We start from the raw sequence: 124119 nt of genomic DNA, 5'->3' as shown, positions 1-124119 counted from the left end.
CTTCTGTGGGCCCTGGGGCAGAGCACTGAACTCGTGCCAAGTGGGGGTTCAGGATCCGGTCCCCACCACCCCCCACTCAGCCTCTGGGCCCCATGTGGGTCCTGATCATTCAGTCATACTGATTGAGCGCTCACTATGTGCAGAGCACTGGACTAAGCGCTTGGAATGGACAGTTCGGGCAGCAGTTCGGGCTCACAGTCTAATTTTTGAAGCAGCGTGGCTCAGTGGAAAGAGCTTGGGAGTCGGAGGTCATGGGTTCGAATCCCGGCTCTGCCACTTGGCAGGGGTGTGACTGTGGGCGAGTCACTTCACTTCTCTGGGCCTCAGTCACCTCATCTGGAAAACGGGGATGAAGACTGTGAGCCTCACGTGAGACAACCTGATGACCCTATATTTACCCCAGCGCTTAGAACAGTGCTCTGCACATAGTAAGCGCTTAACAAATACCAACATTATTATTAATGTTCTATCTTCTTCTAACCACCCCCGCGCTTACTATTTACTCATTCAATCGTATTTATTGAGCACTTCCCGTGTGCGGAGCACTGTACTAAGCGCTCGGAAAGTACAATTCAGCAGTAGAGAGAGACGATCCCTGCCCACTACGGGCTTCCAGTCTAGAAGGGGGGAGACAGACCTCAAAACAAGTAAACAGGCATCAATAGCATCAGTATAAATCAATAGAATTATATACATATACAGCAAAACAAGTAAAGAGGCATTAATGTAAATAAATAGAATCATAGTTATGTACACGATGATGGTATTTGTTAGTCAAGCACTGTTCTAAGCACTGGGATAGATACAAGGCAATCAGGTTGTCCCAAGTGAGGCTCATAGTCTTCACACCCATTTTACAGGTGAGGGAACTGAGGCACAGAGAAGTTAAGTGACTTGCCTAAGGTCACGGAGCTGACAAGTGACCACGCTGAACCCGAGCTGAAGCAGGTGGACTGAAGCTGGGGCTCTTTTTCGGTTAAAATGGAAGTGTTCTGATGGGGTTTTTTTTTCTCCCATTTCATAACAATATAGGAACAACTCTTTGTAAAAGGAAAAGTTGGCTTAAAGTAGAAATCAAATTCAGTCACGAGAATGGAGTTCAAAATAATTAAGAGAAAAGAAAAGAAGAGCTACGTTGTCATATTGATTAAGTGAGAAGATATTTTCAGTCATGGTCTTCAGCGCCCAGGACAGTCCCCAGCACATAGCGGGAACACAAAAATGTATGATTCTCGGCCTCTTGATTATGAAAGATGTAATCAAAAGGAAGTCTGTGTCGTATAATGAAAGCAGACTAGAAGTATAGATCCTCTAGAATTAATCAGGAAGAAAACCATTAAACAAAAATCATGGAAACGATGAACGGAACGTTTTCACTGCAATTGCATGTGAGTGTTTGAAATTCAGACACTTCCCTTAAATGGGTGGAGGGAGAGGAAAGAGATCTAAAGTATTCCGCTGGCTCACAGCCCCGTATAGCACAGTCATCTGGGATCGAAATTTGTCTCTTTCTCTGGCTCGCCCTTACAAATTTCCAACCCCCGGGGAGTCCAATAATTCAGCAGAGCCAGAATCCTCCATGGCCACTTCTGAAAAGGGGAAAAGAGTATAGCTTAAATATTAAATACTCTCTCCAGCTCTTCCACCACTCACCAGACCTCCGATTCTTTCCAGGCGGTGAAGTGAATTTTAAGGCCCTGCCACTGCGGGGGAATTTTTCTTCTGGTTCAATAAGCACCGCTGCTGGATCTCATACTGACATTTATTGACTATATGAGGCTTGTTTAGAGTGTGATTATACCTGCATCTAAGCAGCATGGCACAGGAGATAGATCACAGGCAGGGAGTCAGAAGATCATGGGTTCTAATCCCACCACCATTTTTCTGCTGGGTAATAATGTTGGTATTTGTTAAGCGCTTACTATGTGCCAGGCACTGTTCTAAGCGCTGGGGTAGATACAAGGTAATCAGGTTGTCTCACATGGGGTTCACAGTCTTCATCGCCATTTTGCAGATGAGGTACCTGAGGCACAGAGAAGTTAAGTGACATGCCCAAGGTCGCAGAGCTGCCAGGTGGCAGAGCCGGGATTAGAACCCATGACCTCTGACTCCCAAGCCCACACTCTTTCCATTAAGCCACACTGTTTCTCTGTGTGACCTTGGACAAGTCACTTCACTTCTCAGTCCCTTAGTTACCTCATCTGTAAAATGGCGATGAAGACTGTGAGCCTCATGTGGGACAGACACTGTCCAACCTGATTTGCTTTTATCCACCCCAGTGCTTAGTAGAGTGCCTGGCACACGTAAGCACTCAACAGATACCGTGATTATTATTACGATTGTTGTCATTATTATTTTTAGTCTCTGATTGTATTTGTGCGTTAGTTCTAAGATAATTTCAGCGATACAATACATCACCTCAGAAATGACATTGTACCTTCCAGCCGTGAAGGACTTAACACAGCTGGAATGGGAGGGTACAGTTTAAAAGACAAATGGGCCATCATCCTCCCTTGGCTTTTATCTTTTCCTAACACTGGATAGGGGCTCCTTCCCCACCGCCCAATTAGATAAACTGGAGTGGACCGGCAGCTATTCATTAATAATGGAAATTGGTCACGTCAGATTGCATCATATAATTGGCAAACGATTTAAGCAAATCAGACTTTGCAGGAATCAGCTCATTAGCGGTCAACTGGGTGGGGAGTGATCAGATACGATTCCCCGGGCACGTGTATAGTTCAATCAAATACACCTTAGGCCCCCAAAAACGTTCTATTGCATCTCACCACGGTTTTAACAAAGAACTCTGAGCAAACTCTATGGAAGCCTCCAAGAACAAAACATCAGTAGTTTCTAACGGAACCTGAGCTGGGGCTGCTCGGAACAGACAGCGTCGGAAGGTACGACCAACAGGATTTGGTGACAGATGGAATATGCAGGTTGAACGAGGGAGATGAAGTCCCCTGATTTTCAGGTTTGAGCTCTTCCCAAAGGTTCACATTTCTCTTTTTTCCTGTATCAGGATGACACACATCCTCAAAGAGAGATGACCCCATCAGCTGGAAACAGCCGCCCCCTGCACCCCCTCCTCATCTTGTCTTATGCTGTCGAGTCGTCTCCGACCCATAGGGATACCATGGTCACGTCTCTCCCAGAAGGACCCCCCGCCACCTGCAGTCCTTCTGCTAATGGACCCGTAGAGTTGTCTTGGTAAAAATACAGAAGTGATTTACCGTCGCCGCTTTCCATGCAGTCAACTTGAGTCTCTGCCCTCGACTCTCTCCCGTGCTGCCGCTGCCCAGCATGGGTGAGTTTTGACCCGTAGCAGATGGCCTTCCCCTCACTAGCCACCGCCCGAGCTAGTAATGGAATGGGTAGGCCTCTGCTTGACTCTCCCTCCTGTAGTCGAGACTGGTGGAGGACCGGAAACTCTCCAGGTCCACCCTGAGAGGGGCACCCCCTCCTGCCACGGTCTTAATCACCTTAGGAGTCTTCCGCCCCAGCAGAAACTCTCTGCTCTGCCATCCATCCATCCATCCATCCATCCATCCATCCATCCATCCATCCATCCATCCAGCACCTGCTCCCTCCCAAACCAGCCTCCTGTTGCTGAAGTCACTCTCCCCTTGGAACGGCCTGCCCTGCTCTACCTGTGGGAGCCACCCATAAAAGAATTTCCAGCTGAGGGGAAACAGATTCCTGGTCACCGATAGACTGGGCTCTGGCACTCTGGGGCTTCGTCAGCTGGAACCTGGCTTCATTCTCCCCACTGGTGCGATGACCACCCCTCCTACCATCATGTCTAGCCGGGGACCACAGCTTTCGGGGTGGATTCTGGGATCTGACCATAGCTGATGAGCCAAGAGTAGTGTTAGGGTCTTTGTTAGCCTCCCTCACCCGTTCTTAGAGAAGCAGCGTGGCTCAGTGGAAAGAGCAGGGGCTTTGGAGTCAGAGATCATGGGTTCAAATCCTGGCTCGGCCGTTTGTCAGCTGTGTGACTTTGGGCAAGTCACTTAACTTCTCGGTGCCTCAGTTACCTCATCTGTAAAATGGGGATTAAGACTGTGAGCCCCACGTGGGACAACCTGATTCCCTTGTGTCTACCCCAGTACTTAGAACAGTGCTCGGCACATAGTAAGCACTTAACAAATACCAACATTATTATTATTATTCCTTCCAGAACTGGCCCTCACAAGAGTCACGCTCCCCCGAAGAAACCGTCACACTCCCCTTCCCTGCTGAGCTCTCTCCTCCTTACTCCTCCCTCTACAGCACCCCCCCCACACACACAAGATGAGCTCCCCTTCCTCACCCAAGACAAGCCCCCTCCCCTTGTGACTTGGCTGTCTTTGGAACACCACTCTGGGGCATTTGTTCCTGGCTCAGTGGCGAATATGGTAAATATGGTACCTCTCAGACCCAGTCACTGGGCCTGGCAGGGCCGAGAAAGGCGTGCCACTTCTGAGCAGAGTGGGTTTTTCTGGAAGCCTTTCTGTTCCCAATCATTGCCATCCTAGGGACCCTACAGTGGCCCCTCTCTGTGCGGGCTTCACACGTCTCTTCCTCCTGCAGATTTGGGGGGGGCCACAGTGGACGGTGAAAGAAGTAAAGCGAAATCCACATCTTTAGGTTTGTAGGGCTTCGGAGAACGGTAAGCTTCCCCTGCCCACTCTCTCCCAATCTCCATTCTCTCTCCTTCACTTTCCCATACTCACGCATCCGTTGCAGCAGGTATTCAGGGCCTCGAGTGAGTGTCATTGTCCCGTCCTCAGCAGCGGTCTCTGGACAGGGCCTCCTTAGCCCGTGGACAGGTGTTATGCATCCTGGAACCTTGGGAGTTGCCCATGCCAGAGACCGGCTCTCTGGGAATATGTCATCCAGACTTTTCTTCCTCCAGTCCAGGTCAGCTCTCATACTTAATCTTCCTGCTCGGCCCCCACCCCAAGTCTCCTGGAACAGAGCCAGGGATCAAAAACCACGTAGAATGAAAAGAAAATCTCCTTCCAGGAGACCGAAGTCCAAAGGAGTGCTGGCCAGAGGTTGGAGTGGGGAGAAGGGACTATAAAAAGAGAGGAAAAAAAGTGTTTTTGCCTTCTGGCCTGAACCTCTGCTAAGCATGCTGCTCCCTTCTTGTGTTATGTCCACCAAAGGACACAGTGGATAAAGGTACCATCCTTCCTTCCCCTCTTGTTGGACAGAACGCCAAGCCATGGCCTGGGACCCCGGAGTCCCCTCTGCCTGCTCTCAGGGGGCATCGGACCAGGACCTGTGGGAGCCACCCTAAACTAAAGGCTCAGGTTCAGCCCTAGAATCCTGAAGCAATAGTGGGGGCTTCTAATGATCTTGGAAAGAGAAAGCAAGGGGAAGGCAGGTGTCAGTCGCTCTCAGGAGGCTATTTTCCCTTCTCTGCTGGTCACAGAAAGAGAATAGCAGGAAGAGGCAGTACCCACCCCTCTCCAGGAACTTAAGCAACCCATTCATTGGTTTCTAGTTTGGAGGCTGAGCCAAAAACACGCCAAGGATCCAAAGAAAATGGGATCTATTTCTTCTCTTTTCAACCCCCATACATGAGCCCTCACCTGGGCTCTGAGACTACCCAGGGTGGAAGAATGAGTTCCAGGGATGCAGGCGTGACTTGAGGGTGTTGCCGACAACTGCCTCCCGCCAACAACATACTAGAGTTCCTGGTTTGGGGAGACCCACCCCAAAAAGGGAAGTAACCCACCCATCTCCCTTGTATAATTACCAATTCAATTTATTCATTCAATTGTATTTACTGAGCGCTTATTTTGGGCAAAGCACTGTACTAAGAGCTTAGAAAGTACAATTCAGCTCCAGACAGGGACAGTCCCTACCCAACCACAGGCTCACGGTCTAGAAGGGGGGAGACAGACAACGAAACAAAACAAGTCAATAAGTAGGCAGCCATCAATAGCATCATTATAAATCAATTATAGATGTATACACATCATTAATAAAATTAATGGAATAATAGATATGTACATATATGCATATATGTGTGGTGGGGTGGGGAGGTGGGGTAGAGCAGAGGGAGGGATTAGGGGAGATGGGAAGGGGAGGAGGAGCAGAGGAAAAGGGGGGCTCATCTGGAAGGCCTCAGTAGGGCTTTGAAGGGGGGAAATGAGCTAGTTTGGTGGCCGTGAGGAGGGAGGGTGTTCCAGGCCAGAGGTAGGACGTGGGCCAGGGGTCGACAGTGGGACAGGCGAGAACGAGGCACAGCGAGGAGGTGAGTGGCAGAGGGTTGGAGCGTATGGGCTGGGCTGTAGAAGGAGAGAAGGAAGGTGAGGTAGGAGGGGGCAGGTTCAAGAACGAGATGACACACTGAGAGGACCAAAGCAACCCAGTTTGCTGGCTCAGCCCACAGTGGTGCACGGACCCTTAAAGCCAAGATTGTTGCCTCCAATCCCTCTTTTACCCCCTCCAACATCCTCTACCCCTCCCCACTTCCTCCCTGAAAGTGGCCTTCCTCACCTCTGAGTGGTCTGGGGAGATTCTAAGATATCTATAGTTATTTTTAATATTTCTCCTGGAGGCTGCGGCCTTGCAGTCTCATTGTCCATCTCTGCTATGCCTGCAGATGTCCTGATAATAATAGTAATAATAATTATAGTATTTGTTAAGCATTTACTATGTGCCACACACTGTCCTAAGCGCATAGGTGGATACAAAGAAATTGGGTTGGACGCCATCCCTGTCCCACTGTAAAATTCCTGTTTTACAGAGAAGTGAAGTGACTTGTCCAAGGTCACACAGCAGACGAAACGGCGGAGCCGGGAGTAGAACCTATGACCTTCTGACTCCCAGCGCCCATCCTCCTTGTGTTTCATTCATTGCTGTGCTACGCCAGTAACTAACCGGTCTGCCCCATCCTCCTGCTCCTGCATAGAGTTTGAATTACCGAAACTTTAAATGTGTCAGCACCATATGCCTCCGAACCTCACAGGTGTGACCTGCCACCCTAACAGGTGTGATTTGGGATTACGGAGGGTCACGTGGATACGGTGTCGGGGACAGACACTGTGACGGGGCACACATGTTGTGACAGCTGGCGAGCGAATGGGAGGCGGTGCTCGGGACTCCCTAAAAGCGGCAAACTTGACCTCACGTTCTGCAAAGTTCAAAGGTCAGGACCAGGGTCCCTTCTCCTTTCCAGTCTGGGGGGTTCTCTCGATTCCTCGCAACTGGGACTGTGAATTGACAGAGAGGGAAAGAGATTTCACAGATTGACCACAGACCCAACTTTAGGAAATGAAAGAGTTTTCTGAATCAGGAGGAGAAAGAATATTAACAGTATCAGGGTGGAAAATGCCAAGAGGCCAGAGAGAACCAGCTGTTGGAAGCCTTGAATTTTTTTTAATGGTATTTTTTAAGCACTTACTATGTTCCAGGCACAGTACTAAGCACTGGGGTAGATAATAATAATAATAATGATATTTGTTAAGTGCTTACTTTGTGCTAAACACTCTCCTAAGCACTGGAGTAGATACAAGTTAATCAGGTTGAACACAGTCCCTGCCCCTCATGGGTTTCACAGTCTTAATCCCTGTTTTACAGATGAGGTAACTGAGGCACAGAGAAGTTAAGTGACTCTCCCAAGGTCACAGAGCAGACAAGTGGTGGAGCCAGGATGAGAACTCATGTCCTCAGAGTCCCGATCCTGTGCTCTTGTCTGGGCTTTGGGCAAGTCACCTAACTTCTCTGTGCCTCACCTCATCTGTAAAATGGGGATGGAGACTGTGATGAAGACTGATAACCTCCTATCTACCCCAGTGCTTAGAACAGTGCTTGGCACATAGTGAGCACTTAATAAAAACCATCATTATTATTATTAGTACTCTCGTCCCCTGATGCCCAGGACATTGAACTTTCCACTAGGGAGGGCTGTGTCCTGCTCAGAGAAAGAGGCATCTGACTTGGCCCGAAAAGGTCCCTGGGGAAGGGGATTTTTTTCCTCTGTGTCCTGGCCCCGCCCCAGTCTCCCTTCCAACTCCTCTCCCTCGAACAACCCCCTCGACCCCTTTGCTGCTCAGACCCTAACACAGACCCTAATGCTGATCCTGGCTGTGGCCACCTCAGTGCTGTTCAAATCCCGGTCCCTAATCTCCAGCTATGGGCAAATCCTTGGTATCCATTCTGTCAGCTGTGTTCCCTGGCTAGACCTGGTGTTTGAAAGGATGGTGATCCCACCCGAGAGGAGAATGAAGCCAAGAGCCAGTCGACGAGGGCTCAGAGCACCAGCATTTGGTCCGTTGGTGACGGGGAATCTCCCCTCACCTGGAAAGAGGGGAGCTTCTTTTACAGGCGCAACTTGGACACATCCTATGGCAAACCCGACTGTGTTGCCTGCCAATACATCATTCAGCACACCCAAATGTTCTCTGAGGACAATCCCCCCCTGCTCCATGTCCCCACCATCCCCTTCTGGCACGGGGAGGGTGATTCTTCCTGGAGCGTCTTCCCTCTAAGGCCTGGAGTCAGGAGCTTACCCTTCCTGGGAGTCTGGCTCTCGGCCTAGCAACACCTCATCAGCCAAATATCCCTGTAGTTCAAGGGCCCTGCTTTCTCCCTAAAGACCAGAGGTCTGAACCTCTGCAGCTAGTGGAGAAGGATCAATAGCACCCGGAGCCAGGATTCCCTCGCTCTGGACACGGAATGGGGGGATCTTATTAAGGAAGCTCGCAAGGACATGGAACGAACGCCTCCCCCAGGCCTGAGACCTCGCCGTGGGAAACCACGCTCCCCTGCCGGCCCCCTCTCCTTGGCCCCAAGATCGGCAGCTTTCTGGAGAAGCACTTGGGGTCCATGATCCCCTTACAGCACTGGGTCCTGGAGGCCCACTGTTAGCGCCCCCGATGGAAGAGCAATATTCCCAAAAGCAAATCATTCAGCTCGCCTCTTCCCAGAGAAAATGCTTCCTCACACCCAAAGACTCTTGCAGGCTGAAGACTCTGGAGTGAGGAAAAGAGCCCAAGGAGAAGCACATGGCTGTAAAACACCATCAGATTAGAAGAGGGGAAATCCCGGCCCCACCACCGTGCGCAAGGAAGGATGACCCCAGGACCTCACCACCACTTATCCCTCCTCCCTATCACGCCCCCCCCCCCACACCCAGCTCTCTCTCGGCTGCAGGCATCCGGTCCCCACCGTGGCAGCTTTCCCAGCTCCAGTCTCTCTAGAGACCGAACCTCCGGAGCCAGGCCGGACAGCCACTTGGCCAAAGCTAAAGCCAGACCATGGTAGAACCACTGAATCCCAGAAAACCATCAGGCCTGCCCGAGGCTTCAACTGGCTTTGGTCGGAGAGCAGAGTGGCCTAATGGATAGGGCACGGGCCTGGGAGTCATAAAGACATGGGTTCTAATTCTTACCTTTCCACTTGTCTGCTGTGTGACCCTAGGCAAGTCACTTAATAACTTCTCTGGGCCTCAGTTACCTCATCTTTAAAATGGGGATGGGAGTCCTCTGGGAGACAGGGACCGTGTTCTGATCCAATTACCTTATATCTCCATCAATGCCGGGCACAAAATAAGCACTTAACAAATACAAATACCTTACTATTACGGGCTCTGGTTATATCCCGGCTAGACTACTGTGTCAGCCTTCTCTCTGACCTCCCTTCCTCCTCTCTCGCCCCGCTCCGGTCTATTCTTCACTCCGCTGCCCGGCTCATCTTCCTGCAGAAACGATCTGGGCATGTCACTCCCCTTCTTAAACAACTCCAGTGGTTGCCTATCGACCTCCGCTCCAAACAAAAAACTCCTCACTCTAGGCTTCAAGGCTCTCCATCACCTTGCCCCTTCCTACCTCTCCTCCCTTCTCTCTTTCTACCGCCCACCCCGCACGCTCCGCTCCTCTGCCGCCCACCTCCTCGCCGTCCCTCGGTCTCGCCTATCCCGCCGTCGACCCCCGGGTCACGTCCTCCCGCGGTCCTGGAACGCCCTCCCTCCTCACCTCCGCCAAACTGATTCTCTTTCCCTCTTCAAAACCTTACTTAAAAATCACCTCCTCCAAGAGGCCTTCCCAGACTGAGCTCCTCTTCCCCCTCTACTCCCTCTGCCATCCCCCCTTTACCTCTCCGCAGCTAAAGCCTCATTTTCCCCTTTTCCCTCTGCTCCTCCACCTCTCCCTTCCCATCCCCACAGCACTGTACTCGTCCGCTCAACTGTATATATTTTCGTTACCCTATTTATTTTGTTAATGAATTGTACATCGCCTCGATTCTATTTAGTTGCCATCGGTTTTTACGAGATGTTCTTCCCCTTGACGCTGTTTATTGCCATTGTTCTTGTCTGTCCGTATCCCCCGATTAGACTGTAAGCCCGTCAAACGGCAGGGACTGTCTCTATCTGTTGCCGACTTGTTCATCCCAAGCGCTTAGTACAGTGCTCTGCACATAGTAAGCGCTCAATAAATACTATTGAATGAATGAAGATCTACATCTCTGCCCCTGTCCTCTCCCCCTCCCTTCAGGCTCGTATCTCCTCCTGCCTCCAGGACGTCTCTACCTGGATGTCTGCCCGCCACCTAAAACTCAACATGACCAAAACTGAGCTCCTCATCTTCCCTCCCAAGCCCGGTCCTCTCCCTGAATTCCCTATCACCGTGGATGGTACAACCATCCTTCCTGTCTCTCAGGCCCGCAACCTCGGTGTCATCTTTGACTCGGCTCCCTCGTTCACCCCACACATCCGATCCGTTACCAAAACCTGCCCGTCTCACCTTTATAATATCGCCAAGATCCGCCCTTTCCTCTCCACCCAAACGGCTACCTTACTGCTACGGGCTCTCGTAATATCCCGGCTAGACTACTGTGTCAGCCTTCTCTCTGATCTCCCTTCCTCCTCTCTCGCCCCGCTCCAGTCTATTCTTCACTCCGCTGCCCGGCTCATCTTCCTGCAGAAACGCTCTGGGCATGTCACTCCCCTTCTTAAAAACCTCCAGTGGTTGCCTCTCAACCCCCACACAAAACAAAAACTCCTCACTCTAGGCTTCAAGGCTCTGCATCACCTTGTCCCTTCCTACCTCTCCTCCCTTCTCTCTTTCTATTGACCACCCCACACCCTCCACTCCTCTGCTGCCCACCTCCTCACCGTCCCCCGTTCTCGCCTATCCCGCCGACGTCCCCCAGGCCACATCCTCCCGCGGTCCTGGAACGCCCTCCCTCCTCGCCTCCACCAAACTAATTCTCTTCCCCTCTTCAAAACCCTACTTAAAGCTCACCTCCAAGAGGCCTTCCCAGACTGAGCTCCCCTTTTCCCTCTGCTCCCTCTACCACCCCCTTCACCTCTCCACAGCTAAACCCTCTTCTCCCCCCTTTCCCTCTGCTCCTCCCCCTCTCCCGTCCCATCCCCTCAGCACTGTACTCATCTGCTCAACTGTATATATCTTCATTACCCTATTTATTCTGTTAATGAGATGTACATCACCCTGATTCTATTTATTTGCTATTGTTTTAATGAGATATTCTTCCCCTCGATTCTATTTATTGCCATTGTTCTTGTCTGTCTGTCTCCCCCGATTAGACTGTAAGCCCGTCAAAGGGCAGGGACTGTTTCTATCTGTTACCAATTTGTACATTCCAAGTTCTTAGTACAGTGCTCTGCACATATTAAGCGCTCAGTAAATACTATCGAATGAATGAATGAAAAGCGATGGAGGTCAACCGGTTCCTGCGCCTCCGAGTCATCACTCTGCCATTTCAAATGCTTCCGACACCCTCACGGGCAACCAGAGTAGGAAGAAGGAAGCTGGTCAAATTCACAGCAGGGCCCCCATCTCTGCCCTGGAAGCAAAGGTCCCGCAATCCTAGATTTTCCACCCCAGACCTAGTGAGGACCAGCCTTGGGCCAAAGCCAGTCTGTGTGCGGAGCTGAAGATGTGGTTCAGCACCACCAGTAAAGGCCGGCAGGTGGGCCAGGGGCCCCAGGGCTCTGGCTACCGCCACCTCTGGGAAGCTGGTCAAGCAGAGTTCGGTGTCATTAGGAAATGCCAAGCCATCCATCCCCGACGGTCTCTTTCCCCCATGGCCAGGCTTCTCCACCCCGCTGACCTGCAAGCCTCACCCCCTCAGCTCCACACGACATCCTTTGGACATCTTCCCGGGACTCCCTGCTAAATAGGTGCCTCTGAATCCTGAAGGAATATTTTAGAGTGAGGGGTTATGGAAGTCAAGTATGGGCAGAAGAGAGGACAGCCAACCATGAGGCAGTTCAGCGTCCATCCCCCTCACTCCACAGAAACCGCCCTCTCAGGTCACTAAACCTTGCCAAATCCAAAAGCGTCTACTCCACCCTAATCCTCCTTGACCTCTCAGCTGCCTTCAACACTGTGGACTCCCCCCTTCACCTGCAAAAGTTATCCATCCTTGGCTTCACTGACTGCCCTCTCTTGCTTCTCCTCTTATCTCTCTGGCTGTTCATTCTCCATCTCCTTTGCAGACTCCTCCTTTGCCTCCCACCCTCTAACCGTGGGGGTCCATCAAGTTTCAGTTCTGGTTTCCCTTCAATTTTCCATCTACACCCACTTCTTTGGAGAACTCATTCGCTCCCGTGGAAGATGATACCCAAATCTACATCTCCAGTCTTGCATCTCCACCTGCCTTTGAGACATCTCTGCTTGGACGTCCTCCCATCCCTTCAAACTTAGGGTGTCCAAAACAGAGCTACTCATCTTCCCACCCAAGCCCTGACCTCCCTCCGACTTTCCTTTCCCATCACTGTAGACCAACTACCATCCTTCCCGTCTCACACATCCGTAACCTTGACATTATCCTCAACTCCTCTCTCTCATTCAACCCACATATTCAATCCGTCGCTAAATCCTGTCGGTCCCAGCTGCACAGCCTCACTAAACTACAGTCACTCATCCTATCCCGTCTGGATGACTGCAACAGCCTTCTTGCTGACCTCCTTGCCTCCTGCATCTCCCCACTCCACTCTGTACTTCACTCTGCTGCCTGGATCGTTTTTCTATAGATAGGTTCAGGACACGTCACCCCTCTCCTCAAAACACTCCAACGGTTGCCCATCCACCTCTGCATCAAACAAACTCCTCCCCACTGGCTTTAAATCACCACACCACCTTACCCCCTCTTACCTCACCTACCTCCTACTCCAACCCCACCCACTCACTTCGCTCCACTAGTGCTAATTTTCTCACTGGGCCTCAATCTCACCCATCACACCGCTGACCCCTGGCCCCCATTCTGCCTCTGGCCTGGAACACCCTCCCTCCTCAAATCTGACAATGACTCTCTCCCCTCTTAGAAGGCTTATCGAAGGCATATCTCCTCTAAGATGCCTCTCCAGGCTAAGCCCCACTTTTCCTCATCTCCCACTCCCTTCGGCATCATCCTGATTCGCTCTCAGCCCAGCCCCATGGCCCTTAAGTAAGTAGCTCTAATTTTATTTATCTGTGCTGATGTGTGTCTCCCTCCATCTAGACGGTCAACTCGTTGTGGGCAGGGAAAGTGACTGTTTATTGTTGTATCGTCCCCTCCCAAGTGCTTAGGAGAGTGCTCTGCACACAGTGAGCACTCAATAAATATGGTTGAATGAATGAATGAAGCTCAGACCCCCCTTTTCCTGCCCCCCACGAAGACCTGCTAGGGGGCATGTGCCCCCTACTTGAGGTGAAGCACTTCAGACTGTGTGGAAACACAAAGTGGAAGTGAAAGTGCAACACAAAATGAAAGACAAGGTGCAACCCAAAGACAAGTGAAACACAAAATACTGCATGGCAGTGTTTTGTCCCTTCTGAGAACAGATAGTTGCAGCCAGGGTTGCACTCTTGGGTTGGGGGGGGGGGGCAAGGAGGCCATATTAAGGCAAGACCAGGGCCCGGTCCCCCAAAAGCTCAGTCATTTCACCCCAGAGTCCCACAGTGGCCCAGGAACCCAGAGCAGGACAGGCCTGTTCTCCCTCCTGCCTCATGCCTGACCCTCTGTTAGTGCTGTCGCATCTGTTGCTGAATTGTACATTCCAAGTGCTCAGTACAGTGCTCTGCACATAGTAAGCGCTCAATAAATACTACTGAATGAATGAATGAATGAATGAATTTACCACATGCGTTATCCGTTGACCACTTTCTCTTCCGCTATCCCATTCTTCCCAAAGTTGCTCCTCATGAAGGGACGCACCCCAGATTCTGCAGGCGGCCACAGTGATCCTGGCCGCATATTCATTTGTATATTTGGCCTAATTCCTCCTGGCATATCAATCTCGCTCTCTATCATCCTCTTTTGTTCTCCTACTCCCACCGTACGTGGATAATTCTGCATGTCTTTCTCGTCCATTAAATGATAAGTGACTGTGGACGGGTAATGTGGGTTTTGCTTCTTGTTGCACATTCCTTCATTCCCGGGACCTGAGCGTTATCTGGGCTCAGTAGATGGCTCCACAGTCCCCTTGGTTGGTCAATATAGTAGTGGATTATGCCTCAGAACACTGAGCCAACTTCCATCTGGGTAGAGACAGGAGAATGAGAGGGGCTGGTGATTTTGGGGGAGACGAGGCCTGAGACAGGGTGTTAAATATGCTGGGGTGAGGAGGATTTAGCTGAAATGGCACCGTTCTGATGGGAGACACTGCTTCCTGACCGGACGTATCGGAACGTGATGAGCTGGGAACCTGTGCTGGCTCTCTCTACCCAATCCTACCCCGTCCCAGCCGGGCTGAGGTGTCGTGGAGTCTGATTGGTTGCGGCCTGCCAGGTTTCCCTTTTAGATGCCCGTCTCTCTGAGGAAGGTAGGGTCCTCCTTGCAATTTGGAAGGAATTTGCCCTGTGGCCTCGAGGTGTATTTTTTGTCAACCATGCACCCTTCCGGGCAGAGGGAACATCCCAGTAACTCTAGCCTTCCCGTTCGTGGCTCAGAGGGTGGCACATCTGTCAGCTATGCAGACAGGCTTCTTTTTAAATAATCAATCAATCAATCAATGGTATTTTATTGAGAGCCTACTGTGGCTCAGCGCTTGGGTGAGCCCAGTACCCTGACTTGGTAGACATATTCCGTGTCCACCGGGAGCTAGTATCTGTAGTATTTACGGAGAACTTGTTGAGGACAGAGCGATGTATTAAGTCTTGCAGAGATTAAAATAGACCTAGCAGAAATGGTCCCTGTCCTCAAGGAGCTTATGGTTTATCAAGGTAGAGAGACACTAAAGTCAGTTACAGGTAGGGAGAAGGACAGCATGGCGTAGCGGATAAAGCTCAGGCCCGGGAGTCAGGAGGATGTGGGTTCTAATCCCAGCTCCGCCCCTTGTCTGCTGCATGACCTTAGGCAAGTCACTTCTCTGTGCTTTGGTTACATCATCTGTAAAATGGCCATTGAGACTGCTCTATCATATTCACTGTCAAATGGCTTAGGGGAGGCCACACGGCCTGCACCGAATGAGAAACTTAGACGTTGCAAAGACTGGAAGTGTTTGGGCTCCTACTGATGCTTCCACCTCCTGCCTTCCCCTTACAGAGGAGAGCCTCAAATCAAGATGGAGGAAGACCAAGCCCCCTCCAGTGGGCCCTGAGGTCCAACCTGCATCTTCCTCTCATTCGTCCTCTCTGGGTATCTCCAGATCAGAGGCCAGTCCCTCCATCTTCTTCACTGTGCTTGCTCCGTACCCATCTCCCCACTCCTGAAAAACTTCCAGCGGTTGTCTATTCCTCTCGGCATCAAGCAGAAACTCCTAACCGCTGGCTTTAAGGTACCCAACTGGCTTTCTTCCTGCAACTTACCCTTACTCTTTTCACACTACATGCCTTCTTACACACTTCTCTCTACTCAAGATAACCTACTCACCGTCCCTTGTCTCGTCTTTCTCTTTCCCACTCTCTCTCGCTCTCTCACTGCCAACCTCTTGCTTAGAGCCTGGAACCCCCCGCAACTTCACCCATTCAGGGACAGACCACTGCTCTGCCCATCGCCAGAGCCCTCCTGAAATCACATCTCCTCGTTAATCAATCAGTACTGAGTGCTTAACTAGATGCAGAGCATGGTACTAAGTGTTTGTGAGATCCCAGCACAACAGAATTAACAGTCACGTTCCTCGCCCGTGATGAGCTTATGGTTTCGAGGGAGACATCACATGAATAAATAAGGAATTTATAATATATAATTTAAAGATGCATATATTAGTGCTGTTGGCAGTGGAAGAATACCAACTGTCCAAAGTTCACAGATTGATTTGGTTTATCTCGCGTCTCTCCATCCCAAGTCCCTTCCAATGGCCACTTGAGTGCTTCTGCATCATCTAAGCACTGCGGTACTCACTCTCCCCTTCTTCCTGCCACAGTCCATATTTCTGTACTGCTCCCTTCCTCCTGCAAGTTTTCATAATAATGATGCACTCTCTCTTGTCCCATGTGCAGAGAGGGATGCAAGAGAATCAAATTGGACCCAGTTGCCATTCGCAGTCCAAGAGAGGGAGAGCAGACATTTTAATCCCCATTTTATAGGTGAGAGAACTGAGGCACAGTGAGGTCAAGTGACTTGTCTAAGGTCGCACGGCAGGTGGGACCAAGATGAAAACCCGGGTCTCTCGACTCCCAGTATTGACTCCCGGGTCGTGCCACTTCCCGTTTATTTTACCGTAAGTTCTAAAGAGGGAAAGGCAAGGAAAAGGTGAGGGAGAGGGATAAATTGGGATCCCCGCTGCAGCAAAAACCAGATGAGGGCAGGTGGGAAGGCTAGGATGCTCCCAAACCTGAGCTCCTCCATAGCTGAAGAGGTGCCTTGGGGCCGGGGGGGGGACCCCAAACCTCCCGGAATCTGCTTCTCCACACATCAGAGTTCTCGTTTGTCCTGAGAAGCAACTTCCTGCCATGGCATCCCAGCAGTGTGTGCGTGCACCTGCTGATCCCCGTCGTTGGTTCCCTGAGGCAGCACTTGTTTCCAGCCCCGAGTTTGGCCCTCGTGATGCTGGATCAACCCCATGTGAAGCTGGAAGTTAGAGGGGGCAGTGCTAAGGTCAAGGCAATTTTGCTGCTGGGTTGAGGTCTCCACACTCTTGGCTTCAGAGCTCTCCATCACCTTGCCTCTTCTTACCTCCCCTCCCTTCTCTCCCTCTCCATCCCAGCCCACGCACTCCGCTCCTCCGGTGCCGCTAACCTTCTCACCGGACCTCCATCTCGTCTGTCTCTCCACTGACCCCCGGGCCACGTCCTACCTCTGGCCCGTAAGGCCCTCCCTGCTCAAATCTCCCCTTCAAAGCCCTACTGAAGGTGCACCTCCTCCAAGAGGCCTTCCCAGACTAAGCCCCCTTTGCCTCAGTTCCCTTTCCGCGTCACCTCGACTCGCTCCCTTTGCTCTCCCCCCCGGCCCCACAGCACTTATGTCTATATGTGTATCTATCTAGAATTCTATTTATTTATGTATGCATATATAATTCTATTTATTTGTATTGATGCCGGTTTACTTATTTTGATGTCTGTCTCTACCCTCTAGACTGTAAGCCCGTTGTGGGCAGGGATTGTCTTTCTTTTTTGCCGTATTGTATTTTCCAAGCGCTTACTACAGTGCTCTGCACACAGTAAGAGCTCAGTAAATATGACCAAATGAATGAACGGAGTTGGGGCCGAGGCTGAGGATCGGAGTGAGGTCACTCTGCTGGGGTGTGGAGGCAGGTGGGAGGGCATCTGGGAGTAACCGAGGGGATGGCGGAGGGCAGAGGTGGGCTGCAGAAGGGGCGGGGCAAATTTAGCAGTGCCTAGAAATCACCCCTCCCAACCCCATCCTTGGGACCCTCTGGACTGTGAGCTTCTTGTGGGCAGGGATTATCACTCTTCATTGCTCTATCGTACTTCCTCAAGAGCTTAGGACAGCGCTCTGCACACAGTAAGCGCTCCATAAATAAGATTGAATGAATGAATGAATAGATGACCCAGGGCAATTTCTCCTTGACTCGTCACTGCCTCTTTGGAACTAGGAACGGCCCTTCTTTAGCAGTAGCAATAATAATAATAATTAGTATTAGCGCTTACTATGTTCCAAGCGCTGTTCTAAGCACTGGGGTAGAATCAAGGTAATCAGGTTATAATAATAATAATAAGTTGGTATTTGTTAAGCGCTTACTATATGCAGAGCATTGTTCTAAGCCCTGGGGTAAATACAGGGTCATCAGGTTGTCCCACCTGAGGCTCACAGTCTTCATCCCCATTGTACAGATGAGGGAACTGAGGCCCAGAGAAGTGAAGTGACTTGCCCAAGATCATACAGCTGCCAAGTGGCAGAGCCGGGATTCTAACCCATGACCTCTGACTCCCAAACCCGGGCTCTTTCCACTGAGCCATGCTGCTTCCCACATGGGGCTCGCCGTCTTCATCCCCGTTTTACAGATGAGGTAACCGAGGCCCAGAGAAGTTAAATGACTTGCCCATGACAGCTGACGAGTGGTGGAGCTAGGTTTAGAACTCATGACCTCTGACTCCCAAGCCCGGGCTCTTTCCACTAGGAGACCAGAGGCCCAAATCTGGGCCGAAGGTCAGGGTTTGCCCTGCTTGGCCCGGCAACAGAGCCCTCCGTGGTCTCCCCAGTGGCGAATGGTGGCCGCAGAATGAGGAGGACCCGTCCTGAGTAAGGAACCCCATGGCCTAGAGGAAAGAGGACGGACCTGGGCGTCCGGAGGCCTGGATCCTAATCTCGATTCTGCCACTCGTTTGCTGTGTGACCTTGGGCTAGTCACTTCATTTCTCTGTGTCTCATCTGTAAAATGGAGCTTGACTACCTCACCCTTAGATCGGGAATCCTATGTGGGGCAAGAGACTCTGTCCGATTGTACAGCATCTCTCACAGTGCTTGGCACATCGCAAGCACGGAATAAAAATCGCAGTTACTATTACGACGACCATCTATAATGCCACTGGAGATAGAACCTACTTGATGTTCTCTCCACCCACAACCAGGACAACGGGCAGACAAATCCCGCCCCACCTCTCCCCCAAAATAACATGAGGCGATCAAAAAGAAACGGATTTTGGAGAAACCTCTGTCCCCAAGTTGTGTCAGATTTTCAAAAAGTTGAAAAACAGCATGGCTTAGTGGTTAGAGCCCGGGCAGGGATTGTCTGTCTTTACTGATGTGTATTGCACTTTCCAAGCACTCAGGAAAGTGCTCTGCATACAGTGAGCGCTCAATAAATACCATCGAATGAGTGGATGAATTAATTTGTACCTACTTCAGGGCTCAGAAGAGTGCTTGGCCCAGAGTAAGGACTTAACTGGGCAGTGAGTTGCGTGGCTTAGTGGAAAGAGCACGGCCTTGGGAGTCAGAGGTCGTGGGTTCTAATCCCGCCTTATCACTTGTCAGCTGTGTGACTTTGGGCAAGTCACTTCATTCTCTGGGCCTCGGTGACCTCCTCTGTAAAACGGGGATTCAGACCGTGAGCCCCACATGGGACAACCTGATTTCCTTGTATCTCCTCCAGCGCTTAGAACAGTGCTTGGCACATACCAAGCGCTTAACAAATGACACCATTATTATTATGGTGAAAGAAGGAACAGAACTGGGGAGGTGGCATAATTTGAAACGGACATTGCAGAAGGAAGTGAAGTCTCAGAGAGGGAGAGAGATCCAGGGGTGGGTGGGTAGCAGGGGGGGGGAATGGAGGGAGAGGGAGGAAGAGAGACGGGCAGTAGGAGAGTGGGAGGGGGGAGGAAGAAGAGGAGAAGGAATTTGGAGGACTAGGAGGAGGAGGAAGAGGAAGAGGAAAAGGCGAAGGAGAAGAGAAGGAGGAAGAATCGGAGGAGGAATAGGAGGAGGAATAGGAGGAGGAGGAGAAAGAAGAGGAGGAGGAGAAGGAAGTGGAGAAGGAGGAGGAGAAAAAAGAGGAGGAGGAGAAGGAAGTGGAGAAGGAGGAGGAATAGGAAGAGAAGTAGGAGAAAGAAGGGGAGGAAGAGGAGGAATAAGAGGACAAGGAATAGGAAGAGGAGGAGAAAAAGGAGGAGGAGGAATAGGAAAAGGAGGAGGAGAAGGAGGAAGAATAGGAAGAGGGGGAGGAGGAGGAAGAGGAATAAGAAAAGGAGGAGGAGGAGGAAGAGGAGGAGGAGGAGGAAGAGGAGAAGGAGGAGGAATAGGAGGAGGAGGAAGGGAAGGAGGAGAAATAGGGGCAGAAGGAATAGGAGGAGGAGGAAGGGGAAGAGGAGGAGGAATAGGAGAAGGAATAGGAGGAGGAGGAAGGGAAGGAGGAGAAATAGGGGAAGAAGGAATAGGAGGAGGAGGAAGGGGAAGAGGAGGAGGAATAGGAGAAAGAATAGGAGGAGGAGGAGGAATAGGAGAAGAAGGAGGGGGAGGAGGAATACCAAAACCCTACTTAAAACTCACCTCCTCCAAGAGGCCTTCCCAGACTGAGCTCCCCTTCCCCCTCTACTCCCTCTACCGCCCCCCCCTTCACCTCTCCGCAGCTTAACCTTCTTTTCCCCCCATTTCCCTCTGCTCCTCCCCCTCTCCCTTCCCATCCCTTCAGCACTGTACTCGTCCGCTCAACTGTATATAATTTCATTACCCTATTTATTTTGCTAATGAAATGTACATCGCCTTGATTCTATTTAGTTGCCATTGTTTTTACGAGATGTTCTTCCCCTCGACTCTATTTATTGCCATTGTTCATTCATTCATTCATTCAATAGTATTTATTGAGCGCTTACTATGTGCAGAGCACTGCACTAAGCGCTTGGAATGAACAAGTCGGCAACAGATAGAGACAGTCCCTGCCGTTTGACGGGCTTACAGTCTAATCGGGGGAGACGGACAGACGAGAACAATGGCAATAAACAGAGTCGAGGGGAAGAACATCTCGTAAAAACCGATGGCAACTAAATAGAATCGAGGCGATGTACAATTCATTAACAAAATAAATAGGGTAACGAAAATATATACAGTTGAGCGGACGAGTACAGTGCTGTGGGGATGGGAAGGGAGAGGTGGAGGAGCAGAGGGAAAAGGGGAAAAAGAGGGTTTAGCTGCGGAGAGGTAAAAGGGGGGGTGGCAGAGGGAGTAGAGGGAGAAGAGGAGCTCAGTCTGGGAAGGCCTCTTGGAGGAGGTGAGTTTTATTGTTCTTGTCTGTCCGTCTCCCCCGATTAGACTGTAAGCCCGTCAAACGGCAGGGACTGTCTCTGTTTTGCCGACTTGTTCATTCCAAGCTCTTAATACAGTGCTCTGCACATAGTAAGCACTCAATAAATACGAATGAATGAATGAATAGGAAAAGAGGAGGAAAAGAAGGAGGAGGAGGAATAGGAAAAGGAGGAGGAGAAGGAGGAGGAATAGGAAGAGGAGGAGAAGGAGGAAGAGGACTAGGAAAAGGAGGAGGAGGAGGAAGAGGAGAAGGAGCAGGAATAGGAGGAGGAGGAAGGGAAGGAGGAGAAACAGGGGAAGAAGGAATAGGAGGAGGAGGAGGAAGGGGAAGAGGAGGAGGAATAGGAGAAGAAGGAATAGGAGGAGGAGGAGGAATAGGAAGAGGGGGAAGAAGAGGAGGAGGAAGAGGAATAGGAAGGGGGGAGGAGGAATAAGAGAAGAAGGAGGAAGAGGAAGAGGAGGAGAAGGAGGAGAAGGAGGAATAGAAAAAGGAGGAGGAGAAGGAGGAGGAATAGGAGGTGAAAGAAGAGGAGGAGCAGGAGGAGAAGGAAGAGGAGGAAGAGAAATAGGAATAGGAAGGGTGGAGGAGGAGGAGGAAGAGGAATAAGAGAAGGAGGAGGAGGAGGAATAGGAGAAGGAGGAAGAGGAGGAGGAGGAGGAGGGGGAGGAGGAAGGGGAGGAGGAAGGGGAGGAGGAAGAGGAGGAGGAGGAGTAGGGGGCAGGGTCCGGGGCCGGGCTGGGAGCGAGGGCAGAGCTTGGGGTGCAGAGTCCCCGCCCCCGGCTGCTGATGTCAGCGTCGACCGCGGCCCGGCCCGGACGGACGGACGGACGGACGGACGGACGGGCGGGCGGGCGGAGGGAGGAGCCGGGGCAGGAGCCGGGGCCGGATCGGGGGCCGGATCGGGGGCCGGATCGGGGGCCGGATCGGGGGCAGGCCGGGGGCCGGGCCGGGCGGCATCGGGAGCCCCGTGGGCGGCGATGGGAGGCCCGGGCCTGCGGGCCCCGGGGGGCTTCTGAGCGGGGCGGGGCGGGGAGGGGCGGGCCCGAGCCCGAGCCCGAGCCCGAGCCCCCGGCGCCATGTACACCTTCGTGGTGCGGGACGAGAGCAGCAGCGTCTATGCCGAGGTGTCCCGCCTGCTCCTGGCCACCGGACAGTGGAGGCGGCTGAAGCGGGACAACCCCCGCTTCAACCTCATGCTGGGCGAGCGGAACCGGCTTCCCTTCGGCAGACTCGGTGAGATCCCCGGCCCCGCCCCGGCCCCCGCTCTCCCCTCCACCCCCTGGGGCCGCCCCGGCCCCTGCTCTCCCCGCCGGCCCCCGGTCCCGCCCCCCTTCCCTCCCTGAACCCCTCTTCTGTTCCCACTCTCCCTTCCACCCCCTGGTCCTGCCCCCGCTCTCCCCTCACCCCCTGCTCCTGCCCCTGCTCCCCCCACCCACCCCCCGATCCCGCTCCCCTTCCCTCCCTGCACCCCTGTTCTGCCCCCACTCCCTCCTCCACCCCCTGGTCCTGCCCCTGCTCTCCCTGCAGCCCTTGGTCCTGCCCCTGTTTTCTTCTCCAGCCCCTAGTCCTGCCCCTGTTTTCCTCTTCACCCCCTGGTCCTGCCCTTGCTTTCCCCTCCACCCCCTGGTCCTGCCCCCGCTCTCCCCTCCACCCCCTGGTCCTGCCCCCGCTCTCCCCTCCACCCCCGGTCCTGCCCCCGCTCTCCCCTCCACCTCCGGTCCTGCCCCTGCTCTCCCCTTCACCCCCAGTCCTGCCCCTGTTTTCCCCCTCATGCCCTGGTCCTACCCCTGTTTTTCCCCTCACCTCCTCGTCCTGCTCCTGCTCTCCCCCTCACCCTCTGGTCCTGCCCCTGCTCTCCTCTCCACCCTCCGGTCCTGCCCCGGTTCTCCCCTCCACCCCGGTCCTGCCCCTGCTCTCCCCTCCACCCTCTGGTCCTGCCCCTGCTCTCCCTTCCACCCCCTCATCCTGCCGCTGCTCTCCCCCCCAACCCTCTGGTCCTGCCCCTGCTCTCCCCTCCACCCTCTGGTCCTGCCCCTGCTCTCCCTTCCACCCCCTCATCCTGCCGCTGCTCTCCCCCCCAACCCTCTGGTCCTGCCCCTGCTCTCCCCCCAACCCTCTGGTCCTGCCCCAGCTCTCCCCTCCACCCTCTTGTCCTGCCCCTATTCTCCCCTCCATCCTCCCATCCTGCCCCTGCTCTCCCCTCCACCCCCCGTTCCTGCTCCTACCCTCCTGCCTCCTTCCTGCCCCTGACTGCAGAGGAGGGGCGACTGTACCGGAGGAGGAGGGACCCCGCCCTGCCGGGCACGGAGCAAGCCGCCCGCTGCCCACCGCCCGCTGCCCACTACCCGCTGCCCACCGCCCGAGCCCACCGCCCAGCCAGCCTGTCCACCTGCCCCTCCCCCCTCCCCTCTCTCCCCATCCCTATTCCAGAATGCTTATCACAGGGTCGCACCTCACCCTCCCCAGCTTTGTCCGAGCACCTCCCGAATCCTGCGTCGGGCGCTCGGACAAAATAAAAGCCACTGGAGCCCCTCGAAGGTAATATCACCAAGTCTGGCGAACCCTACCCAGGCCTTAGGACACCGTAAGCCCCCACGGATTGACACCGTCCCCTCCAGAAGCTGAAGATCCGATGGAGGAGACGAAATGAATATATAGTAGTTAAAAGATCGTGAGAGTAGATCTAATACAAATCAAGAGCAAATATGTGGTGGTGTGTTTTTCCCTTTCTCCAAGAAGTTTTTGCCTTCTATGGACCCAAACTTGTTTGTGTTGATTTATCCCTTTTTTTTTTCCAGTTTTGAAAATCTCTCCCCATGGACTTTTGTTAATGTCAAGAGGCCAGTGGATTATTAGAGGGAATGTTAGGAATGTAGAGAGGAGCATGAGATGGTTGAAAGGAAGATGAAAGTAATTCATTTCAGGTTACTAAAGGAAAGACTTAGGGGTGGAGAGGAAAAAGTTAGGAATGCCGAGTGGCCCGGCCCTAACGGTGGATTCTCCGCACAGCGTAGTGTCTGATCTCAGAGACCAAGGCCTGGCCTCGGTAGACTCAGGGTTTAGCTCAGGATGCTATGACTGGTAAAAATTGATTCAGTCTTGGATGCATTCATGTCAATTTAAAGTCTGATCCTGTCCCTGTAGTTAATTTTGCTCTAAAGCACTTGATGATTTTTCAAGAGGAATAAACTAATAGGGTAAGGGAACTGCGGTGGAGCGCACGATTGCAACGGATAGAATGAGGGTGTTTTGAATGTAAGCCATCTTAGATGTAAGTGAAAAATTGGAGTTTTCCTACCAAAGCATTGGAAAAAACAAAATCCAAACCAGAAGACGATCCTTTTATTCAGTACGGAACCAAATTGCTACACGATGGCATTGGTCTGCCCTTGTCCAGATGAGGTTTGCGTGCGCTATGAAATCAGCTCAGCCTTTAATGAGCAGAGTTTAGACTCGGGACTGATTGGCAAGATTTTTCAGGGATGATCGGGAGGAGTGAGTCAGCAAGGCCGTCGAATAGGGCAAGATATCTTTGTTAGCGTAAAAGAATCGGAAGCGAATGATGCCTTCTGCAGAGCTTTCTGCATTGAGAGAGAGTCACCGTCATCCATCATCTGTGCCAGGTTGGCTCTTCGAGAAGACTACGTAGTGACTGGCTGATACTGATATATGTCCAGACTGGGAAGGAGAGCGAGAAGAATCCTAGCTTCTTCATTTGGGGAAGCTCTCTCTCCTCCTTGCGTGTGTTTTTGCGAGGCCGTACATGCGGTAAGTTGCAAGGCAGCACTGAGGCCCGGAGAAGTCAGGAAATTCCTCTCTCTGCTCTGATTCAACTTTTTATTCAGACCCGAGCCAAGCCATTAGATCATTTTGGTTCCTTTCTGGTAAATCGCCGATAGTATTTACTAAATGTGGCTACCAACTCGGTTCTCTCCCAAGCACACAGTGTGGTCCTCTGCACGTAGCAAGCGTTTGATAAATATGATTATCGAGCATTTATGTGTAGAGCACCGAGTTTAACGCTTGTGAGCACAGCAGATTTGGCAGGCATTTTCCCTGCCCACGGCGAGAGTACAGTCTAGGGATAAGCGTGGACATTAAAGAAATCATTTATCATATATAATTTCAAGATCCGTACATAAGGGCTGTGGGGTTGGGGAGTGTGGCGAATATTAAATGCCCAAAGGTCCCAGATGATACGGAAGGAAGAGGGAGCTGAGGAAAAGAGAGCTTAATCGGGGAAAGCCAGTTGGAGAAAGATGTGACCTCGGTAATGCTTCGAAGGTGGAGAGCGTGGCGGTCTGGCGTATATGGAGAGGGAGGGGGTTCCAGGATGGGGGATGACATGGCAAAGGGGTGGGTGGCGAGAGAGACGAAATCAGGGCCCAGTGAGTGAACCGGTGCTAGAGGAGCAAAGTGTGCAGGCAGGGCTAGAGTAGGAAATCAGCGAGGTGAGGTAGGAGGGAGAATGTGGACAGTGCTTTAGAGCCGACGGTAAGGAGTTTCTGTTTGACGTGGAGGTGGAGGGGAGAGACGGGAGGCCAGGAGGTCAGCAAAGAGTCTGATGCAGCAATCAAGATGGGATAGGGCAAGTGCTTGGATCTGCACGGAAGCACTTGGAATGGAGACAGGATTTGGTAACAGATTAAAAATTTGGGTTGAACGGGAGAGATGAGTTGGGGTCACCAAGGTTGTGGTCTCGTGAGATAAGGAGGATGGCGGTATTGTCTACGGTGATGGGCAAGGCGGGGAGGCCAGGATTTGGGTGGGAAGGTAATGAGTTCTGTTTCGGGCCTCTTAGGTTTGCGGCGTCAGCCGAACATCCAGGTGGAGATGGCCTAAAGGTGGGAGGAAACACGGGACTGCAGAGAAGGAGAGAGGAATGAGGAGAGGAGAGAGGGCTGGAGATATAGATTTGGGAATCATCTGCATAGAGACGGTAGTTGAAGCCATGGGAGGGAATGAATTCTCGAAGGGGGCGGTGCTCAGGGAGAATGGAAGGGAACCTACAAGTAAACCTCGACGAACCTCCACTGTCAGAGAGTGGGAGGCAGAGGAGGAGCCAACAAAAGAAACCGAGAAGGAATGGCCCGAGAGATAGGAGGAGAAGCCAGAGGACGGTGTCAGTAAATCCAAAATTGAATAAAGTTTCAAGAAGAAGGGAGGATTCTACAGTGTCAGAGGCAGCTGAGAGATCTAGGAAGATTAGGATAGAGTCATAATAGTGATTATGGTATTTAAGTGCTTACTATGTGCCAGGCACTGTTCTAAGCGCTGGAGTAGATAGAGAAGCAGTGTGGCTCAGTGGAAAGAGCCCGGGCTTGGGAGTCAGAAGTCATGGGTTCGAATCCTGGCTCTGCCACTTGTCAGCTGTGTGACTGTGGACAAGTCACTTAACTTCTCTGTGCCTCAGTTATCTCATCTGGAAAATGGGGATTAATTGTGAGTCTCACGTGGGACAACCTGATTACCCTGCATCTACCCCAGCGCTTTGAACAGTGCTCTGCACATAGTAAGTGCTTAACAAGTACCAACATTATTATACAAGATAATCGGGTTGGACATAATCCCTGTCCCACGTGGGGCTCACAGACTCCATCCCCATTGTACAGATGGGCAACGAAGGCCCAGAGAAGCAAAGTGACTTGCCCAAAGTCACACAGCAGACAAGTGGCGGAGCCGGAATTGGAACCCATGACCTTCTGACTCCCACTGCTGTATCCACTTCACCATTCTGCTTCCCAAATTGGAGTGAATGGTAGAGGTGGATGATATGGGCTTCAGAGGAAGGGAAAGAATATAGGGAATCTAGGGAGGGTTGAAGAGGGAGGAGTGGGAGGGATTGGAGAGGAGCAGGGGTCTTAGGGATCTTAGGGATATCATGTCTGACAGCTTCAGTTTTGTTGATGAAGGTCATTATGGGACAGAGATGTCGGGGTGGGACGACAGGAGGTTCAAGGATTTAGAACGGGTGGTGGGAGCAGAGGGTATGGGAGTGAATTGGGAAAGAGAAGTATTGTTGCCGGGCTGTGGGGCGGACTTAAGTGAAACGGATGAGAATGAATTTAACGTGGACAAGTTCAGCGAGACGTCCGGATTTCTGCCAACAGACTCATTCATTCAGTGGTATTTATTGAGTGCTTACTATGTACAGAGCACTGTATTAAGTGCTTGGAAAGTACAATTCGGCAACAGAGAGAGACAATCCCTACCCAAAGACGGGCTCACAGTCTAGAAAGGGGAGACAGACAGCAAAACAATACAAGTAGATAAATAGAATTGTACATATATGCACATCATTAATAAAATAAATAGAATAATAAATATGTACAAATATACACACAAGTGCTGTTTGGGAGGGGAAGGAGGTAGAGCAGAGGGAGGGAGTCAGGGCAATGGGGAGGGGAGGAGGAGCAGAGGAAAAGGGGGGCTCAGTCTGGGAAGGCCTCCTGGAGGAGGTGAGTTCTCAATGGGGCTTTGAAGTGGAGGGGAATAGAGCTAGTTTGGCAGCTGTGAGGAGGGAGGGCATTTCAGGTCAGAAGTAGGATGTGAGCCAGGGGTCCACGGCGGGACGAGCGAGAACGAGCACCATGAGGAGGTGAGCGGCAGAGGAGCAGAGTGTGTGGGCTGGGCTGGAGAAGGAGAGAAGGGAAGAGAGGTAGGAGGGGGCAAGGAGATGGAGAGCTCTGAAGCCACGAGTGAGGAGTTTTTGCTTCACACGAAGGTTGATAGGCAACCACTGGAGATTTTTGAGGAGGAGGGTGACATGCCCAGAGCGTTTCTGAAGCAAGATAATCTGGGCAGCAGAATGAAGTATAGAGCTTAGGAACAGAGGAAGCGTACTGTAAAGATGATCCAGTGTTATGGGTTAATGGCACGAGATCAGCGGAGGGACAGGAGAGCAAAAAGAGTTGAGTTCAGTGGAGAGGGTGGTTTCGATCTGTTCGTCAAGAGAAGGTAGTTTGGGTCTGGAAACCAAAGGAGGCAAAATAGCTGTGAAATATTAGAGGGGGACAAAAGATCAGAGGTCTCTTTCTGGGAGCCAGACAGATTTGCGGGGGGTGGGCGTATGGGAAAGAGAACGGGTGAGTAGGTTGTGATCTGATAGAGGAATTTCCCGAGCGGGTGAGTTTAAAGTTTGTATGGGGACTAGAGCTTAAAAGATCAAGTGTGTGCCCAGGTTGGTGAGCACCTAAGTGGGGGTGGAGTAGAAATATAGGAGTGAGAGGTGATGGACAGTGGACGGGTCATCAGGGACATCCATAGGGGCATCCATAGTCCCCGAGAATCAATGTAGGGATGGAAAATGAGAGAAGGAATGTGAGACAGAGATCAAAATGGTTCAGAAAGTTGGGGGAGGGACGGCAACTAGTAATTGGAGTGGATGGTAGAGGTAGATGATAGGGTCATCAAAGGAAAGGAAAGGGAAAGATGGGGATGGTGGGATGAAGCGAAAGCGGCATTTGGGAGTGAGAAGGAAACCGACTCCTCCCCCTTTCCCATTGAATGGTGGGGAGTGGGAGAAGATGTCCCCCCCCGCCTCTTGGAGAGCGGAGCAGAGGAGACAGGGAAGGTTTCTCATAAAGTGGTTGCATTCTCCATCTAGTCACTACCCTGCTGAAAGTGAGGTGGTCTATGGCCAGAGTGAGTTACGCCCAAAGCAGAAATATATATATGTGTGTACATACGTATGTGTGTGTGTGTGTGTGTGTGTGTATATATATATACTCAGGTAGAGACATTTAACACCCTCAGTGTTTTCTGGAAGATGGAAAAGTATGACAGGCCAGCTGGCCATCTTGCCGGCAAGAATATTTCCCCTGAATGGTTTCCTGACAAGGAGCCAGGAGTCCGTTCTTTTTGGTCTGTTGGAATCAGCAGGGAATGTACGTATTGATTGTTGACTTGTACTCTCCCAAACACTTAGTACAGCGCTCTGCACACAGTAAGCGCTCAGTAAATAGAAGTGAATGAATCAGCAAGATTAGTTGGGGTTAGTTAGCCTTGCCCAGGAATTGAAGGGTCCCGGGACTTCTGGGGTGAAACGGTGGACCGGTTCTTGGAGAGACTCTCTGCTCTATCTTGCAGGTGGAGTTTTGAAGGTGAAACTTCGTAGTGATTTTGTTCCATCATCCATCTTTTCTGCTCTCTGCCTCCCTCCGTCCCTCTCCCCCACCAGGGGAGGTGGATAGGAGGGGTGATGTCTGCTTCGGTGGACTCTCGGCCAACGTGTGGCTTGGCAAACCCGGAACTAGAAACCATGATGCAGCAATAGGGAAACGGTTTAATCACGGTGGAATCGGAAAGCCCATCCTCGTGGCTGCCAGATGTGCTTTTAAGCCATTGGGAAGTGCTTCTAAATCACTTTATTTTGCTCTCAGGTCCTTCTGGCACTTTACCTAGGAGTTAAATGGATGGAAACTCAGAAGTTTCCTCTGTTTCTCCTCCCTCTCTGGGGTTAGCATCTTTTCCCCCCGCTGGGGAACCGCGGACACACAGACTGTAATTATACAACTGACTCATTATATGATGCAGGACAGGATTTTGCATCTGAAGAGAAGGAAATTCAGGGGTTTAGCGAAATGATGGGTTTTAGTCGAGTGGTCAAGCTCCCCAAGTGTCTGAAGCCTGAGGCGAGGGCACCGGAGAAGGGAAATGCTAGTGAGTATTCAGAGATTCGCTACCCGCCGTGAACCAGCGTGTTCTCTGGCCCCAGGGTAATTTTAGAAATGGGATTTGTTCTCAGTGGTACGTATAGAAATGCTTACTGTGTGCAGAGCACTGTCCTAAGCGTTTGGGAGAAGACACAGGATTAGTAGACATGTTCTCTGCCAGTGATGAGCCTACAGTCTAGAGGGGGAGACAGACATGACATAAATGATTTATAATATAGAATTTATATATAAAATAGAGCATGGCTTAGTAGAAAGAGCCTGGGCTTGCGAGTCAGAGGTGGTGGGTTCTAATCCCTGCCCTGCCACTTAGCAGCTCTGTGGCTTGGGGCAAGTCACTTCCCTTCTCTGTGCCTCAGTGACCTCATCCGTAAAACGGGGATGAAGACCGTGAGGCCCACATGGGACGACCTGATAACCGCGTATCTAGAACGGGGCTTGGCACGTAGTAAGCACTCACCAAATTCCGTCACTATTATTCCTGGGGCATGGCGAGCACGCCGGCGCTCGAGGTGTGGAGCGGGTGGGCCGGGCTGGGGTAGGAGCGCTGAGAAGCAGCGTGGCTCACTGGAAAGAGCACGGGCTTTGGAGTCAGAGGTCATGGGTTCGAACCCCGGCTCTACCACTTGTCAGCTGTGTGACTTTGGGCAAGTCACTTAACTTCTCGGTGCCTCAGTTACCTCATCTGTAAAATGGGGATTAAGACCGTGAGCCCCACGTGGGACAACCTGATTCCCCTGTGTCTACCCCAGCGCTTAGAACAGTGCTCGGCACATAGTAAGCGCTTAACAAATACCAACATTATTAGGAGATCAGTGAGGTGAGGTAGGAGAAGGCGAACTGATTATTGAGTCCTTTCATGCCGACGTTGAGAAGGTTCTGGTGGATGTGGAGGTAGGAGGGTGGCCGTTGAAGGCTCTTGAGATATGGACTGAATTGTTTGGTTAAAAATGATCCATGAAGCAGGGTTAAGTACGGACTGGAGTGGGGAGAGACGGTAGGCAGGGAGGTCAGTGAGGAGACGGAGGAGAGGTCAGGGTGGGTAGGATAAGTGTTTGGATCAGCCTGGTAGCCATTTAGATTCATTCAGTTGTATTTATTGAATGCTTACTGAGTACAGAACACTGTACTAAGCGCTTGGATGCAAATTTATTGGCAGTGTTTCCAGCCTCCACCTCTTATTCCATCACAGGGGTCCACTGTTACTCATTAATCAGTCAGTGGTATTGATTGAGCACTGACTAAGTGCCAAACACTGTACTGAGCGCACGGGAGAGCACGCTACTACAGAATTAGCAGTCCCTGCCTCCACATCAAACAACTCCTCACCATCGACTTTAAAGCACTCGATCAGCTTGCCTCCTCCCAGGCTCGCAACGTGGCTCAGTGGAAAGAGCCCTGGCTTGGGAGTCTGAGGTCATGGGCTCGAATCCCGGCTCCGCCACTTGGCAGCTGGGTGACTGGGCAAGTTACTTCACTTCTCTGGGCTTCAGTCCCCTCATCTGTAAAATGGGGATGAAGACCGTGAGCCTTGCATGGGACAATCTGATTACCCTCTGTCTACCCCAGCACTTAGAAGAGTGCTCTGCAGATAGTAAGCGCTTAACAAATACCAACATTATTATCATTATTATTATTATTATCTCACCGTGCTCCTCTCCTACTCCAACTCAGCCCGCAAACTTCGCTCCTCTAATGCCAACCTTCTCACTGTGCCTCGATCTCTCGTCTATCTCTCTGTGGCCCCCGAGCCCACGTCCTGCCTCTGGCCCGGAATGCCCTCCCTCCTCAAACTCGACAGACAATTACTCCCCCCAAACCCAACCTCAAAGCCTCATCGAGGACACGTCTCTTCCAAGAGACCTTCCCTGATTAAACCCCCTTTTCCTCCTCTTCTCCCACTCCCTTCCGCACATTGCCTCGACTTGCTCCCATTGTTCACCCCCCGCTCCCAGATTAATGCCCATCTCTCTTCATTAATGACCTTCAGACTCCCAGGCCCATGCTCTAGCCACTATGCCATGCTGCTAAACTTAGTGGAAATCAATTTTGATCTCATATATTCCACTTCTGATTGCGTATTTTATTTTTGAGGTACCCCAAAGTATCCCTAAAAATTAACTTAGGGGTCTCCAGCTGCAAAATGTAAGAAAAAAAGCCGTCATCCTGAAACAGCACACCTTCTCAGCTATGAGTGAAACAGTACTAGTTGGACATTTGAAGAAGTTTTTGCCTTTTAGCAAAACTCCTTTATATAGATTCTACTCTAAGGTGTGATGATAAAATATTTCATTCCTTCCTCAGCCCCGGGACAGATTTTGTTTTTCCTTTCTCCTTTCTACTTCTTTCTTTTCTTCCTTTGTGCCTTATTTCTCACTCCCATCTACCCATTTGCTCTTTCTCTTTCTATGTATATATATATATCTTTCTCTCTCTCTTTTCTCTATGTGTGTGTGTATATATATATATATATATATATATATATATATATGTGCACATGCACAGAGCCAAGCAGGGGGTTAAAAATGTTGAGTAACGCGTAGTGGGTCACCTTCAGAAACAAATGTGTCCCATCAGCTGCTACTAGACCAGGAGATTCCCCGGAGCCCTGCAGGGCGAGAAGCTTTCAGAGCCCCTTGGCAACTGCTTCATTTATCCCTCATGAGCAGCTGTTGGGAATAAGAACTCTGTGCTTGGGCTGGAACCCTTTCCTCACAGTCTGCTGATCTTCGATGTTGTTGGGCAGAGTCAGAATCTTGTGTAGGTGTCCTTATTTGGTCTTTTCCCTAGTGGGGTAGTCTTCTCATTGTAAATTTAATATCGATCGATCGTGTTCACTGAGTGCTTGCCTTGTGCAGAGCACTGAACTTTCAAGTGCTTGGGAGAGTACAGTATATCAGAGTTCATTCATTCAGTCGTGTTTATTGAGCACTTTGTGCAGAACACTGTATTCAGCGCTTGGAAAGTACAATTCAGCAATAAAGAGAGACACACACTGGACCTACAGTCTAGCATTGGGGAGATGGACATTAGAACAAGTAGGCAGGCATCGATATAAATAAATAGAGTTATAGCTATATAGCTAAGTGCTGTGGGGTGGGGAGAGGGTGGGAAGAGCAAAGAGAGTGAGTCGCGGGGACACGGAAGGGAGGGGGTGACACAGAAGGGAGAGTAGGGAAGGCTTCTTGGAGGAGATGTGATTTTAGTAGGGCTTTGGAGATGGGAAGTGTGGTGATCTGGTGGATAGGAAGGAGGGGATGACGGCAAGGGATTGACGGTTAGGGAGACACCACTGAGGCACGGTTCAGTATACTGGGGTTAGAGAAGCAAAGTGGGTGGACTGGGTTGTAGTGGGAGAGGAGCTAGGAGAGATGATAGATAGCTGACTCAGTCCCATGGAAAAAAAAATGTTAGTATTTGTTAAGTGCTTATTATGTGCAGAGCACTGTTCTAAGTGCTGGGGTAGATAACAGGATAATCAGGTTGTCCCACATGAGGCTCTCAGTCTTCATCCCCATTTTACAGAGGAGGTAACTGAGGCCCAGAGAAGTGAAGTGACTTGCCCACAGTCACACAGCCGACAAGTGGCAGAGCCGGGATTCGAACCCATGACCTCTGTCTCCCAAGCCTGGGCTCTTTCCACTGAGCCACGCTGCTTCTCGTGATGAAAATGATGGTGAAGAACTTCAAGTTGATGCAGAGAGGGATGGGCAATCATTGGAGAAATGGTTGAGGAGTGGGGAGACTTGTGTAGACTTGTCACACACACAGCTGTGTGACTATGGGCAAGTCACTTAACTTCTCTATGCCTCAGTGACCTCCTTGTAAAATGGGGATTAACTGTGAGCCTCACGTGGGACAACCTGATCACCCTGTATCTACCCCAGCGATTAGATCAGTGCTCTGCACATAGTAAGCGCTTATCAAATACCAACATTATTATTATTATTGTTATCAGAACTATTTTTTACAAAAATGATCCTGGTAGTAGAGTGAAGTGTGAAACTGAAGAGGGAAGAGGCCGGAGGCAGGGAGGTCAGTGAGTTGGCCAATGCCTCCAGAGCATCAGCAGCCAGGAGAGATAAGAGAAAAACCAGGGGACAGTGTCGGCGAAGCTAAGGTCAGATAATGTGTTCCAAGGAAGGGGGTGGTCGACGGTGTCAGAGACAGCTGAGAGGTCATGGAGGATTAGGACGGAGTAGAAACCATAGAAGCAGCGTGGCTCAGTGGAAAGAGCACGGGCTTTGGAGTCAGAAGTCATGGGTTCAAATCCCGGCTCGGCAATTTGTCAGCTGTGTGACTTTGGGCAAGTCACTTAACTTCTCGGTGCCTCAGTTACCTCATCTGTAAAATGGGGATTAAGACTGTGAGCCCCACGTGGGACAACCTGATTCCCTTGTGTCTACCCCAGCGCTTAGAACAGTGCTCGGCACATAGTAAGCGCTTAACAAATACCAACACTAATTAATTAATTAATTTGGCAGGAAGGAGGTCATTGGCGACCTTTGAGAGGGCGGTTTTGGTGGAGGGAAGGGGATGGAAACCAGATCAAGGAGAGAATTGGAGAAGAGGAACTACAGGCAGTGGGTACAGAAGGCAACACCTGCTCACCTCCCTGCCTTCTGTCTCTCCCCACTCCAGCCCATACTTCACTCTGCTGCCTGGATTGTTTTCCTGCAGAATCATTCAGTCCATGTTTCTCCACTCCTTCAGAACCTCCAGTGGTTGCCCATCCACCTCCACATCAAACCTCACAGATCTCGCCCAACCAAACACCGGCAGAGCTCTAGCAGTTACTAAGCAAATTAACCCGTCCTGAGAAAATCACCAAGATCCATAGATTACTCCATGGTGGTCTGGTTAGTCTAGTCAGAAGTGAAGTCAGCTTGTGTGATGCTTTTCCTGTCCCTGTTGAAATCTGTGATGGGCCTGGTTCTGTTCAGCGTATTCTAAACTGTCGTGCTTGTGAATCTGTGAGCTGGAGTCTGAATATGCTCTCTGAGCCTGTGGGCCACTCTTTGGGCTCAGGGCCTGTGAGTGTTGTTAAACATCGATGAGAAGCAGGGCAGCCTAGTGGAGAGAGCACGGACCTGTGAGTCGCAAGGACCTGGCTTCCCGTTCCGATCCCACCACTTGTCTGCTGGGCAGCCTCGGGCAAGTTACTTCACTTCTGTGCCTCAGTTCCCCCTTCAGTAACGTGGACATTAAGCCTCATGTGGGACATGGACTGTGTCCAACCTGATGAACTTGTATCTGCCCCAACACTCAGTACTCAGCACCTAGTAAGTGCTTAATAAATACCGTAAAAAAATCACGGTTCCAGAACCGATCCATGAAAATGGCTGTGCTTTTAAGGCACGTCATACAAGAAGACAAACAGATGATTAGGTGCTTCGGGACAGCGCTGTGACCTGAAAATAAGGCTGTAGAAAACCGAAGATACATACTCGGTAACCTAGGACTTTCAGCAACACAGATTCAGTCGATCATGTTTATTGAGCCCTTACTTTGTATTAAGCGCTTGGGAGAGTACGATATAACCGAGTGGGTAGACCTGTTTCCTGCCCTCAGGGAGCTTACAGCCTAGAGGGAACTTAATACTGACCCTGAATTCCACTACTTGGGCAGCGCACTCTTCACCAAACGAATGGTTAGGCGAAGAAATCGAAAACAGAATCAAAAAGGCCGGCGTGGCTTCCGGCAGAGTGCCAGGTCGTGGTCCTAGTGAGGAATCAAACTCTAGACCTGCACGGCTATAGTGATGTCCAACTGATGAACGAGTGAGCCTTGAATTTACTACCGAGGTCATAAAGCTTCTTGATGATGATGATGGTATTTGTTAAGCGCTTATTACGTGCCAAGCCCAGTTTGAAGCGTTGAGGCAGATACAAGGTCATCGGGTTGTCCCCGTGGGTCTCGCAGTTTTAATCCTCAGTTTACAGATGAGGTAACTGAGGCACAGAGAAGTTGATGCTCCTTCCACTAAGCCACCCTGCTTGAGTGTCTTCACCACCTATGAACCGCACTTGACTTTAAATGACGGGACCAAATATTACAGTAATAGAGATCTGGAAAGCAGCAAGCCTCCTCACTAGCGAACCGATATTTACGAGATGTCAGTGCAAGATGTATGTGGAAAATGGATGATCGCAGTGTGTGCCCAAGAAACCGCTGCATGGTGAACTGAAAGGGGGCCTAAGCCCACCAGGAGAGCAGAATACATGATTTAAAGACATAGTGATTCCCTAACTTGAGCACGCCAAGAGAGCAAGCAGACCAGTAGTCTGGAGAGGGCTTGCTCTCCTTGTGCAAAGGCTTCACGATGGTCAGGACAGCGAGCGATGGACCAGCCTGGCGTGGGACAGACAAGGATCTGTCTTTACATGCGAGTGAGGCAGAACGGAGTGTCTCCCTCGCATCGGTCTTTTCAGGCTTCCTGGCGTAAATGTTCTCACTGCCAATAGTGATATTTCTGAAAATGGAAGCTTTTGGAAGGTGATGCTTCTTGATAGTGGACTCTTAACCAGGCGTGTAAATGCTGCCAAAAAGGTTGACACGTGAACAGCCCCCCAACCCATTCCATGTGCACCTAGAGACTGATTCTTATGCTAAGGTAGTCACCCGCTCTGGGGCCTTGTCTCTGGTTTTTCAGCCTCACTCGTGGTATCCCCATGTGCCCGATACAGTCTTCTGTAGCCAGTAGCCACTGAGCCAGAGCAAGTGCCCCAATGTATTTCTGTGAGAACAGCACACAAGTGTGCAGGAGGTTGTCAGCCCAACACTAACGCCATCAACAGCAGCATCTTGGGACTGAAGGAAGACTTTCGGCCAGCCCCAACCCCGGCTTCTTGGTTCTTGGTCAAGACCGGGGATATGGTCCCTTATTTTCCGGGAGCCACAGGCTCAAGGGGAAGGAGAGGAGACGGGAAATGTTTTCTTTTCTCTCCTCCCCTGTTAAGATTGCAGAGGGCCGTTTCCGACCCAGAAGAACATTCAGCGATCAACAAGATCCATCGAATGAAATGCGTTTTTTGTCTGAGGAAGTATGTGGGTCAGAGCAATACCGAGGGCCCTTTGGGGACAGACAGATCCGCTCCGTTTTTTCCTTATCCAGCCTCCGATATCCCTCAGCAGCACCCAAATAAGGGGAAGAAAAGAGGGATGGACCCAATCATGATCATTCTGGACCCCTTACCCATTTCTACCTTTTTTTTTTTTTTAATGGATTTGTTATGCCCGTATGGCGTGCCAGGCACCGTACTAAGCACTGGGGGAGATACAACCTAATCGGGTTGAACACAGTCCCTGTTCCCCGTGTGGCTCACGGTCTTAATCCCCATTTTACAGAAGAGGGAACCAAGGCACCAAGATGTTTGCTGACTTGCCCGAGGTCACTCAGCAGGTCCTTTGACTCCCAGGACTGAGATCTTCCTACTAGGCCACATTGCTTCCCCTTCTCCGGACTTCTCATTTGTTCAGAACCCCTAGGCTTCTGGCCTTTCTCTGTGCTCGTGCACACTCTGGGATGGACAAGGGGTTGGATCGGGAGAACACTGCTCTGCACACAGTAAACGCTTAATAAGTATGATCGAATGCATGAATCGGGAGGCACGGGGGCGCATGGGGGTGGGATAAGCTTGGCAAGATGTGAGGTGGTGAAGGCGAGGTTGCCTTTCTGCACTCTGCTCCCTTGAGCTCGTGGCTGGCCATAAGATGAGTGGAGGAAGTTGTCCTGAACAGTTGACCAAACCTGAATCGCCAAACCCTATGCACAGCTCCAATGCAGTTAAGGTGGACTTGATGCTCCTACAATCCTTTATACTGGAGTTGTTTATGTGCATTAATGTCCCCTTCTGGACTGTGAGCTGGCTGTGGGCCGGGAACGTGCCCCAGGTGCTTAGTACAGTCCTTGACGCACAATGAAGCGCTCAGTAAATACCACTGAATGAATGAGTTGTAGAGGGTCGTCAAGTCAGCTGTGTGCTGGGCAAGGTGGGGAAATGGGGCATGGAAGCAGATTACCGCATCTAGGGGAAAGAGGGGCAGTGCTCTGCACATAGTAAGCACTTAACAAATACCATTTTTATATATATCTAGATATATATAGATATATATAAAAATGGTATCTATGGTAAAATGTACATATCTATGTACATATAGATATATATAGAGAGAGATATATATACTTGGTGGTGTTGAGGAGAATGTCAGCTGGCCCGGTATCGGTGTTCTAGCCCGGTGGCAATTTGATTGGACCAAGATATAATTGTTCCTCTTCCTTCCTCTTTCCACCCATCTCTTCTAGACTGTAAGCTCCTGGTAGGCAGGGAATGTCAGTCATTCATTCAGTAGTATTTATTGAGCACTTACTATGTGCAGAGCACTGTACTAAGTGCTTGGAATGTATAATTCGGCAACAGATAGAGACATTTCATGCCCAGTGACGGGCTCGCAGTCTAAACGGGGGAGACAGACGGCAGAATAAAACAGAACAAAACAAAAACAAGACAGCATCATCACGATAAATAGAATCAAGGGGATGTACACCTCGTTAACAACATAAATAGCAGAATAAATAATATATACAAATGAGCACAGTGCTGAGGGGAGGGGAAGGGGGAGGACCAGAGGGTGGAGGGAGAGCAGAGGAAAAAGGGGAGGCTCAATCTGGGAAGGCCCTTTGGAGGAGGTGAGCTCTCAGTAGGGCTTTGAAAAGGGGAAGAGAGTTTGGCGGAGGTGAGGAGGGAGGGCATTCCAGGACAGCGGTAGGTCGTGGACCAGGGGTCGATGGTGGGATAGGCGTGAACCAGGGATGGTGAGGAGGTGAGCGGCAGAGAAGCGGAGTGTGCAGGGTGGGCAGTAGAAAGAGAGAAGGGAGAGAAGGGAGAAGTGAGTTAGGAGGGGGCAAGGTGATGGAGAGCTTTGGAGCCAAGAGTGAGGAGTTTTTGTTTCGTGCGGAGGCTGATAGGCAACCACTGAAGGTTTTTAAAGAGGGGAGTAACATGCCCAGGGCGTTGCTGCAGGAAGATGATCCGGGCATCGGAATGAAGAATAGACTGGAGTGGGGAGAGACAGGAGGAAGGGAGATCAGAGAGGAGGCTGGCACAATAATACAGTCGGGATAATATGAGAGCCTGTACCAGCACAATAGCCATTTGGATGGAGAGGAAAGGGCGGATCTTGGCGATGTTGTAAAAGGTGAGGCCGGCAGGCTTTGGCGACGGATTGGTTGTGTGGGGTGAATGAGAGAGCCGAGTCGAGGATGACACCAAGGTTGCGGGCCTTTGAGATGGGAAGGACGGTCATGCCGTTCTCAGTGACAGGGAAGTCAGAGAGGAGAGGGTTTGGGAGGGAAGATAAGGAGCTCAGAATTGTACTCTCCCAAGCACCTAATTACAGTGCTCTGCACACAGTCAGTGCTCAATAAATACCATGGATTAATTGCTCTCGCCCCTATTAAAAAGTCTTACTTGTTTTGTTTGTCTTCTAGGTCACGAACCCGGGCTTGTGCAGTTGGTGAATTACTACAGAGGTGCTGATAAACTGTGCCGCAAAGCATCTTTGGTGAAGTAAGATGTGTTCCAATACTGCTTGAAAAATACTCGTGAATACATTGCTTTCATATTGCAGACCTTTTAAGAGGAGAAAAACCCAAAAGGTGGATTCTTCCATTATACTGTATTCTCCCAAGCTCTTACTACAGCACTCTGCACACAGTGAGCGCTCGATAGATATTACTGAACGAACGATAAATTCGATCGATTGGTTCCACCGAGAATGACGAGTGAAACCTCAGGACCCGAAAATCTGCACAGAGGAATCGATTCCGATGATCGGGGTTTGCTCTCCGCTAGTTGTATAATAATAATAATAATTACCGTGTTTGTTAAGCACTTACTGTGTGCCAAGCACTGTTCTAAGTGCTGAGGTAAGTGCAAGGTAATCAGATTGTCCCACATGGGGCTCACAGTCTCAAGCACAGAGCAGTTAAGCGACTTGCCCAAGGTCACACCGCAGACCAGTGGCGAATCTGGGATCAGAACCCACGACCTCTGACTTCCAAGCCCATGCTCTTGCCACCCCGTGGGGCCCCAAAGTTGACAGCCCGAGGTGAAAGTAAACCAGGACCCTCTGGAAGGCCACAGTGTTTCGGCCACTCCCGGCTGTGTTCGCCCCAAGTCTCTAACAAGACTTGAGGGTTTCCGGGCAACTCTGAGAAGGCTCCGAATGGTGGCTCTCTGGCCTATCAGCCAGCCCAGTCCTCATCCCAACCTGAAACTCCTTCCCCCGCTTAAGTTCTCAATGCGCATTCTGGTATAAATTATTTCAAAGTAGAGGCTCTCTTTTCCTGCTTTGGCCCCAAACCTCCCCCTCCCTGGAGGAGAGGGGCTGGCACGGCAGATCCAAGAGTTGTTGGAATGAAGGGCCCTGGGATGGAGTCTCTGCTGCAGGAGTATGGGGTTGGATATTTGTTAAACGCTTACTATGTGCCAAGTACTGTTCATTCAATTGTATTTATTGGGTGCCTACTGTGTGCAGAGGACTATGCTAAGAGCTTGGACAGTACAGTTCACCGTTCTAAGCGATGGGGTAGATACAAAGTCTGGGGGCTCGTGTGGTTCTGGGTGCCAAGGAGTGGACTCGGGACCCCTACCCGACTTGTCCGGTCCATAGTCTCGGCATGGAGTCGGGCGGCAGTGCCGGAGGGCCAGTTGGTTGGCCAAGGCACCATCTGCTGCCGTGGCAAGCCAGCTTGGGCCTGGGTGGACCGCCATGGCTCCAGGACACCTCTCATGCCAATGTGGCCTTTTGCTTACCACTGTTGGGTCTCCAGCCCTATGCAGGGATCCTTGGGGTTCCCATCATCCTCAGCGGGCTGCCTGATGACCCGGAGCAGCTCTTGCCCCGGCCTGGGGCCCTACAGGACGATCTGGTCCCTTCCCCAAGGAAAGACTGCTCCCGTGTGCCCCTCGCCCCCTTCACCCGGCACAGTATCCTTTTGCCCCCACAGAGGCAGTGGTGGGGCCATTTCGATGTGAACAACAGTATATTTTCAATCCTGATCATAAACAAGTAGGCAGGCATGGGGGCAGTCAGTTGCCTGAATGCATGCAAAGGTGCAGAATCCATTATAGCTAAAGTGTTTTTAGGACAGCACTGATGCTCTTCTGTAGCGCGAAAAGCAGCAGACGGCTCCCTGCTATACCCTCTGGTCTTTGCCCGTATCAAGCAGCTCTATTTTGAAATTCCTCGTGGTCCCGGCCACCTCGAGGAATACCCTGAGTCGTCCTTGACTCATAAATCTTCACCACCAATGGGATAGGCCCAGCAGACGGTCCCCTTCTTGCAGAGTCTGGGATCTACTAGAACCTCATTCCCAGAGCCATGTTCTTTCCACTGCAGCTCCGGCAGAGCTGAAAGTAATCTCTTTAAAGTCATGAAAAGGGCTTTTGGTGACGTGCAGAAAAATCCAAGCCGTCCCACTCTGCCTCCTCATCCTGCCTGAAGGCCCGTTACGCTTGCTCGTTCTACTTGTGTGACTGCGTTTCAGGAGATGACAGGACCTGCGTTCTTCTCCACTCCCTTCGGGCTTAGCCTTGGCAGGGATGGACCTCCAACCAGGATTGGTCCCAGTTGGTCTGACCACCTGTAGAAATTGACGTGGTTGAAGGGCCAGTCGCCCCTGGGCCAGGATGGAAACCTATCCACGTGAAGAGCAGGGGGAGCCCGGCCACACGGTGAATGGTGAACATTCAGGGGGCTCAGGATGAGGAGCAACTTCCTCCTGGAAGCTTCACTCGGCTTTTCCTATCTCGCCGAGTGCTGTGGCCCCAGAAAACTGTTTGGGCTCCCCTGTCTTGGGCAAGGTGACTGGAAGCTAGATTTTTCCCACAGCTCCCTGCTCAGGATGGCGGGAGGTGTGTGTAACCCAGAAAAGGAGAAATTTAGATCATTAGTGGGACAGAAACTCAGATCAACATCACACTCTGCTTGATCTCACTGGTACTTGAGGCAAAACTCCTGTGGGGTTTGTTTGCATTTTGGCTTCTCTGGGTAATTTCCTGGATGCTTTCCTTACCTGGGTTGCTGTGGTAGTGGGCAGGAACTTTCATGCCCATTGTACGTCTAATAATAATAGTAATAGTGGCGGAGTTGAAGTGCTTCCTCTGCGCCAAGCTCTGTAGACTAAGCACCGGAGTGGATACAAGATAATCCGACAGGACACCGACCCTGTCACTCATTGGAATCACAGTCTAAGAAGGAGTAGAACAGGTATTGAATCCCCATTTTGCAGTTGAGGAAACGGAGGCACAGAGAAGTCAAGCGAATTGCCCAAGGTCACGCAGTGGCGGAACTAGGATCAGAACCAAGATCCTCTGAATCCCGGGCTGATGCTCTTTCCACTAGCACATACTGGCTACCATGAAGCAGGAGCTAAATTGTATTCAATTATATTTTTTCCTATTTTCTCATGTCTCCAAGCCATGAGAAGCAGCGTGGCGCAGTGGAAAGAGCACGGGCTTTGGAGTCAGAGCTCATGAGTTCGAATCCCAGCTCTGCCACTTGTCAGCTGTGTGACTGTGGGCAAGTCACTTAACTTCTCTGTGCCTCAGTTCCCTCATCTGTAAAATGGGGATTAAGACTGTGAGCCCCACGTGGGACAACCTGATTCCCCTGTGTTTACCCCAGTGCTTAGAACGGTGCTCTGCACATAGTAAGCGCTTAACAAATACCAACATTATTATTATTATTATATTTTACCAGTTAGACTGCTCTCAGGCTGTCTACTCTGCTGATGTTCATGGGCCGAGGGAGCTCCCAGATTCCTCCGCTCTGTGTGAGAGTCCAGGTGCATGTGAGCGGAGGAGATTTAGAGGACAAGCAGTAGTGTAGGTGAAATCTCGGGCAGTCGACCTATTCCCCCAGTGGGGGAAACAGGGGCTCCTTCGGCAGGTGATTCATTCACTCCTATTTACTGAGCGCTTACTTTGTGCAGAGCACCGTACTGACCGTTTGGGAGAGTACACTGTAACGTCAATTTCCAGCCACTGCTCCTGAACACAGAACTTATTTTGGAATTTTCAAAGATGGCCAGCCATCTGCTCTTATCTTCTAGGTTAATCAAGACAAGTCCTGAGCTGACGGAGTCGTGTATGTGGTTCCCCGAGTCCTATGTGATTTATCCAACCGATCTGAAGACCCCTGTGGCTCCGGCAGAAAATGGCATTCGCCATTTGATAAACAACTCCAGGACGGATGAACGGGAAGTCTTCCTGGTTTCCTATAACCGCAGGAAGGAGAGCAGGGAAGGCAATGTGTGGATCGCCAAGTCCTCAGCTGGAGCCAAAGGTTGGTTTTTGTCGTGGTGGTTCTACTCAGGGAACTTTTTCTTCTTGTTTTTGGTTTTGCCTGTAACCAGCATTTGGTTTCCTTCAAGTCTTCTCTGACTCTAAACCACTGGGTTAAATCTCTCTTCATGAGGCCGGTTGTTGACTCGAGTAGATGCTCTTGGACAAGTAAACTAGCTTTAAATTTACAGTTTAAGATGTTTGGAAATTATTTTCCTTGAGGTTAACGTCTAGGGCTCATATAGAGATGACTCCCTAGTTGGGTGAGAGCCCTTTGGAGCGGGGCAGAACATATATGTATATATACTGTATATATATTTCCATATGTATATATATATGGAAATAGACATTTGGAGGGGAAAACCCATGGATAAATATGTTAATTCAGGTTCCCTACCTATGGAATCGTGTTCATTTCCCTGACCAGTTTGGTCCCTAAATCTCCTTACCCAACCACCAGCACTCTGCAGTTATACATAGAGGAAGAGAAAGTGAATAATGTAAATAAATAGCTTTAATAATTAGGAATATTATTGTTTGGGCTGTACCTCAGAATCTCAGCAAAATTGTCCCTCTATCACCTGTCCTGAAATCGTTCTTGCCAATTCTCCCTGACTGCCATCTTCCACCACTTACTCTCTGATGGCTCTGTTCCCTCTGCTTTCAAACATATGCACGTCTCTCCTATCCTAAAAAATCTCTCCGAACCCCATTGCATCATCCCGCTGTCACCTCTCTCCCTTATATCATTCCTGCCCTATCTCCTCAGATTTTTTTAATGGTATCTGTTAGGTGCTTACTGTGTGCCAGGCACCGTTACTAAGCCCTGGGGTAGATTCAAGCTAATCAGGTCGAACCCAGTCCCTGTCCCACGTAGGCCTCATAGTCTTAATCCCCATTTTACAGATGAGGTAATGGAAGCATAGAGAAGTTAAATGACGTGCTCAGAGTCGCATGGCAGACAAGTGGCGGAACTGGGATCAAAACCCAGTTCTTCTGACTCCCAGGCCTATGGTTTTTCCACTAAGCCACACTGCTTCTCATTTTTACATTTCCTCAGCTCCAGCTCCTTCCTTGACCCCCTAAAATCCTCTTCCCTACACAACCCCCCAACTCCTTTTCACTGAAATTACTCTCTCAAAGGTCTTCGATTTTCTCCTCCTTTCCAAAGCTAATGGATTCTACACCATCATAATCCACTTTGACCTCTCAGCAGGAACTCACTCTAACCCTTTCCTCCTGGAAACACTACCCACCCTTTGGATTTCTCTGACAAAGTCTTTTCCTAGTTCTTTTACCTTGCTGGCCGTTCCCTCTCGGCCTCTTTCACCAGTTCGTCCTCTGCCTCCCACACCTCCCCCGACTCAATTCTGGTTCACCTTCTAATAGTCTCTATCCACTCCCTCAGGAAGCTCATGTGCTTTCTTCATTTCAACTACTGCTCTGCAAGGGTGATTCCCAGATCTACCTCACCAGCTCCTTAACTCCTTAACTTTCTCTTCCAACCTTCACAACATCTCTACGTGAATTTCCTCATGGCACCTCAAGTGTATCAGTCCAAAACTGATTGCATCTGTCCTACCGAATCTCCTACTTTTCCCATCATTTTTGACAACACATTTTCCCATCTCAACCTCACAATTTTGGGATTATCCTGGCCTTCCCTTTCTTCGAACTCCAGGATCAGTCATCCACCAAATCCTGCCAGTTCTTTCCTCACAGTCTCTCCAGGGTTTGCTTCTTTCTCTCCATCCAGACTGTCACTGCACTGGTCCAATCACTTATCATATTCCATCTTGATTACTTCATCAGCCTTCTTGCAGACTTCCTTGCTTCCAGCCTCTCCCTTTTTCCTTCTGTGCATCATTCTACTGCCCAGGTCATTTTTCTAAAAGTTTTGCGCTCATTTTCCCACTAGTCAAAAAACCTCCAATAGTTGCCCATTCCTCACCACGTAGAACATTGAGCAGAAACTCCCCCTTCAGCTTTACGGTGAGCTCTAATCAGGTCTCTTCCCCACCTGCTTATCCTTGCTCTTCTCCCACTGCACTCTAGGTTGCCCATTTTGCTCCTCTAAGGCTAACCTACTCAGCATTCCTCACTTCTGACAATTTTCCCACAAACCTCTTCCTCACTCCCACTCTTCATTCTGGAACTCCCTATTCCATTCAGATCACATTCGCAACTTTAAACGTTATCCCTCTATCAATCAGTCGGTGGATGATATTTACTGAGCACTTATCATGTGCTAAGTACATGGGAGAGTACAATACAGAAGAGCCGGCACATTCCCTGCCTGTAAGGAGCTTACAGTCTAGAAGGGGAAGATAGACATCGATATAAATAAATGAAGTACGGATACGTACTTACGTGCCCTTGGGGCCGAGGACGGTTTGACTGTCAAGCACTGATTCACATGCTTAGGTTACCAAAGGTGAGAGAAGGGCTAAATTGGGCAGGCTTCTTGAAGGAGAGGTGATTTTAATAATAAGGCTTCCCAGGAAGGGAAAGTGGTGATCTGTATGTATGTTGAGGAGGAGGGAGTTCCAGGCCTGAGGGGGGATGTGGGTATGGGGTTGGTGGTGGAGATCAAGGCACAGTGAGTAGGTTGGTTTTAGAGGAGCAAAGTGTGTGGATTGGATTGTCGAAAATTAATGAATGAAGTAAGGAAGTATGAATGGGAGTGGGGAGGAACAAGGGGGCTCACTGAAGAGGCTGATATGGTAAGCAAGTCAGGAGGAGGACAGGATTTGGGTGGGAAGATCAGGAGTTCTGTTTATAAAGCTTGAGGTGACGAGAGGACATCCAAGTAGAGATGTCTTGAAGGCAGGAGGAAATGTGAGATGGCAGAGTGGGAGGGAGATCGGGGCTGGAGATGGAGATTTGGGTATTATCTGCATCGAGATGGAAGTTGAAGCCAAGAGAGCAGATGAATTCTCCAAGGGATTTTTTTTTTTTTTTTTTTTTGGTATTTGTTAAGCGCTTACTATGTGCCGAGCACTGTTCTAAGCGCTGGGGTAGACATAGGGGAATCAGGTTGTCCCACGTGGGGCTCACAGTCTTAATCCCCATTTTACAGATGAGGGAACTGAGGCACAGAGAAGTTAAGTGACTTGCCCACAGTCACACAGCCGACGAGTGGCAGAGCTGGGATTCGAACTCATGAGCCCTGACTCCAAAGCCCATGCTCTTTCCACTGAGCCACGCTACTTCTCCAAGGGATTTGGGAGTGGATGGAGAGTAGAAAGGGGACCCAGACCTGAACTTGGAGGGGACTCCCACTGTTAAAGGGTGGGAGAGAGAGGAGAAGCCTGCAAAATAAAATAAATAGGACTCCCACTGGTAGAGGGTGGGAGAGAGAGGAGAAGCCTGCAAAATAAATAAAATAAATAAATAGTGGTATTTGTTAAGTGCTTACTATGTGCAAAGCACTGTTGTAAGCACTGGGGTAGATGCAAGGTGACCAGGTTGTCCCACGTCGGGCTCACAGTTTTAATCCCCATTTTCCAGATGAGGTAACTGCGGCACAGAGAAGTTAGGTGACTTGCCCAAAGTCACACAGCTGGCAAGTGGCAGAGCTGGGATTAGAACCCATGACCTCTGACTCCCAAGCCCAGGCTCTTTCCACTGAGTCACGTGACTGAGAAGGAGCGGTCAGAAAAATAGGAGGAGCACCAGGAGAGGACGGTGTCAGAAGCCAAGGTCGACCTTTCAAGGAGAAAGGTCCCGTGCGCAGGAATTATGTCTACCAGCTCTTTTGTAGTATCTGCTCCCTAGCACTTAGCAAAGTGCTCTGCACAAAATAAGTGCTCCATAAATACTATGGATTGAATGGAGAGATTTTGGGGTGTGTTTGAGAAAATCAGGTTTGACACTACAGGGAAAGGCATTGACACAGATAAAGGACTGTGTGCTTGCAGTCACTCCCTGAGGCCATTTAAAGAGTTTAGAGCTCACTTCAGAGGTGGGCTTGATGTGAAAGGTGTGAGCCGGTGCTTGAGACCTACAATAGACTCTCCTGGAATGTAAAGATCTTTTTTACCTACAAATAACTCAAAAGCACCCGACTTAGACATGTAAGGACCATCTTCCCACCAGCTGCAGTTTTCCCTTTGCTGCCGGGAATATCCAGTGACTGAAAATTCCTTAGGGATTTGTGACCCAGCTGGGTGGATCAAGGGTTGGCAGGTTGCGGGGGAGCACATCCTCCCTTCTCCACCCTCCAAGGGCTGCCCCCCTGGGTTTTGAAGAATAGAGGTTCCGTTTCCCTTCCGCCCAAAGTCTTGGACCTCCTTTTTTTAGAAAATGGTATTTGTTAAGGACTTACTATGTGCCAGACATTGTACTGAGCACTTGGGTAGACACAAGATTATCACAGTCCCTGTCCCACTTAGGGTTCACAGTCTTTCTCCCCATTTTACAGATGAGGTAACTGAGGCACGGAGAAGTCGACCCGAGGACCCACAGCCGGCCATCCCAGGCCTGTGCTCTTTCCACTAGTCCACGCTGTTTCTCTGGTCTTGGCCAGAGGAGCATCATGGCCCAGAAGCAGGCAGTACTCCTGACCACTCAAGGGAGATATTGTTGGAGACTGGCAATTATGCCTATAAACATGCCCCGTGAGCAGGCCAAGCTTCCATAGATACCATTTTTATATATATCTATATATATCTAGGGCTCATCGGGAGGGGAAGCAGGGGATTTGGATGCCAGCTTTTCACTGATAGCTTGAGGATGGAGCTGTGAAGGAGTGGTTCATTGAGGGCAGGGCTCTGAGGGATCAGGGGTCAAAGCAGTGGAAAGGAGAAAAAGAGGGAGAAAAAAGGGAAAGAGGGACGCGAAAGGTGCCTTCATCCCCTCCTTCCCCAACAGGGCCAGCTAGTCCCCAGCTCAGTGGCTATCTGGGATGGCAAGGGAAAGAGGGAGGAAGGGGGCCAGAAGAGAACTGGCTCCGTTATTTTGTACCCCCTAATCCTAAAAGTCTCCATTAATCGCGTTCCTAGCATTGACGCTCTGCACTCCTGTCAATAGCAGGGCCAGCAACCCGGGACAGGGCAGGAGATTCAGTCCTCTAGACTGTAAGCTCACTGTAGGCAGGAGTAGGTCTGTTTATTGTTGTATGGTACTCTCCCAAGCGCTTAGTACAGTGCGCTGCACACAGTAAGTGGTCAGTAAATACCATTGAATGAATGTGCATCTGTCATCGTTCATTTCGGTGCTTAGAAGAGTGTTTGACACCTATTAGGTGCTTAGTAAATGCCAAAGCAATTCACTCTGGGATCTCTCTTTTTTGCTTTTATGCTGTTTCTCATGTTCCTTCTGTTTTGTCTGTCTTTTCCCCCTTAGATTATAAACTCCTTGAAAGCAGTGACCGTGTGATTTTCGGGCCTTAGTTTTCTACAGCTTTAGACCGAAGCTTTTGGTACAGTGTCCTCAGCAAATGCTGAGCAATCTGGTTGAGCTAGATAAGAAAACCTTAGGAATCCTTTCAGCTCAAAGTAGAGTCTGAAATTGTTAATTTAGAGTGGGGAAGGGGTGGAGGGAAGGGGGAGAGAAAGAGATGGGGAGGAGAATGAGAGGCTAAGATAAACCGGTGGAAATTCATACTTGGTAGAGTCAGATCTCCAATCACGCACTTGGGGTTTGTGGGGAGTCTCTCCTCTTTCTTTGAATTATAATGTGATTTCTTTTCTGTCAGGTGAAGGTATTCTTATTTCTTCAGAGGCTACAGAACTTCTGGACTTTATAGATAACCAAGGGCAAGTGCATGTGATTCAGAAATACCTTGAAACGCCGATGCTTCTAGAGCCAGGTCACCGCAAATTTGATATTAGGTAATGTGTTTTGTTGATATTTCTTTTATCTCCAGTACTTACCCAGGAAAAAGAGAACATCATGGACATTAAGGGTGACGAATTCATTGAGCTATCGTTAAATGAGCTTATATGATTTTCTCCATATATCAGTCCTTTAGGAAAAAAACCTCTGCTTTGCACAGGTGAAACACCTAAGACACACGGGCACATTTGTATGTACACATAGCCACAGTCCATCTTTTAAAAATGGTAAATTTCATCCAAGTGAGAACAGAAAAATCCAAAAAAACAGGGGACAGGAGTCAGGAACAAAGAGAATTTTCAGGAGGCCAAAAAGGAAAAGCAGTATGGCCCCTTCATCACCATGTCCTTGTAGAAAGACCCCTGGACTGGAAATCAGGAGACCCGGGTTCTAATCCTGCTCCATCATTTGTCTGCCGTGTAACCGTGGGTAAGTCGCTTAACTTCTTGGGCCTTCAGTCGCCTCATTGGTAAAATGAGAATTAAATACCTGTTCTTCCTCCCCTTTAGACTGAATCCCATATGAGACAGAGATTGTGTCTGATGTGATTTACCTACTCCAACGCTTAGCACATTGCTTGACGCATAGTAAGTGCTTAACAGATGCCACTATTATGATGATGATGTGCACTTACTAAGGAATGCCATGGGTTTTTCCAATTTATCAAAAGAAGGAAACCGCCTAGGATTTCAGTGAGTTTTTTTGACCGATGTTGTAAGCTCTTTATGGGCAGAGATCCTGTCTGCCAATTATGAATAATTGTCATATTTGTTAAGCGCTTACCATGTGCCATTACTTAAACGCTGGGGTGGATACAAGCAAATCGGGTTGATCACAGTCCCTGTCCCGCATGAGGAGGCTCACAGTCTTCATCCCCATTTTACAGATGAAGGAAAAGAGGCCTAGAGAAATGAAGTGGTGGAGCTGGGATTAGAACCCATGACCTTCTGACTCTTGTTCTGTCCGGTACACAGTGTCGCTTCCCCAAGCGTGTACTCTCCCAAGCGCTGAATACAGTTCTCTGTATAGAGTTCAATAAATGCCATTGATTGATTAAAAAGGTGCACTCAGGGAGGAGAAGAAGATAGCCAAAAAGGCTCAATGGATTGTGTAGCTTAGCCTTTACTGAGCAAGGTGTTAGAGAGATTCCCCCTCTTCTAAATTGTTTTTCTGTAGAAGACTATAAGAACTGGCTCAAAGTGTGACTACCACATAGGATGCCTTATGAAGTGAACAAGTCGCTGGGACCCAAATGGCATTAACCCAAGAGTTGCGAAAAATGATGGGGAGGAAATCGTAAAACCCTGGTCAAAGTGGGTAATCTATCATTACATATAACCACTTTTCCAGAGGACCGTTGGACTGCCGTTGGGACTCTCACCTATACAGAGAGATCTTCAGGTGTTGTTGCAAATTATAGATGTGTGGGTCACCCTTCTGTACCTGGCAGAGTTAGGGCATGTGTAATGGTTAGATCAGTTGGCACTTAGAGAATTACCTATCGAGGGAAAGCCAGCGTGTTTTCAGTAAGGCAAAATCAGAGCCCTGCTCATCGGCTAGAATTCTTCAGAGAAGTCAGATTTCCATTTGAATAAATGGAAACTAGTGAACGGAATCATATTCAGATTTTTCCAAAGGCCTTTTAAAAAGCTGAGTGCAGGCAGTCTTCCCACTGAAGGTATAATTGGTTCATGAAAACTGTGTTCAGAATTCAAAAGTTGTAAATTGGAATCAATTTTCCCACAAAGAGCACTGTCTGAAATGGGGGATTAAAAGTTTTAAAGCACTCAATCAGCTCTCTCCCTCCTACCGTACCTTGTTGATTTCCTCCTGCAATCCAGCCCACACACTCCGATCCTCTAATGCTGGCGTACTTAATGTACCTCGATCCCTTCTACCTCTCCACCACCCCTTGCCTGTGTCTTCCCTCTAACCTGGAACTCTCTCCCCCTTTAAATATGACAGAACATCCCTCTCCCCTCCTCAAAGCCTTATTAAAATCACATCTCCTCTGAGAGGCCTTCCCCGCCTAACTCCTTATTTCCCCTACTCCCTTTCCCTTCTGCATCCCGTCTTGGGTCATCCCCCTGCATCCCGTCTAGGAAAAAAACCAAGCCCTTAAGCACTTGAGGTTCATCCCATCTGAGTCACACAGCACTTACGTACCAATTCGTAATATATCGTAATGTCCGTCTCTCTCGCTAGGCTGTAAATTCTTGGGGGGCAGGGAACTTGGCTGCCAAATCTATTGACTTGTACTCTTATTTCAGTGCTCTGCACACAGTAAATGCCCAATAAATACCACCGATGGATTGATTAGTATTGGTTTCTGAACCATGGCTAGGTTCCCTTTTTTTAACAAAGTTACCTGGGATTGTATATTCCATCAACTGAAACTGAATAATCTAGCTACGTTATTAATATTGCAAATAGCAATGATACTGACATAATTTCCCAGAAGTTCGAAAACACAGTACATAGAGAAATTTAGTTCATGCAGCACATACATTACCTCTATCTTCAAATTGATCTAAAACAGAGAAATTTAAAACTTTTTTTTTCCCCACAAAAAATGGGCTCCTGGAGTGGGATTAATTGGATGATCATGAGAGAGAAGCAGCATGGCCTAGTGGCAAGAGCATGGATGGATTTGGGAGTCAGAGGAAATGGATTCTAAAACCGGGTCCACCACTTTTCTGCTGTGAGACCTTGGGCAACTCATTTAACTTCTCTCTGCCTCAGTTGTCTCATCTGTAAAATGGGGATTAAGCCAGGGAGTTCCAGGTGGGACAACCTGATTACCTTGTATCAACCATCAACCTTTACAATATCGCCAAGATCCGCCCTTTCCTCTCCACCCAAACGGCTACCTTACTGCTACAGGCTCTCGTTATATCCCGGCTAGACTACTGTGTCAGCCTTCTCTCTGACCTCCCTTCCTCCTCTCTCGCCCCGCTCCAGTCTATTCTTCACTCCGCTGCCCGGCTCATCTTCCTGCAGAAACAATCTGGACATGTCACTCCCCTTCTTAAACAACTCCAGTGGTTGCCTATCAACCTCCGCTCCAAACAAAAACTCCTCACTCTAGGCTTCAAGGCTCTCCATCACCTTGCCCCTTCCTACCTCTCCTCCCTTCTCTCTTTCTACCGCCCACCCCGCACGCTCCGCTCCTCCGCCGCCCACCTCCTCACCGTCCCTCGGTCTCGCCTATCCCGCCGTCGACCCCTGGGCCACGTCCTCCCGCGGTCCCGGAACGCCCTCCCTCCTCACCTCCGCCAAACTGATTCTCTTCCCCTCTTCAAAACCCTACTTAAAACTCACCTCCTCCAAGAGGCCTTCCCAGACTGAGCTCCTCTTCTCCCTCTACTCCCTCTGCCACCCCCCCTTTACCTCTCCGCAGCTAAACCCTCTTTTCCCCCTTTCCCTCTGCTCCTCCACCTCTCCCTTCCCATCCCCACAGCACTGTACTCGTCCGCTCAACTGTATATATTTCCATTACCCTATTTTGTTAATGAATTGTACATTGCCTTGATTCTATTTAGTTGCCATTGTTTTTACGAGATGTTCTTCCCCTTGACTCTATTTATTGCCATTTTTCTTGTCTGTCCGTCTCCCCCGATTAGACCGTAAGCCCGTCAAATGGCAGGGACTGTCTCTATCTGTTGCCGACTTGTTCATTCCAAGCGCTTAGTACAGTGCTCTGCACATAGTAAGCACTCAATAAATACTATTGAATGAATGAATGAACCATTGCTTAGAATGGTGCTTGGCACATAGTAAGCACTTAACAAATACCATGATAATATAATATTATAATTATGTATAATTATTATGGTATTTGTTAAGCACTTACTACGTGCCAAGCACCATTCTAAGCATTTTAATAATAATAATTACTATCATTATCATTACAGAGAGAACAAGAGAGAGAGGGGAAGAGGGGAAAAAATGTGTTCCTGGTGGTCTTTATTTAGGAAGACTTTAGGGTGGGTGCTAGAGTTTCACAGCCGAGTTTTTTCCCATTAAATGGACTTGTTAAAAGCGTTGTTATTTGGATGTTACTTCTCTAAAATGAATTAAGACTCTATTCTCTTGATTCCTCTGCGCTAGAGAGGAAGAAAGGATGCTGCGGGCCTGGGTGTTCCGAGGGGAAGGACCCAGGCAAAGGGCGGGTTTCGGGGTTGGATTAGGTAAGGGAGTGGGACAGAGCTGCGGATGAGGTAAGACATCAAAGCAGCTATCTGTAAATGGGTGGGTGAGTTGGGGAGTGTGAGAAACAACTGCTTTGACTCTCTGGCGTCCTATGGAGAGAGAACTCCCTCCCTCCCACCCCGAAGTCTAGGGTTGATCTAGGAGGGGGCAAGGTGATTAAGTGGTTTAAAGCCGGTGGTAAGGAGTTTCTGATCGATGTGGAGGTGGCTGGGCAACCACTGAAGGTTATTGGAGCATGGGGACACGAGGACTGAAGGTTTTTAGAGAAGAATGACCCGTGCAGCAGAGTGAAGTATGGACTGGAGTGGGGAGAGACAGGAGGCAGGGAGGTCAGCGAAGAGGCTGAGACAGTAATCGAAGTGGGATAGGATAAGTGCTTGGATTAACGTGCTAGCAGTTCGGATGAAGAGGAGAGGGTGGATTTTAGTGATGTCGTGAAGGTTGGACTGACAGGAGCTAGTGATAGATTGAATATGTAGGTGGAATGAGAGGGGAGTTAAGGATATCGCCAAGGTGACGGGCCCGTGAGAGAGGAAGGATGGTGGTGCCGTCGGCAGTGATGGGGAAAGTCACGGGGAGGACGGGCTTTGGCGGGGAAGATAAGGAGTTCTGTTTTGGGCATGTTAAATTTGAGCCGCTGGCAGGACATCCAAGTAGAGATGTCTTGAAGGCAGGAGGACATGATAGACTGCCGAGGAGAAAGGTCAAGCCTGGAAATGCAGAAGTAGTTAACACAATTACCCAGAACTGTATATTCTGTCTGCTGAAGATGGATAATCTAGCTACAGTATTTTATATTGCAAATAGCAATAATATTGATATGATTTCCCAGAAATTCAAAAACACAACCCATAGAGAAATTTAGTACAATACTGCACTGTACCATGTATATTACCTCTATCTTCAGATTGATCTAAGACAAAGAGAGAAATTATGAACTGATCTTTTTGTTTTCAAAAAATCGGCTGCTGGGGTGGGACTGTGTGGATGATCGTGAGAAAGAGAGGAGAGCGATCAGCCACATCGAGGTGGTAGTTGAAGCTATGTGAGCAAATGAGTTCTCCAAGGGAGTGGGTGTATACAGAGAATAGACGGGGACCCAGAACTGAACCTTGAGGGACCCCCACAGTTAGGGGGGGGCGGGAGGCAGAGGAGGAGGCTGCAGAAGAGACAGAGAATGAGTGGTCAGGGAGATTAGGAGGAGAACCAGGAGAGGATGGTGTCAGCGAAGCCAAGGTTGGATAATGTTTCCAGGCGAAGGGGTGGTCGACAGCGTCGAGGGCAGCTGAATGAATGGTCCAGGAGGATTACGTTGGAGTAGAGGTCTTCGGATTTGGTGAGAAGATCAATGGTGACATTTGAGAGGACACTTTCGGTGGAACGACGGGGACGGAAGCCAGGTGGGAGGAGGTCAAAGAGGGGAACTAGGGACAGTGGAGATGAACAACTCGCTCAAGGGGTTGAATCTCAGAATCTTGAGTGAGTGGATGCGATATTATTCTAAGTCTTCAGGAGGCTGTAGAAGGAGAAGCTTTTTCTGCTGAAAATGGGAGTGTTCTTCAAATTAGGCTGCACTTATTTGTCCAATTTAACAGACTTCTTTTCTTCATAAAGCTCCATGTAGCAGGCTGATTCTTAGGTGCACCTTCACTCTATTAAGATCGACTTCTTCACTTGGATTTATAAATTCATCCATTTGGACAGTTTTACAAGACTTGACTTTTTAATCCCATGATTTTAGCTGGAGGCAGAGAAAGCATTGTCTGTACTAAGCACTTGGAAGAGTATGGTACAACAGAGTTCTTAGGACATGTTCCCTGCCCACAAGGACCATCCAGAGGGGGAAATCAAAACTTTTTCTCCATCTTTTCTGGCACCTTACAGTTGTCCAAGGTCTCTAACTCATTACATTTAGCCTCACCCATATCTAAATTGTCTCACCAGTTCAACAGGTTTCTTTGGTCAACTGTTGAAGGCTCTCTTTGACACTTTGAAAATCTGACAGAAACTGTGGTCTGAGCTTCCTCCAAGATCCATTCATTGATAGTTCTTTCATCTCAGTCCGGGAGCTCGGAGGAGACAGAGTGGTCGGTTTAGACGCATTTGTGAGTCAAGGCATCTAACATTACAGGTTCCATCCCCGGGGTAGTTCCTGTTATTGCTAGCTACTGTATGGTATTCGAATGGCTCAGTAAGGATCTGGAAGGTCTTTTCTGCTTCTTTGTGAAAACCAAAATCAATAAATGAAAAGTGGTAATTGTGATATTTCAGTACTTGCTCTCTGCCAAGCCCTGCATTAAGCACTGGGATAGATACAAGTTAATCAGGTCAGACACGGTCCCTCACCTGCAAGGACTTCCACAACCCAAGGGGGAGGGAGAACAGGTATATAGGCCTGATTTAAAGATGAGGAAACTGAGGCACAGAGAAGTTAAGTGACTTTGCCCAAGGTCATAAGGCCGACTAGTGGTGGAGCTAATAATAATAATAATGTTGGTATTTGTTAAGTGCTTACTATGTGCAGAGCACTGTTCTAAGCGCTGGGGTAGATACAGGGCAATCAGGTTGTCCCATGTGAGGCTCACAGCCTTAATCCCCATTTTAGAGATTAGGTCACTGAGGCCCAGAGAAGTAATAATAATAATAATGTTGGTATTTGTTAAGCGCTTACTATGTGCCGAGCACTGTTCTAAGCACTGGGGTAGACACAGGGGAATCAGGTCGTCCCACGTGGGGCTCACAGTCTTAATCCCCATTTTACAGATGAGGGAACTGAGGCACAGAGAAGTTAAGTGACTTGCCCACAGTCACACAGCTGACAAGTGGCAGAGCTGGGATTCGAACTCATGAGCCCTGACTCCAAAGCCCGTGCTCTTTCCATTGAGCCACGCTGCTTCTCCAAGAAGTGAAGTGAAGTGAAGAGAAGTGAAGTGACTTGCCCACAGTCACACAGCTGACAAGTGGAGGAGCCTGGATTAGAACCCATGACCCCTGACTCCCAAGCCTGGGTTGGGAACCCAGGTCATGCTGATTCCCACTGAGGCCAACATCCTCTCTCTTGCCTGAACTCTTGTCATCCTCTGCCCTGTAATCTGTCATGGCCTTCTGCCTCCAGAATAGCTGCAATTGGATGTCCCACTGGCAAGTCCGATTCAATATAACGCCACAGCGTTACTCATCTTTCTCCCTAAGACCGGGGTGTCCAGAAAGCAACTCAGGGTTAGAATGAGGCCCTCTTTGTGGGTTGTTGCCTGTGTGAGGGTTGTTGGTGGGGTTGGTTTTATTTTTACCCTAATTAAACAGCATCCATGAACTACTGCTAGGTTAGTAGAATCTCGTTCTCGTGGTGATATTCCCCGACTGAATAGACCCCGCGATTCTCAAGAAAGCTCAGTCTTATTGAAATTAGCAGTATTCTCATGGACTTGATCAAAATTAATCATTGACTAGCACTTAACTCGTCACAGTCCATATTTCTATGAATAAAGTTGATTCAACTGTTCTTAAACATCTTTATTATAGCACACAATTCCCTATTTTTGAATAGTTAGCAATTATCAAAGCAGAAGCCACTTGGCCTAGTGGATAGAGCACGTGCCTGGGAGTCAGAAGGACCTGGGTTCTAATTCTGACTCCACTCTTCTGCTCTGTGACTTTCGGGCAAGTGACTTATCTTCTCCGGACATCGGTTACCTCATCTTTAAAACGGGGATTAAAATCGTGAGCCCCACCTGCGACATGAACGGCATTCAACCTGATTAGCTTAGATCTACCCCGGCACTTGCCTGACTCATTCATTCATTCATTGTATTTATTGAGGGCTTACTGGGTGCAAAGCACTGTACTGAGCATCTGGGAGAGAACAGTATAACAACAGACACATTCCTAGCCACAACGAGATCACCAGTAAGCCCATAGCAAGCACTTAACAAATAAATACCATTAAATTGAAACAAAAAGCTGCACACTCAAATTGTTGCTCGTGTGGCTCGGTCTTGAAAAATCATGGGTACCCTGCTTTCAATCCACTCTCCCTTTTAACTTGCCTGTCTCGGGAGATGACATTTCTTTCCTTCCTCCCTATCCCAGAAACCTGCGTTCTTGGTGTTGTCCTTGACTCTCACCACATTTGAATTCTCAGACTCGATCTATGGTCAGATCCTGCCTGTAGATCTTAGACCGCATCCCCAAGATCTTCTTCTCTATGCAAACAGTTACCCTCTTGGCCTACCCTTCGATCATATTGCAGCTGAATTCAGCTTCCTCATTGGCCTCCCTGCTTCCAGTCTCCCCCCTTTCCAGTCTTTACTACCCAGTGCTGCAGAGATCGTCATCTTGAAGCGTAGTGGGTAGAGCACGGGCCTAGGAGCGGGAGATTATGGGTTCTCCTCCTGGCTCCGCCACCCGTCTGCTGCATGACCTTTGGCAAGTCACTTCACTTCTCTGGGCCTCAGTTCCCTCATCTGTGAAATGGGGCTTGAGACTGTGAGCCCCGTGTGGGACAGGGACTGTGTCCAACCTGATTACCTTATATCTACCCCAGTGCTTAGAACAACATTTGGCACATAGTAAGCTCATAACAAATATCATAATTATTATTATTATACACCTCTTCTCTCCACCCTTCACTGACTTCCCTTAACTCGCTGCATCAAAGAAAAACCCCTCCCAGTCAGCATCCGAGGCTGTCCACTTACTTGCCCCATCTTACCTATCTGTTCTCGTCACCTCTTATTCTCCAACACTCTCTTTATTTCTCCCAAGCTAAGGTAAGTGTATCTCTCTCAACTCTCTTCCTTCTCTTCATTTTTCTCCAAATTGGAACGTTCTACCTCCCCAATTTAGCAGACCTCAACTTTCCCCATGTTCAAAGTGCATCCCTGGCTAGCTTCCAGGAGCTTAGGTCATAATAATAATAATAATAATGTGAGGGATTTATTACATGCTTACTGTGTACCAAGCACTCTTCTAGGCACTGGGAAAGATACAAGGTAGTGAGGTTGCACCCAGTCCCTGTCCCACATAGGGTTCACACTCTTAATCCCCATTTTACAGAGAAGGTAACTGAGACCCAGAGAAGTGACTTGTCCAAGGTCACACAGCAGACAGGGATTAGAACCCATGTCCCCTGACTTCCAGGCCTGTGTTCTTTCCATGTGGCTCTTCCAGATACATCTGGCCTTAGCACTTGTGTATATTTGTTTATTCACTTGTATGGGCACACTCTATTTGTCAATATTTTTATTTCTACTTCGCTGAGGGTCAGCTTCTTGTCAGCCAGAAATGTAACTTCTTTGTTTTGTATTTAACCAAGTGCCTAGTTCAGTGTATTGTCCAGAGCGGGTGTTCAGTAATAATAATAATAATAATGTTGGTATTTGTTAAGCGCTTACTATGTGCCGAGCACTGTTCTAAGCGCTGGGGTAGACATAGGGGAATCAGGTTGTCCCACGTGGGGCTCACAGTCTTAATCCCTATTTTACAGATGAGGGAACTGAGGCACAGAGAAGTTAAGTGACTTGCCCACAGTCACACAGCTGACAAGTGGCAGAGCTGGGATTCGAACTCATGACCTCTAACTCCAAAGCCCGTGCTCTTTCCACTGAGCCACGCTGCTTCTCTAATCACTACTGTTGATCGTCAGCTGCCGCTCCAATCAGAAAAGATCTTTCCTAAATAAGGTGCCCCCCAAATTCCGTCTCCAATCTCTCCCAGGGCTTTGTCCCCGGCCAATCCACGCATCGCCGTATTTTCCTATAATTACCACTTTCTGGGTGATGAATTGGTATCCTGCACCCCTCTGTCTAGAAAGAGGCAGTATGAAAGTGACCCATCTAGGGGAAGAGCGGGGTAGGAAAAGTTTCAAAACTGCACATTCTGCGCCCCGCTAACTAGGGGCAGGAGAGCCATGATTCCCCAGAGCCTCCCTCTTTTTGTTTGACTCTCTTGTCATCTTTAGGGGCCCTCAAGGAAGAGAAGCAGCATGGCTTAGTGGAGAGTCCGATCTCGGGGAGTCAGAAGAACCTGAATTCTAATGCCGGCTGTGCCATCTATCTGCCGTGTGACCTTGGGCAAGTCACTTAACCTCTCTGTGGCTCGGCTACTTCATCTGTAATATGGGTATTAAGATCGTGAGCCCCAGGTGGGGTGGGGACTGTGTCCAACCTGATCCGCTTGCATCTACCCCAGCACTTAGTACAGTGCCTAGCAAATAATAAGCGCGTAACAAATAAAAAATAGGAGAAACTGATATTACTCATCCCCAAACCCTGTCTTTTCTTAGCTCCTTTGTTATACGACTGCCTGAAACAGGATTCCTGTGGAACAGGATTCCTCTGGTTGCCTATCCACTTCTTTGTGCCCCCCAAAAACGTCCCACAAGCTATCGATCCTCAAACCACTTTTTCAAGAGAGCCTGAGGTAATTTTTCAATGGATTTTGAGGAAAAGGTCCAGCATCTGCCCCCCACCCGCCTTCACCCCACATGCCCACAGAGAAGCAGCGTGGCTCAGGGGAAAGAGTCCGACTTGAGAGTCAGAGGTCATGGGTTTGAATACCGGCTCTGCCACTTGTCAGCTGTGTGACTGTGGGCAAGTCACTTAACTTCTCTGTACCTCAGTTACTTCATCTGTAAAATGGGGATGAAGACTGTGAGCCTCACATAGGACAACCTGATTACCCTGTATCTACCCCAGTGCTCAGAACAGTGCTCTGCACATAGTAAGCGCTTAACAAATACCAACAAATACCAACATTTTTACACTCATCATGGCTTACTGTTTAGTTAGAGGGCCAACCTCTAGACCCGCTGGGTGCGTTGCTTGGGGCGGGCTGAACTTTACCCACGTGCCCCTAATCCAAGGGACAAGGATGGGTAGCCCATCCCCAGAGGATGATGTTAGCACAGAGATTGGTCTGGTGCTCATCATCATCAATGGTACTTATTGAGCACTTACCTTGTGCACAGCACTGTACGAATCACTTGGGAGAGTATAAAACAAAGGGGTTGACAGGTACGTTCCCTGACCACAGTGAGCTTCCAGGCTCAAGTCACTCTCCAGGCAGTGGTGGTCCATAGCTGAAGCAAACCCCCTGCCTTCCTGAAGCTAAGGAGGACTATCTCGGCTTCTGTTCCGAGAACCTCCTTCTGCTAAGCTTCCAGTTCCCTGGTAAGAGGAGACCTAGATTATTGGAAAGCCCCTGGCAATCTGTCTCCGCCATTAGGCGGTTTAGATATGAGATGCTTGGTGAAGCGTGCAGGGATGGATTTGGTATTGATGGAAATAAAAGCCGTTGGGCTGCTTACCGTCATCCAAGAAGCTCAAAATGTCGGAAATCTCCACAAATCATTTCCATATATGGAGAAGCTCTCTTCCTACCCCTCCGGCCACTCTTCTTGATTTTTTTTCCATCGCCATCCGTGCCTTCATTGGGCATCCCTCAAGGCTCAGTTCTGGGTCTCTTCTAGTCAGTGCTACAATCTATCTCCACTCCTTTGGGAAGCTCATCCAATTTTATGGCTTGCTCTCTCCATCTTTGAAGTCCTGCTAGAAACATATCACTTCTATTTGGTAGCTTTCCCTGACTAAGTGCTCATCTCTCCACCCTATTTCTTTCCCTACTGCCACTCCGCTCTTCTGTATCACATAAGCACTTGCGCATTCAATAAGTCAATCAGTAGTGTATATTAAGTGTTTAGTCTGTTTAGAGCATTCTAAGTGCTTGGTAGAGAATACAATAGCGTTAATAGATACTCTCCCAGCCCTGGACGAGCTTTTAATCTATCTGTGAGGCAGATATTCAAATAAGTTACAGAAAGGGGAGGCAACAGAGTTGAAAGATATGTACATATGTGCTATTGAGGGTCTGGTTAGCAGGTGAGGACCCAAGGTGATGCAGTATTGTCGAAATGGCACTGGGAAGGATAGGTTAGGGAAATAGATTAATCAGAGAAGGTCTCATAGAGGAGGGATGGTTTTAGAAAGGGGTTGAAGATGGGGAGAGCAGCGATCTGCTGGATGTAAACGGGAGGGAGCAGTAGGAGGGATGATGTGAGCAAGTGGTCAAGGGTGAGGCAGTGAAAATAAAGCATAATGGTTGATTTTAAAAGAGCGAAGTGAATGGGCTGGGTTGCAGTGGAAGAGGAGCAAAGGTAGGAAGGGGAGAGAGAGCCGTTGGAATGCCTCACACCCAACGCTGAAGAGTTTCTCTCTGATGCAGAGATAGATGGGCAAGCAACGGTGCAGTGGAAACCCACACCCAGAATGATGCTTTAGAAAAAAGACCTGGGCAAGAGAGTGAAATATGGATGGGAGAAGAGAATCTGGAGCTAGCAAGGTCCGTGAGGAGACCGGTGCAGTAGGTGAGTTGAAATACGACAGGTGGTTGGAACACAGCGTGGCTCAGTGGAAAGAGCATGGGCTTTGGAGTCAGGGCTCATGAGTTTGAATCCCAGCTCTGCCACTTGTCGGCTGTGTGACTGTGGGCAAGTCACTTAACTTCTCTGTGCCTCAGTTCCCTCATCTGTAAAATAGGGATTAAGACTGTGAGCCCCACGTGGTACAACCTGATTCCCCTATGTCTACCCCAGCGCTTAGAACAGTGCTCGGCACATAGTAAGCGCTTAACAAATACCAACATTATTATTATTATTAACACAGGTAGAATTTTGGATGGACAGGAAGGAGCAGATTCTGGAGACGTTGCGGAGAAAGGACTGGCCAGATTTGGTGACTGAATATGTGGACTAAGAGAGGAGTCGAGGATAATGCCAAGGATGCAAATTTGTGAAGTGGGGCGCATTGGGATACTTACCACCCCAAAGCACTTGTGTACATACTTTTGAACTCTTTGTGATGAATCAACCAGTCAATGGTATTTAAGTGCTTACGCTGCGTTAAATGCTTGGGAAAGTGCAATAGAGTAAGTAGGCTTGACCCTCTCCCACAAGGAGATTACAATCTAGTGGGTGAGACAGATGTTAAAATAAGTCGCAGGTAGTGGAAGTAACCGAGTATGAGGATACGTACTTAAGTGCTTCTAGGATTGGGGGAGTACTGGAGTGCATAGGGGGTCCGGAATTAAATGCATGCGATACAGCAGAGCGTGAAAAAAGCTAGGGAGATTAGAGGTTAGTCAAGGACGGCTTCCTGGAGAAGATGTGATTTAAGTAGGGTTTTGAAGACGGGGAGAGAGATGGTCTGTCAGGTATGAAGAGGGAGGGAATTGCGGGCTGAAGGAAGGATGTGAGCAAGTGATTGATGGGGAAAGAGATGAAAGCGAGGCTCAATAATTAGATTGGCATTAAAGGAATTAAATGTTGGAGTCGAGTTGTAGTAGAAGAGGAGCGAGGATAGGTAGAGGAGAAGAAAGGCACTTGCATTGTAGCCAACGGTGCGGAGTTTCTGCTGGATGGATGGACAACCATTGAAGACACTTGAGTGGAGAGATGGGTACAGAATGAGAGTTTAGTAAAATATGGGCATCAGGGTGAACTGTGGACTTCAGTAGGGAGGAAGGAGGTCTGCAAGAAGGCTGGCGCAGGAGTACAGTGCTCTGCACCCAGTAAGCGCTCAGTAAATACGATTGAATGAATAATTGAGTTAGGATACGGCAAGCACTTGAATCAGTGTGGTGATATTTTGGATGGAATGAAGGGGTGGATTCTGCAGATGTGAAGAAAACTAATTTGGCGACTGAATGTGAGAGTTGAAAGAGAGAGAGGAGTCATGGGTTATGCCAAGTTTGCGGGCTTGCTAAAATGGGGAGGATGGTAGCGATGTTGACAGGGGCGGGAGTGTTGGTGGGGAAGAGAGGGTTTGAGTGGAAAGATGAGTTCAGTTTTGGACGCGTTGAGTTTGAGATGTTGGCGGGACATCCAAGAAAAGATGTCCTTGATGGGAGGAGAAATTGTGAGCCTGCGGGGAAGGAGAGAGGTTGGGGCTGTAGGGGTAGATTAGGGCTTCATCCCTATAGACGTGGTTGTTGAAGTTGTGGAAGCAGATGAGTTTCCCAAGGAAGTGAGTATAAATGAAGAATAAAAGAGGACCGAGTCTCAAGAGACCCCTAGTCAGGGGTTGGGAGGCAGAGGTGGGGCTACGAAAGAGACCGAAAGGTAGCAGCCGGAGGGATAGAAGGAGAACCAGGAGAGATTCAGGGTCAGTAAAACCAAGCTTAGATCATGTTTCCAGGAGAAGGGGGTGGTCCTCAGTGGCTAGTGAGAGAAGCAGCATGGCGTAGCGGTTAGAACCCGGGCCTGGGAGTACTAAGGTCATTCATTCATTCATTCAATAGTATTTATTGAGTGATTACTATGTGCAGAGCACTGTACTAAGCGCTTGGGATGAACAAGTCGGCAACAGATAGAGACGGTCCCTGCCGTTTGACGGGCTTACAGTCTAATCGGGGGAGACGGACAGACGAGAACAATGGCAATAAATAGAGTCGAGGGGAAGAACATCTCGTAAAAACAATGGCAACTAAATAGAATCAAGGCGATGTACAATTCATTAACAAAATAAATAAGGTAACAAAAATATATACAGTTGAGCGGACGAGTACAGTGCTGTGGGGATGGGAAGGGAGAGGTGGAGGAGCAGAGGGAAAAGGGGAAAAAGAGGGTTTAGCTGCGGAGAGGTAAAGGGGGGGTGGCAGAGGGAGTAGAGGGAGAAGAGGAGCTCAGTCTGGGAAGGCCTCTTGGAGGAGGTGAGTTTTAAGTAGGGTTTTGAAGAGGGAAAGAGAATCAGTTTGGCGGAGGTGAGGAGGGAGGGCGTTCCAGGACCGCGGGAGGACGTGGCCCAGGGGTCGACGGCGGGATAGGCGAGACCAAGCGACGGTGAGGAGGTGGGCGGCGGAGGAGCGGAGTGCGCGGGTGGGTGGTAGAAAGAGAGAAGGGAGGAGAGGTAGGAAGGGGCAAGGTGATGGAGAGCCCTGAAGCCTAGAGTGAGGAGTTTTTGTTTGGAGTGGAGGTTGATAGGCAACCACTGAGTTGTTTAAGAAGGGGAGTGACATGTCCAGATCGTTTCTGCAGGAAGATGAGCCGGGCAGCGGAGTGCAGAATAGACTGGAGCGGGGCGAGAGAGGAGGAAGGGAGGTCAGAGAGAAGGCTGACACAGTAGTCTAGCCAGGATATAACGAGAGCCCGTAACAGTAAGGTAGCCGTTTGGGTGGAGAAGAAAGGGCGGATCTTGGCGATATTGTAGAGGTGAAACCGGCAGGTCTTGGTAATGGATAGGATGTGTGGGGTGAACGAGAGAGACGAGTCAAGGATGACACCGAGATCGCAGGCCTGAGAGACGGGAAGGATGGTCGTGCCATCCACGGTGATAGAGAAGTCTGGGAGAGGACCGGGTTCGGGAGGGAAGATGAGGAGCTCAGTCTTGCTCATGTTGAGTTTTAGGTGGCGGGCCGACATCCAGGCGGAGACGTCCTGGAGGCAGGAGGAGATGCGAGCCCGAAGGGAGGGGGAGAGGACAGGGGCGGAGATGTAGATCTGCGTGTCATCTGCGTAGAGATGGTAGTCAAAGCCGTGAGAGCGAATGAGTTCACCGAGGAGAGGGAGTGTAAATGGAGAACAGAAGAGGGCCAAGAACTGACCCTTGAGGAACTCCAACAGTTAAAGGTCATAGTTCTAATCCCAGCTCCGCCACTTGTCTGCCGTGTGACCCTGGACAAGTCATTTCACTTCTCTGTCCCATAGTTACCTCATTTGTAAAATGGGGATTGAGACTGTGAGCCCCATGCGTGGGACAGGGACAGTGTCCAAGCGCCTAGTGCAGTGCCCGGCACAAAGTAAGCACTTCACAGATACAGTAATAATAATAAGTCAACGAGGATTAGGATAAAATAGAGTTCATTGGACTTGATGAGGAAGAGATCATTGATGACCTCTGTTGTTTCTCCTTCAGTTATTTTGTTTTCATTTCTTTCTCTCCCACTTGATTGAAGCTCGTTGAGGGCAGGGATCATGTCCACTAACTATAGTACAGCATTTAGTATAATGCTTTGCATAGAGTACGTATTGATTGATTTTATTGATTTGAATGGTTGATTTTATCTGTATTTTTCTATTTAGCCTTGTTCCCACATTGTTATTACTAATAATGATGATGATGATGATGATGATGATGGTATTTGTTAAGCGCTTACTACCATGTGCCAGGCACTGTACTAAGCACTGGATAGTATGTGTCCATTCAGTGGAAACTTTAACATAATTGGCTAAAAAGCTCTTAGAAGTGTTCAGGTGTGTATTCTGTCAACCTGCCTCCTGTTATCAACCAACTGTTGTTGAAGGTTCCGAGTTTTGGAGACTTCTGAGTCTGCATGCTTATTTATATTTTATACTGTTCTGTTGACCTCTTTTATTCCACCTGTTGCCATCCTAAACACCGTCTTGTACTGCTAACTTTGTTCTAACCCATTTTGGCCGCCTTATCCATGAATTTATCTGAATTCCTCTTGAAGTTTGTGGGAATGAATTCTGTGTGTTTACTACCCGCTGAATAATGATAGAATGAAAATATCTGTTAGGCACTTACTATGTACGAAGCTCTGCGGTAAATTCAGACAGATCAGACAGTCCTCGGTCCACATGGGGCTCAAGTCTAAGATGTTGGGAAAGCGGGTATTTACTTCCCATTTTACAGATGAGGAAACAGGAGACTTCCTTAAGGTCAAGGTCACAGAGCAGGCGAGTAGTGGATTAGAACCCGGGTCTCTTAACTTCCAAGACTGCTCTTTCCACTAGGCTATGTGGTTTCACATGAGTGATGAACTGTTCCATTCCTAGATCAGATAGATATCAGCACCATTCATTCATTGTCATATTTATTGAGCGCTTTCTGTGTGCAGAGCACAGTGCTAAGCGCTTGGAAAGTGTAATTTGGTAACAGATAGAGACAATGCCTACTCTACAACGGGCTCATAATCTAGAAGGTGGGGGAGACAGACAACAAACAAGTAGACAGACATCAATAGCATCATTGTAAATAAATAGAATTATGGTTATATACACATCATTAATAAAATAAATAGAATAAAATATGTACATATATACAGAAGTGCTGTGGGGAGAGGAAGGGGTAGGCAGGGGGAGGGAGTAGGGGCGATGAGGAGGAGGAGCAGAGGAATGGGGGGGCTCAGGAAGGCCTCCCGGAGGAGGTGAGCTTTCAGTAGGTCTTTGAAGGGGAGAAGTGTGCTAGTTTGGCGGATGTGAGGAGGGGAGGGCGTTCCAGGCCAGAGGTAGGACGTGGGCCAGGGATCGATGGCGGGATGGGAGAGAACAAGGCCCAGTGAGGAGGTGAGCACCAGAAGAGTGGAGTGTGCGGGCTGAGCTGTAGGAGGAGAGAAGGGAGGTGAGGTAAGAGGGGGCGAGGTGATGTAGAGCTTTGAAGCCAATAGTGAGGAGTTTTTGCCAGGGTGTCATTCCATTCACCAAAAAAATAATAATAATAATGTTGGTATTTGTTAAGCGCTTACTATGTGCCGAGCACTGTTCTAAGCACTGGGGTAGACATAGGGGAATCAGGTTGTCCACTGGGGCTCACAGTCTTAATCCCTATTTTACAGATGAGGGAACTGAGGCACAGAGAAGTTAAGTGACTTGCCCACAGTCACACAGCCGACAAGTGGCAGAGCTGGGATTCGAACTCATGAGCCCTGACTCCAAAGCCCGTGCTCTTTCCACTGAGCCACGCTGCTTCTCCACTCTCTGCCTGCATCAGTCAATCAATTAATGGTACTAATTGAGTGCTTACTATGTGCAGAACACCGTTCTAAGCATTTGGGAGAGCACAGTACAACAGAGTTGCTAGACATGTTCTCTGCTCGTGAGGAGCTTACAGTCTAGGAGGGGAGACAGACTTTTAAATAAATTGTGGTTATGTACTTACGTGCCATTGGGCTGAGAGTGAGGTGAATATCAAGTGATTAAAAAGTACAGATCCAAGGGCCTAGGTGACCCAGAAGGGAGAAGGATTATGGGAAACGAGGGCATAGTCAGGGAAGAAGGTTCTTGGAGGCAACGTGATTTTAATAAAACTTGGAGGATGAGGAGAATGGTGGTCTGGGGGAGGTAGTTCCAGACTTGGGTGAGTGTTCGGTGGCGAGATGGGCTTGAGCAGTAAGTAGGTTGGCATTAGAGGATCAAGGTGGGCCGACTGGGTTGTAGTGGGAAATCAGTGATAGAAGGTAGGAGGGGGTGAGCCGATCGAGTCCCCTTGCCATTCGTGCTGCCCGGTCAGTTAGAAAGCCAAGACCTGTTGAATAAGGCCAAACTCCACAGGCTCCCAGGTTCACCACGGTCACATGTTTAGGGCGCAAAATCACAGTTCCTGAACCAGAAATGTCCTGAAACTCCTCTGGAGAGCTGGGATGCGTGAGCTGCAGGTGAGAGCTCAGGGGCTCTTGACTTTCTGGCCCTCCTCGCTTACTCCCCTCCCCCGTGATGTGGGACCTACATAACAGGGGGTGGAGAAGGCCTGTAACCCCAGCAACCGTGTGGTCACTCCAATAGGCCCACTCCTCTAGCTGGGCTGGATCTCCACAGAGCTCCTAAGGGTTTGCCCTCGCACCCAGAACTCCAAAAATGGAGCCTGGAACAAGAAGGGAAAAGGCCTCAGAGTAATTGGAGGATCCCTTGGAAGCCCCGTTGTGACCCAGGTGGATGACTAGACCCAACCTGGAGTAATTGCCCAACTCCCCCAGGTCAGCCTGCAGGTCCACGATTTGAAAGCCAATTCTCATTGTTTACGTTTACGTTTCCCCCCTCCAGAGCAATGTGTGGAAAGAGAGGTTGAGGTGACAGTGACCAAGAAGCCGTGCTTATCTGCCAGCTTCCCAGCCTGCCTACAAGCCCTAGGTTAAGGATTCAGAGAAAATTCTGTCCCAGGAACCAGAATATAATTGATGTTGGGAGGCTGGAGCGGAGCAAGTCAGTGTGGGGCAAGATGGAGAGGACAGAAATGCAGGTTTTCCAAGATGACTGAATCACTGGGGAGAGTCCTAGAAGGAGTTCAGTCATTTGTTCAATCCTATTTATTGAGTGCTTATGCTGTCTACACAGTGCGGTACTAAGCGTTTGGGAGAGTACAGTATAGCAGTAAACAGACACATTCCCTGCCACAATGAACTTACAGTGTAGAGATGAGCTTAGGGTGAGAAAGAAGGTGGAGAAGAGTCACTGGATAGTTCCCACTGAAGTTAACAACCTCACACCAAATACAAATACCAGATACCTCACACCAAGGGGCCGGGAGGTACCATTCCCTCCTCGGTCAGCTCAGTTATGAGGGTGTCCCCCAGGGGCTTTCCTTTTCATTCAGTTAACTTTTGTTCCCTGCCTCTGAGTCAGAGTCTACCCCGCCCCCCCTCAACTATTACTGAAGGTTTAGTTAATTTTGCAAATTGTAGGTCAGTGGCTCAGCCTTAGAAACCATCGCCTTTTAACAACTCTTCTCCAGTATTCCAACTATGTCTCTCTATATATAAGGCTAAAAACAAGACGGGGGAAAATAGGTCTCCCAGATTTGCCAATGTGTGGGCTGGAGATGGACTGATTTTCTTTGCTTTGCAGGAGCTGGGTCCTGGTGGATCATCAATATAATATCTACCTCTATAGAGAGGGCGTGCTGCGAACCTCTTCAGAACCGTACAATATCACAAATTTTCAGGATCAGACCTGCCATCTGACTAATCACTGCATTCAGAAAGAACATTCAAAAAACTACGGAAAGTACGAAGAGGGGAATGAGATGTTCTTTGAGGAGTTCAATCAGTATCTAACAAGTGCTTTGAACATTACCTTGGAAAATAGTATCTTATTGCAAATCAAACAGATCATAAGGTAATTTTCTGTCTTTCCATTGACACATTTCTGCAGTCATGAGGTCAGAGGTGACTGGAGAGCCAGGTCGTTCTTTTGTGGGTAGCTGACATAACTTAGAGGTGGCTGTGGCCTGGAAGAACAGGGTGTGAGTCATGGTAGTAACCACTCACCTCAGTTGACGTTACCTTCAGTGGGTAATTGGGTGAAATTCAGAATTTATCAATCTAACAAGTATTATGAATATGTATGCTCCTTAAATGTTCTGTCCCCCTATTTTTTTCCACCTCCTTTGTGTTTTCCTGGGAGCAAGGAGCAGGAATCCCAACAGGGATGTCAGAGGCGACAGGCCCTGTTGGGTCAAAGCAGAGGAAAACACCCCGGAATGCCACATGTTTTTTTTTACAGGAAGCTGGAGGGGATTTAAGTTGCCCTGGAGCGAAACTCACCCAATCAAGAAATGTCAAATTTGGCAAAAATCCCAAAGCACTCATCTTATAGACCAGGATTAGCGTTCAGTGTAGTTCATTCTGAAGCTCCAGCAAATTGCGTTTGTTCTCATCTGATGTATTCTAGCGTGGCTTAGTGGAAAGAACCCAGGCTTGAGAGTCAGAGGTCATGGGTTCTGATCCCGGCTCCGCCCCTTGTCAGCTCTGTGACCCTGGGCAAGTCACTTGACTTCTCTGGGCCTCAGTTACCTCATCTGGAAAATGGGGCTGAAGACTGTGAGCCCCACCTGGGATAACCTGATCACCTTGTATCTACCCCAGCACTTAGAACAGTGCTTGGCACATAGTAAATGCTTAACAAATACCAACATTATTACTATTATTATTTCTTTATAGCCTCCTGCCTAATGGAGAGAGGCAAATCCAGTCTGATTAATATAGATATAACTACCAGCTTCAACAGTATTGACTGAGCATTGGCTATGTGCAGAGCACTAAGCTAAGAAAAATCAACACAGTCCTGACCTTAAGGATTTTGCAGTCTAAAGGAGGTGATCTCCTGGGGAGAAGCAGCATGACTTAGTGGAAAGAGCACGATCCAAGGAGTCAAAGAACCTGGGTTCCAGTCCAGCTCAACACTGTGCGACCTTGACCTTTTCTGAGCCTCAGTTACCTCATCTGTAAAATGGAGATTAAGGCTCTGTGCCCCCATGTGGGAAAGGGACTGTGTCTAACCCGATTATGTTGTATCTGCCCAGGGCTTAGTACAGTGTCTGGGACCTAGTAAGCATTAACAAATATCTTTAGAGAGAAAAATAGACAGGAGACATAAATTGATGAATACCCAATTGGCCAACATGTGAGAATGCGTAGTTTCCCATCTTTATTGACTGATTTTCAACTCTCCTAAAAAGCCAACTCTTCCATCTTCTTCGTTTTGCCGTCTCATCACCCACCTTATCTATTATGTATGTATTTACTTTTGTTGGGGTCATTTTTTAACACGTTCTCAGTCGTGTACATCATATGTTGCAATATGCAGCCACCTTCCTGGCATTTATGGAAGGAGGTTAATGTGGGAGGAACAAAGAACATAAGATGGGCGTAGCTAAGGAAGAAGACAGATAGGGAAGGGGAAGACAGCTGGTGGAGAGCCTTGAAGCCAGTTCTTTGGAGTTGGTGTTCAGTGGGTAGCCGTTGGAAGTTCTTTAGGAGATAAATGATATATTCTGGATGGCATTTTAAAAAGATGAAATATACAACCCTTTGTAAGTGACCAAAGAGGGGAATGACTTGAAGGCATGTGACGAAAGTTATCAAGCAGCTGATAGTAAAGGTGGAGAGCCCTGAGAGGACGAATGAAACATTTTAGGGGAGAGACCAGCAGGATTTACACTGAATGCGAGTGGTAAAAGACAGTGAGGAGAAAAAGAGGCAAGCGGAATGGTCACAGGTTATCAAATCCCAAGACAAGCCGTTCGCTAAATGCTGGCATAGCCCAGGATCTATAGGCCCTGCCCAGTGCTGTGTCATCTGCGTTTAGTTTCCAGGATTTTGAATGATGCTCAAAGTCTGCTGAGGTGGAAGAGTTTCCCAGAGGTGCAAAAGCATATTCTAACACCTGCATCCAGCATTCCTGTTGCGTCCTCTGGCCTGGCTCCACAGGGAATGAATCGAAGAGGATCGGGGCCGCTGCCCAGCCCTGATTTTTCCCACTGGCAAAGGGGAATGATTTTTGGATTCCCTCCTTGTCGCCGATGAGCCTGGAGCTCTCGCCGTCCTTCCGAGGCACCGTGGTGACAAGTCCAGGGCCACATAATGTAGAAGTCTGTGGTTTCCTGGCTGTCCGAGTACCTTGACTCCCTATTGCTTTCTCCATCCACTGCCTCTCACATCATGCTCTTTAATTTGGTTTGCAAAACCATGGCTCCGGTTTTTGAAAGTGTTTATGTTCTGTTTTTGGTATTTGTTAAGCCCTTTCTATGTGCCAGGCACTGTCCTAAGGTGCTAGGTTAGAGACAAGCTAAGCAGGTTGGACCCAGTCCATGTCTCAAGGGGGATTCGGTCTTCATCCCCATTTTACAGATAAGGTAACAGTGTCATGGAGAAGTGAAGTGCCTTACCCGAGGTCACGCGGTAGACGTGGCAGGATGGGGATTAGAACCCAAGCCACTGACTCCCATGTTCTCTCCACTAGGCCATGCTGCTTCTCAGCTATAGGCTCTGTCTCCTATTCACTACTTGAATTGCCTTCTAGCTTCAGCCGGAAACGTAGCTTGGCAGAAATGATCTCTGCAGCCCTAGGGACACCAGAAAAGCATGGAGCCCACGCCAAGATTTCTAAATATTTTCTTCCCCTATATAATTTTCACAGACCTCACTCGGCCCACCCCAAGCAGACGTCTAGGGGAGTTACTCTGATTTTAGACTGCAGACTCCTTGTAGGGGAACACGTTTACCGACCCTCTTACACTCTCCCAAGCACTTTGTATAGGGATCTGCACAGAGTTAGCACTCGGTCAATACCATCGATTCATTGACTGCCCCAAGATGCTGCTGGTGCAGTCAATGTGTGGTGGAGCAGACCTTTGATTTCCAAGTCATTTGCCTGAACCTGTTTTGGTGCTTTCTCTCAGCCGAGCCCCTGTATCGACAGCTGCCCCGGAGAATGTCGTATGTTGGTGATTGCCGTTTGATTCTCTTTCTTAGCCGGGCTACTGCCATAACGTCGCGGAGTGGCTTGTGGCCATCTTCCTCCTCCCGGAGCCGAACATTTGGGTGCTCTAGTGGTTTGGCAGCCAGGTAGTCTGTGTTGCAGTCGTTCTAAGGACGTTTTGGTTGGGGAGCATATGAGACTGTGGGTCATGCGCTCTTCTGCTCCACGCATGGCTGCTGTGATCTGAACATCTTTGAGGTGAGGTCCTTCTGCAACACAAGGATATAATCAATAAGATGCCACTGTCTGGACTGAAGACGCACCCAGGATTTTTCCTTTCGCTTGGAAGATGGGCTTGTAATTGTGTGGTGGCATTTAGCCACTTACGCAGCAAATGAAGACCATCTGCTGCTGTTTCGTGCCCACCCCATGCAGCCCGAAGCCTTTCCTCCATCTATGGACATCACTTCGAGCTCTGGCATCGAAATGGAATATTACAATTAATTTCTCTTGGAATTGGCACGTCTGCAATGATTTGGTCCAAACCTCTGTGGAAACTTTCCTATTCGTTGCGGTTAGTCGTTTTGGAGGCAGAAGTGCTTTTATTGCAGGGGAAGGGGAAGTTCCATCATTTATACCCCTGGACAGATCATGGGAGGCTGGCTATAGTGACTAATATCTAATTCCTGAGAGGCATCCTCTGAAGAGGGAAGACCTCTCCAAGAGGAGGTGTGCCCAGAGCGTACTTCTGGGCACTGCCCTTCATCAGTTAGGCTGGTCTCGCGTTGTGCTGCGTTATCAACTCCGTGTCCAGGCAGTTCTCGCTCTGCCGGAGCTGTTCTTCTTATAGGCCGATGCCTACTTCCGTCATCATGGAGCATCCTGACGTTCCCCAGCACAATGGTTATTTTCTTAGTTTGAGTCCCTTTTTTTCCCTGCTGGTTTTGGCACCACAGATATATGCAGCTCGCCAGTTTGGGTTTCCCAGTGGGCTGGGTTTGGTTAAGGCAGGCGGTTTTGAAAGGTCCCTTTTATAGTGGCCTTTTCTATTCAGGGTGAGCGATGCACTCCTAAGTAGGGTTAGGGCAAGCAGGGTGGCTTAGTGGAAAGAGCATGACGGGCCTGGGAGTCAGAGGATGTGGATTCTAATCCCGCCTCCACCACTTGTCTGCTGTGTGACCTCATCTGTAAAGTGGGGATTAAGACTGTGAGTCCTGTGTGGGACAACCTGCTTAGCTTGTATCCGGCCCAGTGCTTAGAACAGTGCTTGCTTGGAACATAATAAGGGCTTAACAAACACCATCATTATTATTATTGTTATTATTAGGGTTGCTCAGACAGAAGCCCTGTGCTATAAAGCAGTCCTGCTGCCTCTTCAGTGACCAAGCAACCAATATCCTGGACCACCTAGGACTTATTTGAGCGTGAGTTTAAAGCATCCGTCTGTCAATATGACTTGGCACTTGAGTTGTTTTCAAACACGGTGATGGTTGAAAAAAAAAAAACTTCAGCCTCCACATCTCTCTATTAGCTTAGCCCGGGAATTGAAGGCTTCTGGAAAGACATTCTCCCTGCCTCCCTGTTTTAGCTTTCTGGCAGAAAGAGAGTAAGTAGAGTGAGGAGATTTTGCTCTTTTCCATTCCGCTGTAAAACTGGCTCTTTCATAGCCAATCATCTCCTTTGATCTCCAGTACTCTGATCTAAGAGAGGACAGTTTCCCAATACAGACCCCAGTGATTGGTTCAGTGAATGTGGCTTTCTCACTCTATAGCCGTGGAGAAACTGGATGAGAACACAGCAGGGTCAGCTGCCAAGATTTCCCAGCAAAGACCCCAATGATCGACAACGATGGGATGTGGGTTTGTCGCTTAGCAGTGACATGCAGTCCTTATCGCCCGTTGAGGTGGTGCAGTGAGATATGCTGGTCCATGACCCTCCCGCACCCCTACCCTAGTCAACATTTCAAAATGCATGCCACTTTTATAAGGCGAGAGCACGTGACTGACTCCATTACTGAAAGCTCTCTGTGGCCAGGGAATGAGTCCACCAACTCTTTTGTAATATACTCTCCCAAATGCTTTTTTTGGGACTCTGCACACGGTAAGTGCTCCAAAAATAACCTCGATTACTGAAAAAGAACTCAAGAACGTGTTCTACTGATGCTGGTGGGAAATCTCATGTCTTAAAGTCAGCAAAAGTCACAATAACACCTCAGCGTTGCTGGAGGGAATGGTCATCGGGGTCCTTTGTGTACTGATCCAGCAGGGCCGCCCCATCCCAACTCTCTAACCCTTGTTCAGGGACTTTTCCCTGTGCTTCCCCAGTGTAGACATCTTCAGGCGGTCGGTTGTATTTATTGAGTGCCTACCATGTGCAGAGCACTGTCCTAAGTGATTGGGAGAGAGTGCTATGAGTACTTGCCCTCGTTCTTTTTTATTTTTCAGTATTTAAAGCACTTACCTTGTGCCAGGCACTGTTCTAAGCGCCGGGGTAAATACAGAGTAATCAAGTTGGACACAGTCCATATGGGTCCCATTTTATGGGTCCCATTTTATTAGCTGAGCTAACTGAGGTGCAGAAAAGTGAAGTGACTTGTCCAAAGTCACACAGCGGACAAGTGGCAGAGCTGGGACTAGAACTCAGGGCCTACTGACTCCCAGGCTTTATCGCCTACTGACTCCCAGGCTTTATCCGCTAGGCCAAGCTCTGCTTTCCTGCCTCATTTCATCATCTCACTCTCTATCGGCTCTTTCCCTTCTGCCTTCGAACACGACCAGGTCTCCTATAAAAAGCCTCTCCCCATCCCACATTCCCCTCCACTTCTTGCCCCCTCCCCTTACTTACATTCCAATCCAGACTCCTCAAAAACATCATTTACGTTAACTGCCTTCGCTTCCTCTTCGCTATCTCTCTTCTCGACCCAGAACAGTCAGGCTTACGACCCGCCACGGCCCGTCTCTCTGAGGTCACTGGTGGGCTCTACTCTGTCTTGATCCTACTCAGGCTCTCAGCTGCTCTTGACACTGTGGACCACTCCCTTCTCCATGAAACACTTTCAGGCCTCAGGTTTGCCAAGATGGCACTGACCTGGTTCGCCTACCTTTCTTACCTCCCTTTCTCGGTTTTCTTTACTGGCTCCTATATGGCCTCTCTTGCCTGTCAGTGGATCAGAGGCTCTTTTCTGGGCCTATTACTCTTCGTGCTCTACACCCACTTTCTCTGGGAGTTTATCCACTCACACTGCTTCAGCTATCACCACTATGCAGAGGTGACTTCTACATTTCCCTCTCATTTACCGTCCCATCCCGCTTTTCCTCTGGTCTCCAGGATATCTTCATTTGGATGCCCCACCTGCACCTCAAACTGAACACATCTAAAACCAACCTGCTCAGCTTCCCTCCTGGGTAAACTCCTCTTAACTTTCCTCTCTCAATCAATACAACTCTAGCCTCCCCATCCCCCAAATCTGCAAACTCAGGATTATCCTGGACTCCTCATTGTCTCTCATTTCCCTCCAAACTTATTGCCAAGTTGTATCTCACAGCATCTCCGGAATCCACCCCTTCCTCTCTACTCAGAGAGTTTTTACTCTGTTACCAACTCTGGTCACATTATGACTTGACTGTTTTATCTGCCTTCTTGCCGGTCTCCTTCTTCTCTCTACAATCTCTGCTACTTCTGCAAGGATCATCTTCCGGAAGATGGCACACATCTCTCCACTCCTCCAGACACTTCACAGGCTTCCCTTGTCCCTCCGCATCAAGCAAAGTTCCCCGCAAATGGTTTTGAGGCTCTCCTCCACTTCACTCCATATCACGTGTCTGCTCTCTTCACTCCCCAACCCACTTCATTCATTCCCCCCAAGATAACTTTATAGCTTTCAACTCACCCTCCTCCATCCCCTTTCTCGTGCTTTTCCCCCAGCTTGGACCTCTCTACTAATAATTATAATTATGATACTCGTTAAATGCTTGCTGTGTGCCGAACGCCGTTCTGAGCACTGTAGTAGATACAAGTTAGGGTGGACACTGTCCCTCTCCCATATGGGGCTCACACGCTTAATCCCCATTTTACAGATGAGACAACTCGGGTTGAGAGAAGTTAAGTGACTTACCCAAGGTCTCACGGCAGACATGTGGCTGAACCGAGGTCCTTCTGACTTCCAGGCCTGTGCTGTATCCATTGAGCCACACTGCTTCTACCCACAAATATCCATCAACCCACAGCCTCCCCCATACGCAAAGCCCTCTTGAAAGCTCACCTCCCCCAACGTGCCTTCCTGATTGATTCGTGGTATTTCAAGTCATAACTTGTCAGCCCTACGTAGCACTTATTCACTTAAACTCATCCTTGATTCCTGCATTTAATTGTACCTTCAATTATCATTTAATTGTACCTTCAATTATTTAGACTCTGAGATCTTTTTGGGCAGGGAATGGCACTTGCCTTCGTTGTATTTCCCAAGTAGCACCGTACATTGCATCCAGGGGTACTAAATAAAATATTGTATTTAATTGCATAATTGCCTAACTTTTTTCACATAATCATTGCAACCCAAAAGCAGAGAAGTGGCTATTACGTAGAAAATTAAATCTAACAACAAGGGGAGCAGGAGAAGAAAGAGAAAAAGAAAAAAATGGAGGGGAGAAGGAAGAGAAAGGTAAAAGGATACTTGAGATTGTTTTGCTTACACCCCTAAGTGCTGCATATGATAAGTGCTCAACTTAACTTGCATCAATAAATTTACTCCCCCATCTCTGGAGGATTTTCTGTTATTCCCACCCCTCTGCTCGTCATCCTAATGAATAACTGGGTTCCTGGTACCTTCCTCTGGACCAACTGTAAGATTCTGGGTGCCTGAAGCAGAGGGGTGCCTGGAAAAGCTGCTGGTTGTTTTTTTCCTAAATGACCTGTAAGTGCTTACTGTGTGCCAGGTGCTGTACTAAGCACTGGGGTGATAGAAGATAATCCGGTTTGACGCAGTCCATGTCCCACTTGGCGCTCACAGTCTTAATCAAAGTGAAGTGACTTGCCTGGGATCGCATAGCGGACAAGTAGCGGAGCAGAGATTAGAACCCAGATCCTCTGACTCCCAGACCTGGGCTTTACCCACTAGTCTGTGTTTGATATTGAATGGTTGTTTTTCTTGATTATCCTGTGATTCTTTTCCCTCTCCTCTCCCACCCCTAGAATCTGAGCCCTCTGTGGACCACTGCCTGAATGAATCATTATTCTTGCATTACTCCCCAGGTCTCATTGTGGTGTTTCATCCACTGTTCGTATTTCCTGAATGATCGTATTACCACAGCTACTTTCAAATACTGATAACTTGCCGGCTGGGGAAGGAAATAGGTGTCATTCACTGGGGGTAGAACAATTTTTTTTAAATTAATTTTTACCAAAAATCATTTCCACACTGTGAGATCATGAGAAAAAATAGCGATTACGATGAGAGGCTCTGCTTTGTAATAGTTTGAAGAGATACTTTGAGCCGTGAGTATCTGACCTAGAGTATGATGATGCGATCTTTTCTGTACTTTTCTCTGTTAAAGGCACTGGAGTGATGTTGCATGGCATTCTTTGTTTATGGCGTGAACATATTCTGCATTTTAAAAGCTGTATGGTTATCTAATGATTTGGGGAGGTAATAACTATAGAAAAGGGAATAAGCAAACCCATTAGTTTCTATTCACCTTAATAAAATTAGACTATTTAATAGAAAATAAAAATTTTAATCACTACTAAATATGCAGTGAGAAATGTATACTCGTCCCGATGAGCCTTTGTGGGGGTTTTAAACTAGCACCCTTTTTTTCCACTTGACAGAAGCTGCCTTACGTGTATAGAACCTGCAATCAGCACTAAGCATCTTCACTACCAGAGCTTCCAACTCTTTGGCTTTGACTTTATGGTTGATGCGGAACTGAAGGTCTGGCTCATTGAAGTCAACGGAGCCCCAGCCTGTGCCCAGTAAGTCTTGGCAAAGCCATGGATCCGAGATACCCTGAGGTGGGTGGGGGGGGGGGGTGATGGCTGGGGCTGGAAAGCAAGCTCATCTCCTGAGGATTGCCTGTGCGAGAGACCGCGGCATATACACAGAGCGGGAGGCTGAACTCCACTGTCATCTAGTTGGATGTTACAGAAAATCCTTCCTTCTGCAAGCGGAAACAGTGAGACGGCCCGCGAGTCCGGGGCCAGAGAATTCATGGCTCCGTTTTTTAAAATCTGACTGAAAACGGAGATGAGATTCCTTCACCTTTCAAACCCACTGGCCCTTAGATATGTCCTCTCTCTCTCTCTTGGATTTCAGAGGATGGGCAAGGATGGCGTCCCCCTTCCCCGGATATAGCACTGATTGGAGGTGTGTCTGGTAGAAGCACTGAAACTTGCCATTTCAAGATAGGATAATTATGATAACAGTGATATTCGGGAGGCGCTCACTATCTGGCACGTGCGGTAAACTAAACGCTGGGGTAGATACAGCATAGGCAGATCAGACACAGTTCCTGTCTCCCAGGATGCCCACAGTCTAAGAGGAAGGGAGAAGAGGTATCGAATCCCCATTTTGCAGATGAGGAAACTGAGTTACAGAGAAATTAAGTCACTTGACCAAGGTCACACAACAGGTAAGTGGCAGGTTCATGCTCTTTCCATTGGACCACACTGCTTCTCAGTTAAAACTAATTAGCCATTCAGAGGGGAAGCAACATGGACTAGTGGAAAAAATATTGGACCTGGGAATCAGAGGACCTGGGCTCTGCCACTTGCCTGTTGTGTGACCTTGGGCAAATCACTTAGCTTCTCTATGCTTCAGTTTTCTCAGCTGTAAAATGGGGATTCCATACCCAATCTAACCCTGTACTTGGACTGTGAGCCCTGTGGGCCGAGGGACTAGATCCAGTCTTATTCCTCTCCGATTCTCTCCTTGATCCCCTCCAATCTGGCTTCCGTCCAGTTCACTCCACAGAAACTGCCCTCTCAAAGGTCACCAATGATCTCCTTTTTGCCAGATCCAAAGGCCTCTACTCCATCCTAATCCGCCTCGACCTCTCAGCTGTCACCGACACTGTGGACCACCCCCTTCTCCTGGAAATGTTATCCAACCTTGGCTTCTGACACTGCCTGCTTCTCCTTCTATCTCCCTGACCACTTATTCTCAGTCTCTTTCATGGGCTCCTTCACTGCCTCCCACCCCTTAACTGGGAGGGTCCCTCAAGGTTCAGTTCTGGGACACCTCTATTCTCCATCTACATCCCCCCCCCCCCGCCTTCAAGACGTCTCTCCGTGGGTGTCCTCCCGTCACCGTAAGCTTAACATGTCCAAAATAGAGCTTCTTATCTTCTAACCCAAATTGCAGTAATAAGAATAATTATAGTATTTGTTAAATGCTTACTATGTGCCAGGAACTGCACTAAGCGCTGTGGTGGATGCAAGGAAACGGGGTTGGACACAGTCCCTGTCCCCCATGTAATGATAATAATGATGTTGGTATTTGTTAAGCGCTTACTATGTGCAGAGCACTGTTCTAAGCACTGGGGTAGATACAGGGTAATCAGATTGTCCCATGTGAGGCTCTCAGTTTTTAATCCCCATTTTACAGATGAGGTCACTGAGGCACAGAGAAGTGAAGTGACTTGCCCACAGAGTCACACAGCTGACAAGTGGCGGAGCCAGAATTCGAACCCATGACCTCCGACTCCCAAGCCCATGCTCTTTCCACTGGCTCCCAGTCTCAATCTCCATTTTACGGATGAGGTAAATGAGGCCTGGAGAAGTGAAGTGACTTCCCCAAAGTCACCTGACAGACAAGTAGGGGTTAGAACCCATGACCTTCTGACTCCCAGGCCCGAGTTCTATCCACTGCACCTTGCTGCTATACTGTAGACAAAACCACTATCCTTCCTTGTCTCACAAGCCCGTAATCTTGGCATTTCCCTTGACCCCTTTCTCTTATCCCCCCCCCCCCCCCGCGTATTCAATCCGTCACTAAATCCTGTCGGCTCCACCTTCACAACATCACTAAAATCTTCCCTTTTCTCTCCATCCAAGCTGCTATCATGGAAATACAGACACTCATCCTACCCCTCCTTGATCAGCCGTCTTTCTGACCTCCCAGTGTCCTGTCTCTCTCCACTCCAGTCCACAAAAATGTTCCAGGCATTTCCTCACTCCTCATGAGAGTCCAGTGGCTGCCCATCCACTTCCGCCTCAAACGAAACCCCCAAATGGTTGGCTTCGAAGCATTCAACCCTCCTACCTCACCTTGCTACTCTACTACTATAACCCAGCCGCCCCACTTCCCTCCTCTAATGCTAACCTTATCACTGTACCTCAGTCCTGTTTATCTCATCACCGACCCTTTCCCCAGGTCCTGCCGTTAGCCTGGAACTCAAATCCGACAGACAGTGACTCTCCTCCACCTCAGAGCCTTACTGAAGGCTCGTCTCTTCCAGGAGGCCTTCCATGACTGAGGTCTCCTCTCTTCTTCTCCCGGTCCCTTCTGCGTCGCCCTGATTTGCTCCTTTTATTCCTCCCCTCTCCCAGCCCCACAGCACTTATGTCTGCAATTTATTTATCTGTATTAATGTCTGCTTCCCCCTCTAGCCCATAAGCCCATTGCAGGCTGGGAATGTGTCGGCATATTGTTATTTTGCACTCTCCCGAGCACTTAGTACAGTGCTCTGCACAGAATAAGCACTCAATAAATACGACTGAATGAATAACCAGTATCTACCACAGTGCTTAGAACAGTGGTAAGCGCTTAACAAATAACCATCATTTTCAGGATCAGTTTTACCCCAATATCGTGGCTGGGATAGCTCGTGCAAAATTTCCACAAATGTGAAAACTGCCTGGAAGTAGCCATGGTCTAATGGAAAGAGCATGGACGAGGGAGTCTGAAGACCTGGGTTCTATTCCCGCTTCCATCGCTTATCTGCTGTGTGACCTCGGGCAAGCCACATCCCTGTGCCCCAGTGACCTCATCTATAAAATGCGGATAAAGACTGTGAGCCCCACTGGGACATGGACTGTGTCCAACCTGATCATCCCCGACTCATCTCTCTCATTCAATCCACATATTCAGCCTGTCACTAAATCCTGTTGGTTTTACCATCGCAACATCGCTAAAATCTCCCCTTTCCTCTCCGTCCAGTCTGCTACCATCTTCATCCAACTACTTATCCTATCCTGCCTTGATAACTATATCAACCTCCTTGCTGACCTCCCTGCCGCCTGTCTCTCCCCACTCTAGTCTGTACTTCACTCTGCTGCCCAGATCATTGTTCTACAAAAATGTTCAATCCATGAACAAGAGCCTCCAGTGTTTGCCTATCCACCTCTGCATCAAACAGGAAACTCCTTACCATCGGCTTTAAAGCCCTCGATCATCTTGCCCCCTCCTACCTCACCTTGCTGCTCTCCTACTACAACCCAGCCTGCACACTTCTCTAATGCCAACCCACTCACTCTCCCTAAATCTCATCTATCTCACTGCCGACCTCTCACCCACGTCCCGCTTCTGTCCTGGAACGCTGTCCCTCTTCACGTCCAACAGATGATCACTCTCCCCACTTTCGAGGCCTTATTAAAGTCACACCTCCTCCAAGAGGCCTTCCCTGACTAAGCCCTCATTTCCTATATTTCTCATTTCCTATTTCTCTATATTCTATATATAGAATATTCTCTATATTCTCTCTATTTATATATATATATATATATTCTCTAATTCTCTATATTCCTATATTTCTCATTTCCTATAGTATAGATATATTGATAATATATCTATATTAATGTCTGTCTTCCCCTCAAGACTGTAAGCTCACTGTGGGCAGGGAATGTGTTCACCAACTCTATTATATTTTACTCTCCCAAGTACTTTGTACAGTGTTCTGCGTTCAATAAACACTCAATAAATATGGTTGATTGATTTAGCTTCTATTTACCCCAGTGTTTAATACAGTGCCTGGCACATAGTTATAATAATAACGTACTTGTTAAGCACTTACTATGTACCTAGCACTGTTCTAAGTGCTGGGGTAGAAACAATTTATTCTGGTTGGACACAGTCCCTGTCCCACGTGGGGTTCACCCTCTTAATCGCCATTTTATAAATGAGGTACTAAGGGCCGGAGAAGTGAAATGACTTGCCCAAGGTCACACAGAAGACAAATGGGGGAGCCAGAATTAGAACCCAAGTCCTCCTGACTCCTAGGCCCAAGCTCTATCTACCAAGCCACACTGCTTCTCCTGAGCACATACCATTAAAAAAAACTGTTCCTCCCCTTCATATTCAACAGACTATCGTTTTCGCCATCTTCAAAGCCCTGCTAAAATCGTACCTCCTCCAGGAAGTCTTCCCGGACTAATCTCATCTCCCTATTTTCCCCCTTTTAATGCACTTGAATTCACGCCCTCTAGATATTCACCCCTCGACACCTCATCCCAGCATTTATGTATGTCATACTTTGTGTCTTCCCCTAGCTGTAATTTATTTTAGCATCTCTTGCCGCTGATAGACTATTAACGCCATCAAGTCAGGGATTGTGTCTATTTGCTTTGTCTTACCTGCCCCCCCCAAGCACTTAGTACAGTGCTCTGCACATAGCACTCAATAAATGTCACAGATTGATTTTGTGGAGTTTAACTGCACGGTCTTTTGAGATTTTTTTAATCAGAGCACTTGACTGAGGCTCTGAATATTTGTTTTAGAAAGAAGGGCTCCTTCAGTCCAAGATACAAGGTGCCCCCGACCTTAAACAGGCCTCATCAGAAGCAGTTTGGCAAAAAAGGAAAGAGCACAGATCTGAGAGTTAGGAAACCTGAGTTCTGGTCCCAGTTCTGCTGTTGGCTTCCTGTGTGACTTCCAGAAAATCCCATAATCTCTGTCTCTGCGTCTGTAAAATGGCGGCAATAATACCTTCCTTTCTCTACCTACCAGGGATATTGTAAGGAATAAATGGACTAAATTATTTAAAAACACTGTGGAAAAGTGAAAGTGCTGTACAGATTCCCAGTAATGTGGTTATAACGTATAGGGATGGATTCACATCGCTATGGTGCCTGAGAAAATAATGCCGTTTAATTGTGCTCCTCCTGGCACTCTTCATAAGCCAAAATCCTTCTTTTTATGTTCACTTCTGAGGTACAGTTACCGATTCTTGGTGCTCTGCACACAGTAAGCAATCAGTAAATACGATGGAATGAAATCTTGGGAATGTATCCGTTTACTGTTATATTGTACTCTCCCACGTATATTCTGTACACAGTAAGCATTCAATAAATATGATTAACTGACTGACTTCCCCTTCTTATATGACAGACTCCTATTCTCCCCACCTTCAAATCCCTGGATGAGATGACTTCCCCGAGCCCCTTCAATGGCCCCAGCAATAATACAGTCTTTTGGGGGGCATCCTTTCCCACTGACTCTTCCCACTCCATTCCCTTTGAGAAATCATTCCCTTAGCTGGCCTTGTTATTAAACTTTCTTAATACTGAGAAAGTACTGAGCACTTCCCAGGAACATCCAATGTTGCCTGCCCTTGCCCGTCTACCTTAAAGAGAAACTTCTTATCACTGGCTTTAAAGCACTCGAGCTCGCTCCCTCCTACCTCAGCTTGCCCGGTCCACTCACCTTGCTCCTCAAATGCCAGCTTACTCATTGAACCTCACTTATCCATCGCTCCGATTTATCGAGCCCTTACTGTTTGCGGACAACTGTGTTCAGCGCTTGGGAGGGTTCAGCATAACAGAACTGGTAGACATGTTCCTTGCCCATTTCCTGCCTCTGACCTGAAACTCCCTCCCTCTCTATATATAACAGACGGTTAGTCTCAAAGCCTTAGTAAAATCATGTCTCCTCCAAGAGTCCTCCCAGCTAAACCCTCTTTTCCCCTTCTCCCCCTCCCTTCGGCATAGCCTGCTCCCTTTAAGCCCTTGATGATCATCCCACCCTCCTACTACAACCTAGCCTGCACACTTTGCTCCTCTAGTTCCAACCTCACTGTACCTCAGTTTCAACTAACCTGCCCGTGTCCGGGCCTGTGTCCTGGGACTCCTCCTCCCTTTGTGTCCGACCGACGATCACTCTCCCCCCAACACCAACGAGAAGCAACATGGTTCAGTGGAAAGAGCCTGGGCTTGGGAGTCAGATGTCACGGGTTCGAATGCCGGCTCTGCCACTTGGCAGCTTTGTGACTGTAGGCAAGTCACTTAAGACAGTGAGCCCCACATGGGACAACCTGATTCCCCTGTATCTACCCCAGCACTTAGAACAGTGCTCTGCACATAGTAAGTGCTTAACCAATACCAACATTATTATTATTATTAACCCCTTTCAAAGCCTCATTAAAAGCACCCTCTCCTCCCAGGGGCCTTCCCTGGTAAACCCGTATTTCTTCTTCTCCCCACTCCCTTCAGCATCACCTCTGCCTCTTGGATCTGTACCCTTTATTCGCCCCTCCAACAGCCCTTACAGCAGTTACAGTAATAATTAGCATGGTATTTGTTAAGCACTTACTAGGTTCTAAGCGCTGGGCAAATACAAGGTAATCAGGTTGGGCGCAGTCCCTGTCCCAAATGGGGTTCCCAGTCTTAATCCCCATTTTCCAGATGAGGTGACCGAGGCACAGAGAAGTGACTTGTCCACAGTCACACAGCAGACAAGTGGTGGAGCCGGGATTAGAAGTCACGTCTTCCAGCTCTCAAGCCCGGGCTCTTGCCACTAGACCATGCTGCTTCTCAACTACCATCCCACTTTTACTGTGACTATAATATAACTATACTATATTCTTGCGTACTATAACCATGATATAACTACTATACTAATATCATCTCTACCACTACAACAAGGAAGCCATCTGATTTACCCTGCCCAGCTTTCTGGGCGCGAGGAGTGGGGACACCATCCTCTGCTCGGGACCTGATACGCCCACCACTTGTCATGGTGGGTAGGAGACCAGTGGAGGAGAGCAGGAAGGAAGATGGGAGGGGAGGGGAAGAGTCCAGCTGGAGAGAAGACATCAGGGTTACATCAGTTACGTATGTAACCGTAATTTATTATATTAATGTCCATCTCCCCATCTAGACTCTAAGCCAGTCGCGGGCAGGGAACGGATCTACCAACTGTGCTCTGTTGTACTCTCCCAGGGCTTAGTGTAGTGCTCTGCGCAGCAAGCACTCCATAGATATGATCGATAGATTGGTTTTGGCGTTTGGGTAGGTTTTGGGTTGGACGCCTAATAACGACGACCTTTTTCTCTTCCAGGAAATTGTATGGAGAGCTCTGCCAAGGAATAGTGGATATAGCCATATCCAGTGTCTTTCCCCTCTCTGAACCCAGGCCGAAGCAGAGCCAGCAATCGGTGTTCATCAAGCTGTGACAACACGACCGGCCCGGACATCCTGGGAATGGAGAACTGCCAACTCGAAAGGAGGGAAATGGCACGAGGGGGTAAAATGATTTCACGCCACATGTGGGGAAAGAAGAACTTCTTCCAATGCATAAGGGTGGAAGGAGACAGAAGGAGACTCCCAAAGAGGACGCTAGAAAAACCCAGGGTGCTCCAGCCCCAGCCTGGGCAGCTGGGAAGCTGAACCCCCATCTCTGGGATGATAGTCAAATAGGATTAAAAAACAACAACCAGGGATCGATGATGTCATGCTTCTTGTCCTTTAAAACGTCTTCAAAAAAAACAACAAACCACCGAGGCAGTTTCATAAGTAGAATCTGCCTTCCTCCGTCCCTTATCCTAGAAGCTTGGCCCTTTGTTATGCAATGTTTTTCCACTTGCTGCAGGTTTAGTGCCTTAGCCCATTCCTAGCAGCTAGCTCTCTTGCTCCAGGAGGTCTGGACTCCTCAGAGCCTCATAGTTAGCTAGCGGGAAGAAGACAGTAACCTAACTCAGCAGCCGCAGGCCTGACCTGTTCTCAGAGCCACAAATTCAGCTTCAGGATGAGGAGAGCATCTCTTATCCCCCTCCTTGCGAGTCAGTGCTCTATCAGAATAAGGAAATTCTCAAACAGATTTAAGGAAAACAGTATAGTTCTTTGCTTCTGATGTCTCTAAAAGATAAAATGTCTCCCTCTTCCCTACGCCCATATCAGTAGCTAACAAGTGATGATGCTCAGATCTTTCTCTCCAGGTTGAGAGCTTGCTTTGTTTGGGGGTTTTTTCCATCTACTTTGACTAAATAGGGTGCCTGAAAACTTCCCTTTTTGTCACTTTTTCCACTGCTGATGTTTTCCAAGTCTCCAGGAGGAAGAGCTGCCGTCTTTTCATTTTCACACAGAAGCAATGTGCTGTCCTCCAGATCAGGGGCATCGGTTTTTCTTTCACCCGGGAAGTCAGCAGAGTGTTAATTACCTGAGGCTGCAGAGCACTGTTAGTCATTGAGTCTATGACAAATAAATCAGGAAGAGGAAAAAAAAAAGCCTGGTGATTTTTAAAGGTAACCTTCTCCTGAAGGGCCTACTTTTTTATGTTTTGGGTTTTTTTTGACATTAAGATCCAACTGTATTTGGATCTGACCAAGTCAACTATGTCTCTTTGTTCTGTCTCTTTGAAAGACTAGAAAGGAGGCCGGAATAGAAGCAGAGTAAATGTTACAGATCTCATCCGTGTTGAGTGTTTCATCTGTTATTGTAACAATGAGTAAAAGTGATTGAATGTACCCTGTTAATAATGTTCAAAACCTCACCCCTGGCCCTTTGGTCTAATATGAGAAAGATCTTTTTAGAAAAATGTCCTCTTTCTTTTTGCTGCTGTGCATTTCAGTTCTGAGGCTCACAGGCCTAACTAAAACATTGAAGCTTCTTCAGTCGGGGATTTTTTTATTATTATTAATGAAAACAGGGCAACTTGCAAGAAGAATAAGAGTGATTTGTTCGAACTAATTTTCACTCGGGATTGCTTGGATGATGGACAACCCGGACCAGTCCCCAAAGTTGATCTTGGATTCAGGATGTCAACAGAACTCCCTTTCGGGTGAAGGTATTGATGGCTCCTCTTCCTGATTCTGTTAGTAGCGGTTCTGTTCAGGTGAACTGGAAACCTACCTTTTTGTCACTTTCCCCTGCTGTTTTCCGAGTCTCTAGAAAACTTTTGATTTTATCCCAGGAAGGTGTCTCTGAACCCTATCCCTGGGACTGGCAAAAGGCTGAATTGCAGTTTTGGCACATCCGGGAACTCTTCCCCTTCCCTCTTGGAAAAGTGAGAGTGGTGAGGCTGTACGGGCAGCCCCTGATTTCCTTTCCCCTTATTCATTGGGCAGTTCGCAAGGATCTTCTCTCCTGGGTATGTATTTCCACTTATGCAGGAATTCTGACCCCAGCCTGTCTTACATCCTCCCCATAATTGTTGGGGGGTGCTCTCAAATTCAACCCAAGCAACCAAAACTGGTTGGTCCAGTGAGCGAGGCCAGGGCCTAATGGAAAGAGCACAGGCCCGGGAGTCAGGAGTGCTGGATTCTAATTCCAACTCTGTCACTTGCCTGCTGGGTCACCTTGGGAAACTCACTTAACTTCTCTGTGCCTCAGTTTCCTCATCTGTAAAATAGGAGTAGGATACCTGTTCTCCCTCCCCTTTAGACTCTGAGCCCCATGTGGGATGAGGACTGTTTAATTTGCAATTATTGTGTCTACCCCAGCACTCAGAGTGCCTGGCACGTAGTAAGTACAAAGCAAGCGATATTATTACTATTATCATTATAGTTGCTATTGTGTGGATTTGAGCAAGTCTTCAAGTCAATGGATTTCTCAAATTTACACCTCCAACCCTGATCTCTCTCCTTCTCTGTGGTCTTGCATTTCCTCCTGCCCTTAGGACATCTCTATTTGGATGTCCCGCTGACACAGAGTTATGTCCAAAACATGTCCAGACTTAACATGTTCAAACTTAACGTGCGCTCACCTTCCCACCCCATCCTCCCCTGACTTTCCCATCGCTGTAGACAGCATCGCCATCCTTCCTTTCCCACAAACCCGTAATCTTGGCATTATCCCCGACTCATGTCTCTCATTCAATCCCTATATTCAGTCTGTCACTAGATTCGGTCAATTCAACCTCCGCAGCATAGCTAAAGTCTGCCCTTTTCTTTCCATCCAAACCGCTGTCCCATTAATCCAAGCACTTATTCTATCCCACCTTGATTACTGCATCAGCCTCCTTCCCACCTCCTGTCTCTCCCCACTCCAGTCCATACTTTGCTGCCCGGATTATTTTTCTACGGCAACATTTAGTCCACATTTCCTCACGCCTCAAGATCCTCCTGTGGTCACCCATCCACCTCTGCATCAAACAGTAGCTCCTCACTATTGGCTTTAAAGCATTCAATCACCGTGCCCCCTCCTACCTCATCTCCCTCATTTCTTACTACAACCCAGCCCACACCCTTCTCCCCATTAGTGCCAACCTACTTACTCCGTCTCTATCTCATCTATCTCACCCCTGACCTCTTGCTCACATCCTGCCCCTGGCCTGGAACTCCTTCTCCCTTCGTGTCGACAGACGGCCACTCTCCCCACCTTCACGGCCTTTTTAAAAACACAGCTAATCCAAGCGGCCTCCCTGGTAAAAGCCTCATTTCCTCTTTTCTCACTTTCTTCTGCATCACCTCATCATCTGGATTGCACCCTTAATTCAGCCCTCTCTCAGTCCTCAGTTATTTAGATTTATTTTGGTATCCCCCTCTAGACAAGAAGCTTGTTGTGAGTAGGGAACATGCCTACCAATTCTGTTATATTGTACTTTCTCAAGTACTTCATACAGCGCTCTCCACACACCAAGCACTCAATAAATATTAGATTGAGTTTTTATATCATTTAAGCGCTTACTATGTGACAGACAGTGTACTAAGTGGTGGAGTGTGTACAAGATAATCAGGTTGGATACAGTCTGTGTCCCACATGGTGTTTACAGTCTTAATCCCCATTTTACGGATGAGGTAACTGAGACAAAGAGACGTTAAATGACTTGACCAAGGTCACGTGACTCAGGGGAAAGAACCCGGGCTTGGGAGTGGAATCCCGGCTCTGCCACTTGGCAGCTGTGTGACTGTGGGCAAGTCACTTCAATGCTCTGTGCCTCAGTTACCTCATCTGCAAAATGGGGATGAAGACTGTGAGCCTCACGTGGGACACCCTGATTAACCTTGCATCTACCCCAGCACTTAGAACAGTGCTCTGCGCCTAACAAATGCCAACATTATTATTATTATTATTAATAAACGAGTGGTGGAACCGAGATAAGAATCCAGGTCCTTTCAGGTCTTAGCTCCTTTATGTCAGATCCCCACTTGTAAATTAAAAGTCACTCTTGAACCAAGTTACCTCAAGTTTATCTGGGGAGGAGAAAAAATGAAAAGAAATGTGAAGCCCTTAAATGGAAAATACTCCATTTAAGGTGCAAAGTATTTGGTTTGAAAAAAGGGAACGGATGCTATGATTGTCCATCTAAATGTCTCATTCCCGCCACATGATATCAGCATCTTTTGAGCACTAGCTCTTCGCTGCTAGCCTGACTGGCACATATCTGACAACCTTGAAGATGGGCGGGGGTGGTGACCAACACCACGGACAATACAGGTAGCAATGGAAGAATTGAAAGTATTTGAACCTTATCGATTGGACTGTTTCAGCTGAAAAAGATTTTGTCATTTTGGAGGCCTAGTGGCTTCTCCATTCGTGGAGTTAGCGTGGTGAAGAATCCAACTTCCGCCCTGAGCAGGGAGTCTTGAACTGTCTCTAGACTAAGAGACGTGCAGATAGAATACCTTGAATAAAATTTGAAAGCTAGAATGTTCACTGGTGGGTATAAGTCTTGTGCATAAAAGAGACTGTAATAAAGGGAATCCACAAATGATGACGCTTGGCGCGTCCAGTGAAAATGCTCTGTCGCTCAAAGAATCACCGTTTATCAAGTGCTCTACCTTGTACTTCTGTCTGTCTGTGACGTAGAAGTAATGTGTCCTGGAACTTCAATGTTGACGTGTGCAAAGACCTCTGAATGGCCCCCTGACTGAAGAAATAGGTTACAGTACTTTCAGTAGAAATTGGGAAACAAATCTAGCTTTCGAATATTGTATCTACTTGGCATTTAAAACAAGTGAAATATACTCTAAAGTGTCAAGTCCCTGGAACTGTTAAATTTGAAAAACTGCGAGACTCAAGAATGTGAGACGAGGAGATATGGCAGTACTTAAAAATGACCATAGACCAGTTGGGTTTCGTTATGCCATGGTGGGTGGAATGCCTCAATTAGGAAATTCAACAGTTAGTCATGATTGCAATTGAAAGGGTGTGAGGCTGTTGACCTGTTCAATGCATGGAAGGCGGTAGAGACTTTCTTCCCCGTGCCTAGCAGATTGGCAGCCCCTTCCCTGGCTTGAGTCTCCTGCCCGTGCTGATTGGCTTTCTGTGGCTCTGCCTTCTGATCAACTACACTTGCAGAGCATGCGTTCTAACTTCACTGGGGTGACGACAAGGCTTAAACGCATTTGAAGACTGACAGATTAACATCCCCTCACTTTCCCAACCCCCGATGTGCCCAGCGGCGTTCTGGAAGACTTAGCGGTCCCAACAATGATGATAATAATTATGCCATTTGTTCAGCACTTACTATGCACTGTTCGAAGCACTGAGGTAGATACAGGGTAATCAGGTTGTCCCACGTGGGGCTCACACTTTTAATCCCCATTTTAGAGATGAGTTAACTGGGGCACAGAGGAGTTAAGTGGCCTCAGGTCACACAGCAGACAAGGGGCGGTGGCAGGATTAGAACCCACATCCTCTGACTCCCAAGCCCATGCTCTTTTCCACTGAGCCACACTGCTTCTCTAGTGCCCAGTCCTTCTCTAGGAGACTGATTTGATTCCAGTGCTGAGACAGGCCTGTTTTTCGACCCCCTAGGCGATGCCTTTGAAAGGACTTCATCAGCCCTGACTGAGCTCAAGTGGAGTTAATGGATATTTTATCGTCGTCGTCCTGCTCCTTCCCCTCCTCCTCTGGAAACCCTCTAAAATAGCAGCATGGCGGGACACTTTTAAGCAGAGCCTTCCTCGAGGTCTTGTTTGGGTGACAACTCTTTTCTAGGTGCAGCTCAAAACTATCCAGTCTGAGAAAGATTTCCAGAGTCCAAACCAGTTAATAAGCCTGTTGTCTTCTTGAGGGGGAATGAGCATGTAGTAGTTTGGAAGAACCCACGGGCCCGGTATCTCTTTCAACTGTAAGCTTTAATAACCCTTGATTTTATTTTAAATCTGTCCTGTTCCCCCCCAGAAACCTTCCATCTTTCGACCCCCTCCTATTTTCTAAAGTCTTCATGCCCTTTTTGGTTTCCAAGCTCAACCTGCCTCCTCTTGACACAAATCCACAGTCTTATTACCCGCCCTCTCCACTGAACTCAGCTCCCTCAGTCCTCTACCTCTCAGGCATTCTCATATCCGCCAACCGTGCAGCCTTGGTTCACCTCCACGGTACACTTTCTCCGCTCTTGTGCGTGAACTTTGGAACACTCCTGGGGGAAATCCACACTTGAGGCTGCTCACCTCTGTCTCAGACTATTCTTCGCCTGCCTAACTCTGCCCTTTCCACTGCCCAGCAACAATACTCCTCCATCCTTATTGACTTTTATTCCCATTGTTTGCACCAGGCATTTCAGGCTTTTAACTTCCTCCTCAAACCCCCTCCTCCCTCACCCCACACTAGGTAGTGTGGCTAGTGGAAAGAGCGTGGGCCTGGGAAGTCAGAGGACCTAGGTTTCAATTCTGGTTCTGTCAGTTGCCGGTGTGTGACCTTGGGCCAGTCACTTGACTCCTCTGCCTCAGTTTCCTCAACTGCAAAATAGGGATTCAATACCAGTTCTCCATCCTGCTTACACTGTGAACCCCATGTGGGACGGGGACTGTGACCAACATGGTTATCTCGCATTTTCCCCAGTTCTTAGGGCTTGATAGAAGCGCTTAACAAATGCAAAGATGATAATGATCATAACCTAGTGACGTACTTCATTGGTAGAATTGAAGCCATCAGGTGTGGCCTCCCTAAAATCTCCCCTGCTTCTCTTCAGCTCCACCCTCCTCCTGTCCCCTCTTCAGCTCCCCCCGCTCTTTCCAAGCAGCATCTTGAGATGAACAACCATCTACTTTAAAGAAATCTACCCCCTACAACCTGCATCTCCAACTCCATCTCTTCGCACCTTAAGAAAACAATCGCCACTGAACGATATGAAAGCAAATCCCCTCTTCCTGCCGGGATCACAATCGTTGATTGCTCGTTTTCTGATAATTCCTTCCCCGCTGCTTGTAAACATTCCCAGGTCTTCCCTGATCTAAAAAAAACCCCTCCCTTGAACCCGCAGCTCCCTCTAGTTATCGTCCATCTCCCTCCTACCTTTCCTCTCCAGATTTCTTGAGCGAGCTGTCTGTATTCACCCCCTCCGATTCTTCTCCTCCAGTTCTATTTTACACGCCACAGAAACAGCCCTCTCTAAGGTCACTAAACCTTGCCAAATCCAACAGCCTCTATTCCATTTTTAATCCTCCTCGACCTCTCAGCTGCCTTCAACACTGTGGATCCCCTTCTCTCTTGGAAACATCTTCTCATCGTGGATTCACTGACAGTTTCCTCTCCTGGTTCTCCTCCTATCTCTCTGGCAGCTCCTTTCCAATCTGTTTCCCTCACCTCCTCCTCCACTTCTCCATCCTCTGACAGTGGGGCCCTCAAGGCTCCATTCTGGCTCCCCTTCTATTCTTCCTGAACACACACTCCCTTGGAGAACTGCCATCTCTATGCTGATGATTTCCAAATCTACCTCTCTGGCCCCTGATCTCTCTTCCTTTCTCTGCAGTCTGCATTTCCTCCTGGCCTCTTGGTTGTCCCTCTGACACCTCAAATTCAACATGTCTAAAACAGAACTCCTCTTCGCACCCAAACCCTGTCCTTACTCTGTCTTTGGCCTAGTGGAAAGACCATGGGCCTGGGAGTCAGAGGACATGGGTTCTAATCCTGGCTGTGGGACTTGGGCCTGTCACTTAACTTCTTTATGCCTCAGTTACCTCATCTGTAAAACGGGGATTAAAACTGTGAGCCCCAGTTGGGACGTGGATTGTGTCCAACTTCATTATCTTGGATATACCCCAGCACTTAGTACGGTGTCTGGCACGTAGTAAGCACTTAACAAATACCATTGAATAAAACACCACTATCCTCCTTGTCTTACAAGCCCTTAACCTTACCTTCAACTCATCTCTCTCAATCAACCCACACACTCAATCCGTCCCAGAAGCCCGTCAGGCCTACCTTTACAACGTCTCCAAAAGCAGTCCTTTCATCTCCCAGCTACCACCCTGATTCAAGTACTTATTTCCTACCTTGACTCCCGTATTGGCCCGTTCACTAACCCCCCATCTCTCATGTCTCCCAACTTTAGGCCCTACTTGGCCTGGCTGGATCATTTTCTAAAACAAATTCCGTTTCACATCTCCCCGCTCCTCACAAACCTCCGACGGGTGCCCTTCCACCTCTCCATCCAACGGAAACCCCTCAACATCACCTTTAAAGCACTGGATCAAGTCTTCCCTTCTTACCCTCCCTTGCCGATCTCCCACACTTCAGCCTAACCTGCACACCTTGCTCCGCTAATGCCAACCTCCTCACTGGACTTTGATCTTACCTAGCTCATCCCTGCCCCCTTCCCCCGTCCTTCCTCTGGCCTGGAACTTCCCCTTCAAATCTGACAGACTGCCACTTGTAAAGTCACATCTCCTCCAAGAAGTCTTCCCTGACTAAACTCTCATTACCTGTACTCACTGTCCATTCTGTTTCACCTACACACTCAGATCTGTACTCTTTGAGCACTAGATATTGGCCCCAGCCTCTCCCCCACAGAACTTATGTATACATTATACTCTGTCATTCCCCCTACCTGTAATTTATTTTAATATCTGTCTTCCCCTCTAGCCTGTAAGCTCCTTATGAGTAGGGACTGTGTCTACCAACTGCATTGCGTTGGTGCTTTACCCAGCGCTCAGCACAGTGTCCTGTACACAGCAAGCACCCAGTAAATACCACCGATCGGATCGATTATGAGGCAGGAATTATCTGAGGGCAGTCTGAGGGAAGGGTGTGATTCCCCAGGGCCGCGGAAAGCTGCATAAGGATTAGGAATGAGGTATAAATAAGATCGCTTCCATTCATCCTTTGTCATACTGAAGCAGTGAAGTCTGTTGGATGGAATGCTGAATTGAAAATTTGCCTCGACCCTAGTTTTACTACTAACTCAGAATCGAGGATACTAGATGACCAGCGCGTTGGGATTTACACCTGTGATTTTCCCCCTTTCTCAGCCCCACGACACTCCCGGACGAATCCGTAATATGTTTATTCGTGTTAACGACCGTCTCCCCCTCTAGTTTGGAAGCCCGTGTGGGCAGGGAATGTATCTATCAACTCTATTATATTGTACTCTCCCAAGTGCTTAGTGAAGTGCTTTGCACATAATAAGCGTTCAATAAATATGATTGATTGACAGCCATCTCAGCTTTCTGGACCTGATTGCTCGTCTCTAAAGCAGTGATTAAAATTGCCCATCACGCGTGGATGTAGTAAGAATTGGTTTTACCGTGGTGTGCATTAAATTTAGGATGAAGGGACAGGCTGGTCACCCGGGCAGCCGCAAAGGGTTCCGTTCCACCGGAGGATGGCTTTTCTGCCGCTGGCCACGGCAGAGAAGAGAAAGCTGCAGCTGTTGGGCGGCCCCTCTGCCACTTCTGCTGAAGCTGAGCTTCTCACCCCTGCTCTCAGGGAGGGCAGCTGCTGGTCCCTGTGTCACTGTCGGTGCAGTCTCCCCGTCCTTCTCACCCCCCTCACCACTCTGCAGCCCAGAGAGCATCCGTGGCAGCAGGACAACTAGTCAGCCCCGCATTTCTCTCCAGCTCCTGCCCCCTTACCGGGATCCGAGAAAAAGATGATCCCATGAGCGTGTGTTGGAGGAGTGGTTGTAGCTGCCTCTGGTCTCTGTCTTCCATTTCTGCTGTTTGCTTCCCCCTAATCGTAAGACACGGCTCCCTGACTCCCCACCCCGCAAACCCTGCCCACTAACGTTTTTATCTGCAAGAAATTAATAAATATAACTCTCTTCTCCAATTTCACTTCCTTTTAGTCTGTTGGATAATAATGTACTAGCTTGGTAATGCATTTTCCTGCGAATTTTGTAGCATTTCTTTGAAAAAGGTATTTATTATGCACTTACCCTCTGCCAGGCACTCTACTAAGCACTGGGGTGGAGACAGGCGAATCAGGTGGGGGACAGTCCATGTCATACATGGAGCTCACAAATTAATCCTCATTTTACAGATGAGGTAGCTGAGTCACAGAGAAGTTAAGTGATTTGCCCAAGGTCACACAGCAGACAAGTGATTGGAACCCAGGCCCTAATGACCCAGCCCCATGACCTATCCAGTAGGTCTCATGCCTCTCATGCCTCTCATGCTTCTCATGAAGCGGCGTTATTACGTGTTTGCTAATTCTGTTGTTCTCTCCCCAGCTCTTTGTACAGTGATCTGCACAGAGTTAAGTGTTCGATAGATACTACTGATTGATTGATGGTTTGTTCCTGAGAGGCCCACCTGAGATCAGTCCAGCCACCACAACAAGTTGGATAAACCAGGGAGACACATCCTCTCTAGTCTTTTTTTTCACCTGGCCTCACCCCGGCCTGCCCTTTCACCCGCTTCGGCAGCAAGGAGTTGCCACTGGCTGGTCTGGCTCAGTTGGAGTGAGGGTTGAGTGGCTCAGTGGAAAGAGCCGGGACTTGGGAGTCAGAGGTCATGGTTCTAATCCCGGCTCTGCCTCTTGTCGGCTGTTTGAAAGTCACCTAACTTCTCTGTGCCTCAGTTACCTCATCTGCAAAATGGGGATTGACTGGGAGCCCCATGTGGAACACCCTGATTACCTTGTATCTACCCCGGTGCTTAGAACGGTGCTCAGCACATAGTAAGTGCTTAACACATACCTTCATGATTATTATCATTATTCTGGCCGAGATCATGGCCTAGTCCTGCTTCTGCCTTTACAGCCATCTCCCTTCTTTGTCTGGAGGCCTGTGCCAGGCCCTGGAGCCACTGTGGCTCTCGGGGGGTGGAGAGAGCCTTGGGAATCTCCCGGCTAGCGAAAGAAGGCAAGAGCCGGCCCCCGGCTTGGCTGCACAGGGTCCTGGCAACCCGACTTAGAGGGACTTTGGACTGTGGAGTCAGTTACCCAGGGAAGCCTGAGCCAACTTCTCCTTCATGGGTCGGTTACTTTCCTGGCCATCTGTTGCTCATAGAGCTCTGTAATGAACATCTGGCACTGACACCGTTGTAGATGCTTGAGAACATCATCGTCACCACCACCATCACCATCGGCATCATCGTCAGAAATGGGTTTTTGTTCAGCTCTTGCTGTGTGCCGAGCGCTGTATTAAGTTCTGGGGCAGATGCGAGATAATCAGGTAGGACCCAGTTCCCATTCCACATGGAGCTTACAGTCTAAGGGCCTACCTACTTAAAAGAACGATTAAGAAAGCATCCTCTCTGTCTTGAGGAAGTTTGTAATCTAACAGGGATGGAAAGGGACTCCAGCTGCTCCAGTGAGATGAGAAAGAGCGCAGCTAGAAGTGATCAAAATCTAAAGTAATCAAATAAATAATCAGATTGATGACTCGTGAATACATATTCCCCAACCAGTGTTTAGGTGACTGACAGGGTGACACAGATTGGTTTAACAGGGGAGGCCTTTAGAGGGTGGGGGCGGAGCAGAGGGAGGGAGTTCCCAAGCAAAGAGATGGAGGGGGAAGAGTGCTAAGGGAGGCCCTTTTGAGTGGGTGCAGCAGAGGAGGACAGAGGACAGGAAAGAGGGATTCAGGCCAACCGGCAGAGACTCTCAAAGCCAACGATAAGAAATTTGCCATCTGCAAGGTGATATGGGGAACACGGGACCCCTCCAATCCCAAGAAACCAGGCCAGATTATCTCTAGAACCTCCGTCCCCCCAGTCAGCACCGAAGCAGTCTGTGTGTCTGCTCGGCCCAGGCCATCGCCCTTCCACCTGACCCCGAGGAGGTTGTGGCCATTTAAGTCCCGGAGCAGTAACGTGCCGGAGAAACTACTCACCACCAGGACAGTTCAGCAATTTTCAGTGATCTCTGTGTGGCTCAGTCAGACCACTTCATCTCTAATTCACTCTCTTTCTTGCCTGCCATTTCTTATCGTTCGTCACAATGTAGTCTTATTTCAATGTAGTCTTATTTTCCGGTGGATCTGCCTCCTTGGAACGGTTATCATTTCTTAAATGTTCACATCACATTTCTCGATCAATCGATGGCATCTCCAGAGGGCTTACTGTGAGCAGAGCAGCTGTTAGAAGAGTATCCCTGTCATCAGAGAGCCTGCAGTCTTATTCCAGTGGGTAGAACAACAATAACTAATAACGAATAGTCGTTGGTTGAATGGAGTTTTCTTGTTTCTGCATGTAACAGTCCGTTGGTGGGTAGGGATTGTCTCTGTTGCCAGATTGTACTGTCCAAGTGCTTAGTACAGTGCTCTGCACACACAGTAAGCGCTCAATAATTCCGACTGAATGAATGAACAGGTCGCTGGGGCCTGGGACTCTCTCTTCTGGCCTTTGCCTGCAGATGCGGGGCAGACCCTGGATTTCCAGGGAGCCCGATAGCCCCAACTGGCCCCCCATTAGGCAGAGGGGAGCCCCTGGACAGTCAATTCAATAGTATTTATTGAGCACTTACTATGTGCAGAGCACTGTACTAAGCGCTTGGGATGGACAAGTCGGCAACAGATAGAGACAGTCCCTGCCGTTTGACAGGCTTACAGTCCTGTTTCTGCCTTTGTATTATGTCTTCCTGCCCCCACCACCACCACCGTGGACTCCTGGAGCAGCCCCTGAATAAAAATGAGAGTATTTGTTAAGCACTTACTATGTGCAAAGCACTGTTCTAGGCCCTGGGGTAGATAGAAGGTAATCAGATTGTCCCACGTGGGGCTCACAGTCTTAATCCCCATTTTACAGAAGAGGGAACCAAGGCACAGAGAAGCTAAGCGACTTGTCCCAAGTCACACAGCTGGCAAGAGGCGGAGCCGGGATTAGAACCCACGACCTCCGATTCCCATACCCAGGCTCTTTCCACTAAGCCACATTGCCCCTGCTCTCTGCACTGGGTTCCTGGAGACCTTTGGAGCTTGGCAGCAGAGGGACCCAGCACCCCCTAAGCATCTCCCCATCCCAGGAATCCAGGCTCCAGGGCTCCTTCCTGTCTTGGTCACCAGCAATAGCCTTTTCTCAGGTTTCAGCTTCTGGGCCCCAGGGCTTAGGGCAGACAACCACCACCTTTAATAGCAACCTTAGGGCTGCCCCAAGGTTGGGCCCCTCTATCCCAGATCTCTTTTCCGGTGACTGGTTTTGGTTCTCGAGTGACAGGGCCTCATCCCGCTGAAGGACTGGCAGGTGCCCACAAACCGTGAAGCGCGTCAGCTGTCGGATTTGTGGCTCACCCTCTCATCCTGGCACGGCCTCTGCCCCGGGCTTCACCTTCCTCTCCTCAGAATTCATCCCGAAAGATTGGACCAAAACCGGGGGACATAAACCCAGGTGGTTCTAGAAAAGCAGCGAATGACTTTTTCCTCAGCACTTCCTCTCCCAGGAAAAGCTCATTTGCAGAGGTTTCCATAATTCACCTTGCGCGGGAGGACAGAGGAGAGGAGGCAGTAGATAGTTAAGGACAAAATGCTATAAGCCAAGGAATCCCTGAAGAAGACATGGAGGAAGGGTTCATTTTGACATCCCCCAGGAATGAGGATTCAGGGTTCAGAAAGATCTCTGAGGCCACTAGCAGGTAGGCACTGAAGCTTCTGTGGGGAAGACTGCCCCTGGATTAAGGTGGGAGTGAATTCTGATATCAAGGAAATGTGGTTCACTGGAATATGCTTTTAGATCACTTGCACAACTAACGTTCGTTCTTTAAAAGAGTAAAACGTTGGTTATCCGTTTATAACCGAAGGTGACCAAAGCTCAGACCAGGGGCTGCCCCATCTGGCAGGAGCCCCTCCCCACCTACCCCCCACAGCCCCCGCCACATGACGCATGAAGCAGATGATGTCACACCACATATAACGATGTCACTACCACACCACCGTAATGGCGGCGGAAATGGAAGGGAGCTGTGGCTGGCCTTGATTTGCCACAGGTGCCCAACCAGACTTTTGGCAGGGACAGGGAAGGGACCGAAGGAGGAGGCCCCTCACCATAACCAAGTGGCATTTGATCCCCACTCTGTCTCTAAGGTTTGCCCCACGGCTTGGGAAGCTCATTTGCTCCCAAAGCTCCAACTATCACCTGTACATGAATGACTCCTAGATCTACCTCTTCAGCTCTGACGTCTCTCTCTCTCTCTCCTGTTTTGCATTCCTCCTGACTTCAGGACATCTCTATGTAGATGTCCCGCCAACATCTGAAACTAAACACATCCCAAACTGAACTCCTCCTCTCCCTCCCATAGCTTGTCCTCCCCTAACCTTCCCAACAGTTGACACCAACCACCACCTTTCCTGTCTCACAAACCAACAATGCTTTCGTCATCTTCCTTTGACTTGTCTTTCTCTTTCAATCCGCAGGCAGTTCGGTCACCAAATCCCGTTGGTTCTATTTTCAAAGCGTCTCCAGAATCCACCCCCTTCTCTCCATCCATCTGCCACGATGCTGGTCCGAACCCTCGTCAATCCTGTCTTGACTACAACAGCATCAATCTCCTTGCCGACCTCCCTCCCTGCCTCCAGCCTTCCACCTATCCAGGCCATACTTCATTCTGCTGCCCGATTCATTTTCCTAAAATATTGTTCTATGTGCACTTCTTCCCATTTTTCAGAATGGTTGCCCAAACCTATCCACATCAAAGGTAAAAGTCACATTAACAGAAGCAACGTGGCCTAATGGAAAGAACATGGGCCTGTGAGACAGAGTTTCTGGAGTTCTAGTACTCTCTCCCTCTCATATCTGCTGTGTGACCTAGAGCAAGTCACTTCATTTCTTTATGCCTTTGTTTCCTCATTTCGATACCTGTTCTTTCTCCTACTTGGACTGTGAGTCCCATGTGGGACTTGTATCTATCCCAGTGCTTAGGACAGCATTCGGCACATAATAGATGCTTAACGAAGACCACTATTATGACTATTACTGTCTATTATGACTATTACTGTTATTATTAACAATACTATTATTGGCTTTAAGGCAACCATCAGCTCCCTCCTGTGCATTCTCGCTTTTCTCCCATTGCCCCCCAGCTTACAGGATTCACTCCTCTAGTGCCAACCTCCTCACTTACTGTGCCTTCCCCTCTCATTCATTCAATCCATTAGAACGTAACATTGAGCTCTTACTGTACTGTGTGCAGAGCATTGTTCTAAGAGCTAAGCTCTCGTCTCTCTCCCCACCCCTTGCTCCCTCCCTCTCTCCTTCCTGCTGGGATCTCCCTCACCTTTCACATCTGACAGACCACCCCTCGACCCATCTTCTGTGGCCTAGTAAAATCACATCTCCTGCAGGAGGTCTTCCCTGACTAATCGCTCAACCTCCCACCCTATTTCATAGGTGCATTACTGAGCCTTACTGTGTCACCTATGCACTCACCCGCTAAGCACTTAGTTACTTCACCCCATCACTTCCCCACACAGCAGTCTCGTTCATGCCATTTAACTTGGTCATTTCCCCTATCTGTAATTTATTTTAGTGTCTGACTCTCCTGCTAGACTCTAAGCTCCTCGTGGTTGGGCACTGTGCCTATCTCTATTGTACTGTACTCTCCCAAGCGCTTAGTATAGTCATCTGCACCGAATAGGCACCAATAAGTTCTAGTGCCCGATTGATTGCTCTCTGGAAAGTGAAGGTGGCTATAGGGTGGAGGCTGTGGTGGAGGAGTGGACAGCACCCCGATGAGTAGTAAACACACACACACGCACACCTGAGTATACGTACTTCCAGCTGGTGTTCTATGACTGGGGGGGGGGGGGCGGGGGCGGCAGGGAAATGCCCTTAACCGGTCTTTGCAGTGGGGGCAGCCTTTTGTCGGTGGGGTGGAGGCGGAGCAGAAGTCCACTGGGGTGACCCCCAGGATGACCAATTGGTATTTCCTCCCTCCTCCTTTCCTTGGCTCTTCTCTAAACTTGCTCTTTTGTGAGCAAGATTGATTGCGAGCTGAGGGATGAGAGAGGAAGGCATCCCCTTCAATGCCCTAGTCATAGTGACCCCCTGTAGAATAATAATAATAATAATAATAATTGTGGTATTTGTAAAGCACTTACTATGTGCCAAGCACTGTACAAGCAAATCAGGTTGGACACAATCCCTGTCCCACATGGGGCACTCACGGTCTCAATGCCCGTTTTACAGATGAGGGAACTGAAGCACAGAGAAGTGACTTGCCCAAGGTCCCCCAGCCGACAGGTGACGGAGCCAGGATTAGAACCTATGGCGTTCTGACTCCCAGGCCCGTGCCCTATTCACTCCGCCATTAATAGTGGAGCAGCACCCCCCACATACACATGCTCCAGGCAGATAGTTCACTTTCCATTCTACCTAATCCCCTCACTATCTCTTAAGCATCCAGCCCACTTTCCCCTTCCCCTTCACCATCTGCCCAGTGACCGCCCCCAACCACAGAAACAACCAGATTCCTCACTGAGACACCGAGATGAGAAGCTGGGCGGTGCGAGGTGGGGCTGGGGAGAAGGGGCTTGTTTGTGTCAATTCCCTCCCTCACCTCACAGGATAAGAAGGAGGCGGCTGAGGCAGTGAGGTTTTTAAGGAACAACCTCTCGCTCTCCTGGGGATGAGCAAACTCCTCTCGCTTGCTGCCTGCAATGGGGACTTCCCCTATAAGAACACGAGCCGCCTTGCAGAGGCCATTTGAAGAAGAACGTCATCTTCAAAATGCCCTCGGTTACATCGAGGGGGCTGGCTGCTCAGTCCTCTGGTCACAGGCTGGGAGGCCCCCATAATGGAACTGCTTTTCTTTTTTTCTGGGCTTCTCATTCTAGTCAGCCCTGGCGGCCCTGATCTCGAGGTCTAGGTCCGCAGGAGAACCAGACGGGATCCCCGGCTCTTGGGGTGGAGCCCTGTTTCTGCTGCTCCTACAGATGGGAGATGTGCTTCTCCAGCTCCCAACGACTCCTGAACTTCGCAGCCTGCTGCTAGATTAGCATGGACCCAGGGTTGGGGGAGGTATAGGAGGTGGCTTCCGCGGGCGGGACGGGGGGTGCTGACTTGAAGCTGTCGGTGTTGCTGTCCTGAGACCACCATAATCAATTTATCAGTCCACTCATTGCTCATAGGTACAAGAGAGACTTTTCTGGGCAGCGTACTTTACTAAGTGCTTGGGAGAGTACAACAAATGGAGAAGACACAATTCCTGTCCATTAGGAGCTCCCGGTCCAGTCAGGGAGGAAAATCCATAATAATTTAGAGATGGCAAGACGAAGGACTAAAATAATAAGCAGAGAGAATAATGGGGTAACAGAAGGTTGTGAGGACGGATGTGCCGAGGTGATGCCGATGTCTACTGGGGTGTCCGGGGGCCCTTGGCCCCAAAATGGCCACTGCCCCACGCAGAGACCCTCTCCCACCAACCCATACCCACACTAACTTACACAGCCTCTGGCAATGGCTTTCCTCGACCATCTACAGTTCAGGCAACGGAGAGAACAAGGGTCCCAGACAAGGCTCAGCCTGCACCATGTTGGCTCCAAGTTCATCGGTGCATTCATTCATTCATTCATTCATTCATTCAATCATATTTACTGAGCACTTACTGTGTGCAGAGCACTGTACTGATTGCCTAGGAAAGTACAATACAGCAATAAAGAGAGATAATCCCTGCCCACGATGAGCTCACAGTGCAGAGGAGGGTAGACAGACATCAATATAAGTAAACGGACATCAATATAAATAAATAGAATCACAGATATATACATATGCGATGTGGGACGGGGGGAGCGGGGAAGAGCAAAGGGAGTGAGTCAGGGTGACTTGGAAGGGAGTAGGAGATGAGGAAAAGTGGGGCTTAGTCTGGGAAGGCCTTTTGGAGGAGACGTGCCTTCAGTAAGCCTTTGAAGCAGGGGAGAGTCATTGTCTGGCGGATTTGAGGAGTGAAGGTGTTCCAGGACGTGGGCCGGGGCCGGCGATGAGAAAGGTGATATCGAGGCACAGTGAGAAGGTTAGCACTGGGGGAGCGAATGTGCAGGCTGGGTTATGGAAAGAGAGAATGGAGGTGAGGTAGGAGGGGGCAGGGTGATGGAGAGCTTTAAAGCCAATGGTGAGCAGTTTTTGTTTGATACGGAGGTGGATAGGCGACCACCAGAGATTTTTGAGTAGGGCAGGGTGACACTCCCTGAACGTTCGCATAGAAAGATAATCCGGACAGAGGAGTGAAGTATAGACCAGAGTGGGGAGAAGCAGGAGGTTGGGAGGTCAGAAAGGAGACTCTGAGGAGTGTGGCAAGGACTGCCTGACCCCTGGTCTGGGTAGTTTGCCCATCTGGCGGGGCGGCCTGGGGACCACCCGCCCCAGGAGCTTACAGGTTTTCAGGAAGGGTGGTCCGGGGGCGCAGGCCCTTCCCCAGAGGAAAATGGCACCAGAGTAAGAAATCATTTTGCTGCTCCTGAGCTGGGGTCAACCAGCAGGCATGGGGGCATACATGATGGGGCAGTCCAGGGGCAGCAGCCTCCACCCTTCTCCCCCATGCCCCCTCACCCCCAGTGACAAGCCCTGGGGCCCTGCAAGCACCCAAAAGCAGCAGTCAACCACTAAACCTACCCCATTTTTGGTGCCTCCATTCCTCTCCAACCCCCAAGTGTGATGGGTGGCTCCTCTCTGGAAGTTACTGTAGCCTCCCCAGCTTCCCAGTCCCTAGCATCAGCTCCAGATCAGTGATATCGACAGCCCAGGCCAGAGCAGGTTTGGGTCAGCAAGAAGCTGGGGGTCTCCATAAGCCCCATAATGAGCCCCCGGTCCTGGGAAGGCAGAATCTCAGGGCCCTGGGAACGTAACACCATAGCTGTGACCAAACGGATCATCCATGGGTGAAGGGGAGGAGGGATTGGGGAGGCTATTGGGAAGGTCCCAGAGAGAGAGTCCTGGAAAGAGGGTTGGGGACTTGTGGTCCATGGGCTCTAATTTCCCCAGTGGCTCCCCCGGGATGCTCATCCACTCCTTGGAGTAATAATAATAATGACGATGATATTTGTTTAGTGCTTACTCTGTGCCAAGCGCTGTTCTAAGCACCGGGGTAGATACGAGGTAAACAGTCTGTCCCACATGGGGCTCACAGCCTTAATCCCCATTTTACAGATGAGGTAACTGAGCCAACAGGCGGCGGAGCCAGGATTGGAACTCACAACCTCTGACTTCCCAGCCCCCCCGTGCTCTTCCCATTAAGGCACCCCTCTGCGCAGCCAGTCCCAGCAGCTTGGTGTCACGGGCCGCTTGCCGTCGTTGATGCTAAGATGGGTCATGTGGAATCTAGGAAGGGCCCAGATTTCACGGAGACTTTTGCACTTTTCAGGAAACTTATGGGAGGCAATCAGATTGCAGAGGTAAATAAAACAGTGGGACACATCTAAACAAGTGAGAGAACAGGAAGGGAAGGTTAGAGGAATGTAGTGAGGAGCTACCGTCATTTTTTATACCTGTGTCAAAGCACCGTGCTGGGCACCAGGGTAGATGAGAGAAAATTCAATGGGGAGTCCCTGTGCCACCTCGAATTTGGCAGCAGGGGCTGTGCAAAAGGGAAGCCGGGCCTTTAAAATAAAATATTGGGCATAAAGTGACTCTTTTCACTCCTGATTCAGCAGTGGCGAGGCCCACTCAGAACCAGACAGGCCAAAGTGAAAAACCATGAAGGATGGCAGCTCCGTTGTCCGAGGCACCATAGAATCGACTGGGAAATGACTGAACTCCTCAGCTTCAGCCTAGCACTCAGGTCCTTACGTGTGATATTTAATGAATCTATCGATCAATCGTATTCATTGATCACTTACTGTGTGCAAAGCACAGTACTAAGCGCTTGAGAGAGTACAATATAACAGAGTCGGTAGGGGCATTCCCGCCCCCAGTGAGCTCACAGTCTAGAGGGGAAGACAGACAGTAATGTAAATATATGAATACGGTTATGTATGTAAGTGCTGTGGGGCTGAGGGAATAAAAGGAGCAAATAAGATTGAGGCAAAAGGGAGTGGGAAAAGTGAAAAAGAGGGCTTAGTCATGGAAGGCATCTCGGTGAAGATGTGCCTTCAATAAAGGCTTTGAAAGTGGAGACAGTAATTGGAGGGAGGGCATTCCAAGCCAGAGGATGTGAGGGAGAGGTCGGTGGCGAAATAGAAGAAATTAAGGTACGGCGAATAGGTTGGTGTTAGAGGAGAGCCAAGTGTGCGGGCTGGACTGTAAGAGGAGAACGGCAAGGTGAGGTGGGCGGGGCCAAGGTGATTGAGTGCTTTGAAGCCAGTGGTAAGGAGTTTCTGTTTGATGTGGAGGTGGATGGGCAATCCCTGCAGGTTCTTGAGGAGTGGGGAGACCCAAACTGAATGGTTTTGTAGAAGAATGATCTGGGCAGCAGAGTAAAGTATGGACTGGAGCTGGGAGGAAAGACAGGAGGCAAGGATGTCATCAAGAAGGCCGATACAGTAATCAAGGCAGATTGGGATAAGAGCGTGGAATAACATGATAGCAGTTTCGATGGAGAAGAAAAGGTGGAATTGGGTGCTATCATGAAGGTTGGACTGACAGGACTTAGTGATAGAGATAGATTGACTATGGGGGTTGAATGAGAGAGAGGAGTCAAGGATCACGCCAAGGTTATGGACTCGAGAGACGGGCAGGATGATGGTGCCGTCTACAGTGATGGGAAAATCACAAGGAGGGCAGAGTTTGGGTGGGAAGATAAAAAGTTCTATTCTGGACATGTTAAGTTTGAGATGTCAGTGGGACATCCAAGTAGACATGTCTTGAATTGCTTGCTTCCTTCCCCGCATCTGTCTCCTGCCCTCCTAGAGGGAAGGGATCATTCTACTGCTTGCCAAAGTGCTCAGAACAGAGAAGACGCTCACTGCATACGACCGATTGACTGACGGATTGATACCTAGCCAAACCCATCCAAACCCTCCCCCAAGGGCCAAGTGTGGTGGGAGGCCCCATCCCGGATGGAGCTGGAACCTTCCCAGCTCCCTGATCCCTAGTGTCAGCTCCGGACCAGCGACACCAGCGGAGAGCGGGGAAGCAGCCTCGAGGTTTGGGTCAGCATGAAGTTGGGGGTCTGCGTGAGCCCCACAGTGAGCCCCTGTCCTTGGGGTTAGGATCTTGGGACCTGAGAATGGCCCAGAGAAAGGACCCCAGAGTGGGGGTCCCAGAGGCTTGGGAATTCTGGTTCATGGATTCTGATTTTCCAAATGGCACCACTGGGAAGGTTGTCCAGCCCTGAAGCACCACCCCACTGCCATCCCCAGAACCTGGGTAGAGTGGGCCGCTTGTCGTTGATGACTTTCAGGTGAATCACATGACATTTAAGAAAAGGCCAGCTTTTACCAAGATTTTCTCACTTTTCAAGAACCTTCCTGGCTGCCTAGTCCCTAGCATCAGCTCCAGACCAGGGACAGCCGCAGCCCGGGCGGGAGCAGAAAAGCAGCCTCTAGGAACAAGGTTGGGGTCGATAAGAAGTTAGGGTCTGCGTGAGCCCCATCATGAGATTCCAGAGACAAACAGCAGGACACGGTAGCCCCTCTGGAGAAGCAAGAGAACTGAAAGGGGAGGTTAGAAAAGTAGTGAGTAGCTACAATCACTTCCATATCTTGTGGAAAGCAGTGTGCTAGACAATGGGGTGATGCAAGAAAATCTCATTAGAAAAAATCTCTGTGCCACCTTGAATTTGGTGGCAGGAACTGAGCAAAGGAGAAGCTGGGCCTTTAGAATAAAATCCTGGGTGTAAGGTATCCACTTTCCCACCTGGACTGAAAGCAGGGAAACCTGCTCAGAACCAAACTGGCCTCTGTGGAAGACAGGTCCCTCCTCCGAGGAGCCTTAGAAATTGGTTGGGAAGTGACTGAGTTCCTCAGTTTCCCCCAGGCACCTGGGACCCAGGCTCCCAACCATCTAGCACTTTCATTTGTATATTTAGACTCTATTTCTGGTTTCATTCCCACCCTCCCCCCCTACTAGATTGTAAGCTTCTTGATGGCAGGGTTCATGTATCCTATCGCCAGTGCTTGTCAGAATGCTTGGCACAGAGCAGGCACTCATTGCATACAACTGATTTATCGATCCATTGATGATCTTCACCCAAACCCTCCCCCGGGGGTTGAGGGTGTGGGTGACCCCACCCCAGAAGCTGCCGGAACCTTCTTGGCTGCCTGGTCCCTAGCATCAGCTCCAGACCAGTGAGTGACAGCCGCAGCCTGGGAGGAGCAGGAAAGCAGCCTCTAGGAACAAGGGTGGGAGTCGATGAGAAGTTGGGGTCTGCCCCATAATGAGCCCCTTTCCTGGGGAGGCAGAATCTCGGGAACCTGAGAACGCAACACCATAGCTATGACCAAAGAGGTCACCCGTGGGTGAGGGGGAGAAGGTCTGTGGAAGGTTCTGGAGGGAAGGTCTCAGTGGGAAGACTGGGGAGGTGTAGCCTATAGGGTTTGATTTCCCCAGTGGCACCAGTGGGATGGTCATCCAACCCCAAACACGTTCTTTGGAGTAGCACCACCCAGCTCAGCATCCTCAGTGTCCGGAGGCCATGGGCCGCTTGCCGTCGACGACCTTCTGGTGAACCACGTGGCATCTAGCGAAGGCTCGTTACCCAGATATTTTCTCCCTTTTCAGGAAACTTCCGCGAGCCAATCAGATTGCAAAGGTAAATAAGCAGCAGGATACGGGAGCCCTTCCGGACAAGCAAGAGACCAGAAGAGGAGGTCATTTTCATATCCTGTGGCAAAGCACCATGCTAGGCACCACGGTAAATGCGAGAAAAGTCATCTGGAAGGAGTTTCCGTGCCACTTTGAATTCGGGGACAGGAGCCACCAAAGGGAGAAGCTGTGTCTTTAAAACAAAATATGGGGTGTAAGGCGTCCGTTTTCACAGCCGTACCGTCGTCGGGGTAGCCCGCTGAAAACTGGACCGCCCAAAGTAAGACCACAAAGTAAGACCACAAGGGACGGCAGATCTGTTATCCTAAAAGGAAGGGAGAGTAGTTCTCCTATTCCCACTATGTAATTGATGATCAGAGAGGAGAAGTGACCCACCCAAGGACATGAAGCACAGGTACCAGAACCCCTGACTCCTAGCATCAGGCTATTTCCACCAGCTAGACCACCTGATGAATGAATTCAGGTCGAATGAGTCCACTGGTCTCTCCGGCCACTTGGGGTCCGGGACCGGGGTCACAGCTGGTCGAGGCGACATATCAAGAAACCCCAAGGCTTCCAGGATCTCCAGAGGTCATGGAAGTCTGGGGTTCACTACCTGAGACCGAAGCCTAAGGGGAAGGTCAGGGATGTCGGCGGGATGAGCCGAAAGGTGGGAGGACGAGCCGCAGGACCGACCAGGCAATTGTCGGGTCAAGTTTGGCCATGCACCGTCAGCCCGGGGAGAGGTTGAGAGTCACCGGCACAGGAACGGATGTGTTCGGCACGGCCAGGAGAATTTGAACGGGCACTTCTGACAGATGTACAGAAGAAGCCCGGAGTGATTTTGCAAGATGAAGAGATCGCGGTTGGACAGATCTGGCACATCTAGAGGTTGAGCTGATGGCAGGGGTTTGGAGGGCCCGCGGCAGGGGGTGACTGAGGGGACTGATCCTTGTATCACCGGCTCCTTGGCGGGGACACCAAGAGACGAATACAAAAGTAGACTCATCTGGCAACCCGGACAGGGCCACAATCCAATGTGGAGTGAGGGGCGAGGGGTGTCGCCCCGGTCAGCTATGCCCCAGCCGAAGGACAACGGAGCCTCAGCAGAGGGTAAAATCAAGAGCCGAGTTGAGAGGAAGGATAAGTCCTAGAGAAACAGTTTGGCCTAGACAGTAGAGCCCGGGCCTGGGAATCAGAAGGACCTGGGGTTCTAACCCCAGCTCTGCCTCGTGTCTGCTCTGTGACCTTGTGACCCCATTTCTACTTTGATTTCTTAGTTATTCCATCTGTGAAATGGATTAAAACTGCGAGGCCCATGGGAGATGTGGACTGTGTCCCACGTGATTAGCTTGTTTCTGAGGGCTCAGTTCAGTGCTGAGCGGGTACCGTTAAAAAAAATAACGAATAGATAAAAAAGACGTGTTGCAGAACATTGGCTGGGGTAGAGGAGACCTCACCACTCCCCAGCCACGGACGTGGCCACCGAACCCGCATCCAGGTGGCTGGGGGAGACTTCTGGGTGGGGAATCCTTGGCTTCTTACTCACTGCTGCTTTTTACCTCCTCAGGGATGCCGAGGTGCTTAGGACAAGCAGCCCATTCCACTGCAAGATCGGAGAGGATAATCAGTTCAGGGCAATGTCGACGCAGCCTAGTGATAAAGTTCTGGTAGTTTCTGTTAACTGCCTCATCTGTGCTAAGCACTAGGGCAGATGCAGGATACGAAGATAGAGCATAGTCCCTGCTCTAGTCCGGGCTCAAAGACTAAGGGGGAGGGAGAAGGGGTATTGAATTCCCATTTTATAGATGAAGAAACTGAGGTGCAGAGAAGTGGTGGGACCAGTATAAGAATCCTGGTCCATTCACTTGACAAACTCTGGCTCTTTCCATTAGGACACGCTATTTCTCTGCTTCCTGTTTGGAGTAAACAAATCACTAGCAGTGACAGGGACAATCGGATCCAACACGGTCCCTTTTCCACTTGGGGCTCAGCCTGCGTTTGAATCCCCAATTCACAGCTGAGGAAACCTAGGCCTAGAGAAGCGAAGTGACTTGACCAAGGTCCCTCATGGGCAAGTGGCAGAGTTGGGATCGGTCTCTCTCCAGCAGCTGACCCCACCCCATCCACCTCTGTATCCTCTCCATTGACTTTGAGGCAACAGAGTCAACTTTCTACCACCTTCTACAACCCAGCCCACACACTTTGCTCCTCTAGTGCTAACTTCTCACTATACCTCCATATCGCCCGTCTCACCGCCGACCCCTGGCCCACATCCTGCCTCTGGCCTGGCACGCCCTCCCTCCTCTAATCCAACTGACAACCTCTCTCCCCCGCTTTAAAGCCTTAATAGGCCTTCCCAAACTAAGCCCCACTTTTCCTCATCTCCCAAGCCCTTCCGCATTGCCCTGATTTGCTCCCTATGCTCTTCCCCTGACCCAGCCCCAAAGCAGCTATGCGCGTATCTGTGATTTCATTTATTTGTATCAATGTCTGTCTCCCCCAGTCCAGACCGTGAGCTCATGGTGGGCAGGGAATGTCACCGTTTATGGTTGTATTGTGCTTCCCCAAGAGCGTAATACAAGTGCTCTGCATACAGTAAGCGCTCAATAAATATCACTGAATGAAGGACGATTATAATTTTGGTTGTTTTTAGACTTTGGCTTTCTGCCAAGCCTCCGGGCCTAATTGGGACAGAACAACATAAGCATCACCAGCCTACACAGGAAGGGGACCCACCGGGAGCAGATGTCTTATCCCCATTAGACAGTTGAGGGAACTGAGGCAGGGAGAGGTTAAGTAAATGTCCTGACCAGACCAACAGCAGAGCTGGGACTCAAACCTGGGGCCTTCGGTCTCCAATCCCAGCCTCTCACCACTGGACCACACTGCCTCCCTTATGTTTGTTTTAAATAAAGGGATCCTTAATGACAGGGATCGCTTTTCTGCACTTGACCATTGGAATTCAATTTTCCATAGGTATTGTGTTTGTAGGAGAGCTTGATGGGTCTGTATGGGTGAGACAGGACAGCGGGAGGGAGGAGGGGGGTCGGGAAGGGCCTTGCTACTTCACTCAACGGTTCGGAAAGGAGAAACTGCCATGCACCCCCAGGAGGAATGCAAATGTCCAGAGAACCCTTTCACCCTGGACCTCTCTCTCTCCCTTACAGGATCTTACAATTTAAAGTTTCCACGTGTACGAGCTCTGTGATGTCTTTGTTGCGTCTTATTACCAGCTAAACTTTTTAGACAATAAAATCGTTCCATTTGAGACAAATCTCAAGAACGACATAATTACAGAGTTGGTTACTGTCTAAAGTCTCTCAACAGCCTACGTTGGCTTAAAATTTGGGGAATCCTCTTCCTCGATCTTAAATCTGGGTGTACAGCACAGAGGGACTAAGTTCAGGCATCAGCACATTTCTGATTTGATTTCTACTGCAAGCCAGTTCAGAGGTGAGGAGAAGCAGTCATCAGGAAAATCACCGTTCCCAAAACTCTGTTCTTTACTGAATCCTGAGAGCAAATGCCATGCGCTTGAAGAGTTAGATGTTGTGCTTGACAGTTAATCAGACCCCCTCTTTCCTATTTTAACTTAGATGGAAGTCAGGAATATTCTATGGCACAGAAACACGTTTCAGAAAACCATGATCGTCTTTCAGCCTAGATGTTGAGATGATCGTTCTAGGGGCATCGGAACCCTGCTCAATAGCCTCTCCTGAAAGGGAAGAGGAGCCAATGGTAGTAAGGGGGAAAAGGAGGGAAAAGCAAATTTGCAAACGGATTCCGGGCACACGGCCGTCCATTTTCCACTGACCCCTCACAGGCGGCAGTGATCATCACCCAGAGGGAAAAGACCAACTTCCTTGCCCCACCCAGGGGGCGTCAGATTATCTTCTGTTCTCGGTGACGAGGCCGGGGATTTGGAAAGCCTCGTTACTGGCTCTTTCTAATTTAATCCCAGCTTTCCCTGCCGTTCAGAAACAGGAACTGATGCGCCTTTTCCCCCAGTCTGGGGCTCGCAGAGGATCAGGGGATGTATTTCTGCCGTGTAACGTGACCTTCTTGGGCTCCGTCAATGCACCGGTCACAAATCGCAAAGATGGGCCCATGGCCAGAGTGAGGACACTCGGCGTCCTGACCGAGACCGCCGACTCAGCGAGCGGGGCCAGAGTCCCCGCACTGGAGTCATCACAGGTTGACCCAATAGTCCTCAAAGCCAACCGAGGGTTCAGGGCAGATAAACTTTCCTCCAACCTCTAGGAAGCCCGGGCCAAGCCAGCTGAGATCAAATCGCCCCTCCACTGGAGAGGTTTCTGGGGCCAAAGTGGAAGAGGAAGGGAGGGGCCCGGGGAACGTCCGTTGGAATGCGAAGAGGGGGCGGGGCCCCAACGGCAGTTGGAATGGCCGTTGGAAGGCTCGTGGCTGAGCGACGGCAGTTGGGCTTTCTCCTAGAGAGATGACGGTTGGCTTCGGCCATGCTTTGGAGTTCAGAGAGGGCGTGGAGGAGTCAGGGTAGGAGGCAGGACAGAGAGGTAGAACAACAAGCCTCTGTCTGGTTCTCTGGTGGACTGTCCTTTGACAGCTGGTCTATATCCCGAGCGAGAGAATTAGCGCAGCCGAGTGGAAAGAGCACAGCACTGGAAGTCCGGAGAATTGGGGACCGATCCCAACTCTTGTCACTCGCTCGCTGAGGGACCTGGGTCGAGTCACTTCCCTTCTCTAGGCCTATGTTTCCTCAGCTGCGAACTGGGGATTCGAGCTCAGACTGAGCCGCAGGTGGGACGGGGGACAGGGACCGTCTCTGATCTGATTGTCCCCGTCACCGCCCCGAGGGTCAGTACAGAGTTTTCACGAAGGAAGCCTTTGACAAATGATCCGACGACGCCATTAATGCTCTCACTGTCCAGGATGGCTTTGGGATCGGATGGCTTTTTGGGCTTTCTGTTGCCCATGATTTTGACTGTCAGCACCCAATCCCCCACCATGGCTCTTCCCACCAACCTCTACAGTTTGGACCCGGAAAGCAAAGGGTCTGGAGGCCTGGCTAAGGTCGGGGTGACCAGGAGAAATGTTCCTGGCTCAGGACCGCCGGGGTGGAATCGGACCAGCCCCGGGCCGCCTCTTTGGGTTTCAAATTGTTGAGCTGTCATTGCGGCCTCCCCGGTGGGGACCTCTCTGTGCATTTCTGGCCTTCATTGGTGCCCCGCCATTTGGGGGGCTCCCTGTTTTCCAGCCCCCCTGGTGTTTCAAGAAGCTGGGCATTCTGGGCTGCTGCTCATCTTCCTTATACTGTGTCTTCCTTCCGTCCTGCACAGTGTCTTCCTCTGGGAACTGTTACAAGCCTCATTTTCCACCGCCATCCCCAGACCTCTCTATGGGCGGTGCTGGCAGGGACCGAGGTGGAACCCCCTCCTCCCTTGACCCCGAGGGGCCTCCCGGTGGGGTGGACCAGATCAGATTCCTCCCTCCTGAGACCTAAGGCTCAGTGGCCATATCATCCCTTCCAGGCCCCGAGATGCAGGGTGACAAGAATGCACTCACCCAATTTGAGGGATCCAGATTGCTGACGGGGAGAAGGGGAGAAGGGCAGGGGGGTGATTGGCACCCTGATGTTCTCCCGCTGGCACCCAGAGCCAGCTCAAAGCTTTCCTTCTCCTTTTGGTCTTCTGGTTCTCCTTCCCCTAAGTCAGTCCAGCCGCCTGCAGAGACAGACCCAGGACCGCACACCCTCTAGGCCTTGCGTGGCCACATCCAGCCAACCCTGGGATCCAGCCTGGATCTCTCTGGCTGGTTGGGCCCCAGGCGCCAGAGTGGGGAGTCCGGAGCCCAGCTCCATGTGCCTTTGGTAACCAAATGTGCCTGACACTTTCCACTGTAGAAAGTTAGTGGGAGAAAGCAGCTGGTGTTTGATCTGGTTCCCGGTAGCCACCCTCGACTACCTCACTGAGCCAATAGGAGCCGGACCCTTAGGGGGCGGGCGGAGCCGATCTTCTCCCACCTTCCATCGGCTCCCGGGAGTGGTGCAATGGGGGTCCTATTCCTGAATGGGGCAAAGCCCTTGAGAAGCCTTTCACATTTGACCGCTGAAACCAGATCCTGGGCCTGCCCGACCCCTCGGACTCACTCTGTTTTCCAGCTCTGGCCTGCCTGGGGTCACCCCTGGGTAGCCCAGATCTTTGTTTTGGTGGTTCTCCCGTTAAGTTTCCTGGTTTTGTTTCTGCTTTTCTCCTGGGTTTTTAAAAGAAAGTAGAAAAATATCTCCCGATCCTTCCTAAGTCACTCAGCCAAGGCTCGTGGACTGAGTAAAGGCCCAGAGGCTGGCTAAGGGATCCAGTTCTCTGCCCACACGTGCTGCCCACCCAGCCTCCCTACCAGTGGAGAGCACCTCACTGTGAGTCGGGTCCCCGGGTAGCCAGGGCCAGAGCGTGTGGCTGGCTAGCTTGGCGCAGACCATCACCAATCCTGCCAACACACTCCGACCAATGTCCGGCTCCCGAGAGAATAGGCTCTCTCCAGTCTTCCCCTCCAAACTTTAACTCAAGCCTGAAGAATCTCAGACTTCCCTTCCCCAATCATGAACCTTTGGGGCTTTGGGGTGCTTTGAGGGGACACAGATTCCGGGTTGAACTCTGAGTTCCTCACCAAAGCAGTGCCGCACAGTTGTGGAGGGCTGGGTTTGGAGCCAGGCGCTCCGTCCCCCACCCCTCGAGAGCTCGAATGGCCCAAGCGGGCCTTCCTGGATTCAACTGTCCCGGGTTCAAGGACACTTGAAATGCTCGCCCCCAACCACTAGCTCTCCCCCTGACTAGTCACTGCCCCTCTTCTGGCTCCCAGAAGATCTGGGTGTTTATCACCTGATCCTATGACCGGCACGTCCAGTAGCCGGCCAGGAAAGGAAGTCAGTTGATTCAGTCCCACAGACCGGATGGCAGCGAGACCCCTCTGAGGTCACGGTGACAGGTGGAAGTCAGATGGCCCCCCAGCCCCAGGCCTTCTTATTTGGGGACAGACGTGTGAAATACACATATCTATGTATATTCATTCCTGAGGACTGAGCGTGTGTGGTCTCTGGTGCAGCAGGCAGCGGGGTCACCTCCATTTCCCCACCTGTGATGGCTCTGGTTCTGGTTTGGCTCGGGAAGGCCTCCCCTGGCCCTGGGGCGCCCGGACCTCTGGCAGCTGAGGGAGAAATGCCCCTGTGGTGGTGGGTCAGTGGCCCTGCCGGAGAGCTTCTTAGCCGTGGGCTCCACCGTGTGCTGTCCCTGCTTCCCCACTTCCTGCTGTTTGCTGGAAGTCCCACTGTCTAGCAAACCTCAAAGAGCAGTCGAGCAAACTGCTGGATCTGGCCCCGCCAAGGGACCGGCCCTCTCGGTGGGTGGCCCTCTGAGGAGGGTGAGGAGTGGTTGGCAGGCTCGGGGCACTGGGCCCAAGGTTCTCGTGCCCTCCTGCGGGTGGCATGGTGTCACCCCTTGACGGTGCCACCGGGCCCTCTTCCTGCCCTCCCTGCCTCGGGGTTCAACTCCCAGTCAGTCAGCCTGCCTGGGAGTGGTCAGTGGCCTTCGCCTCTGTGCCGCCTGGCATTCAGCATCCCTGTGGTCTGGGTCCATCTGTTGCTTCGAACAGATGGAGCTCTAGGGAACACGGGAGGGGACCTGCTACCATCTCCCCTTCTCTATCGCATCCTCCTTCCAAACTTCAGTGCTAAGGGTGGACATTGTCATGGCCAAGGGGAGCCTTTGCCATGGTTGGCCGTGGTCGCTCTTGCAACAGAGAGATATCAGAGGTACCTTTTTTTCTGGACAGAAAGTGATACTCCATTCTTTGTACAGGGGTGGCTGTTTCACCCAGCATCCGCATCTGTCCGAGGCATGAGTCTCAGAGCCCCACCTGGGATCGAGAGAGGGTCTACAGGGGGCAGGGCTCCTGTCTCAGTTAGTAGTAGAGTGGGCATGACGGAACATTTTCCTTCTTGCTCAAAGAAGACACAGCAGCCAGTGAAAGTCATCAGTCAGCCAGGGATAGCTGAAAAAGACGAGCACACGCAAAGGCTGCTGTGTTGCCGTCTTGGTCACTTGCGTCCCTGGTGTCTTTTTCCGTGAAGCCAGGGGGATGTCTCCTGGGTTCAGAAGACCGTACGAGATGATTGGCAATGTGCAGGAGACCTTAAAAAGGGACTCTGCATTCAAGGAGCTTGCAATCTAATGAGGGAGAAAAGAGCACACGTTGCCAAGCGTGGCTCAGTGGAAAGAGTACGGGCTTTGGAGTCAGAGGTCATGACTTCGAATCCCAGCTCTGCCACTTGTCAACTGTGTGACTGTGGGCAAATCACTTAACTTCTCTGTGCCTCAGTTCCCTCATCTGTAAAATGGGGATGAAGACTGTGAGCCCCACGTGGGACAACCTGATTCCCCTGTGTCTACCCCAGCGCTTAGAACAGTGCTCTGCACATAGTAAGCGCTTAACAAATACCAAAAAAAAAAGTTTAGATACGAACGATAAAATAAAACGAATAAAGGAATCCCTTATCTGAATAAATAATCAGAGAGATAGTGAATCATACACAAGCTTATACATGTGTTCCTCTGGATCTGAACGACCACAACTTGTAAAATTTAGAGATTTGTCGCGCATGAATTGATGGCATAGCTCAGGGTCTAAGCTCCCCCTGACCAATCACTACAGAGAAAGCAATTCCCTCCCTTCTACTTCTCGCCCTCACCTCCACTGTGTGGCTCTTGAGTCAAAGACTTGAAACTTGGACCTCTCCTCCTGATTCCTGGGCAGAAGCCAGTGGGCTCCCTTTTGCCAGAAATCCTGCCACACTTTCCTCTCCGGGGCTGGGACCGGAGCTGGATCTGAGGCTAAAGCTGAGGCCGAGGCTGGCGTTCGGTCTGGGGCTCGGGAGTGGGCTGGGATGGGGTTGGGGCTAGGGGCTGGGCCTTGGATCAGCCTCTTCTCACCCAACTCGGAGCTGTTTCGCTTCTAGTCCTGTTTGATGATCTCCTAAACACCTCGTTTAAATAAACAAAAGCAACTCCAGTGACTAGAATTCCCTAGGAGTGGTTGACAAGAGATGGAACATGATGGGCCTTTAGGGACTCCGTTTTTCTCCGGCCAAACACCTAGTGGATAGAACACGGGCTCGGGAGTCCGGAGGACCTGGGTTCTGATCCTGGCTCTGTTCTGTGACCTTGGGCGAGCTGTTTCACTTCCCTTCCCCATGCCCGTTACCTCATCTGTAAAATGTGGATTAAGACTATGAGCCCCATGTGGGACATGGATTTTTGTCCAGCCTGATTAGCCTGTATCGACCCCACTGCTTAGCACGGCGCTGGACACCTAGGAAGCGCTAAACAGATGCCATTGCTGTGATTATCATTTACTCGAAGCTGGCGCGTCACGTATCCTCCTCTGTCCTCTGTTCTGTCCTTTCTAGGCATCGGTCTGTTTATTAGGAAGTTTGATTAGTCAATGTCTTGAGTCGGGAAGAAGCCAGGTCAGGATTCCTAACCTGCTTATCTACTGTGTTTGCCCATGAGATCCTTACTGGGACAGGCCTAGTGATTACCCCAAGGAGAATTTACTGCTGTTGATATCAAAGCACATATGATGATATGCGCTGTTCAAACACAGGTTGGTTGAACCAACTGTTTATAAAGAAACTCTGTACTGCTTGCTGTTGAGTCGGCCTTGACTAGCAGAGGAAACTCTGCCCATCAGCAGCGTAGCTCGTGGAAAGAGCCCGGGCTTGGGAGTCAGAGGTCATGGGTTCGGATCCCGGCTCCGCCACTTGTCAGCTGTGTGACTGTGGGCAAGTCACATCACTTCTCAGTGCCTCAGTTACCTCATCTGGAAAATGGGGATTAACTGTGAGCCTCACTTGGGACAGACAACCTGATTACCCTGTATCTACCCTAGTGCTTAGAACAGAGCTCTGCACATAGTAAGCGCTGAACAAATACCAACATCATTATTACGATTACTCCCTACTAATGCTAGAAGAAGCATTAAGAGAAATGAACCTGCCTCTAACATACCCTTATGAACACAACTCAGAGCCCATGCAGTTTTGGTCCACAATTATTTGGCTCCGCGACCGGGATGACAGCACTCCACGGTCGTCCGAGTCGGTCTGTCTCTCAGTGACACCCCTAGATCCCAAACAAAGAGGTAATTCTGGAATTCCTACTGGGGCTCAGGGAGAGACGGACTGTGGCCATCTGACCAGATGACCTTACATCATTCGGCCGCTCGGTGGAGGGGGTGTTAGGCACAGTAAGTGATATGGTCCATTTAATGAGAGGCAGAATTTGGAGTTTTCTGATTCGGGGAGTGTCATGGTGTACACGGTTAGTGGGTGACTGACTAGAGAAGCAGAGTGGCTCAGTGGAAAGAGCTCTGGCTTGGGAGTCAGAGGTCATGGGTTCGAATTCCTGCTCTGCCACTGGTCAGCTGTGTGACTGTGGGCAAGTCACTTCACTTCTCTGTGACTCAGTCACCTCATCTGGAAAATGGGGATTAACTGTGAGCTGCACGTGGGGCAGACAACCTGATTACCCTGTATCTACCCCAGCGCTTAAAACAGTGTTCTGCACATAACGCTTAACAAATACCACCGTTATTATTATTATGATGATGATGAATGTGGCCCCGATTGATTGCTTATGAATCACTGCACCAGTTCAAGACCTTAAAGCAAATCTAATTGTATGGCGGCCATATTAACTGACATGCTGCGATAATCCGTGGGCTTGGCGGAACCTTGTGAAACCGGCGACTAAAGCTTTCCCTTTGGGTCTCTCTCACTGTCTGTTTACAAGCTGTTTCACCAGTTCTGAGACTTAAACCCCGTGAACGCTTTGTGCAACAGTTGATGGTGAAAGCAAGTGGGCCTGGTGGAAACCTCCTGACCCCAGCGGCAGTCGCCTCTCTTCTGTCCGGTCTGTCTGCCGATACCGACTCCCGGCCGAATCCATTTGTCTGCTGTGTGACCTTGGGAGAGTCACTTCACTTCTCCGTGCCTCAGTTGTCTCATCTGTAGAACGGTGATCGAGACTGTGAGCCCCACGTGGGACAGGGACTTTGACCAACCCTATTTGCTTGTAGCCACCCCAGTACTTAGTACTGTGCCTGACACATAGTAAGCGCTTAACCGATACTCTTGTTAACATTATTATTAATAATAATAATAATAATACTAATAATCCCTTCTGCATCTCCCCTGACTGAGTTTAAGGCATAGATAGGCCTGCATCCTGAGTGGTTGCAGGGTGTCAATAGAGCACAGGGCGCCCAAACTGCAAGGTGTAGGCAAACCTTCGGCTGGATAGACGCAGGGCAGCGAACTGCATTTATCTTCAGAAAGTGGAAATGGGATGGTCCAAAGGGGTACCTCTCCTGGCAAAGGGAACTCTGGCTTCCTAAACTTGAAAGTTCTTAGATCAATGGAATTTTATTCCACAGTAAGACTATTAAACAATTCCTCACAGAGGGAACCTATAGTCTGGATAAAATAGTTCACTTGCGTGGAGCAATGGGGTCTAAAGGAAGTAAGATTGACCAGGGTCAGTGGAATTTAGGATTTATTAGTTGGAAAAGTTGGGGCTTTTTTGTCACTTCTTCCATGCCTGTCTACTTTTCTATCTCTGTACTTCTGATTGGCAAGTCACCTCGGGCACCCTGCCATCTGTTTCAGACGGTCATGCATGGCACCCTGCTTGTCCAAACCTCAAACACTTGGGTGGCACGCACATTTTCTTTCTGGTTTATACTCTATGTGTGTCTGAATGAAACTCTGTGCTCACTATTTAGCCTACCAGGTGACTTAGGTCAGTGCTAGAGGTCAGGAAGAAAGGGACTCCGTGAGACCTCTGAGCAAATAGAGACCTAACTTGCTGGGAAATCCTCCTGCGTGTCTGTTCGATCACTAATTTACCAAGTTTAAGTTGCAGGCACCGAACCAATATCCAATGAGAGATCCGTGTTTATCTGAGAAAGACAGTTCTGTGTGGTGACCTGATAATCAGGAAGATTATAATGAGGCCATTACTGTGGCCTCAGCCAAATGGAGAGAATTTTCTAAAGGTGTCCTGAGAATATCTCTGTTCTGTTTTAAGGAGCTGAAAAATCTGTATGAATGGGTTGAAATTAAGGTTTAAGGGATTAAGGTTCCTCTCGTGTGTGTGTGTGTGTGTGTGTGTGTGTGTGTGTGTGTGTGTAGAACTGCTACGGAGGATGCTTGGGAACTCCAAGGAGTGGAGATGGGAGATGATGCCAAAAGAGAGATTATGTACACGGATGTGGATGGAGAAGGAATTAGGAAAGTCGTAAAGATGGGAAAGAGCAAAAGGCTTCTGAAGCGGTAGTGGGGGGATGATTATATAGATAGAGGGGGAATCGGTATCTAGCAGAAAGGAATGAGAATGATGAATAAGGATTTGGGCATTAGTTTTGGGGGATGGAAGAGGACATGGTCTCATTTGATAGGGTGTACCCTCGGGGTGGAAACTTGAAACTGGTGCACGGCACCATAAGATGCTGAACCGGGATCCCAGAAGTATTCGAGCGAGGCTCAACGAATGCCTGACCCCAGTTTGCTTATCTGCACCATAAGTCGCCGAACCGGGATTCGGTAGACCCCAGAGGTATTCGAGCAAGGCTCAGACAGTTCCTGAGCTCTAGCTCGCTCATCTCCCCACCCGTGGGCAGAGCAAGATACCTCAAACGAAACAGGAACTTGGAGGCCGAGGGGGCGTCAGTCACAAGACGTAAATGAGAAATTCGGCCTTCTTTTAGGATAAGGAGAAGCTCAGGGTGGGACTTTCTGAAGTTTCCATCGGCTCCACTGCTGCCCACCAGTCACTAACTCCAGCGATTGACCGAGCTTCACCCCACAGCTGTAACCCTTTAAAACGCCCAAGCTAACAGTAAAGACCACCTTTCTCCTGGTGAGCCCTTTTAGGGTCAACCCCGAGACTGGTCATGTCTGTCTGCTCGGTGTAACTTTTCTTTGTCTGTCTCGCCAAGTAGGCCCACCTCCCCCGGAGGCCCCAGACGCTGTCTGGAGCCAGGCAGACCAAGTCCGGGAGTCATGGGAGATTCTCATTTCCCCAAAGGTGGGAAAGTTCAAAAGGCTTGAGGAATCATCTCTAAAGAGATAGTAGGGGGGACGAATATGAATAGAGAGGGAATCTGTACCTAGCAGAAAGGAATGAGAATGTTGAATTAAGGATTTAGACATTTGTTTCGGGGGATGGAAATGGATACCATCTCATTTGATAGGGTGTACCCTCGGAAGAGAGTACGGGAATGCGTTGAGTTCAAATGAACTGGTCAGTGTTGTGAAAATGCGTATTGTGGGAGAAATTCCTAACAGAATGGGGGTAGCTCCATGGACCGAGGTTCATCTTATTGGTTTGATGTTTTAGTTGTTTTCCTTCTCTCAGCAAATCTTGAGATCATCTAGTTGTTTGGCGGGGAATCCTCAACTGAGGCCTAAGGGCAGGAAAACTAACCCACCTTTTAAAGGGCCTTACTGGGAATAAAAATAAAAATAAAAAACCCTAGAAGGCTGGAGCTATCAGTTCCAGAGAAAATTTGACTGAGGGATGTAACTCCTTAGGTAAATGGTAAACTGGCTTTATTGTGAAATGTGGATATCCTCGTTGGGAAAACTAGATCTCAACTAGTCAGGGGTGAGAATGCAAAGGTAATTGGGAGAGGAGGATTTGCACTTGCTCCCAGGCTGCTCTGTCTGTAGGAGTCTCAATTTAATTACCAAGTCAGAAATTCAACTGCAAATTTTGCTAATCTGATAAAAAGGATTTGATAAATAAGTTGAATACTGACTGAAATCTTTCTAGCCAGCTGGCATGACCTAGATGGTTTGACCGAAGGAACTTGCCTTGATATGTTCACTGTGGAACTAACCGAATGTGTGGTGAAAAAATATGTAAAGAAAATATATGTGCTCCTTTCTTATATAAAGTTGGATAGAAGGGAATACGGAAACCGATCTAAAGAAGTGTTGTTTTGTTTAAAAAGGTAATACCAAAAATTGGGAAAGGGAGGTTTTGGAGCGATGATTGAATTTGGATTTTTCATGAGTGGGGAAAAAAGAGAACCTAAGGAAAATGTGTTAGACACTGGGAGGCCTCCCGGGCTGCCCAGATTGATCAGGAAAAGGACCTAGGAGTGGGACCTCTTCTCATTTGACAGGGAATTTTAGGGCCATCTAAAATCTCAGCTCTCAAAAAGACTGGGGAAAAATTTAGTAGCTGAGCGTTACAGATTTAGGAATTTAAAAATGGGGTTTATCCGTTCATGTTGTTATAGCGATACTTTGGTTCAAAATGGGTTTTAATATAAAATGTCCACTATGATAAAGGGTTTAAACCGTGAAAGCCCTGCCTGGTAGTGATCCATTTCTTTGGATCCCGGAGGGCATGAGGAGGCTCTCTCACGAGAGGACTGGGTTTGCTCAAGTTGTGTTAGTCCAGAAGCACAGGACCACATCTGCCTCACTGCCTAGAGCCCGGGGCCTGGGAGTCAGAAGGTCCTGGGTTCTAATCCCGCCTCCACCACTTGTCTGCCTCGTGACCTTGGGCATCACTTTGCTTCTCTGGGCCTCAGTTCCCTCATCTGTAAAATGGGGAGGAAGATTGGGAGCTCCACATGGGGCAACCTGATTACTTTGTATCTACTCCAGTGCCTGGCACATCGTAGGCGCTTAACAAATACCATCATCATTATTATCATTATTGTTATTATTATTAGCCCAGCTTTGGGGGCTGGGGTGACTGGTCTCCACCCTTTCCTGTGTGCGGTAGCCGCTGCCCGTGCAATGGAAGCTTCAACCCTCCCGGCTTTCAACTCTCTGCTCTCTCTTGCCATCCCCATCGCCGTCGTGACCCTCGGCTTGAGTCAAAGCCCCAGCTTCCTTCACTGCCCCATTTAACAGAGTAGGAGATGATCCTTTTGGGTTCTCCCCACAGCAGCGTGCCCTACGCTGCCAAGCGGTCAGCAACTGATGATGTGACCCAAGGAGATGCTCTGGCGGATATCGCCTCCAGTGACGCAGCCCTATCCTCTGCTGCCGTTGCTGGAGATTTCTCCGCCACTCGTGAACCCTCCTTCGGGACTACGGATGACGCGATTCCTTCGCGGGACGCTGCCTCCACCTCAGAGCAGACCGCCTGGGCAGCAGCGGGCTGCTCCCCGTTCCCCTTCGGGCTTATGGATTGATTGGCCCCGACGGCCACCTCGTAGCCCATTCATTCGACTCCCATATCTGGCTCATCTGCCCCACGGATTGGTTGAAAGGTTGCAATTGTATCTGTGAAAAACCTCTGGGTTTCTCCCTCTTTGCTGTTAGATGATTATAGATCACCAATTAAGGGTCTTGGGAGTCAGAGGGACCCCCAACGACCAGGGGATCGGATACAAGTTAAGGGCCACAGACGAAACTGATGCTCTGACTCCTTGGTGGACAGAACCGTTTCACATCCTCCTGTCCACTACACCCGCTGTTAAGTGCCAGGACCCGAACACCTGGATTAATGCCTCTCACCGCGAGGAAACTGAGCCCGAGACTTTGCGTGCTTAACAGCAGCAGCCCAAGCGACACAGCGCGCAAGGACCTGGAAGCAGAAAGGACTCCTGTGATAATTTGACTTGTTGGACTACTCTTATTTTCTTATTATTTTAGCTAGAAATGGAAGGCTAATCTTTGGTTTACTCTGCCCAACCCCTTGTTAGTACAATGCTCTCCGCTATACTTTGATTCCAAGCTGTTGACCTAAATGGTATGGCTTAGTGGATAGAGCGCAGGCCTGGGAATTCGAAGGTCACGGGTTCTAATGTCAGCTCTGCCACTTGTCTGCTGTGTGACTTTGGGCAGGTCATTTCACTCCTCTGTGCCTCAATTCCCTCATCCGTAAATTCGAAATGTAGGCTGCGAAAGCCCTGTGCGGGCCAGGGACTGTGTCCAATCCGATTTGCTTGTATCCACCCCAGCACTTAGTACAGTGACTGGCACGGAGTGAATGCTTAACAGGTACTACAATTAGTATTATTGTTAATAAATAGCAGCAATCAGGAACATGCTCAG

At 49.4% G+C, this 124119-nt stretch overlaps 1 protein-coding gene across 2 annotated transcripts; it reads left to right on the top strand.

Annotated features, from left to right (window-relative positions):
- The first annotated feature begins 22129 nt into the window (after positions 1-22129).
- TTL (tubulin tyrosine ligase) lies at positions 22130-86703 on the top strand. 2 transcript variants are annotated; one of them, XM_029072187.1, is made up of 8 exons: positions 22130-22321; positions 39251-39329; positions 42878-43110; positions 48808-48943; positions 68734-69003; positions 77914-78057; positions 78398-78448; positions 85355-86703. In XM_029072187.1, exons 1-8 carry the CDS (start codon positions 22165-22167, stop codon positions 85467-85469), a joined length of 1185 nt encoding a protein of 394 aa, XP_028928020.1. In that variant the 5' UTR covers positions 22130-22164; the 3' UTR covers positions 85470-86703. The 2 variants fall into 2 exon arrangements, with proteins under 2 accessions (XP_028928020.1, XP_028928021.1); XM_029072188.1 differs by lacking the exon at positions 78398-78448.
- The last annotated feature ends 37416 nt before the right edge of the window (positions 86704-124119 follow it).

Source organism: Ornithorhynchus anatinus, chromosome 9 (assembly GCF_004115215.2).
Source record: "Ornithorhynchus anatinus isolate Pmale09 chromosome 9, mOrnAna1.pri.v4, whole genome shotgun sequence".
NCBI lineage: Eukaryota > Metazoa > Chordata > Mammalia > Monotremata > Ornithorhynchidae > Ornithorhynchus > Ornithorhynchus anatinus.
Note: the sequence above shows the minus strand (reverse complement) of the source record. Positions and strands in the feature narration are given on the sequence as shown.

Bases quoted from the DNA above. Each gene is read 5' to 3' on its own strand.
- TTL (XM_029072187.1), top strand. From the start codon at position 22,165: ATGTACACCTTCGTGGTGCGGGACGAGAGCAGCAGCGTCTATGCCGAG. The intron at 22,322-39,250 runs GTGAGATCCCCG...TTTGTCTTCTAG, and splicing joins GCTTCCCTTCGGCAGACTCG to GTCACGAACCCGGGCTTGTG. The intron at 48,944-68,733 runs GTAATGTGTTTT...TTTGCTTTGCAG, and splicing joins CACCGCAAATTTGATATTAG to GAGCTGGGTCCTGGTGGATC.